The sequence below is a fragment of the Pelophylax lessonae genome (assembly GCF_965119305.1).
Source record: "Pelophylax lessonae genome assembly, chromosome: 10".
NCBI lineage: Eukaryota > Metazoa > Chordata > Amphibia > Anura > Ranidae > Pelophylax > Pelophylax lessonae.
The window spans coordinates 116,355,873-116,500,051 of NC_138777.1; positions in this window are offsets into that span (position 1 = coordinate 116,355,873).

Sequence of the window (144,179 nt, forward strand, 5' to 3'; positions counted from 1 at the left end):
TGCCTGGTCATGCAGGTTGTGCTCAGGTTGAGAAGGTTTATGCTTCGCTTCAGGCTCTGATTGAACAGCGTGCAAACCACTAGTGTCCTGTCATCATCACATTGTCTGAAGAACTGCCACGCTAGGGAACTCCTTTGAGCTGGCTTTGGTGTGCTTGGTCCCTTGCTGCGTTGGGCAGTAGCAGGCGTAGTGTCTAGGGCATGGCCGCTCCGCTTTTGCACCCTGCTCCCTCTTCTGCTGTGCTGGTGGTTCTGTGCGACCACCGCCTCCTCCTCCAAACTATTCAGGTCACCTGCATGACGTTCATTCCATGTGGGGTCGAGGACCTCATTGTCCTCCACATCATCTTCCACGCAGTCTTCACCCCTGCAAAATCTGAAATTAAAACCAGCGCTAAAAGGATATAGTGAGAAATATGAAATGTAAATAATACTGTCTGCAGCAGCTGTACACTTAGATATAACTAAGAATAAAGGGAATAACAATATTAAAACAGCGCTAACAGGTGTATAGAAGTGAACACCCTAAGGTGCATCTATGCAAAATATCTTTAAATTAATCCAATTACTAAAAAAGTGCTCTCGTATACAAAATATTAAAATGCTGTGCTAATAGATAAATACATATATACTTAAAAACCACACATATGTATAAAGTGCCAAAATGTGCAAAAAATTGAAATCACGTGCAGTACAAAAATAGTGGATAGTCCACTTAAAGTGCTGATAGTCGTGCTCCACACAGAAAAGTGCCAGTGCTTGAAACAGGCCCTCTTGGGGATCCACTCCCCAGATTTTGGTAATTCACAAGCCTTTAGGAATATCAAGTAGACACCTCCAAAAATAGCCTCCAACCTCTGATAAAATAATGCTATGAGCCTCTGCGTCCCCAGATGGACAATGGGAATAAGCCTCCAAGAATTCCTCCGATGCTTTTTTTAAATAAAATCCACCTACGGGCTTCATTATTTCTGGCTCCTTCCTCTCTTCTTGCCTGAGGGTGTATGTGCAGAGCTATCTCTCGGAGGAATTATTGGATGCTTTCACCCCTGCAACCCTTGTCGGTCTCCACAATTCGGAATTCCGCAGCAGTTGGCACCTGTGTTTCATCATCATCCGAGACGTGCTGCAATGGTCCTCCCATGTACTCATCTTGAGACATAAGTGGTTGGGCATCGGTGCACTCAATCTCTTCCACTTCTGGGGCAGGGTTAGGTGGATGGCCCTGGGAAACCATGCTAACAGAGTCATCAAAAATAAGAAGAGACTGCTGCATTACTTGGGGCTCAGACTGCTTGGCTGATTTGCAAGGGGGTGAGGTGAAAGATTGATGGACATCGGCTGCAGGTGCCAACTCTGACCTTTCAGCGGTGGGAGACAATGTGAAGGAACTGGAGGCACTGTCAGCAACCCAATCTACTATCACCTGTACTTGTTTTGTAGAGGAGTATTAGGCCCTGCCAAATACTGCTGTAAGGTTCTGTCGCCTACTCGCAGCTGAGAAAGGTGTTTCACTTGTGCGTGTAGCTGGCACAGATCGACCAAGTGCTCTCCTTGCAACAGGAGCTCCACTAGCAGCATTACGACCCAGCACTAACATGGTGGAGCAGTATGTGTGCACACCCCTAGAAGTACTGAATGACGGGTCTGCCCCCTTCAACTTCTAGCTCTCCAAATTGGGCACATGGCCTGAGCTTGCCCTTTACGCCTTGGAGGTGCTGGCCTGCCCTGCAGCCAGTTTATTATCTGAACGTTTATTTAGCACGGCTGGGGGCGTTATCACAGACAAGCGCAGCCGCCTGTCCATAGCCAATGTGGACAAGCTCACATTCATTAAAATTAACCAGGCATGGATCCCACAGGACTTGTCTGTACCTTGTGCAGAATAGACATGTATACCGGCATTACTCAGCCATTGTTGTGTTTTTGATGTTTCTCACTCTTTTTGGGGTGTACCCTAATTTAAAAAGAAATAAAATTAAAAAGAAAAACCAGTGTTGGCTACCTCGTCCTCCTCCACCTCTGCTTCCACCTACACGGCCACATCCACCGCCACCTCAACCTCCTACTCCATATGGGCCTCGTCCTCCTCCTGCTCCACCGCCGCTTCCACCTACACCGCCAAATCCTCCGCCACCTCAACCTCCTACCCAATTGGGCCTCGTCCTCTTCCTACATCATTCAAGATGATTATTTTTTATTTTTCTGTTTTTTATGTTATTTTAAGTTATTTCCCTATCCACATTTGTTTGCAGAGCACTTGCCATGCTCTTAAGATGAGTTTGCTGCCATTTGCATCCCTCTAGCCCTTTCCATGTTTGTTTTAGAGGCATTTTAGAGCTCAAAAGTTCGGGTCTCCATTGACTTCAATGGGGTTCGGGATCGGGGCAAAGTTCAGGTTAAGTCCAAATCACGAACCCGGACTTTTTATACAAGTTCGGTCGAACCCGCACATCCAGGTGTTCGCTCAACTCTACTCACTACCTATCACAGTTTCGGAGGCCATGAAATATTAAGATAGCACAAAACCCGCCCCAAATTACCCCTTTTCAGAAAATAGACACCCTAAGCTATTTGCTGAGAGGCATGTTGAGTTCATGGAATATTTTATATTTTGCCACAAGTTTTGTGAAAATGCCAAAATTTTTTTTTTTTTTTTTTTTTTTTTCCCTAAACAATTTTATTAACAAAATATAAAACAGACAATGTACACAGTAAAGTATACTGAGAGCCAATGATCCCACAGTAAAGCAGAGTATACATAGGTATGAAAACTTATGAAGTCATGTTTACAGACACAGTAAGGCACAATATAATTCGCAGTGTGAAAGCCCCTTACAGGGTAGAAAGTAAATCACGGGGCAGGGGAGAGGGTGAGGAGATAAGTGGAGACATCAATTTGGAGCAAAGACGGCTAGGGGTATAACGTACGAGTCTCCAAAAGGGGGAGAGGTTTGCGATAATATTAATCCATCAGGAAGGGAGAAAGTGGAGTGTTTCCTGGGGCGAGCATCAATCATGTGTCTGAAACAGGGATGTTAACATCCTAAATACAATCAGTGGGATTATAAGTAGCAAGCTTAATAAAAAAGAAAAAAAAAAAAGGGACAATAAAGGATAGAGAAAGTAGAAGAGCAAGGAGAGAGAAGGAAGAAGGGATATGGGAGAGAAAGAGAGAAGAGAGGAAAAAAAAAAAAGAGGGGGGGGGGGAGGAAGGGGTGAGGGGGGGAAGGGGGGGGATTCAGAAAGGACTGAGCTCGGTGATGTGATGAGGCTGCGCGTGGACTCGCCTTCCTTCTTCCCTATGGCGGGCCCAGTCCAAGTGGGGTGGTACAGTCACAGAGGACAAGTCATGAAGAGCGAGTGATAGAGTTGTATTCATCTGTCTCCTTATAGCGGAGCCAGTCCAACCATTCTGCGGAAAATTTAGAGATGTTTTCCTGTGAGATGGCTATTAATTCTTCAATTTCCTCAGTTTTGTTTAGCCTGCGGAACCATTCAGTGGGCGAGGGAATAGAGGAAGAGCGCCAATGACAAGGGACGCAGAGTTTGGCGGCGGTCATCATATGACGAGCCAGGATGGTTTGAAACGAGGGCGCATTCCTGGGGGAGTAATTCAGCAGAAATCTTTCTGGGGTGTAGGGGATTTCACTAGACGTGACCTTCTTCACCGTTTCGTGAACGAATTTCCAAAAGGGTTGTAACACCGGACACGTCCACCATATGTGGAGCATGGTACCAAAAGATGCATTGCATCTCCAGCAGGAATCGTCAACAGCCGGCGCAAATTTGTGGATTTTCGCTGGGGTTCTGTACCAGCGAGTCAGAATCTTGTATCCATTCTCCTGGGCAGTAACATTAAGCGAGGAGCGGTGGGGTGAGCGGCAAATGGACTCCCAGTCCCCTTCAGTGAGGGACAAATGTAGGTCTGTAGACCAGGCATGAGCGAACGTTGCGGAAGATGCTGAAGGAGCATCGAGCAAGTGCCCGTATAGCTCTGAGATTATATGGCGTTGAGGGCGTGTACGCTCGCATATGGATTCCAGTGGGGTCCGGGGTCTTGTCCAGTTGGTGGGAGTATGTCTGGAGGAAAGAAAATGACGAATTTGGAAGAACGTCCACAATGGGAGGCCCGGAGGGCGAAGAGAAGAATTAAGCTTTTCCCAGGTGATGGGTGCACCATTCTTGTAGAAGTGTTTGGCCAGAACTTCTTGGTGCGGCCAGCAGGAGTGAAGAAAACCACTGGACATCCCCGGTGGGAAAGCTGGGTTGAGCCGAAGGGACGTTAGGGGACCACAGTGAGGGTCGATTTTCATTTTCTTGCGCCAGGTATCATGCATCAGTAGTGGAGGTCCAATGAAGGGGTGCGATCTAAGAGATTGTGGGACATCGGATATAGGTAACCACGGAAGGAGATGTAGCGGGGTAGTCGACCAGGTATTTTCCAACCCGACGACCGCTTTTTGGTCTGTATGTAGATTCCAGTCCACTATTCTGCTGAAAAGACACGCTTTGTAATAACTCAGTACATCCGGCAAGTTCAACCCACCTCTGTGCTTGGGAGCCGTAAGGCGCGAGAACTTAATCCTGGGAGGTTTACCTTGCCAAATAAATGTCCGCCACAGAGCGCGGAGAGAAGAGAAAAAGGCGGGGGGTATATGTATGGGGATTGTTTGGAAAAGGTAGAGTAGTTTGGGGAGAATGGACATTTTTAAAATAGCGGCCCTCCCAAACCACGAGATCTGGAGATTCCTCCAGGATTTCAAATCCGCCCCAATAGCAGACAGTAGAGGTTGGTAGTTAGCGGCAAAGAGACTCACAAGGTCTCGCGGGATATGAATACCTAGGTATGGAAGTGGTGAGGTTGTCCATACGAAAGGAAAATTGGATTGACACCGTTCCACCTCTGAATGCGGAAGGGAGACGTTAAGAGCCATCGACTTTGAATGATTAACTTTAAGGTTGGATAGGGAACCATAATACTCCAGGTCTTTCATCAAATTCGGGATGGTTATATGTGGTTGTGACAGGAAAAGGAGCATGTCGTCCGCGAAGGCCGCTGCCTTATGGGTAGAACCACCCACTTGGACGCCGTGAACATTAGGGTTCTGACGGAGCATATTCAGGAAGGGTTCGAGGGATAAAACAAAAAGGATAGGGGACAGGGGACATCCCTGCCTCGTGCCATTCGTTAAGCGAAAGGCGTCCGACAAGTGGCCGTTGACCCGAACCCTGGCAATTTGGTCCGTGTAAAGTGCCTGGATGCTGGAAAGCATCCGAGATCTGAATCCGATGGATTCCAGGGTCTGCAACAGGTAATCCCAGGCCACTCTGTCGAACGCCTTCTCGGCATCCAGAGAAAGGAAAAAACCGGGGATTTTCTTTGCGGTCAGCCAATGATGTATGTTAAGGGCTTTTGTAGTGTTATCTCTCGCCTCCCTGCCAGGGACAAAGCCCACCTGATCCAGGGAGACGAGAGATGGTAGGAAAGGGAGAATCCTATTGGCCAAAATCTTGGCGTATAACTTGGCATCAACGTTTAAAAGAGAGATCGTCGATAGCTCGTCACTAAAGAAGCGTCCTTTCCTGATTTCGGGATCACCGAGATATGCGCCTCCAGCAGAGAAAGAGGGTGGGAAGGGGATGTGGCAAGACTCCCAAAGGCACGAAGAAAATGTGGTGTAAGAGTGTCGGCAAAAGAGCGGTAATACTGGAGCGAAAGCCCGTCTGGGCCCGGGCTTTTCCCCGGCTTCGTTTCCTTTAGAGCGCGATGTAACTCTTCTCCAGATATGGGGGCCTCCAGGGAGTCAGCGTCCGCTTCGGAAAGAGGGGTCATGCCATGCGACTGGAAGAAGGTATCCAGTTGGGCTTTCCTGGTTTCTGGAGAGGGTTGAACAGCAAGGGAATCAGAAAGGTTGTACAGTTTCCTGTAATAGGACTCAAACTGTTTGGCTATAGCTGGGTTAGAGTGGTGAGAGGTGCCAGAGGCATCCCTGATAAGATGTACTGAGGACGAGGCATTCTGCGTACGAATTGCGCGAGCTAGAAGGCGACCACTCTTGTTCCCCTGCTCATAAAACAACTTGCGTGAGAGAACTAATCTGCGGTGAGCCTGGAGACCCAGCTTGTCCCGTAACTCAGTGCGAACTGCCGTCAGTTCAGACAAAGTGGATTGCGCAAGGGAGCGTTTAAAAGATTTTTCAAGCATTTCAAGTTTGGAGTAGAGGTCCGCAAGTTCCTTCTGTCGAGCCCGTTTAAAGGAGGCCGACAGAGAGAGAAATTCTCCCCGAATCACACACTTGTGTGCCTCCCATTGGGTCAACGCTGAGGTGTCAGGGGTATCATTCAGATCAAAATATTCCGTCAGAGTATTTTGGAGCTTCGCAACCACTGCTTTGTCTCTTAGAAGTGAGGCATTAAGTCTCCAGGATTTACATCTTGTTTCGAATTCCGGAAACTGAAGGGACATAGTAATCGGATTGTGATCAGATAACACACTGGATTCAATAGTGGAGGAAGTTAGGTAAGGGAGGTCCGGTTGGGATAAAAAGAGATAGTCGATTCTGGAGAATTTCTGGTGGGGTGAGGAAAAGAATGTATAGTCCCTGGTGTCTGGGTGGGTAAGTCTCCAAGTGTCATGGAGTCGGAGGGAGTGGAGCTGAGCAGTGATTTGGCGCAGTGCCTTGTAAGGAAGGATCGAGGAGCCCGTGGAGGAGTCGAGTATGGGGTTCAAGGGGGCATTGAAATCGCCACCAAGAATCAGGAGGCCGGACGCAAAGTCCTGAAGTTCCTGAATGGCGGAGCGAAAAAAAGCCACCTGTTTGTTATTCGGTGCGTAAAGATTCGCGATCGTGATTGGACGGGAGGCGAGGAGCCCCTTAACGAAGAGGAACCTGCCGTTGGGGTCTGCCTTGGTGGCTAATAATTTGAAGTCTACCTGACGAGCCAAGAGGATCGAGACCCCACGGGATTTGGCGCCTTCCGTCGTGGCATGAAATCCCGTAGGAAAGCGTTTGTTGGACAAGAAAATCGGGTCACCAGTCCTAAAATGGGTTTCTTGGAGTAGAAGAATTTGCGCCCGGAGCCTATGAGCTTCCGCTAGCATTTGGGAACGCTTCTCCGGGACGTTGAGACCTTGGGTGTTCAATGAGAGGATCTTAATGCGTTTCTGTATCTGCATCACCTCAGGGGCGGGCATGGTGGGAAGGGAATGGGGGAGAGAGAGGAGAAAAAAAAAAAAAAAATATATATATATATATATAAAAAAAAAAAAAGGGGGGGAGAGGGAGGAGGTGGGAGGGAGGAAGAGAAGGGGAAAGGAGTAAAAAGGAAGAGGGGGTGAGAGGCGTTAAGGAAAAGAAGGAAAAAGAGTGAGAAAGAGAGAAGCCCCTGTAAAGCTTACCCCGGGATACCGGTCAAACTCTAATCAGAGGGGCAAGGAAATGTGCACTTGGTGCTTGGGGTCAACAGGAGCCCGGTAGTTACCCAGGCACCCGTTGTTGTGCGGGGAGGGGTCTTAGGACAAACACTAAACAACCGTGGGACAGCACGGCACTGGGGGACAGCAGGTAAATGATAGGGATAGTGGTGTCTCAGGATGAGTTGAAACTAAATGAAATCTGGCCATCGGTTGCCAGAAGGGTGCCAGAATCAGCATAAAATCTAATGGGTAGTGGGGTAAAAGGTAACAAGGGGATAATTACCCCAGGATAAACAAAGATTCCATGCAATAAAACAATATCCAACTCGCCGTGCCCATGCCGGATCTGCATCAAGGGTGCAGACCCAGGATGGGCGCAGTTCAGCAACAGGTGAATGGTGCAGTACAATAAAACAGCACAGCTTAACACAGCAGTATGCATAGAACGTGTGATGGCTGAACTGCATACCTTAGTGCAGCAAAAAAAAAAAAAAAAAAAAAGTACAATAAAAACATTAACAGTGCATAAGCATTTGACAGTATACAGCAGGCAAACAACTTTAACCCTGATACGCGTTAACATGTAAGTTTAACGCTGGCGTGAGACCAAGCATGTGAAGGCAGAGATAGATTGGCTCACAGAGGGGTATACAGAAGAAGAGATGGGCAGGGAGAGTAAGGGAGAGTAAGGGATATGGGAGAGAGTAGGGGGGGAAAGAAAAAAAAATAAAAAATTGGGGGAGAGGTTACCTGGGAAGAAGAAGAGGGTGGGGAAGAGGGGACAAGAAAGGGAAAGGGAGGGGGAAGCAATATACTGGAGTAAAGGGTAATAATGGGGGTAACTACCCCCTGATAAACATTGACTCTGTGCAATCCAATAATACCCAAATTGCCATGCCCATGCCGGGTCTACAGCAAGGGAGCCGACCCAGGATGGGCGCAGATCAGCAACAGGTAAACGGTGTAGTACAGTAAACTGGCATGACTTAACACAGCAGCAGGCATAGAATGCGTGACAGCTGGACTGCGTATCATAGCTCAGCAAAAAAAAAGATGTTAACAGTGCATAAATATATGTCAATATACAGCAGACAAGCCATTGAAACCCTGTGGCACTTTAACATATAAGTTTCATGCTAGTGTGGGACTAAGCGTGTGGAGGTAGAGATAGATAGATTGGCTCACTGAAGGGTATATAGAATAAGAGATGGGAAAGGAGAGGAAGGGGTATTGGAAAGAATAAGAGGGAAATGGGAGAGAGATTACCTGAGAAGTAGAAGGTGAGGAAGAGGGGACAGGAGAGGGAAGGGAAAGCAATGCAAGAGAGCAATTATCTGTGACCAAGCTCCTGACTGCCTCCAGGAACCCACCGTCCCCGGGTAGGGGAATATTTTTCTGAGGATGTATCTGGACATCAGCCGCACACTGTCCCGAGGCAGCTTCGGGACTGCACACCGGGATCAGGCTAAAGGTGGCTATCTGACAAACAGCATCCCGAAGGCATGAGATGCAAGGAGTCCCTCGGTGGTCATAGGGGAGGCAGCCAGGAGGAGAGGTGACAGAGGGAAGCAGGCTGAAGAGGAGAAGGTATGCATTTAGCGGAGGACGAGTTGCATCAGAGGACAGCCAGGTCAGAGGGTCAGAGGGATAACAACTAGCAAAGAGGAAAGGTGACAGGCTAAACAGCAAGTTATTCCCCCCCCCCCCCTCCCCCCGGCGTCTGGACATGAATGCAGACAGCTCCCTGCTAATCTTCATCTGCACCGATCGTAGACCAGAGACCGACACTGTCATCAGGAACAGTCCCTCCATACACTGTACAGTGTGGCGGTCCCAGTCGTGTACAGCATTCCCAGAATTTTGCAGGGTGGCAGAAGTTAGGGAGCAGCAGATGGTCAGCTCAAGGGGGGGGGGGAGGGGGCTCGCACCATGAAGTCACTAGGCTGCAGAGCAGGATGGGCAGTTACCAAGGGGACAGTGTGGGCAAAGTGCCATCGGCTCAGCAGGGTAGCGGGGGAGATGCGATAGAGCTGATAAGAGTCATTGCAGCAGCTAGCAGCGTAAAGGTGATCCGGCAGCTGTCCATGGCTGGAACAAACAGAGAGAAGTCAGAGGAGGGATAAGGGGGAGCCAGGGGAGAGGGGCAGAAGCTGGAATGGATGATGAGCAAGCGGTGTCAGTGCCGTGAACAGTATGGGGAGCCACTATGCTCAAGCTGCATGCAGGGCAAGGAGGGGGCAGAAATCTGGGTAGCAAGGGAAAGAACAGGGAAGATAGGGAGAGCACATGAGGACTCACATTTGCCGGCATCAGGGTTGAAAGGAGCCACAGGTTCAGAGATCCAGGCGCTCCCTCCGCTGAGATGGGGAACGGAGGGGACTGACCCGGTGTTCTTCCCGAGAGCGGCCAGGTGTAGCGCTGGAATGGGATTGATGTCGCCTGTGTCGGTTGCGTTGGGCTTTTGGAGTGGATGATGATGTGACCGGTACCCAGGGCTCCGGAGCGTAGAAGGAACTATACCAATCTGGTAAGTCTATGACCGGGACATCCATGGCTTCACAGAAGGCGGGGAGATCTTCAGGGGTTCTGAGAGCCGCCGATCTGCCACGGAAGGAGGCCGAGAGACAGAAGGGGAATCGCCACCTGTAGGTTATGCCTCTGGTGCGAAGAGACTCCAGGAGGGAACGCAGGGCCCTCCGATGTTGCAGCGTGATAGCAGAGAGATCCTGGAATAACTTAACCTCCGATCCTTCATAGGCTATGCGGTCCCGGGTTCTAGCCTTTCTCAGGATAGCTTCTTTCACAGGGTAGCTGACTAGGCACGCAACAACATCCCTCGGGGGATCTGATTCACCGCCTCTCGGCCACAGGGCACGGTGAGCCCACTCAAATTCCACAGGAGTATCCGCAGGACGTTCCAAAAGGTCATTAAATATGGCAGTCAGTGCGGGCACAAGTGCAGGAGGTTCCACCGTTTCAGGAAGACCACGTAGGCGAATATTGTGCCTCCTGCCACGGTTGTCGAGATCTTCCAGGTATCGGTTGATCTCGATGAGATGGGCAGTGTGAGAGTCTGTCGACCGTTGGAGCTGTCTGATGGTGGTGGCCTGGGTAGCAGAGGATTTCTCCGTCTCAGTCAGCCGCGCTGTTACAGACCGCAGCTCAACTGTAAGCTCCGATATGGCAGAGCCCAGAGTGTTCTTGATATCGGCTGCAACGGACTGCAAGTCTGCAAGGCTGGGTAGTGGAGTCGCCATGGCTGTTCCAGACACGGGTGGTATGAAGGAAGCAGACAGCGTGTCAGGCGAGCGGGGTGCGGGAGATGGTGAGGCCGCCCTCAGGCCTTCTCGCTGGGTCCGGAAGAGAGCAGGGATGTTTCCAGATAGCTGGGTACCCTGGTCGGGTGGTGCTCGGCTGGCAGAGGCACTGCGACCCGATCTGACCATTGTGGGGTGAAGATGAGACAGCAAAAATAGTAAAATTAGTCCCCCAGTGCAGAGAGCTCCTCTAACATGCGGCCATTCAGGTCCGGTGCCAAGCCACCAAAATTTTTTGTTTTTTTACACAAACTTGTCACTAAATGATATATTGCTCAAACATGCCATGGGTATATGTGAAATGATACCCTAAAATACATTCTTCTGCTTCTTCTGAGTATGCGGATACCACATTAGTGAGACATTTTGGCAGTCTAGCCACGTACAGGACCCCAAAAATCAGTCACTGCTTTCATGCTTTCTAAGGGCGTAAATTGTTGATTTCACTCCTCTCTACCCATCACAGTTTCGGAGGCCATGAAGTGCCAAGACAGCACACCCCCCCCCCCCCCCAAATGACCCCTTTTCAGAAAGTAGACACCCTAAGCTATTTGCTGAGAGGCATGTTGAGTTCATGGAATATTTTATATTTTGGCCACAAGTTTTGGGAAAATGACAACATTTATTTTTAAATGATAATTTATGTCATTTGAATGATGATAGCAAAAAGTAGTGACAGGTACTCTCTTTTGAAAAAAATGGGATCTATTAGACTCTAGATCTCTCCTCTGCCCTTAGGCTCCGTTCACATCTAGGCATTTTGGGGCGTTTTTGGGGCGTTTTTCTGCTCTAGGATCAGCTCTCAAAACGCCCAACAAGACAAATCCTATTCATTTCAATGGCCCCTGTTCACATCTGAGCGTTTTGACGCTGTATACAAAACGCCCAACGCTCAAAAAAGTACATGAGCTTCTTTTTGGGCAGATTACAGGCGTTTTCCATTGATCTCTATTCAATCTAAAAACGCCTGCACAAAAATCGCGGTAAAAATCGCGGTAAAATCGCGGTAAAAAACGCCGCAAAAATCGCGGTAAAATCGCGGTAAAAAATGCGCGAAAAACGCTACGCTCAGGTGTGAATGTAGCCTTAAATCTTGGTGTGATAAGATGCTTTCCCAATTTAAAAATGGCTCTGTTTATATCCAGCGAAACTGACGTGATAAAATGCTTGTAGCTTCTGGTTTCTTAGGCAATAGAGATGATTGGAGCTATTCTGGTCTCTGAACATCTCTATGGTCAGCTGACAGAACCACTGGCTGCAGTTTTGAGTTACCTAGTGGGACAGGAGAGCCAGAGAAAACTGTGGAAGGTGGCGGGAGGGGGGAGTCACCTCCCACTGCTTGTAAAAGCAGTATAGTGGCTATTAAGCTGCTAGGATTGCTTTTACATGAAAGTCGACCACCGTCTGTAAAACACAATACCAGGATGATGCCTAAACCTGCAGCCATTATCCCAGTATGACCACTCAAAGTCCAGCGATGCACTGGTACCTTGCTGGTCCTTGTTGGAGATATATTGAAAGGTTCTTTTTTTTTCATGCAGCCTGTGGGCTGAACATAAAAAGAGAACCTTATTGATTCCTCCATTCACATCGATCGATGCGGATGAAGAAATCTCTGCCAGAAAGTGTGTGGTGTGTGGTGTATGGTGAAGCATAGGGGAGATGTGTCCGCCCCATCCCCTATGCTTCCCATATATGCTCTTTTTTTTAATTGCGGTGGTCAAATCACCTCCTATAGCGCTGCAATCATTGATTTACGTACAGTATATACTGAGAGCAAAAGCTGTTGCTGTCAGGATAAACAAATCAGTGCTGCAGCTGATGGGCATACCTGCAAAGCAAACAGTGGTTAACAATAAAACACAGTAACAATTAAACACTGATAGTAATCCACCAACATAAATTCAAATAATTTACAGTGCCAAATTTGATCTGTGTAAATTCAGTCCCAGCAAAACCACAGCAGACAGTCCAAAATGAATAATGCAGGCTGGAAAATCCTATATATGTGCTTCTTCTGATAGTATAGTCTCCACCAAAACCAGGGTCACCCAGTGATACAGGCTGCTTACCAGATGGGTTGGACCCCTAAATTATAAGGGTCATGACCCTTGAGAGTGTCAGCTGCGTGCTGACGAAACACGTCTGGACGTTTGATCGCATTACGCCACTTCCGGCCCCGGGTGGAACGCATCATGGAACGCGGAAGCGCGTTCACCCAGTGTCCGGCATCTATGTTTGTATCTGCACGCTCTGCTACAAGAAGATGTTTGTACGTTTTATTCTATTAATAAACATTCCCTCTTTCAATATACTTCACTATGGAGCTTTTTCTCTCATCTATGCATGATTGATTGGAGCTATTTGGAAAGTATATATCTAATTGGCGGTCCATTGATTATTTGGCTGGACGATCTCTGAGGAAAGCAATCTGATCCTGGCATTCATTTGAGTAAAGGCTTCTTTGACTCCTTATAATTTAGGGGTCCACCCCATCTGGTAAGCCTCTATCACTGGGTGACCATGGTTTTGGTGGAGGCTATACTATCAGAAGAAGCACATATATAGGATTTTCCAGCCTGCATTATTCATTTTGGACTGTCTGCTGTGGTTTCGCTGGGACTGAATTTACACAGATCAAATTTGGCACTGTATTTGATTTGAATTTATGTTGGTGGATTACTATCAATTTATTAATATATATTAACACCAATTGGGTTAGTGTAAACCCATTTATTCACCCATTTTGCTACTGCACAGTTGTTTATTTAATCACAATTTATTACAATTTATATTTTGGTTGAGCGCAACTAATATATTTCACTGTATAAATTTGTCATTTGTCACGTTTTCACGTTCACGTTGGAGCTCCCATAATTTATATAATCATAATTTATATAATCATATTTATTGCATTTATCTATTAATATTTATTTAATTTTTCAAAGTTTATATCACTAATTTATACTACGGTCCACTGCGTGGGATTGGTGGTGCTTAACACCATTTTTTTCCTTTCAACAATTAAACACTACAATATAATAGTATACAGTACAGTAAAACAGTAGAATGGCGGTATCTGCAAAGCAAACTATGGTTATCAATGAAAAGCAGTAACAATAAAACAATACAGTATAGCAATATATTATAAAGTACAGTAAAACAGCAAGAACAGAAACAACTATTTTTGGCTTTTTTATTTCTTAATTTTACATTTTTTTTTTTACTTTTTTATACACTTTTTTTGTAACTGTAAAATAAATGTAAAAGTTCCAGGCTAAGGTCTCTCAAAATGCGATAGCCATCTAACATCCTTTGAGACCTTGTGTGAAAATGTGCCCTAGAATGTGCCGTGCTGTAACCTATACCAATGCTCCACTAGTGTGTGGTAGTGATGGAAACAGTCCCCGATGCAGAGGCTAGGTTGGCCAAGACAGGAGAGACAAAAAAAGCAGGTTTTACAAATAAAGATGGCCTTGCGATTCACCCATAGGTCGGTTCGCGGCGAACTTTGCTCGTTCGCGATTTGCCATATTTGAACATATGGCGATGTTCGTGACCCCCATATTAGTTTACATTGTGAAGAACTTTGACCCATGACAAATCCATCAGGTGGTACAGGACAGCCAATTGAGACATTTCAGCACATGGACATACCCCCTACCTTATAAATAGACCTGATCTGGCTGCCATTTTACATTCTGCCTTTTGTCAGTGTAGGGAGAGGTTTGCTGTGTGGAGCAGGGACAGATTGTTAGTGACACAAATCGCTAGCAAATAGGTCCACAAAAGTCCTTTTAAGGACTGATATAGGTGTACTATTGTTTGGCCAATATTCTGTCTTTTGTCAGTGTAGGGAGAGGTTGCTGTGTGGAGCAGGGACAGACTGTCAGTGACACAAATCGCTAGGTAATAGGTCTACAAAAGTCCTTTTAAGGACTGGTATAGGTGTACTATTGTTTGGCCTATATTCTGTCTTTTGTCAGTGTAGGGGGAGGTTGCTGTGCGGAGCAGGGACAGACTGTCAGTGGCATAAATCGCTAGGTAATAGGTCCACAAAAGTCCTTTTAAGGACTGGTATAGGTGTGCTATTGTTTTGTGTGCAGTATATAGGGGTGTAATACACATATAATATACTTTCTAATATAGAAAGCATATTATAGTGGATTTGAAGTGGGGTGTTATATAAAAAATATACTTTCATAATAGTGTATTTGGGTACTGCAGAAATGTTGCCTCTTTCGCTGCATTACCTCTGCTATACACAGAGACAAACGTTGCTGGGAAAAAAAAGTATTTTTACTGGTGTGATATACCAGTGGCCCCCCAAAATGACAGATTGAAACGGGGTGTTATATAACAATGTACTGTCATAATAGTGTATTTGGGTACTGCAGAAATTTTGCCTCTTTCACTGCGTTAACTCTGCTACACACACTGACAAAAGTTACTGGGAAATTTTTTTTATAACTGGTGTGATAGACCAGTGGCCCCCCAAAACGACAGATTGAAGCGGGATGTTATATACCTTCTTCCACATATACTGCGCTTCTCTAGAGACTTTTGTCACAGGGTCATTTAAAAAATGACAGGCAGAGGAAGAGGCAGACCCTTCAACAGGGGTGCGAGGGGTAGGGCAGGAGCACCAGGCTGGAGCCAAAGTGGGAAGTTGCAGAAGGTGCGCTTGATTACATCAAAGGATGCACCAGACTTGGTTGAGTGGCTCACTCAGCCTTCCTCTTCTGCATCCTCCTCATCCTCTTTATCTGCACCCTCTTAATTATCTGCTGTGTGCACCCCCAAAGACACCACCACCAACACCACCACCATATACCCTCTGCTTGAGTCACAGGAATTATTTTCCAATCCATCACAAGACATTTGCGATGCACAGCCATTCTTGGCATCGGATCAGGAAGAGGAGGTAGCAACACCTCAGCAGTCTGACGACAGTACCCAGATCAGCCCAAGGAGGTTGGTCCCCGCTGTTGCTGCCTACTGAGAGATCTCTAATGTTAGTGGTGGGGAAGGTGACGTTGATGATGCAGAGGCAAAATTTCTGCAGTACCCAAATACACTATTATGAAAGTATATTGTTATATAACACCCCTCTTCAGTCTGTGTTTTGGGGGGCCACTGGTCTATCACACCAGTTATAATACTTTCTTCTAATTGCGTTTGTCACTCTTTGTAGTTGTAGCATCACTGCAGAACCGCTCACCAGTCACAATGCTGCACAATACAAATCCATTATAATATGCTTTCTATATTCATCCAGCATTGCGACTTCCTCATCTTCCTGCTCCTGCTCCTCGACAGCTTGATGAATGACACAACGCAATGCATGCTCCAGAAAGAAGGCGTAAGGTACAATGTCACTGATGGTGCCCTTGCTGCGACTGACCAGTTTGGTGATCTCATCAAATGGCCGCAGAAGTCTGCATGTGTCGCGCATGAGCAGCCACTGGTGCAGTGAAAAAAAAACAAGCTCCCCAGAACCTGTCCTGCCGCAGAGTTCGTACAGGTAGTCGTTAACTGCACGTTTCTGCTGGAGCAGCCTATCAAGCATATATACAAGGTTGAGTTCCATCACGTTGGGCAGTCACAAATAAGTTGTCTGACGGGTAGGTTGTGTCGCTGCTGAATGTCAGCAAGGCGAGCCATGGCTGTGTAAGATCTTCTGAAATGGGCCGAGATTTTCCTGGCCTGACGCAATACATCCTGGACCCCAGGGTATTTGACAACGAATCACTGCACGACCAAGTTCAGAACGTGTGCCATGCATGGCATGTGTGTAATTTTGCCCTGTTTAAGCGCACTCAGCAGATTGGCACCATTGTCGCACACCACTTTACCAACTGTCAAATTGAGCGGTGTTAGCCACTGATCTGCCTTTGAACGCAAAGCTGAAAGGAGTGCAGGACCAGTGTGACTCTTGGCTTCCAGGCACAATAGACGCAGCACAGCATGGCAACGTCTCACCTAGCATGTGGAATAGGTTCTGGGGATCTTGGGCGGCGCAGCGGAGGAGATGGTAGCAGTGGAAAAGGAGGAGTCAGCCGAGGAGGACAGGGAGGATGGAGTAGGAGGAGGAGAAGAAGAGGCAGGCCTGCATGCAATCCGTGGCGGTACGACCAAATCTACATGGGTGCCACGGGTTATATTCTTGACGGCCATCAGAGGGTTCACCCAGTGGGCAGTAAAAGTTATATACCTTCCCTGCCCGTGTTTGCTAGACCATGTGTCTGTGGTCAGATGTATCTTGTGTGCCAGAGATACATTCACTTGCCACTAAACATGGCCATATAGCTCTGGGATGCCCTTCTGCGAGAAATATTTCCTTCCTGGGACCTTCCATTGTGGTGTTCCAATGGCCACAAATTTTTTAAAGGCCTCCGAGTCCACCAGTTTATATGGCAGTAGTTGGCAGGCTATCAGTTCCGACAAGCCAGCGGTCAACCGTTGGGCAAGAGGGTTATCCGGCATCATCATTTTTTTTTTACGCTCCAACATTTGGGCCACGGAAGCCCGCCTTTTTTCAGAAAAACTTGAGGACGGCATGATGGAAGGTGGAGTGGAGGACAACTGTGAGGAGAGAGGAGAAGGAAAAGAGGCTGGACGGTGAGAGCCTGGGATGTGGCTTTGTGGGTTCTGGTGGCGTTGCTCCCACTGGGCTCGGTGATGGGAGTCCAGGTGCCTTCTTTAGGCGGTCGTCCCTAGGTGAGTGTTGGGATTACCATGACTTGCCTGCAAAGGCTGCAGATGGCAACACTATTGTCAGCAGAGGACAGGTTTAAATAAGCCCACACTGCGGAGCCATGTGCTGGCCTCCTGGTAGCGCGAGATGTGACCGTACATGGTTGATGGCTCGCTCCTGATACTTTAGCAGTCTAGTTTGTCCCTTCTGTGCAATGAAAGTTCGGCCTCCTTCTCCTCCCTATCTGCTGGTCCATCTCTCCCTCTGAACTCCCCTCCTCTTCCTCTCTTGTGGGCACCCACGTGATGTCCATAGACAAGTCATCATCGATATCATCATCATCGACGTCACCTTCCCCGCCACTGACAATTGGAGTAGGCAGCAACAGTGGGGACGAACCTCTTTGAGCTGATCTGGGTACTGTCGTCAGACTTCTGAGTGGCGGCTGTTGCTACTTCCTCTTCCTGATCGGATGCCAACAATGGCTGCGCATCGCAAATGTCTTGTGGTGGATCAGAAAATAATTCCTGTGACTCAAGCGGAGGGTAAATGGTGGTGGTGGTGTTGGGGGTGGTGTATTTGGGGGTACACACAGCAGAGAGTGAAGATGATGCAGATAGAGAGGACGAGGAGGGTGCAGAAGAGGAAGGCTGAGTGAGCCACTCAAACAAGTCTGGTGCGTCCTTTACCGTAATCAAACGCACCTTCTGCAACTTCCCACTTTGGCTCCGGCCTGGTGCTCCTGCTCTACCCCTACCACCCCTGCGAAAGGGCCTGCCTCTTCATCTGCCTGTCATTTTTTAAATGACCCTGTGAAAAAATGACCAGTACTAGGTGGCAATGTACTTAGACTCCCAGTACAAACAAAAAATGGTGGAAATGTTACCACCATCACAGATGGCTGTCAGAATGCAGCACTTCCAGGCCTTGCTTTGATAAATGCTGCATTCTGCTTTTGCATGCACTGGCAGAGAAATTTCCACTCAGAGAGAAACATTTGCGGGTAGCAATCCAACAGCGCCTGCAAGAAGAGGGCGGTTTGAAGATGTGTTGGTCACTTCTGATATGAGATCATTTCAGCCGACCCATCCACAGCTGTCCTCCGGATCCAGCATCAGGGAACGCCTAGACCGACAGGTGTCAGACTACTTCGGGTTAAGGCCGATGTGGATGCTCAGAGGAATAATGAACCCCTGGACTACTGGGTGGGCAGGCTTGACCTCTGCCCAGAGCTTGCACAATTTGCAAGGAAACTGTTGGCTTGGCCCCCATCCAGTGTCATGTCCAAAAAGGACGTTCAGCGCAGCAGGGGGGATCGTGACCGATAAGCGCACTCGCCTAGCTCACGACAGTGTTGACTATGAATACCTCACATTTCTAAAAATGAATGAGGCATGGATCTCGGAGGAATTCAACACGACCAACGCGACCAGTAGACCATGTTTGATTCAAATTCCTCATGACAGGCCACAAATATCTGCCACCACCCATAACAATTCATGGTCCCTGTCTTAGGTAAATACAGCTGCATAAAAGGCCCTTTATGTCCGTTGAATGCCTAATTGCTACAGTCTGTCCCTGCTCAAAACAGCAACCTCTCCCTACACTGACATAAAGACTTTTGTGGACCTATTAGCTAGTGATTTGTGTCACTAAATCTCTGTCCCTGCTCCACACCGCAACCTCCAGCCACAGAATACAAAGTTCTTTGCTGTCAGGTGAACGCCTGTTGGCTAATTTTTGGGGCCTGTAATGGCTGATACTTACTTGCGTATCCTGTGTATGCCTAATGTACCTCCAGCCACAGAATACAAAGTTATTTGCTGTTAGGTGAACGCCTGTGGGCTAACTTTTGGGGCCTGTAATGGCTGACACTTTCTTCTGTATCCTGTGAATGCCTAATGTACCTCCAGCCACAGAATACAAAGTTCTTTGTTGTCAGGTGAACGCCTGTTGGCTAATTTTTGGGGCCTGTAATGGCCGACACTTACTTCTGTATTCTGTGTATGCCTAATGTATCTCCAGCCACATAATACAAAGTTCTTTGCTGTCAGGTGAACGTCTGTCGGCTAATTTTTGGGGCCTGTAATGGCCGACACTTCCTTCTGTAACCTGTGAATGCCTAATGTACCTCCAGCCACAGAATACAAAGTTATTTGCTGTCAGGTGAATGCCTGTGGGCTAATTTTTGGGGCCTGTACTAGCCAACATTTACTTCTGTATCATGTGAATGCCTAATGTACCTCCAGCCACAGAATACAAAGTTCTTTGCTGTCAGGCGAACGCCTGTTGGCTACTTTTTGGTGCCTGTAATGGCCGACACTTACTTCTGTATCCTGTGTATGCCTAATGTACCTCCAGCCACAGAATACAAAGTTCTTTGCTGTCAGGTGAACGCCTGTGTGCTAATTTTTGGGGCATGTATTGGCCGACACTTACTTCTTTCCCCGGTGTATGCCTAATGAACCGCCAGCCACAGAATACAAAGTTCTTTGCTGTCAGGGGAACGCCTGTCGGCTAATTTTTGGGGCCTGTACTGGCTGACACTTCTTTATCCTGTGAATGCCTAATTTTTCAGACTGGAATTGAAAAATAATGGGTCTTTAACCATTCCCTCGCCTAGCTCATGACAGTGTAGACTACCTCACATTTATAAAAATGAATGAGGCATGGATCTCTGAGGAATTCAACACATGTGACCACCAGTAGACCATGTTTCATTGAAATTCTTCATCACAGGCCACAAATATCTGCCAGACCGCCATCCACCCACAACAATTTCTGGTCCTTGTCTTCGCTAAATACAGTGGCATAAAAGGCATTTCATGTCCATTGAATGGCTAATTTTTGGGGCCTATACAGGCTGTATATTGTGTGAATGCCTAATGTACCTCTAGCCATCAAATACTAAGTTCTTTGCTGTCAGTTCAACCCATGGAAGCTAATTTTTGCAGCCTATACAGGCCGACACTTACTTCTGTATACTGTGTGAATGCCTAATGTACCTCTAGCCATCATATACTACGTTCCTTGCTGTCAGTTAAACCCATGTGAGCTAATTTTTGCAGCCTATACAGGCCGACACCTACTTCTGTATACTGTGAATGCCTACTGTACCTCTAGCCATCAAATACTAAGTTCGTTGCTGTCAGTTCAAACCATGTGAGCTAATTGTTGGAGCCTATACAGGCCAACACTTCTGTATACTGTGAACGCCTACTGTACCTCTAGCCATCAAAAACGAAGTTCTTTGCTGTCATTTCAAACCATGTGAGCTAATTTTTGGAGCCTATACAGGCCGACACTTACTTCTGTATACTGCGAATGCCTACTGTACCTCTAGCCATCAAAAACTAAGTTATTTGCTGTCAGTTAAACCCATGTGACCTAATTTTTGGAGCCTATACAGGCCGACACTTACTTCTATATACTGTGAACGCCTACTGTACCTCTAGCCATCAAATACTAAGTTCTTTGCTGTCAGTTAAACCCATGTGATCTAATTTTTGGAGCCTATACAGGCCGACACTTACTTCTATATACTGTGAAGGCCTACTGTACCTCTAGCCATCAACTACTAAGTTCTTTGCTGTCAGTTCAACCCATGTGAGCTAATTTTTGGAGCCTATCGACACTTACTTCTGTTTACTGTGTGAATGCCTAATGTAACTCTAGCCATCAAATACTAAGTTCTTTGCTGTCAATTAAACCCATGTGGGCTAATTTTTGGGGCCTTTTATGGCCGACACTTACTTCTGTATCATGTGAATGCCTAATGTACTTTCAGCCACAGAATACTACCTTCTTAGCTGTCAGGTAAACCCATGTGGGCTAATTTTTGGGGCCAATACTGGCCGACACTTACTTCTGTTATCTGTGAATGTCTGATGTACCTTCAGCCACAAAATACTACATTCTTAGCTGTCAGGTAAATGCACATGGGCTAATTTTTGGGGCCTGGAATGGCCGACACTTACTTCTTTATCCTGTGAATACCTAATTTTTCAGACTGGAAATGAAAAACAATGGGTCTGTAAAGGTTCCGCCAAATTGTGGAATGGATGCAGACCCATTTTACAGATGTGTGAATGGACCCTATATGTATTAGACATGTATTTACCGGCTGCTGTCAGTTCTGGCTGATTTATGAAAAAAAATGTATATTTTTTGCTGTAAAAAAAAAATAAAACATTTAGGGTAACTTTTCCAATTGCAATACTTCTGTTATGACATTGTCCATGTGCTGAGACTATTTGTGCACAGCTAGTACGTCTTTTGTGGCTGCATATATGACCTAAAGGTTTTTAAAGTTCGCCTCGCATTAAAGTCAATAAGGCCCACCGCAAACTTGCGGACTTTTGAGAAAATTTGTGGCTGACTTTCATGAACCGCCCCGGCCAATGTTCGTCCATCACTAGTGGTGATCACTAGTGATGGGCCGAACACTCCCCTGTTCAGTTCGCACCAGAACATCACAAACAGGGAAAAAGTTCTAGCGAACATGCAAACTCTATTAAAGTCTGTGGGACATGAACATGAAAAATCAAAAGTCCTCATTTTAAAGGCTTATATGCAAGTTATTGCCATAAAAAGTGTATGGGGACCTAGGTACTGCCCTGGTTGACATGTATCAATGCAAAAAAAATATTTTAACAGGATTCTTTTTACAGGATCAGTGATTTTAATAATACTTAGTGAAATAATAAAAATGAAAAATTCCTTTAAATATCCTGCCTGGGGGGTCCCCTTAATGTGCCTGTAAAGTGGCGCATTTGTACAATATATGAAGCTTGCTGCAGCAATACTGACGTTTCTAAAGGAAAAAAAGTAATTTAAACTTGCTCGCGGCTGTAATGTATTGTTGGCTCCCGGCAATACAGATAAAAAAAAATAAAAAAAAAAATGGCATGGGGTCCCCCCCAGTCAATACCAGGCCCTTCATTTAAAAAAAAAAAGGCGTGGGGTCCCCCCCAAAATCCATACCAGACCTTTATCCAAGCAAGCAGCCTAGCTGGCCAGGATGGGGGGGGGGGGGGTGTACGAGCGAGTGGCCCCTTCCCTCCTGAGCCAAACCAGGCGACTTGCCCTCAACATGGGGAGGGTGGTTTTGGGTGCTCCCCAAAGCACCTTGTCTCCATGTTGATGGGAACGAGGGCCTCTTCTGGACAACCTTGGGCTATGGCTATCAGGGTCTTAGGGGGGGCTTATTGGAATCTGGAAGCCCACTTTAACAAGGGGGCCCCCAGATCCCGCCCTCCATGTAAATGGATATCACATTCACCAAAAAAGTATATCACATTAAAAAAAAAATAGTGCCCCCCCCCCCGATGTAAATCCATCGTCAATCAGGTACGCCGCACCTGAAAAATAGAAAAAAAAAATAAACGCTCCTGCCTCTTCACACGCCTCCCGGCTAATGAGCCGCTTGAGACATGACAACTCTTTTATAGGAAAGGGGCGGGGACAACCGGTTACATCATCCAGTGGCACCACCCCTTCTGACGTCACATCAGTAATTTATTCACTGCACCAGCGCAGTGCATTATGGGGCGCTCGTGACGTCAGAAGGGGCGGTTCCACCGGGTGATAGAACCAGGTGTGCCTGCCCCTTTCCTATAAAAGAGCTGTCATGTCTCAAACGGCTCATTAGCCGGGAGGCGTGTAAAGAGGCGGGAGCATCTGTTTTTTTTTTTCTTTTCTATTTTTCGAGTGCGGCGGGTGACATGATTGATGATGAATTTACATTGGGGGACACTATTTTTTAATTTTTAAATAAAGGACTTGTCAAAAATGGCTTTTGTGTTTATTTTTTTAAAAAAAACTTTTTTGGTGAATGGGTAGGGGTACGTTGTACCAGATATCCATTCACATGGGGGCGGGATCTGGGGGCCCCCTCGTTAAAGGGGCCGCCTCCAGATTCCGATAATCCCCCACCTGCAGACCCCGACAACCACAGCCCAGGGTTATCCAGGAGAGGTCCTTGTCCCTTTTGGCCCTTGCTCGGATAAGGGTCTGGTATGGATTTTGGGGGGGACCCACGCCATTTTTTTAAAAAATTTTGACGTAAAGTTCCCTTTAAAATCTATACCAGACCCAAAGGTTCTGGTATGGTTTCTGGGGGGGGACCCCACACCATTTATTTTTTTAATTCTGTCATAGGGTTCCTCTTAACCACCTAAATACTAGGCACTTTTACCCCCTTTCTACCTAGACCAATTTTCAGCGTTCAGTGCTCATTGGTGTCTATGGGAAATCTCGGTCAGCTTGACATGACACTGCTCCCTATCTTTAACATTGGCGTCTATGGGAAATCTTGGTCAGCTTGACATGGCACTGCACCCTGTCTTTAACATTGGCATCTATGGAAAATCTTGGTCAGCTTGGCATGACACTGCTCACAAGCTATAAGTGACAGGGACACAAAACTTGGGGAGCACTGAGAAGGGACCCAGGACTAAAACATATCCATACATTTTAACACAACACACTATCCACTAACTACCTGCCTAACCTCTATTATCATAAACTATACACGGCTGCCGTGTAAGCAGCAGCCTTATATAGTGTGGGGCGTGGACGTAGCCCCTGAGCCATGATTGGCTAAAGGCAGCCTGCCTTTGGCCAATCATGGCCCTGACAGTACACTGTGCTGTGATTGGCCAAAGCATACAGGTCATGTGCATGCTTTGGTCAATCATCAGTAATTTATTCACTGCACCAGCGCAGTGCATTATAGGGAGCTTATCGGCGGGCAAACTTCCAGCTGAGCACCCCATTTCTTTGTGTGTTCCACAAACACACAAACAGCTGATGTTCGAGTCGAGCTTACGTTCGACTCGAACATCAAGCCCATCCCTAGTGACCATGTGCAAGAGCTTCATGCATTTCAATACAATCCCAGTCTGTCCACAGGAAATCCTCCCGAGGCAAAGCATGGTGGAGAGAGCTCAGACCAAACAATCCCTCACGCTCCAGGATTCTCTACATGTTTATATGTCTGTGAAAAAGGACTCTGACAAATCATGTGCCAAAATATGCTTAATTTGTGTATACCAAAGGGTCAACCTGAAATAGATGTAAAACTGTTTACTGTTCTAGATGACCAGAGTAATTTATCTCTTGCAAGATCAATGCTTTTTTACCTTTAAACATAACAGGAGATGCCTTATCATACATATTGGGCACCTGTGTTGGCATTATAGAAGTTTCAGGCAGGAGAGCCACTGGTCTTGTAGTAGCTTCCCTGAATAGCAGTGTAGAAATACCATTGCCCACTCTCATCAAGTGCAATCATATTACAACCAACAGAGAGGAGATCCCTACTTTTGCAATTGCCTTGCACTACACTCACTTGAGAGACATAACTGACCACATGCCAGCTCTTACCACCATACTACCACAAAAATATCAATACTCTCTTGCTTCTTAGCAGAAATCCCAAGGGTACACAAGGTTCACCAACAACAGGCTCTATGACGCACCATATGCCCAATGCCTGGCCGTAGACTGGTTCATCATAGGCAACGTTTGTCTGGGTAATGTCATGAGGTCTTACACCGTTTCTTCTTTTAAGACGTGTTCTGACAAATGGTCACATTACTTGTTTCAAGCAGTGCCCAAACCACTACCAAGTCAAAAAAAAAAAAACAGTGTTTCATGTAACAACAAAAGACAATGACATAGCAGCCACCAAAAATTTGTTCCTAAAAACTTCCAAAGATAGAAAGAAAAGATTATAGAAAAGATTCCCACTCTACAAATTGAACCCAATGATTAATTATGACTAGGGTTGAGCGGACACCTAGATGTCCGTGTTCGACGGGTTCGGCCGAACTTTAAAAAAAAGTCCGGGTCCGTGTCCCGGACTTTTACCGAACTTTTCCCGGACACCGAACCCCATTGAAGTCAATGGGGACCCGAACTTTAAGGCACTAAAATGGCTCTAAAACACCAAAGGAAAGGGCTAGAGTGCTGCAAATGGCAGCAAAACGTAATTAAGAGCATGGCAAGTGCTCTGCAAACAAATGTGGATAGGGAAATAACTTAAAACAACAAAAAAAAACAGAAAAATAAAACAATGTTCTTCTTCATCTCTGAAGGACGAGGCCCATATGGAGTAGGAGGGAGGTTGAGGTGGTGGTGGATGTGGCGGTGACATAGGCGTGCGCACAGGGTGTGCTGGGTGTGCCTGGGCACACCCTAATCACCTAGGGCACATAGCATTGCCAGTGAGGAGATGGGAAAGATCTCCCTGGGACCTGCTCTGCTCTATTTCTCCTTGCCTACAGGTACATGGCCCCGATACATTACTCTCCCTGCTGGCAAACACATGCATGTGTATTTCAACTTTGGGGTGCACACCTTAATGCAATAGGCTGCGCACACCTATGGGCGGTGTAGGTGGAAGCGGCGGTGGAGGAGGACCAGGGCCGGATTAACAGCATCATGGGCTTGGTGCTGAGGATTTTGAAGGGCCTTAAGGGCCGTGCCTTGCCATGCACCCAGAGGAGGAAGGGTGCAGCCATGCATGCCTAATTCAACATGGGATGCTGTCTCTGAAGCCCATAAACACATCCATGCATCGCCAACTGTCCCTCCTTGTCCGGCCTTCACGCTGTGTGGGGAGGTTCAGAGGGTGCTGCCTGGGGAAGCGAGCATAGAAGCCAGACTTCTGTGTTTACAAGTGACAGAAGAGCGGTAACAGTGAATATGGCCAACCCGGGGCCTATATAAAAGGTAGGGGCCTGGAGCTGCAGCTCCAATAGCCCCTACATTAATCTGGCCCTGAGGAGGAGGACGAGGTAGCCAACACTGCTTCTTTTCAAAAAATTTAAATGAGGGTACACCCCAAAAGAGTGAGAAAGAGCAAAAATGGAACAATGGGTGGGTAAGGTCGGTATCCATTGCTATTCTGCATAAGGTACGGAAAAGTCCCGTGGGATCCATGCCTGGTTCATTTTAATGAACGTGAGCTTGTCCACATTGTCTCTGGACAGGCGGCTGCGCTTGTCTGTTATAACGCCCCCAGCCGTGCTAAATACCCGTTCAGATAATACACTGGCTGCAGGGCACGCCAGCACCTCCAAGGCGTAAAGGGCAAGCTCAGGCCATGTGCCCAATTTGGAGACCCAGAAGTTGAAGGGGGCAGACCCGTCATTCACTACATGTAGGCGTGTGCACACATACTGCTCCACCATGTTGGTAAAATGCTGCCTCCTGCTAAGACGTTCCATCTGAGCTGCTGGTGCTGCTGTTTGTTGTGGCGTGCTGACAAAGCTTTTCCACATTTCGGCCATGCTAACCCTGCCTTCTGAGGTGCTGGCGGTGCCCTGGTTGCGTTGGCGACCTCCTCCTCCTCCTCCTCTGCCTTGTGCTTCCACTGTGGCCCCGCTGTCAGATGGGAATGCCAGCAGCATGGCGTCTACCAGCGTGCGCTTGTACTCGCGCATCTTGCGATCGCGCTCCAGTGAGTGAATTAAGGACGGTACGTTGTCCTTGTAACGGGGATCCAGCAGCGTGGCCACCCAGTAATCAGCACAAGTTAGAATGTGGGCAACTCGGCGGTCGTTGTGGAGACACTGCAGCATGTAATCGCTCATGTGTGCCAGGCTGCCCAGAGGCGACGAAAGGCTGTCCTCTGTGGGAGGTGTATCGTCCGTGTCCTCTGTATCCCCCCAGCCACGCACCAGTGATGGCCATGAGCTGGCCTGGGTGCCACCCTGCTGTGAACATGGTTCCATCTCCTCCTCCAGCTCCTCCTCCTCCTCATCCTCCTCATCCTCCAGAACTGTGCCCCTGCTGGACAATTGTGTCCCTGGCGTTTGTGTGTGCAGGAACCCACCCTCGGAGCCCCTTGCGAATGACTGCCCTGAAAGCCTTTGAAATGTTACCTCTTCATCCTCCTCCTCCTCCTCCTCATCCTGTGCCACATCCTCTTCCATCATCGCCCAAATTGTTTTTTCAAGGAGGCATAGAAGTGGGATAGTTAAGCTGAGAATGGCGTCATTGCCACTGGCCATGTTGGTGGAGTACCCAAAACAGCGCAACAAGGCACAATATATGCAAATGTCAAATATGCAAACTATGCCGCAATTTAATGTTTTTTACACCAAAAGGGTATGTATTGAATAGCGGAATAGGATAGAAAACTGTGTATCTCACACGTACAAACACAGACTAGGCCCGATTAAATTTTTTCCTACCCTAAAGGGAGGATGAGGAAGAGGAGTATGGAACATGCAGCACCCTCAAATCTTCAGAAGTATGAGATGAACCCCAAAAACTTGGAAAGGTGGATCTCTCTCACACGTACCAACACAGACTATCCCCCAATTTAACTGATCCCCAAAGGTTTTTGATTAAATAGCGGAATAGAAAATATGATCCAAAAAAAGTGTATGTATATCACACGTACACAACCACACTAGGCCCCAATTACTATTGTTTGTACCCCTAAAAGGCTAGATGAGGAGTAGGGGGGGTATGGAACAGGCAGCACCCTCAAACCTTCAGAAGTATGAGATGAACCCCAACAACTTGGAAAGGTGGATCTCTCTCACACGTACCAACACAGACTATCCCCCAATTTAACTGATCCCCAAAGGTTTTTGATTAAATAGCGGAATAGAAAATATGATCCAAAAAAAGTGTATGTATATCACACGTACACAACCACACTAGGCCCCAATTACTATTGTTTGTACCCCTAAAAGGCTAGATGAGGAGTAGGGGGGGTATGGAACAGGCAGCACCCTCAAACCTTCAGAAGTATGAGATGAACCCCAACAACTTGGAAAGGTGGATCTCTCTCACACGTACCAACACAGACTATCCCCCAATTTAACTGATCCCCAAAGGTTTTTGATTAAATAGCGGAATAGAAAATATGATCCAAAAAAAGTGTATGTATATCACACGTACACAACCACACTGGGCCCCAATTACTATTGTTTGTACCCCTAAAAGGCTAGATGAGGAGTAGGGGGAGTATGGAACAGGCAGCACCCTCAAACCTTCAGAAGTATGAGATGAACCCCAACAACTTGGAAAGGTGGATCTCTCTCACACGTACCAACACAGACTATCCCCCAATTTAACTGATCCCCAAAGGTTTTTGATTAAATAGCGGAATAGAAAATATGATCCAAAAAAAGTGTATGTATATCACACGTACACAACCACACTAGGCCCCAATTACTATTGTTTGTACCCCTAAAAGGCTAGATGAGGAGTAGGGGGGGTATGGAACAGGCAGCACCCTCAAACCTTCAGAAGTATGAGATGAACCCCAACAACTTGGAAAGGTGGATCTCTCTCACACGTACCAACACAGACTATCCCCCAATTTAACTGATCCCCAAAGGTTTTTGATTAAATAGCGGAATAGAAAATATGATCCAAAAAAAGTGTATGTATATCACACGTACACAACCACACTAGGCCCCAATTACTATTGTTTGTACCCCTAAAAGGCTAGGAGTAGGGGGAGTATGGAACAGGCAGCACCCTCAAACCTTCAGAAGTATGAGATGAACCCCAACAACTTGGAAAGGTGGATCTCTCTCACACGTACCAACACAGACTATCCCCCAATTTAACTGATCCCCAAAGGTTTTTGATTAAATAGCGGAATAGAAAATATGATCCAAAAAAAGTGTATGTATATCACACGTACACAACCACACTAGGCCCCAATTACTATTGTTTGTACCCCTAAAAGGCTAGATGAGGAGTAGGGGGGGTATGGAACAGGCAGCACCCTCAAACCTTCAGAAGTATGAGATGAACCCCAACAACTTGGAAAGGTGGATCTCTCTCACACGTACCAACACAGACTATCCCCCAATTTAACTGATCCCCAAAGGTTTTTGATTAAATAGCGGAATAGAAAATATGATCCAAAAAAAGTGTATGTATATCACACGTACACAACCACACTAGGCCCCAATTACTATTGTTTGTACCCCTAAAAGGCTAGGAGTAGGGGGAGTATGGAACAGGCAGCACCCTCAAACCTTCAGAAGTATGAGATGAACCCCAACAACTTGGAAAGGTGGATCTCTCTCACACGTACCAACACAGACTATCCCCCAATTTAACTGATCCCCAAAGGTTTTTGATTAAATAGCGGAATAGAAAATATGATCCAAAAAAAGTGTATGTATATCACACGTACACAACCACACTAGGCCCCAATTACTATTGTTTGTACCCCTAAAAGGCTAGATGAGGAGTAGGGGGGGTATGGAACAGGCAGCACCCTCAAACCTTCAGAAGTATGAGATGAACCCCAACAACTTGGAAAGGTGGATCTCTCTCACACGTACCAACACAGACTATCCCCCAATTTAACTGATCCCCAAAGGTTTTTGATTAAATAGCGGAATAGAAAATATGATCCAAAAAAAGTGTATGTATATCACACGTACACAACCACACTAGGCCCCAATTACTATTGTTTGTACCCCTAAAAGGCTAGATGAGGAGTAGGGGGGGTATGGAACAGGCAGCACCCTCAAACCTTCAGAAGTATGAGATGAACCCCAACAACTTGGAAAGGTGGATCTCTCTCACACGTACCAACACAGACTATCCCCCAATTTAACTGATCCCCAAAGGTTTTTGATTAAATAGCGGAATAGAAAATATGATCCAAAAAAAGTGTATGTATATCACACGTACACAACCACACTAGGCCCCAATTACTATTGTTTGTACCCCTAAAAGGCTAGGAGTAGGGGGAGTATGGAACAGGCAGCACCCTCAAACCTTCAGAAGTATGAGATGAACCCCAACAACTTGGAAAGGTGGATCTCTCTCACACGTACCAACACAGACTATCCCCCAATTTAACTGATCCCCAAAGGTTTTTGATTAAATAGCGGAATAGAAAATATGATCCAAAAAAAGTGTATGTATATCACACGTACACAACCACACTAGGCCCCAATTACTATTGTTTGTACCCCTAAAAGGCTAGATGAGGAGTAGGGGGGGTATGGAACAGGCAGCACCCTCAAACCTTCAGAAGTATGAGATGAACCCCAACAACTTGGAAAGGTGGATCTCTCTCACACGTACCAACACAGACTATCCCCCAATTTAACTGATCCCCAAAGGTTTTTGATTAAATAGCGGAATAGAAAATATGATCCAAAAAAAGTGTATGTATATCACACGTACACAACCACACTAGGCCCCAATTACTATTGTTTGTACCCCTAAAAGGCTAGGAGTAGGGGGAGTATGGAACAGGCAGCACCCTCAAACCTTCAGAAGTATGAGATGAACCCCAACAACTTGGAAAGGTGGATCTCTCTCACACGTACCAACACAGACTATCCCCCAATTTAACTGATCCCCAAAGGTTTTTGATTAAATAGCGGAATAGAAAATATGATCCAAAAAAAGTGTATGTATATCACACGTACACAACCACACTAGGCCCCAATTACTATTGTTTGTACCCCTAAAAGGCTAGATGAGGAGTAGGGGGGGTATGGAACAGGCAGCACCCTCAAATCTTCAGAAGTATGAGATGAACCCCAAAAACTTGGAAAGGTGGATCTCTCTCACACGTACCAACACAGACTATCCCCCAATTTAACTGATCCCCAAAGGTTTTTGATTAAATAGCGGAATAGAAAATATGATCCAAAAAAAGTGTATGTATATCACACGTACACAACCACACTAGGCCCCAATTACTATTGTTTGTACCCCTAAAAGGCTAGATGAGGAGTAGGGGGGGTATGGAACAGGCAGCACCCTCAAACCTTCAGAAGTATGAGATGAACCCCAACAACTTGGAAAGGTGGATCTCTCTCACACGTACCAACACAGACTATCCCCCAATTTAACTGATCCCCAAAGGTTTTTGATTAAATAGCGGAATAGAAAATATGATCCAAAAAAAGTGTATGTATATCACACGTACACAACCACACTAGGCCCCAATTACTATTGTTTGTACCCCTAAAAGGCTAGATGAGGAGTAGGGGGGGTATGGAACAGGCAGCACCCTCAAACCTTCAGAAGTATGAGATGAACCCCAACAACTTGGAAAGGTGGATCTCTCTCACACGTACCAACACAGACTATCCCCCAATTTAACTGATCCCCAAAGGTTTTTGATTAAATAGCGGAATAGAAAATATGATCCAAAAAAAGTGTATGTATATCACACGTACACAACCACACTAGGCCCCAATTACTATTGTTTGTACCCCTAAAAGGCTAGATGAGGAGTAGGGGGGGTATGGAACAGGCAGCACCCTCAAATCTTCAGAAGTATGAGATGAACCCCAAAAACTTGGAAAGGTGGATCTCTCTCACACGTACCAACACAGACTATCCCCCAATTTAACTGATCCCCAAAGGTTTTTGATTAAATAGCGGAATAGAAAATATGATCCAAAAAAAGTGTATGTATATCACACGTACACAACCACACTAGGCCCCAATTACTATTGTTTGTACCCCTAAAAGGCTAGATGAGGAGTAGGGGGGGTATGGAACAGGCAGCCTCTCAAATCTTCAGAAGTATGAGATGAACCCCAAAAACTTGGAAAGGTGGATCTCTCTCACACGTACCAACACAGACTATCCCCCAATTTAACTGATCCCCAAAGGTTTTTGATTAAATAGCGGAATAGAAAATATGATCCAAAAAAAGTGTATGTATATCACACGTACACAACCACACTAGGCCCCAATTACTATTGTTTGTACCCCTAAAAGGCTAGATGAGGAGTAGGGGGGGTATGGAACAGGCAGCACCCTCAAACCTTCAGAAGTATGAGATGAACCCCAACAACTTGGAAAGGTGGATCTCTCTCACACGTACCAACACAGACTATCCCCCAATTTAACTGATCCCCAAAGGTTTTTGATTAAATAGCGGAATAGAAAATATGATCCAAAAAAAGTGTATGTATATCACACGTACACAACCACACTAGGCCCCAATTACTATTGTTTGTACCCCTAAAAGGCTAGATGAGGAGTAGGGGGGGTATGGAACAGGCAGCACCCTCAAACCTTCAGAAGTATGAGATGAACCCCAACAACTTGGAAAGGTGGATCTCTCTCACACGTACCAACACAGACTATCCCCCAATTTAACTGATCCCCAAAGGTTTTTGATTAAATAGCGGAATAGAAAATATGATCCAAAAAAAGTGTATGTATATCACACGTACACAACCACACTGGGCCCCAATTACTATTGTTTGTACCCCTAAAAGGCTAGATGAGGAGTAGGGGGAGTATGGAACAGGCAGCACCCTCAAACCTTCAGAAGTATGAGATGAACCCCAACAACTTGGAAAGGTGGATCTCTCTCACACGTACCAACACAGACTATCCCCCAATTTAACTGATCCCCAAAGGTTTTTGATTAAATAGCGGAATAGAAAATATGATCCAAAAAAAGTGTATGTATATCACACGTACACAACCACACTGGGCCCCAATTACTATTGTTTGTACCCCTAAAAGGCTAGATGAGGAGTAGGGGGAGTATGGAACAGGCAGCACCCTCAAACCTTCAGAAGTATGAGATGAACCCCAACAACTTGGAAAGGTGGATCTCTCTCACACGTACCAACACAGACTATCCCCCAATTTAACTGATCCCCAAAGGTTTTTGATTAAATAGCGGAATAGAAAATATGATCCAAAAAAAGTGTATGTATATCACACGTACACAACCACACTAGGCCCCAATTACTATTGTTTGTACCCCTAAAAGGCTAGATGAGGAGTAGGGGGGGTATGGAACAGGCAGCACCCTCAAACCTTCAGAAGTATGAGATGAACCCCAACAACTTGGAAAGGTGGATCTCTCTCACACGTACCAACACAGACTATCCCCCAATTTAACTGATCCCCAAAGGTTTTTGATTAAATAGCGGAATAGAAAATATGATCCAAAAAAAGTGTATGTATATCACACGTACACAACCACACTAGGCCCCAATTACTATTGTTTGTACCCCTAAAAGGCTAGATGAGGAGTAGGGGGAGTATGGAACAGGCAGCACCCTCAAATCTTCAGAAGTATGAGATTGTGTTCACTGTACCCCACAAAGATTGAGTTCACTGCACCCCACAATGATTGTGTTCACTGCACCCCACAAAGATTGTGTTCACTGCACCTCACAAAGATTGTGTTCACTGTACCCCCCAAAGATTGTGTTCACTGCACCCCACAAAGATTCTGTTCACTGTACCCCACAAAGATTGTGTTCACTGCACCCTAAAAGGATGTTGTTCACTGCACCCCACAAAGATTGTGTTCACTGCACCCTAAAAGGATGTTGTTCACTGCACCCCAAAAAGATTGTGTTCACTGTACCCCCCCAAAGATTGTGTTCACTGCACCCCACAAAGATTGTGTTCACTGCACCCCAAAAAGATTGTGTTCACTGTACCCCCCAAAGATTGTGTTCACTGCACCCCAAAAAGATTGTGTTCACTGTACCCCCCAAAGATTGTGTTCACTGCACCCCACAAAGATTCTGTTCACTGTACCCCACAAAGATTGTGTTCACTGCACCCCAAAAAGATTGTGTTCACTGTACCCCCCCAAAGATTGTGTTCACTGCACCCCACAAAGATTCTGTTCACTGCACCCCACAAAGGATTTTGTTCACTGCACCCCAAAAAGATTGTGTTCACTGCACCCCAAAAAGGATTTTGATCACTGCACCCCAAAAAGGATGTTGTTCACTGCACCCCAAAAATGATTTTGTTCACTCCACCCCAAAAAGATTGTGTTCACTGCACCCCACAAAGATTGTGTTCACTGCACCCCAAAAAGATTGTGTTCACTGTACCCCCCAAAGATTGTGTTCACTGCACCCCACAAAGATTCTGTTCACTGTACCCCACAAAGATTGTGTTCACTGCACCCCAAAAAGATTGTGTTCACTGCACCCCAAAAAGGATGTTGTTCACTGCACCCCAAAAAGGATGTTGTTCACTCCACCCCAAAAAGATTGTGTTCACTGCACCCCACAAAGATTGTGTTCACTGCACCCCAAAAAGATTGTGTTCACTGCACCCCAAAAATGATTTTGTTCACTGCACCCCAAAAAGGATTTTGTTCACTGCACCCCAAAAAGGATGTTGTTCACTCCACCCCAAAAAGATTGTGTTCACTGCACCCCAAAAAGATTGTGTTCACTGCACCCCACAAAGGATTTTGTTCACTGCACCCCAAAAAGATTGTGTTCACTGCACCCCAAAAAGGATGTTGTTCACTGCACCCCAAAAAGGATTTTGTTCACTGCACCCCAAAAAGATTGTGTTCACTGCACCCCACAAAGGATTTTGTTCACTGCACCCCACAAAGATTGTGTTCACTGCACACCAAAAAGGATTGTGTTCACTGCACCCCAAAAAGATTTTGTTCACTGCACCCCAAAAAGATTGTGTTCACTGCAGCCCAAAAAGATTGTGTTCACTGCAGCCCAAAAAGATTGTGTTCACTGCAGCCCAAAAAGATTGTGTTCACTGCAGCCCAAAAAGATTGTGTTCACTGCAGCTCACACACAGAAAAATGGATGTGGATCACTGACACCTGCCTATCTCCAATCCCACACCACACAGCAATATCGATTGTAGTTTGTAGAACACAGTTTCCCTAAAATTCAGCAGACTCTGTCCCTAACAGGATTGAGAAGAGATCGTAGATCAGGATTGAGTGCAGATTCACCCCACCCCCCACACAGCAATATCGATTGTAGTTTGTAGAAGACACTGACCCTATAATTCAGCAGACTCTATCCCTAAAAGGCCTACAACTCGCCCTGCCTAAACACTCCGACCTGTCCCTCAATTCTATCCGGACACAAATGGTTTTTTCCTGCCTATCTTTCCCTAATCAGCAGCCAGCACATTGATGTGTGCTCTGTCCCTTAGCTAAGCAGCAGAATGACGCTGCTGCGGCGGCTGCCTCGAACTTATAAAGACTTGGTCACATGCTTCAGACGGCCAATCACAGCTACTAAGACATTTGCAGGCATGGCTGGGATGGCTTAAGGCACACCAGTTAAACGATTGTTGATTGGCTGTTGAAAGCCCGCCATGAAAAGAGCGCCAAAGCATGCAAAACCCGGAAATAAAACGACCGAACACGGATTTTTACCCGAACATACAGTAAAGTGTCCGTGTCCGTGTTCGGGTAAAAAAAATCCAATTATTCGGTACGAACACGAATAATACAGTCCGTGTTCGCTCAACACTAATTATGACAAATTTCTTTGAGCCGGAGGTTGCATAGACAAGTCCAATCTGTTTAAGTGCAAGTTCAGCACCAAAGATGGAACTTTACAGAAGGAGCAGTAAGATCTGCAAGGTTTTGGATTGTTGGGGATGAAAGATGCATATCCCCTACCCTTCACAAATGTGTTAAGGGTCAAAAATGACAAAGAAGGCACCAACAACCGCAAATGGCAGTGTTCCCAGCTGACAGATTAAGCACAGGACAGCCCTTCACTAGTGTTGATATAGACATCTTTGTTCCCTGGTCTGTAGTTATATTCAGGACCCATGGTGGAGCTGTTAGCAATAAAGATTGGGCAGTGCTGTTCACCTGTTTGAGTAAATATGCAGTGCATATTGAAGTCATAAAATCATTGAACTCTTCTTCCTTTATTAATGCCTTCCAAAGCTTTGTTTCTGCATAAGGACCTGTAAAGTTACTGAGATCTGACTGTGGAACTAATTTAAACTTGAATTACAATGCAAATAGAAATTCAACCCACCTCATTCCACTCACAAAGGAGGTGACTGGGAATGCATGACTGGAACTTTAACTAAGATCCTGGACTCAAAGCTACTTTACTTCAAATCCTTCCAGTTTGCCCATGAGATTTTAGTCACCCTTCTTGTTGTAGTGTTTGCCTTAATAAGCACTAGACCATTGGTTCCAGTGGCCTCAGATACAGTTTGTCCAGTGTTGCTTGCTCCAGCCACACAAATTGGAATAAAGCCCCGTACACACGTACCGATCGTCGGCCGACAGAACGTCCTACAAATGTTCGCGGCTGGTGTGTTTGTTGTTTGTCTGTTGAAAAGTGCTCTAAACTTGCCCAGGATATTTGTCTTCCGACCGAAAATGACGTCACTACGTTCCACGCACGTTCGCCGCTACAAAAGAGGAAGTGAGTGTTTGGCCGTGACCCTTCTGGGCATCTTGCGCTGATTTCGGTAGCATTTGTTTGGTTGACGACATTTCGCTATTTTCCGAGACATCGTTCGAGAATTTATTATGGCGACCGTGAATTCGTCCGTTGCTGTCGTTAGTGTTGGAGTTTTGGCTCTGAGACGACGTACGAGCAATAGGAAGAAGAAGCGGACCTCCTGGACGAAAAATTGGTTGCTTAACCGTGATCAATTTTCTCATATGTCCTTGCTGAGGGAGCTCCAGGAAAATAATCCTGATGACTTCAGGAATTATTTGAGGATGACGGATCCCATCTTTTACCGTCTTCTTGCCCTGGTGTCCCCCTATATTCTGAAGCAGGATACTTGTATGCGGCTTGCAATTACTCCTGAGCAAAGGTTAATTGCGACGTTGAGGTATCTTGCAACAGGGAGAAGCCTGCAGGATCTGAAGTTCACCACAGGCATCTCCCCCCAAGCACTTGGTATCATCATCCCTGAGACCTGCTCTGCCATCATCAAGGTCTTGCAGAAGGACTATATCAAGGTATGTTTGATTTTTTACATTACATTACATGTATTACTAGTTTCACCCGAATTATGATGTTTTTGGATGTACAGCAATTGATACAGGCCATTATTTGTAAACTACCCTCTGTCCGCATGCACATAGTAGTAAAGATGTAGATTATCTTTAACCATTTGTAAAATTACCCACTAACCACCCCACCATTCTCTCCTATGTGTCCCTAAACGCATTGCCTGTTAACAGTATTTTGAATTTGGGTCATTTTATTGCTTTCCCTCAAACAATTATTCCTTGGCCAATGTTTTAGTACCTAGTTAATGATTTATCTAAAATACATCAGTCCATCCATTCCCACCTATGATTCTGTATGTTTATGTAATGATGTTAAAACCTTCACTGACCACAAGCCCTTATTGATGTATAAATGCCCAGTTTTACTTACCCATCCCCCACCCACATGCTAAATCTCAAAGTCAGCATATACCAAAGCTCAAGTTCAGAGGTCTTCAAACTATGGCCCACCAGTTGTTCACGAACTTCAATTTCCATCATGCCTAGTCATGTCTGTGAATGTCAGAGAATTACAAGGCCTCATGGGATGTGTAGTTCTGCAACAGCTGGAGGGCCGTAGTTTGTAAATCTCAGCTCTAGCTGGTGAGTATAATGGGCCATACACACTAGAAGATTGTCAGAACAATTTATCCTTCCGATTTACCAAAACCAAATAATATGAGGTCCAACAAACACTTTCAAATCCTATGCAATCTGGTAGGCCCTTGCACTACATAGAAAAGGTAAATCTGCACGAAAAAGTCTTCAGAGAATCTTCTAGTGTGTATGGCCCTTTACAATATAAGAACAATAGGAGGTTGAAAATAAATGTATGTAGATGTTACATCCCCATATCCAAACCTTTGCCTTCCTGTTGTATATTTTTTTAGCAAGTTGCATAAGCATTTAACAGACAACTGTGTGTGTAATTAATAATGTGATGTGCTCAAGCACTAATTTTATTTTTTTTATTTTTTTTTATTTTTTCCCCACAGTTTCCTTCAAACGCAGAGCAATGGCTGGAGATTTCTGATCAATTTCTGGAGAAGTGGAATTTTCCCAATTGTGGGGGTGCTATTGATGGGAAGCACGTCCGCATTGTCCCCCCTCCGAATTCCGGCACATTTTATTATAATTATAAAGGTTTTTTTAGTATAGTCATGCTAGCCATAGTTAATGCAAACTATGAGTTTATTTTTTTGGATATTGGCAAAAATGGCCGCAATTCGGATGGGGGAGTTATTGATCAGACGGAGTTCGCTCGTCGTCTAAAGAACGGCACTCTGAACCTGCCATCCAGGGAGCAAACTGTTGAGGGTATGAGCTTTGTGTTTATCGCAGATGAGGCTTTTGCGCTTGGGGAGCATCTCATGAAGCCCTACCCTCAGAGGAACCTCACCCCAGACCAAAGGATTTACAACTACCGGTTGTCCAGAGCTCGCAGAGTTGTGGAGAATGCCTTCGGGATAATGGCCAACCGGTTCCGGATATTCCTGACGTCCATAAACCTGGCACTGTACAAAGTGGATAATGTGGTCTTGTGTTGCTGCATTTTGCACAACTTCCTACGCAGGAATGCACAAAATTATGTATTGCAGCAACTGGATACTGACCCTGCTATGCCAGGTACAAGTGGAGAGGCCCAACCTTCTAACCAAGTGGAGTCCATGCCGTCAATGGAAGTTGGACGGTCAGCATTGGCATCACACAGGGCCGTCAGATCCGCCAGGAATATCTGGACTATTTCGTGGGGAGAGGAGCTGTGTCCTGGCAGCAATCACTGTCACAAACACATTAATCTTGTTAAAGATTGGACACACAAGATAAATGTCAGAGATATATTATTTTTCAACACATTAAACAAAAATTGCAATGATTCTGTATTGTGGATTATAATCATTTGGGCACATATGCCAAACACAATTATTTGGGTTAATCATGTGTTATATATGTGTGACTTTGGAAGGGTTAATACATTCATCAGTGTGTTTCTTGACTGTAGTCTCTCACCAGCTGATCCAAAGTGATGATGGCCATGTGTTATTTTTTAGCCAGTGGTGTAAATACAAGGGCCTTCTGCACCCCACAAAATGTACACAAACCCTGTCACATTGAGAACTAGGTCACACCCAAGGTTCATCTAATGTCACCTTATATTGGTGTTCATTGTCCAGAAGTTGCCCATACTATATATTTCAGATAATACATTAGGGTATTAACAAAGTACCTACACCTGTTATGTTGTGTTCATTTATTACATCCTTCTCACTGCCCACCAATGTTAGGATATGTCAGTGTTATGTGAAACTTGATCATTGTTCATCTCAAAGTGTTATATATATATAGGTAATGGAAAGTGAACTAGAGCAACGAACAAGCAATACACTATAGATTACACTGATCTCCCTACACTGATTGCTACTGGCAATATCAATGCCATATTGAATCCTAGGACTGCTAGTACCTTGAGTGTTGAGTCACACTTATGCGATGCGGGAAGTCTGCGACTTTGCAGCCTTCCAGCATTGCATAAGGGTGACCCGCCACTTACTTTTTCCACAGGATTGTATTCCACAAGTGTTAAGCACTGTGCGATCCAATCCAGATACATCAGAAATAAAGGGTCATGTGCGACTTGTATGCGTGTTCAGTGCGAATGTAGCCATACAAAGTGTATGTCTCAATTCACACTGCACATCTGATGGCATGTAATATCGTAGCGCACAGCTCCTTTATTACATGCGATCAGATGTTCATGCGAAAATCAGCTATACAGTTTGTATGGCTCAATTTGCACTGCACTCGCACAAAAGTCGCACATGATGCATTTATTCAGCCGCATCAGGATAGGATCGCACAGTCGTTCAAACTTGTGTGATCCGATCCTGTGTGAAATGTCAGATCGCACTGTGATATGCGTTAAAACTGGGGGTATCTTTAACATTTCATTGACACCTCCAGCAACTTGCATATGGCAGTGTCCCAAATGCTTTCATTAACATGTAAATATGTGAATAGGACAGCCATCATACATTTAGTGCTTCTTTACACAGCTTTAGACCTCGACCCCCCAACGAAAGTCTAATAAAGAATTGAACACACATTGTTGAATGTAAAAATGTTTTAGTATCAAACATTCACAGGGTTAGGGTTAGGGTTAGGGTTAGGGTGTTGGAAAGTGCTTTTCCCAAACTTGGGTACACTCTTTAACATCTGAGTGTCATAAAACTGGCATAAAATATGATATAAAAATAGGAACATCCCAAAACAAACAGTAAAAAATTTTAAATTAATTTTTTTTAAAATTTGGCAAGCATGTCCACAAAATCACGCATCTTTCCTTGCAATGCCGTTGCAGTCTCTTTTATTTGCTCGAGGTCTGAGCAGCATTGAAGAGCCTCACGGGTCAATTTGGCCAATGTGCAACTATGTAATACATGATCTGGAAAATAAAATACAACGGAGTCAATGTGAATCACCTACATGAGGTCATAATATAGAAACATTTGGTGTGCAGGTAATCTTTAAATTCCTCTCGAGTTAATACCTACCCTGTTCTTATGCTCTTTTGCCCTAGGCTCTTCATCTTCCTCCTGACCTCCTCCAATGCTGTTGCTGATGATTCTGCCGGTCTCCTGAGCTTACTATATATTCATTAGGGGTGTGAACGCATGATGACGTCATTGTGAGGGCATGGTTGTAATGTATATATATTAAGATGCAGAGACCAGAGACGGGCAGAATGCACGGCAACAGCATTGGAGGAGGACAGGAGGAAGAAGAAGAGCCTAGGGCAAAAGAGCAGACAACATAAGAGCAGAAGATTGGACAGCAGAAGACTGGAGAGGAGAAGATCCAAAGAGCAGAGTGGAGAAGACCGGACGAAGATCTTTAAGAACATTTCATAAACGTCTCCTGTCGTTATTCACATACACTTCCATTTATGTGGTTAATGTGTAGGGGTACTATGTACCCCATACCCATTCACATAGTGATTGGGGTCTGGGATCTGGGGGCCACCCTTTGTTAAAGGTTGCTTCCAAAGTCCTAGGAACCCCCTGGCCGCATGACCCCCCAAAACCACCAGACAGGGTTGTGGGGATGAGGCTCTTGTCCTCCTCTACATGGGAGTAAGGTGCTTTTGGGTGTGCGGTGCAGAGGCCCCCTGGCCCAAAACAACAAAACCCCCCCATGTTGAGGGCATGTGTCCTGCTGTGGTCCAGGGGGTGTTTGGTCCGCTTGCTCGTTCTCTTTCCTGGCCTGACAAGCTGCATGCTTGTATAAGGGTCTGGTAGGGGTTTTGGGGGTAACCCACGCTGTCTTTTTGTTGTGGGCATACCCTCAAACTCAATACCACACACAAAAGGCCTGGTTGTGAACTTGGGGGGACACCCACGGTGGGTTCTTCAATTTTTTGGTGTAGTTCCCCCTCCTAAATCTTCACAACGCAAGTGGCCCCGCAAGTCAGAGCATCCTGATCCGACTTACGGTGCGACTTCCATTCAAATAAAGAGGCTCCCATAGGGAACTAGTGTTGTAAATTGGAGGCTAAAAATAACACTGATAAAAATCATTCTGAAAAAACCTACGTGGGCACACAATTGGCTCTTGGACACTTGGTCCAGGATCCTCCACATTTTCTGAAGTGGCTTCCATGCTGCTTGGCAAGTTGCCAGGAGATATTGGTTCAGACCTGGCTGGGGATGCCACATCCTGGCATGACGCAACATCTGCAATGTAAATTTGTAAGGGAATACAAGAATATAAGGTTAAACAATCATTGCAAATACACATATTTCTATGATCCCACTACACAAAAATCTGTGACTACCAACCTTCTTGTTGCTCTGGTGTCTGGTCACTTGTAGGCTCCACCAGAATCACCTCAGGCATAATGTCTTCATCTACATAATACAAAACATTGGCCATATCATAAAAGTCACAAGAGGTACATTTGTTAGGACATGGTGCCCTGCTTGATAGCTCTTTTAGTAACAAATATGAAGACATGTACATGGTTATCTACGAAAAATATGGTACATTAATGTTTGACAGTGCATAGGAACCAATTACCTTTAGTGGAATCTGTGCCACCATCTGGGCCCATGTCCTCCTCTTCTTCCACAACTGCCGATGGAGCTGCCAAACCTCTCCTCCTCCTTTCCCATAGTTTGGCACGGAGTTTACGTTTTTCTCCTATTTAAAGGTTTGAATAATAATCTGTGATTAATAGGAATGTTTGCTGAGAAGATTCGTGCAGGAAAGAACGTTCGTTGCAACACAATACATATATTTTTAACTATGGCTTCCTGACTTTTAATGTCATATACTAAAACATCAACAATAGATCGATCAAATCACGACATGACAACTAAAATGAGTAATCTAACTTTTTACATAGACATTATAATCTAGACATGTTAATACAACATACACAAAATTATAAAAAACATATTGCATGATTAAAAAAAAAAAAAAAAAATAAAACTTACTTTTTTTCAAAATCCGATGGATTTGGGAAAGCTGATCCTGCTCACGGTGTTTGAGGTCAGACCACCGTTTCCGAATCTGATCTTTCGATCGCTCGACACCGAATTTTTTGACCAAACAGGCCACCACCTTGTCCATGATGCCATCTTTCCTGGCATTGGGCCGATCGTAATTTGCCAACTTTCCATCGTAATCCATTTTTTCTAAAATGGAGACCATCTCCACCATTTCTGGCTTTGACATGGGTGTAGCCCTTGATTTTCGGGTGGCCCAATCACTTCGGCCCCCACTAATTGAGCTCCCAGATTGTTGAGACATGGTTCCTAATTAAACAATGATTATTCCACTGCCTCAGGTGTGAGTGCCGCATGTAGGCCTGATCTTCGGCACGTACACACCCCTGCACAAGCCCGCCACTGGAGGAGGAGTTGACGCCTGCGCTGTATTTAAAGGACGCCAGATCGTTCGGCCGACGATTCGCTAGCGGACATATCGAGAGTTGGAGCACGATCGAGCGGCGAATCACGACTTTTCCCCACAAACAAAGGTATGACTCTTTTAATAGAAAGTGTGTGTTTTGGGCCCTATACAGCTTTTATTAGGAATATCTTTATTATGTGCCAAAATACATGCTATTTTAATATGTTTTGTGTTGTTTTGTGTCTTGCAGGCATATACTGTCCTGCAATATGGTGGACAATTTCACCACCCACAACTTTCTCATCAGTTTCATTGATGAATTCAGGCAACTGCCGTGTTTGTGGCAAGTCAAGTCCGCAGATTATAAAAATAGAAAACTCAGAAAACAGGCCATGGAACATTTGGTGGCCTTCTACAAGCCCGTCTGTCCTGGGGCAAATTTTGAGTATATACGCAAAAAAATAAACAGTATTCGCACTGCCTACAGGCGGGAGTTAAAAAAAATTGAAGATTCCACCCAGTCTGGAGCAGGGGCACGGAATGTATATGTACCACGGCTGTGGTACTATGATAACATGCGATTCCTGGCAGACACCATGGAATCCAGGCCGTCAATTTCAACACTGCCTTCTACTTCGGCAGAGGGCTCAGTGTCGGTTGATCCAAGCCAGGATGAGGATTTCCTGGAGGAGAGTTTTACTCAGGTATGGCATTTCACAATATATTGTCTGCTAAAATGTAATCATGTAACAAAATTATAAGCTAAACCATAATTGACCCTTTATGTAAACGGGCATAGCAAGGGGTTGGCATGACAGGCAACCGCCAGGGGCGCAGGCCAAGGGGGGTGGGTCACAAAAACATTGGCATTGTTTTATTGTTTATTTTAACAATCCACTCAGCCTGCACACCTCAGAACCCCCAGTTTGCAGGTGGATTCATGCAGGTGTAAAACATTGAGAGCTGCTTCATGCAGGTGTAAAACATTGAGAGCAGCTTCATGCAGGTGTAAAACATTGAGAGCAGCTGAGCCAAAAGACCAGGAGACTGAGACTGCCTCTCACTGCATCCCCAGCACCCCTCCGGTCTTACAAACACTGCTGCATCCCCAGCACACCTCTGGTCCTAACAAACACTGCTGTAGCCTCAGCATTCCTCTGGCTCAACCTTTTTTAATACAAAACTAACAGCTCCTGCAAATGATCCATCCATCCTTGCTTCCATGTCTCTGGTCTCTCACTCTGGGTCAGCAAGGCAGGTGGCTTCCTTATTCCTGTTTCCCTGCACTGCTTCACCCTCAATGCCCTACATCAAGCCCTCTGCAAGTTCAGGCCCCTCTCTCTCTCTGCAACCCCCCTCCTCTCTCTCTCACACCCCCTCTTTCTCTCCCTCTCTCTATCTCTCAACCCTCTCTTTCTTTTTCACACCTGAGACAATGATTGCCCACTAGAGAGCTCTACACTGGGCAAACAAGGGGCAAATTAGAAACTTTTAATGCCCTTTAATTTTTTTTTGGGGGGGTGGGTTACAGTTTTACATTGATCTTGGGGGGGGGGGTTGTTGCCAAATACAGCTCCTCAACAAGGGCACTGGAGACCCTAGATACGCCACTGTATGTAAAGTCTGCTATTTGTTCACAATAATATAACAAACATGCATTTTTATATACACTATAACATTCTAATCAATTGTTCATTTCATCAACAGGGAAGTGTCACTGAGGAGGAGCCAGGTTGCAGCCAGGAGCCTGGGGAGCCTGTGGAGCCTGAGGAGCCTGAGGAGCCTGCGGAACTATTTCCACCACCACCTCCTCCTGCCAAACGGAGGCAAAAGAGGAAACACATCGACGACATCACAGATGAATTCATACAGGAGGCCACCATAGCCCTCCGTAGGAAACCGGAGGCAAATGAGTCCTTCGGGAATATGACTGCCAAAATTTTAGATAAGGTGGACCTCAGGCAGTGTCAGTATGCCAGAAAAATTATTCTTGATGTGCTGCAAAAGGCTGAAAACGGCATACTTACTGAGCACAGCCATGCATGCCAGGAGCACCCGTGCCCTCCACCTCCACCTCCACCTCCACAACACCCACCACCTCGCCAAATGCCACATGGTCAGTGGCAATATGGCCAGCAGGATCCAAACCTGCCCTCATGGCAACCTGATTTCAGTTACCAGCAACTTTAATTTTTGTAACCCCCTATTATTTATTTTACCCCTGTTTGCCAGTTTCTATTTTAATTTTGTCCAAATGGACCTTTTTTATGTTTAGTTTATTATACGGAAAGTATTGATGTTTGCTTTGGTTTTTTTTGCTGAGATACAAAAAAATAAAGAAAATGAAAAAAAAAAATGGCCTATCTGAATTTTTTAACATGTTTAATATTGTGCATAACCTGAAAAATATGTTTTAGACATTAATTCATACAAGAATAAAGGGTCATATCAATAGTTAGATCTTTGGTGTGAAAATACAAAAATAATGGTGAAGAGTTCAAATTATTTAATTCTAAAATTTGATAGAACAGATAGAATAGACAAACATTATCTTCATCATAACAGAACACATGCCTTTTTATTAGAAAAGTATGGCATTATGAGCAGCATCTTCCTTCTTCTCACATTTATCAAGATGAGCATGTGCTCCGCATTTCACCTATTTCTTGGACTTCCGCGAGCCGAAAGTTCTTTCTGAATAAAATGTTGAGTTTACTAGAGAAAATTCTTCCGGGAACTCATTTGGTTTGATCATGCGTGTTGGGATTTGTAGCTGTGTGTCGGCCGAATTGTGTACTGACAGGCGAACAATCGTCCGTTCTGGTGTCGGCATACAAAAATTTTCATGTTTGCAAGAAAGACTTTTGTCCGCGGATTGTGCGCAGACATCTGTCGGAGGCACCATACTAACACACGTACAATCGGCAGATCCTTCGTCCACCGACGTTTGTATGCCGACGATCGGTACGTGTGTACGGGCCTTTACTGTCACTCCTGTTGGAGAATTTGACTTCACTAATGTTCATAAGCAATAGTGGAAACAGGTTCGGCACTTTGCCAATGTCTTCTGGAATCATTGGAAGAAGGAATACCATTGCACCCTTCAAGATCCTGGCAAATGGCAAACTAGCAAACCCAACTTATAAGTTGGTGACATAATCCTCTTTAAAGAATAGGATGCCCAGCACAACTGTTGGCCTATGGATCTCATTACACAGACTGCGCAAAGTAATGATGGAAGGATTTGCAAAGTAGAAGTCAAGGTCATTAAAGTGGGATCAGCTGGACTTTACTTCAGGCCTGTCAATAAACTGGTACTTTTTTGGGCAAAGGAAGATGATTCTCCTACACCAAGAACTTGATTTAAGGGGAGGTAAGAAGGGCTAGTGCATGTTGCTGCATTCCCCTCTGAAGATAGTTTACTCATAAACTATCTTCTGTGCCATCTTACAGACACCAATAATGATTTTAAAAGCTTTACAATATGTTAATGCTAACACCCTACAGTTTATCAAAAAATTTACCCAAACTCTCCCACTACTTGTTTTAGGGCCTGTGGCAGCGTGGGTACTAAAGCACGCCTCCTCTTTCAGATCCCTTAGCTCCTTTTGGAGAAAAATCTTTTCCTTAATCTCCTCTATATCACAGATTTCTTCAACGCCCTCTCCTCTTGGGTATAAAAAAATTTCCTCCCAGATCACAAGTGGTAATAATACATCTTTTACTCGCAGCAAAATTAAATATTACCAGACATTGGAAAACTACAGATCCCCTTCACTGGCATCCACACTTTCAGACCTCAAATCCCAGTGTGAGATGAAGAGAATAGAAGCCAGGAAAAACTTAACCATAGACAAGTTTCTTTTCAGGTGATCCTCATTGTTATCACATTCTGATTGCACTGAGCAAATATCATTTTCTGTTTAAAATCTCCTGTTGATCTTTACCTCGTTTGATTGATTAGCTGGTACTCCCCTCATACCTCTCCCGACCCCCCATTCTTATCCACCCCTCTCGTAGAGCCATCCCCACTAATGCCTCCAGGTGTGGACATGTTTTTACAACTCAGTTTGAATTGACTATTTTGCTAACTGTTATGAGTATGTTTCATGAGTTAATTTTTTTTTTTTTTTATGCTCCAGTGTGAACATCTGACAAGATATCACATGATCTGCTAACTATGTATGTGAAACTCAAATGTGAGATAGATACAAAAAGCAAACAATAATAAAAATAAAGCTGCACGACAGGCGCATGCGCGGTGGCTCCCTGGATGGCCGCTTAGTCCGGGAGCTCCGTCCCGCTGTGACCGCACGGACATCCCCACAGCACTAACCGGCATACCACCGCCGCCTCGGGACGCCGATCCACAGCGGAACGCCCAGCCCACATCACGGGACACCCGAGGACCGGCTCCCAGGTCTCTAAGCAACTGGATTCGGCGGCCTCCCGCCCTGGCAGCCCCAAGATGGCGGCCGCTCCACCTCACAGTACAGGACCCGAGGGAGAGGTGGACATAACAGATGTCCCGACGCCTGCCATGACTATCAGGTCGGTTACTGACAGCCCGACCACTCCCCTGGGCTTGCCTCAACTCCTGTCCCCAGCCTCCACAGTCTCCCTGCTTGACAGAACCCTGGAGGAATTAACCCAGTCCCCGGCTGCGGCCTATACAGCTGTCCAGAGCACCTCACAGGGCCCCCTGCCTTTTCCTCAACCTCACCAGCAAGATCTTTCCTACCTCATGCATATCTTCTCCCAGAGGCTTTAATAGGGTCTGGCAGCAACTGCTTCCCAAATAACCTCTGCCATCCACAATGATCTCCAGAACCTGGGATCCAGACTGGAGGCAATAGAACTTAAATCAGACCAGACTGTCCTTAAAGTTAACCAAAATTCAGCCAGAATGCAGGAATTACATGACCAACTGGACACTGCTTTATCCAAAATTGATGAGCTTGAGAATCGCTCCAGGCGATACAATTTTAGGATCAGGGGATTACCGGAAAATATTAAAGATGTTGATGATGCCGTTACCACTTTCATCCGGGACCTGATCCCTGACATACCGCCTCACCGGCTGGAACTGGATAGAGCTCATAGGGCTCTCAGAGCCCCCCTCCCTGATGGATCCCCGAGGGATATTATCGTCAAGCCACACTTTTACAAAGTAAAAGAGGCGGTCATGAGGATCGCACGACGCTCCGACCATCTGGCTATCCAAGGTCACCCCATTCAAATTTTCGCAGATCTATCGCCTACTACTATTCAGAAAAGGCGTTCCCTCAAACCACTCCTTCAAGTTTTGCAGCAGAAGGCGATCAAGTATTGGTGGTTCTTTCCCTTCCGCCTTACTTTTCTTCACCAACAACGCACCTATAGCTTCTCGGCTCTTCCTGATGGCGAACAGCTCCTCCTGAAACTTGGTCTCATCACTCAAGACCCCACCTCCTCAGCTCATAACAGAAGCTCTGGCTCTTACAAGCGCCCTTCTCCTCAGAGCCCCCTGGTTCCAGCTTGGCAGAAGCAGCAGTTCAAGAGGGCCAAAGATACTAAACCACCCTAGACATTCTCCACGTCCGGGCTATCTCTCCACATTTTTCTTGCAGGACTTGTTCCTGTTTTTTCTTACCCTGTGAGGGGCTCGGCCCCACGGTTACTTTTCTACATCGACCCCACTACATAATATTTTTCCCCTTTTTTTTTTGTGTTTTTTTTTTTTTTTTTTTTTTGCTCAAAGGTATTGGACATCTTCTAATACTGTTTTTTCTTATATAGTATGCTGATTTGGTTACATTGTTGGGGGTTACGCCCCCGTTGACAGGTAATACTATTGGACTCTTCAGGTGGTGAACACTGGCTTCTTGGAATTTTTTTTAAATATGTCATTTTTATTGTTTGCTTTTTTCTTTTGATTGGGGTGTCTGGTCACAGCGGGATTCCTGCTGCGCCTCGCTCCGTCTCTTCCTGGGACTTTTTCCCCAAGTTGAGTGGAGCTGATGCCTTCGCTGCTCGAAGACATCTATGGGATTCAGGGGTTGGTAGGATCTGGCCTACCTCTCCTGATTTGGGTGGGGATTATTTCTTGCAATGAAAGTTGGCTAACGTTGCAGTATGTGTTCTTTTTTTGTCTTTTTATTTTGTTTTCTCTTTTTTCTCCCCTTTTCTTTCCTCCCCCCCCCTCTGGTCACCGGGGGTCTCTCTCATTCTTCCCTACAGGGATTACGTCTTCCAGGACCGTCGCCATGTTTGGGCTTCGCTGCCCACCTTGACAGGCTCTGGACTTGTTGCTTTGCTCCACCCTCGGCTCCTCAAGTTCTGCTGAACCGATAACGACACCGAATACCGCCTCCCGCCCTTGGAAGATTGCGTCTCACAATGTCCAAGGCATTAATTCCCCGTCGAAGAGACGTAAGCTTTTCAATCTGTACCACTCTCACCACATTGACATTGCATTCACTCAGGATACTCACTTCCCGGCATCTTACAGGCCTTTGTTTGTCCACCCCAAGTATCCTCAATTTTATTTGGCCAATGCTACCGATAAAACCAGGGGAGTTGCAATATTCTTTGGGCGCCACGTTCATTTTGAACTGACCCGGAAAATAGAGGACCAGGAGGGGAGGTATTTATTACTTGTAGGCTTACTGGGGGGTTTAAAATACTCTCTTCTATCTTACTACGCCCCAAATAAACGTCAAGATCTGTTTTTTCGCCACTTGGCCACACACATCATTCCCCAGGAAGAAGGCACATTAATCATGGGGGGGTACTCTAATGTAGACTTAGACCAAAGTCTGGACAAATCCCGCCCGGGTATCCCCTCTCTTTGCCGTCCTCCCAGGCAGAGTACTAGGATAGCTAAGCTGCTCTTTTCGGAAGGGTTGGTGGACATTTGGAGGGAACATAATCCCCATCCCAAATACTACACTCATTTCTCTGCCCCACACAACCTCTTATCGAGGATAGATCATATTTTTATCTCTGCGCGGGCGGTCCCATACACGCTTAAATCCTTCATTAAGGACTCGCCTATCTCTGACCATGCCATGGTTGTCTTACTGCTACATCGCACTCATTCCTCTGAGGGTACGTTTGGGTGGCGTCTTAATGAGGCGCTTTTAAGCAACCCGACTCACTGCACAATTATATCTAAAGCTCTTGAGGAGTACTTCTCTTCCAATGTCACTCCAGAGGTCTCCCCCGAGACTATCTGGGCTGCTCACAAGGCGGTTATCCGGGGCAAGTTGATTCAACTTTCCACCAACCTCAAGCGTCAGAGGCGGGTGGACCTGCTTAAATTGGAATCAGACTTTCTTGCTCTTAGTAAGGACCACAAACGGAACCCTACCCCGACTTCAAAAACTCGCCTGGAGGAATCCAGACTTCAATTGAATCTCGCATTGACGACTGAGGCAGAGAAACAACTCCGTTGGTCGGGGGCAAAATTTTATGCTTCCACCGACAAGATTGGCCCCAGACTCGCAGCTAAATTGACCCCCAGACAGCGTTCGCTCACGATTCCTAAAATTAGAATGTCTCAGGGCACACTCTCCCAAGATCCCCAACAGGCTTTGCAGTCCTTTCATTCTTTTTATTCTAAATTATACGACTTTGAATCCCGATCACCCTCCCGGGAAACGCTTTCCTTTTTAGACGGACTTTCGCTCCCCTGTCTCAGTCGAGAACATAAGGATATTTTGGAGGACCCTATTTCCGAATCGGAAGTCTTGTTGGTAATCAAGCACTTGAAGACAGGGTCCACCCCTGGGCCCGATGGGTTCTCCTCGCTCTACTATAAAACCTTCGGGCTTAATTTAGCGCCTCACCTCTGCAGATTTTACAACGGGCTGCAAAAGGGGGAGCCTATTGAGAGGGCCTTAAATTCGGCATATATTTCGGTCATCCCCAAACCGGGCAAGGACCACGGCGAAGTTAGCAACTATAGACCTATTTCTCTCATTAACGTGGACATTAAAATATTGACGAAGGTCCTCGCTAACAGGCTATCCAGCTTCATTAGTACATATGTCCACAAAGACCAGTCGGGTTTTATACCTGGGAGACAGGGATCCGACCAAATTAGGAGAGCTGTAGACCTTATTTCTTTGGCCAACTCCAGATGGGATGGCGGCCCTCACCAAGATACTTTGCTCCTTTCTCTCGACTTACATAAGGCGTTTGACTCCCTCTCTTGGCCTTATCTCTTTGAGACCCTCCAGAGGTGGGGTTTTGGCACCAAATTCCTCATTATCTTGCGAGCCCTCTATTCGCTACCCTCTGCCCAGGTTCGGTTGCTGGGACACTACTCTGCTTCTATCCCCATTAGGAGGGGCACGCGACAGGGATGCCCCCTATCACCCCTTATATTTGCGATTGCCATAGAATCCCTGGCGATTGCGATCCGCCACCACCCAGACATTCATGGAGTTTGCTGTGGTCCGACAGAGCACAAATGCGCTCTTTTTGCAGATGATGTCCTACTCTTCCTGACATCCCCTGTTGTCTCGCTCCCCTCCGTTATGCGCTTGCTCCAGAAGTTCTCCCTTGCCTCTGGCCTCACCGTGAATTTCTCCAAATCCATGGCTCTCAACATCACGGTTCCCATACCTACTCTCAACGCTCTAAAACCTTCCTTTCCAATTCTCTGGTGTCATGCCTCGCTCCCCTACTTGGGAGTGCACCTTACCCGGTCCATCACCACTTTGTACCAGACTAATTACCCCCCCTTGTTCAGAAAGTTGAAGGCTGACATTTCATGCTGGGATTTTCACAACCTCTCCTGGCTGGGCAGGATAAACTCAGTCAAAATGACCCTGCTACCAAGGCTGCTGTATTTCTTTCATTCCCTGCCCATCCCTCTTCATAAAAGCCATCTGAACGCCTTACAATCCAGTGTAGTGAAATTTGTTTGGGGCAAGAAGGGTTACCGATGTTCATGCTCGGTACTGTTCCGACAAAGGAAACAAGGCGGATTGGCCTTACCCAATCTTTGGAAATATTATCAGGCAGCTCAGCTTGCCCAGTTTTCTGTGATCTATACCCGCGGTCCGAAACCCGACTGGGTTCACATTGAGAGGCAGGCTATCCCTACTTACACACTGGACTATGTCGCCTGGAGCCCACCTAAGCTCCAACCTGCGATCTTGGCACCCACCCTATTGCACTCTATCAGCCTATGTAGACAGCTCTATCGACTCCCTAGTCTGGTCTCACCCATGAGGCCGTTAACTCATTTATTCCATCATCCCCAATTCTTGCCCGGGCATGACGTCAAAGCTTTTCACTGGTGGACAAACAAGGGTCTGTACCGCATAGAACATTTCCTATCGCCCTCCGGCCCACTCTCCCTCTCCCATTGCATTAACAAACTTGAGATGCCGGCATCCGAGAGGTTCCGGTTTCTTCAAATTTCCCATTTTCTGCATGCAATGTGGTCAGACAAACAGGTACCTCCACGATTGACATCCTATGAGCGGTGGTGTTCTGAATCATCGGAGCCGAGGGGGGGCATATCTACCATATACGCAGCCCTGATGGATCCCTTAGATAAGCCAGCTTATGCCCTCAAATGGGAAAGTGACTTACAGACAGCTTACTCGCTAGACGAATGGCACCGTATGTTTCATAGATCCTTCAAAGGCATCATTAACACGACTCTCATTGAGGCAAACGTTAAAATTTTGACTCGGTGGTATTTGGTACCGACCCGTCTGGCACTTATGTTCCCTGGCTCATCACCCTTGTGTTTCAGGGGTTGTGAACTCCAGGGGTCCTTCATTCACATCTGGTGGGCATGCCCTAGAATCCGTTCCTTTTGGAATAAATTTTTCCACCTACTTCGACAAGTCACGAACCTACAGGTCCCCCAAACACCTCATGTCACCTTCCTCCATGACTTCCCACAGACGTATCCTAAGAACTTGTCCACCCTATTGTTTTTTATGCTCCTGGGCGCGAAGCTCACGTTGGCTAAGTCCTGGAAACAACCTTCGGTCTCCCTTGCCGCTGCTAAACGGAAGATCTCTTGGATCACGGCCCAGGAAAAAATGGTGGCAATCTTCCAGGACCGATTAGCTAAGTTTGAAGCTGTTTGGGATCCATGGGCTCAATACCTGCATATAACCTTGTAGACTCCCCTGACTTGCCTACCACACCTACTGTACCCCCGGTGACTCTCCCTCCCTTCCTTCATCCTCGTCCTGCTTACTCATCCCTTCTTCCTTATTTCTGTCTCTCTTTCCCTGATCTTTCTACTCAGTTCGTCTGATTTTTGTATTTTATTTTCCTTTTTTATTATATTGCTTTTAGGATTGGGGCTTCCCCCACTCCTCCTTGTGGAGCCTTTTCCCATTGCACCTGCCTCCGTTCCTGCTAAGGGTTTCTTCTGCTGAGAGCCCTGTTATGTCTTGGTGAGAGGCCTGGTCCCCAAATGTGTCGCAACCCTCCTGGGTGCTTGGGGCCAGGGTTTCCCTCACCAATTTGCTTTATGTTCACCCCTCCTCCCCACAAGATTCCGCTTGGCTCCCGGGGGGATCTGGGGAAGTCTCTCCATCACTGGTTCCGGTTTATTAGCACACATAATGGGCCTTTTCTTTGGTCGTCATTCTTAGTTGGCCAGTAAATGTTTTTCTGTGTACTTTATTGTTATTATACATTGTTCAGATCGATCTCTTGTATCATTGTTGATTGCTAGTGGCTGCATTTGACAGTTTGTATTGCTTTTGTTGTATTCAAAATAAAATATTTGAAAGAAAAATAAAGCTGCACTGTACAAATAATAAATATCCATAAGCAGTAAACCAATGAAAGATTGTGTCATTAAAACACTAAAACTGTATAAAATAAAAAAGAATAAAAAAAGGAGTCCTTCCACAACAGTGATATGACACCAATACAAAAACATATCCAACAGAGTAAAGTCCAACAATGTTACAGAAGGATCTTCTACATGGTAACAGCACCTTCCACAACCAGGAGTGTGATGTGACCTCCACCATATATATAAAGTGCTCATGCAAGGGAACAAAAAAGAGAGAAAAAGATTTACCCCATAAAACCATTGTGTTCATAGAAAAAATATATAAATATAAAAATATATATATAAAAAATGTCCAGTGAAAATAGTCCAACAATAAATCAATATTCCTTAAGAAGATATATCAGATGCGTGATAAAGATACATCTTAAATATAATGGTGACAACACCCTCCGTGCAAACTGTGAAAGAATTTCCCACTCACCAGACGATGTTGATCCCTCCTACCTTACGGCAAGTGGGATCAAGACAGGCTTTAGTGGTCACCGTGACCACTCGTTACCCACCCACGAGTGGTGATTTGGCTCATCAGAGCAGAGCAAGCAGTTTGTGAGCAGTGGAGACTCTATTATTTTGGCGTTACCTACCCAGTGAAGCAACCTGAATAGGAGAAACAATTTAGGAAGCTGATCCTAGGTCACAGTGACCACTAAAGCCTGTCTTGACCCCATTTGCTGTAAGGTAGGAGGGTTTAACATTGTCTGGTGAGTGGGAAATTCTTTCACAGTTTGCACGGAGGGTGTTGTCACCATTATACCATTATATTCAAGATTTATATAAGATATATATATATTGTGACAGGAAGTCAGGTAAATCTATGGGTGTTGTCACAGACGGGAGATACATTTCTGCTTGGTTTAGACAATTCACCAATTACTATCAGGTGTCGGCTGCAGAGGTAGGCAGGGAGGTGTACGGAAGTTGAAAAAACTTTCAGCCGTTCAGAATGAGGCAATTAAGGCCTCTATAATTTGTCCAAAGGAAGTCTATTAATTGCTGCCTCCTGAGGCTGTGTGAGCTGGGGAGAGCAGTCAGATGAGAGACTTCTAAAGGTGAGGTTTTGAACTTTTTCTGTGTAAAGAAAGCACAAATGGGCATTTGAGTGTCTGCTGTAGGATCAGCAGTGTCTGCCCAACAGTAGGTTGGGAAGACTCTTTAGGTAGGTTACTGTGTGTGAGAAGGTAGACGCCCACAGCGGCCAGGATTTATTTTGTGTTTTATTTTGACTTTTTGGTGTTTTTTGCTGCATGCACTTGTTTGAAGAAATCGGCTATCTCCCTGTGTAATGAACCCCCCCAAAGGGGTCCTCCACACCCCCTACCGAGCTAATCCCTCACATATGGTGGAGGGCCGCAGGCAGTTAAAGTAAACCCAAAATGGATGAGATGCTGAAACAACTGATTATATCGAATGCAGCCCAACAGCAGGCAAATGCAGCTCAACAGCAGGCAAATGCAGCTCAACAGCAGGAAAATGCGGATTTTCAGCGGAGCTTTGCAGCTCAACAACAGGCTCACCAAGAGAGCATTGCAGCTCAACAACAGGCTCACCAAGAGAGCATTGCAGCTCAACAACAGGCTCACCAAGAGAGCATGGCAGCTCACCGAGAGGCCATTGTAGGCTTGGAACAGAGACAACAGCAGCAAATGGAGGCCATTGTGAAACAGCTTCAGAGACATCAGACCGAGGCTGGGAGTCAGGCCAGTAACATACCGACTTTTCGGGTAAACCACTTATTGCCAAAGATGACTGCAGATGAGGACCCTGAGATGTTTCTGACCACGTTTGAAAGAACAGCGGAGAAAGAGAGTTGGCCTAAAGAACAGTGGGCTGGACTAGTGGCCCCCCTATTATCTGGAGAAGCCCAAAAGGCATATTTTGACTTGGAACTTGCAGATGCAAAAAACTATGATCGATTAAAAGAGGAAAAATTGGCACATTTTGGGGTAACCTTGGATGTCCGTGCTCAGCGGGTCCACAATTGGAGTTATCAGCTGAAGAAGCCACCCCGGTCGCAGATGTATAACCTCATCCATTTGGCTAAGAAATGGCTGCAGCCAGAAATTCTGTCCGGACCAAAAATTTTGGAGCGAGTAGTCATGGACAAATTTCTTAGGTCTCTTCCTAACACCCTGCAGAAATGGGTGAGCCATGGTGGTCCGGAAACCGCAGACAAATTAGTAGACCTGGTCGAAAGGTACCTAACAAAGGAGAATTTGACGTCTTTTCCTAGAGATGCACAAACTTTTCACCCCAAGACCAGACCCTCCCCACCTATAAATAAGACTGCGTCAGGGGATGGGGGTGGAGAGAGGATCCAAAGAGCAACTAGAGGTATTAGCAGGACTACTACTAATGTTTGGCGAGAGCGGCCTGGAAGACCCATCCCACAGGAGTGGACCGGAAGGTTGATTTGTCACCGTTGCCGGGAAGAGGGACATGTAGCAGCGGTTTGCCCAGCGGATGATGAACCCATGCATTCTGACTTTCTGACAGAGAGACGACAGTCCCTTTTTGCAACCACATACACTGCAGTAAAGGGGAATGAGAAACCTTTATATAGAATGTGTTTAGATGGTAAAGATGTTGTGGTATTGTTTGATTCAGGTAGCCTGGTCACCAGAGTGAGAAGTTAGAAGAAAATGGCTGTAGTTTGTGTACATGGGGACACTCGAGAATATCCGGTGACTACAGTTACTTTTGAAACATCCCTCTGTATCTTGTATCACCAAGTGGGTTTAGTTCCCAAACTGCCACATGACGCCATTGTGGGAAGGGATTTCCCAAAGTTCTGGGAACTCTGGGATTGCCCAGATTCCCCATTAAGTGGTTCTTCTGAGCCTGAAACATCTACTCCAGAATCCTATAACTGTGATGATTATCCTGAATTTCCGTGCTCAGTCTTAGCCGGGGAAACACCAGTCCCTAGGGAGGAGCCTGCTACCTCAGAAGAGGAACAGCGGCCGTTAGGGTTGGATGACCTTAAGGTGCACCGAGAAAATTTTATCACTGAGCAATTGAGGGACCCCACATTGCTAAGAGCCCGGGAGAATGTAGTGAAGATAGATGGGGAGTTAGTTAACCCTGACGAGAGCATTGCCCTCCCTTACTTCATTATTGAAAGGGACCTCTTATATCGAGTGTCAAAGAGGATAGAGGACACCGTTGAGCAACTGGTAGTGCCTAAACCGTACCGCAAGATGGTTTTGGAACTGGCCCATGGGCACATTCTTGGGGGACATTTGGGAGCAGAAAAAACCCGGGAGAGAATCACCCAGAGGTTTTATTGGCCTGGGATCACTAAGGAAGTGGAATTGTACTGCTCTTCCTGTCCAGTGTGTGAGACTAATGCACCCATGCCCCATTTCCGCAGTCCGTTGGTACCCTTGCCCATTATCGAGGTCCCTTTTGAGAGGATCGCCATGGATTTGGTTGGGCCCTTACTGAAGTCCACTAGAGGGCACCAGCACATCTTGGTAATAATGGATTATGCCACCTGTTACCCAGAAGCGATTCCTCTCCGAAATACCTCTGCTAAAACCATAGCCAAGGAGTTATTTCAAGTTTTCAGCCGGGTGGGTCTTCCTAAGGAAATCCTAACTGACCAGGGCACCCCGTTTATGTCTAGGGTGACAAGAGAACTTTGTAAACTCCTGAAAGTGACCCAATTACGTACCTCAGTATATCACCCTCAAACAGATGGGTTAGTGGAGAGGTTTAATAAAACTTTAAAACAAATGTTGAGGAAGGTGGTGGATAAAGACGGAAAGAATTGGGATTATCTGCTCCCTTATCTGATGTTTACCATAAGAGAGGTTCCCCAATCATCCACAGGGTTCTCTCCGTTTGAGCTGCTGTATGGGAGGCACCCCCGGGGCCTACTGGATATTTGCAGGGAAACATGGGAGAGTGAGAGTTCCCCTCATCGAAGTGTGATTGAGCATGTGGCACAAATGCAAGATAGAATTGCCCAAGTGATGCCGATTGTGAAGGTACATTTAGCCCAAGCCCAGATGGCTCAACAAAGGATTTACAATCGTGGGGCCCAGGTCCGTTCTTTTGCACCTGGTGATAGGGTGTTGGTGTTGGTCCCCACGGTCGAAAGTAAATTCCTAGCCAAATGGCAGGGTCCCTATGAAGTGTTGGAGAAAATAGGGGTGGTGAATTATAAAATTAGCCAACCGGGAAGACGAAAACCTGAGCAGCTCTATCACGTGAACTTGTTAAAACCATGGAAGGATAGAGAGTAGTGTTGAGCGAACACGGACTGTATTATTCGTGTTCGTATCGAATAATTGTTTTTTTGTTACCCGAACACGGTCATTTTATTTCCGGGTTTGTATGTATTGGCGCGCTTTTAATGGCGGGCTTTCAACAGCCAATCAACAAGCGTTTAACTGGTGTGCCTTAAGCCATCCCAGCCATGCCTACAAATGTATTAGTAGCTGTGATTGGCCATCTGAAGCATGTGACCAAGTCTTTATAAGTTCGAGACCGAGCGCCGCTGCGTCATTCTGCTGTAGTACAGGGACAGAGCACACATCATACGTGCTGGCTGCTGATTAGGGACAGACAGTCATAAATTATATTGTGTCCGAAAATAATTTAGAATCAGGGACAGGTCGGAGTGCTGCAGGCAGGGCGAGTTGTTAGGGCATTTTAGGGAGAGGCTGGAAATAGGCAGGGTCAGTGTTCTACAATCGATTTTGCTGTGTGGGGGGGTTTGCAGTGCCGGCAGTGACCGATCTTATCGATCATTTTAGAGCCAGGCTGGAGATAGGCAGGGTCAGTGTTCTACAATCGATTTTGCTGTGTGGGGGGTTTGCAGTGCTGGCAGTGACCGATCTTATCGATAATTTTAGGGCGAGGCTGGAGATAGGCAGGGTCAGTGGTCCACATCGATTTTGCTGTGTGTGGGGTGGTGTAAACACAATCTTTTTGCCCCCTGAGGAGGAGGGAGAAAAAAGTCTTTTTTATCAGTCAGTTGTGTGCAGCGTTTTTCCTTCAGTGCTGCTGACTGTGATAATACACTGCTGTGTTCACATGTGTTATTATTGAGTGATTTCAAAATATATACACTTTTTTCTATTCCACTATTCAATATACACCCTTTTGGGTTAAAAAAAATTAAATTGTGGCATAGTCTGTACTAATCTATTTAAAAATTACAAACTTAAAAGGGGAATTTTCTTTTTTTTTTCCCTCCATAGCCTGAAGCAGAGCTGACTGATATAAGACACTGCTGTTCACATGTGCTATTGAAAAATCACCAATTTTATATCATATTTTCTATTCTGCTATTCAATCTACACCCTTGGGGTAAAAACAATTAAATTGCGGGATAGTCTGTATCGGTACGTGTGAGATACACCTTTCCAATTTTTGGGGCACATCTCATACTGCCGAGGATTGCAGGGTGCTTCAGTGTGCCTCCTGCCTGTTCTGAACTCCTCCTACTCCTCATCCTGCCTTTGGGGGTACAAAAAATAGTAATATGGGCCTAGTCTGGGTCTGTACGTGTGAGATACATACACCTTTTGATATCATATTTTCGATTCCGCTATTCAATCTACACCGTTGGGGTAAAAATAATTAAATTGCGGGATAGTCTGTATCGGTACGTGTGAGATACACCTTTCCAATTTTTGGGGCGCATCTCATACCGCCGAGGATTGCAGGGTGCTTCAGTGTGCCTCCTGCCTGTTCCGAACTCCTCCTACTCTTCATCCTGCCTTTGGGGGTACAAAAAATAGTAATTTGGGCCTAGTCTGGGTCTGTACGTGTGAGATACATACACCTTTTGATATCATATTTTCTATTCCGCTATTCAATCTACACCTTTGGGGTAAAAACAATTAAATTGCGGGATAGTCTGTATCGGTACGTGTGAGATACACCTTTCCAATTTTTGGGGCGCATCTCATACCGCCGAGGATTGCAGGGTGCTTCAGTGTGCCTCCTGCCTGTTCCGAACTCCTCCTACTCCTCATCCTGCCTTTGGGGGTACAAAAAATAGTAATTTGGGCCTAGTCTGGGTCTGTACGTGTGAGATACATACACCTTTTGATATCATATTTTCTATTCCGCTATTCAATCTACACCTTTGGGGTAAAAACAATTAAATTGCGGGATAGTCTGTATCGGTACGTGTGAGATACACCTTTCCAATTTTTGGGGCGCATCTCATACCGCCGAGGATTGCAGGGTGCTTTAGTCTGCCTCCTGCCTGTTCCGAACTCCTCCTACTCCTCATCCTGCCTTTGGGGGTACAAAAAATAGTAATTTGGGCCTAGTCTGGGTCTGTACGTGTGAGATGCATACACCTTTTGATATCATATTTTCTATTCCGCTATTCAATCTACACCTTTGGGGTAAAAACAATTAAATTGCGGGATAGTCTGTATCGGTACGTGTGAGATACACCTTTCCAATTTTTGGGGCGCATCTCATACAGCCGAGGATTGCAGGGTGCTTCAGTGTGCCTCCTGCCTGTTCCAAACTCCTCCTACTCCTCATCCTGCCTTTGGGGGTACAAAAAATAGTAATTTGGGCCTAGTCTGGGTCTGTACGTGTGAGGTACATACACCTTTTGATATCATATTTTCTATTCTGCTATTCAATCTACACCTTTGGGGTAAAAGCAATTAAATTGCGGGATAGTCTGTATCGGTATGTGTGAGATACACCTTTCCAATTTTTGGGGCGCATCTCATACCGCCGAGGATTGCAGGGTGCTTCAGTTTGCCTCCTGTTCGGACCTCCTCCTACTCCTCATCCTGCCTTTGGGGGTATAAAAAATAGTAATCGGGGCCTAGTCTGGGTCTGTACGTGTGAGATACATACACCTTTTGATATCATATTTTCTATTCCGCTATTCAATCTACACCCTTAGGGTAAAAGCAATTAAATTGCGGGTTAGTCTGTATCGGTACACGTGAGATACACCTTTCCAATTTTTGGGGCGCATCTCATACCGCCAGGATTGCAGGGTGCTTCATTTTGCCTCCTGTTCGGACCTCCTCCTACTCCTCATCCTCATCCTGCCTTTAGGGTACAAAAAATTGTAATCGGGGCCTAGTCTGTGTTTGTACGTGTGAGATACACCACCGTTTTGTAAAATTGTTCCTATTCCGCTATTCAATATACACCCTGTTTGAGTGAAAAAAATTAAATTACGGCATAGTCTGTATCGGTACATGGGAAATACACCTTTTTAAATTTGTTTGGCGCATCTCCTTCCACCGCCGAGGATTGCAGGGCGCTTCAGTTTGCCTCCTGTTCCGAACTCCTCCTACTTCGCTTCCTCATCCTCTACCGCCTCCTCATCCGGTCAGCGTAACACCTTCACCACCAACTTCAGCACGGGCAGGGATAAACGACAGCAGGCAGTTTTAAAACTTGCCTGTTTGGGGGAAAAAAACACACACCGTGCAGGAGTTGTGGAGGAGCATGAACAGCAGACAAATGAGTGGTTGCTGCCAGTGAGCCTCAAGCCCAGCCTGGTGGTGTGCGATAACGGGCGAAATCTCATAGCAGCTCTGGGCCTAGCCGGTTTGACGCACATCCCTTGCCTGGCGCATGTGCTGAATTTGGTGGTGCAGAGGTTCCTTAAAAATTACCCTGATATGTCAGAGCTGCTGCAGAAAGTGCGGGCCGTCTGTGCGCACTTTCGGCGTTCTCACCCTGCTGCTGCTCGCCTGTCAGCGCTGCAGCGTAACTTCGGCCTTCCCGCTCACCGCCTCATATGTGACATGCCCACAAGGTGGAACTCCACCTTGCACATGCTGGAAAGACTGTGCGAGCAGCAGCAGGCCATAGTGGAGTTTCAGCTGCAGCACGCATGCGTGAGTCGCTCTGCGGAACAGCACCACTTCACCACCAATAACTGGGCCTCCATGCGAGACCTGTGTGCCTTGTTGCGCTGTTTCGAGTACTCCACCAACATGGCCAGTGCCGATGACGCCGTTGTCAGCTTAACTATCCCACTTCTATGCCTCCTTCAAAAAACAATTCGGGCGATGATGGAAGAGGATGTGGCACAGGATGAGGAGGAGGAGGAGGAGGAGAAGGAGGATGAAGAGGTAACATTTCCAAGGCTTTCAGGGCAGTCATTCGCAAGTGGCTCCGAGGGTTCCTGCACCCACAAACGCCAGGGACACAATTGTCCAGCAGGGGCACAGTTCTGGAGGATGAGGAGGATGAGGAGGAGGAGATGGAGGAGGAGATGGAACCATGTTCACAGCAGGGTGGCACCCAGGCCAGCTCATGGCCATCACTGGTGCGTGGCGGGGGGGATACAGAGGACACAGACGATACACCTCCCACAGAGGACAGCCTTTTGTTGCCTCTGGGCAGCCTGGCACACATGAGCGATTACATGCTGCAGTGTCTCCACAACGACCGCCGAGTTGACCACATTCTAACTTGTGCTGATTACTGGGTGTCCACGCTGCTGGATCCCCGTTACAAGGACAACGTACCGTCCTTAATTCACTCACTGGAGCGCGATCGCAAGATGCGCGAGTACAAGCGCACGCTGGTAGACGCGATGCTGCTGGCATTCCCACCTGACAGCGGGGCCACAGTGGAAGCACAAGGCCAAGGCAGAGGAGGAGGAGGAGGAAGAGGGCGCCAACGCAACCAGGGCACCGCCAGCACCTCAGAAGGCAGGGTTAGCATGGCCAAAATGTGGAAAAGCTTTGTCAGCATGCCACAACAAACAGCAGCACCAGCAGCTCATATGGAACGTCTTAGCAGGAGGCAGCATTTCACCAACATGGTGGAGCAGTATGTGTGCACACGCCTACATGTAGTGAATGACGGGTCTGCCCCCTTCAACCTCTGGGTCTCCAAATTGGGCACATGGCCTGAGCTTGCCCTTTATGCCTTGAAGGTGCTGGCGTGCCCTGCAGCCAGTGTATTATCTGAACGTGTATTTAGCACGGCTGGGGGCGTTATCACAGACAAGCGCAGCCGCCTGTCCAGAGACAATGTGGACAAGCTCACGTTCATTAAAATGAACCAGGCATGGATTCCACAGGACTTTTCCGTACCTTGTGCAGAATAGAGATGGATACCGACCTTACCCAGCCATTGTTCTATTTTTGATCTTTCTCACTCTTTTGGGGTGTACCCTCATTTAAAATGACTGAAAAAAAGCAGTGTTGGCTACCTCGTCCTCCTCCACCGCCGCTTCCACCTACACCGCCCATAGGTGTGCGCAGCCTATTGCATTAGGGTGTGCACCCTAAAGTTTAAATACACATGCATGTGTTTGCCTACATGTATATGGCCCCGGTACATTACTCTCCCTGCTGGCAAAGTGAAATAGAAGTGTGTGGCACTTCTCTTATGGCAGAGCAGGTCCGAGGGAGATCTTTCCCATCTCCTCACTGGCAAACAGAGCGATAATGCTAATGTGCCCTAGGTGATTAGGGTGTGCCCAGGCACACCCGGCACACCCTGTGCGCACGCCTATGACACCGCCACATCCACCACTACCTCAACCTCCCTCCTACTCCATATGGGCCTCGTCCTTCACAGATGAAGAACATTGTTTTATTTTTCAGTTTTTTTTGTTGTTTTAAGTTATTTCCCTATCCACATTTGTTTGCAGAGCACTCGCCATGCTCTTAACTACGTTTTGCTGCCATTTGCAGCACTCTAGCCCTTTCCATAGGTGTTTTAGAGCCATTTTAGTGCCTGAAAGTTCGGGTCCCCATTGACTTCAATGGGGTTCGGTGTCCGGGTAAAGTTCGGAAAAAGTCCGGGACACGGACCCGGACTTTCTTTTCAAGTTCGGCCGAACCCGCCGAACACGGACATCCAGGTGTCTGCTCAACTCTAATAGAGAGTCCTTGGTCGCTGAGACTACCCGATTTTCTGCTCCATTTAACCCGGCTGTCCCTGAAGTTGGGATAGCAGAGACTCTGTCCAAAATTCAGAAACAGGAGGTTAAAGAATTTGTGCTCCGTAATAGGGAGAAGTTTTCAGACCTGCCAGGTTGGGTCTCTGGAGTTAAACATGACATCATCACCACACCAGGGGATAAGGTCAAGTTAAAGCCTTATAGAATTCCAGAATCCCGAGTTAGGGTTGATAGAAGAGTCAAATAGTGATTGGTCCAGTCCCATTGTCTTAGTGCCCAAACCAGATGGAAGTTGGCTGTTTTGTAATGATATTAGCCACCTGAATAAAATCACTAAGTTTGACACCTATCCTATGCCCCACATAGATGAACTAATTGATCGCCTAGGCACTGCCCGGTACATGACCACGTTAGACCTTACCAAGGGTTATTGGCAAATTCCTCTCTCTGGGTCGGCCAGGGAAAAAACAGCATTTGTAACTCCAGACGGATCTCTCCAATATCGGAGGATGCCTTTTGGGTTACAGAATACTCCTGCCACATTCCAACGCACCATGGATAAGACCCTTCGGCCTCATCAAGCCTATGCTTCTGCATACCTCGATGACGTGGTCATTCACGGTGAGGATTGGGACTCACACTTACCAAAAGTTCAGGCTGTGTTGGATTCCATCTGGAAAGCTGGGTTTACAGCCAATCCAAAAAAATGTACCATTGGGCTAGGAGAGGCGAAGTATCTGGGGTATACCATTGGTAGAGGTCTAATCAAGCCCCAAATAAACAAAGTTGAGGCTATTAAGGATTGGCCACGTCCCACCAACAAGAAGGTTATTATCGCCGTTTTATTCCCCATTTTGCCTTACAGGCTGCTTCCCTGACCAATTTGACCAAAGGGAAGGAGTCTGTCATGATCAAATGGACTCCCGAGGCAGAAACAGCTTTTCAGGCTTTAAAACAGGCCTTATGTAGTCAGCCAGTTTTAAAGTCGCCTGATTTTTCACGAGACTTTGTGGTCCAGACAGATGCATCAAATGTGGGTTTAGGAGCTGTACTGTCCCAGATTATCAATGGGGAAGAACACCCTGTTATGTACCTCAGCCGAAAGTCGAAGGCCCATGAGGAGAATTATGCCACCATTGAGAAAGAGTGTTTGGCGGTGAAATGGGCTTTGGATTCTCTCTCCGGTACTACCTCCTGGGTAGAAAGTTTGAACTGGTGACGGATCATGCCCCATTGAAGTGGATGGCACAGAACAAGGAGACCAATAGGAGAATAAATAGGTGGTTCCTAGCCCTTCAGGAATTTAGTTTTGTGGTAACGCATCGCCCCGGTGTTCAAATGGGGAATGCAGATGGTTTGTCCCGAGCACATGCGTGCCTGGCAACCTGTGTCCCAACCCTAGGGTTGAAACAAGAGGGGGGGTATGTGACAGGAAGTCAGGTAAATCTATGGGTGTTGTCACAGACGGGAGATACATTTCTGCTTGATTTAGACAATTCACCAATTACTATCAGGTGTCGGCTGCAGAGGTAGGCAGGAAGGTGTACGGAAGTTGAAAAAACTTTCAGCTGTTCAGAATGAGGCAATTAAGGCCTCTATAATTTGTCCAAAGGGCCTCGATAATTTGTCCAAAGGAAGTCTATTGATTGCTGCCTCCTGAGGCTGTGTGAGCTGGGGAGAGCAGTCAGATGAGAGACTTCTAAAGGTGAGGTGTTGAACTTTTTCCATGTAAAGAAAACACAAATGGACATTACAGTGTCTGCTGTAGGATCAGCAGTGTCTGCCCAACAGTAGGTTGGGAAGACTCTTTAGGTAGGTTCCTGTGTGTGAGAAGGTAGACGCCCACAGCGGCCAGGATTTATTTTGTGTTTTATTTTGATTTTTTGGTGTTTTTGCTGCATGCACTTGTTTGAAGAAATTGGAAGAATAAACCATAAACTGTTGTTTTCAACCACTCCTCGGCTATCTCCCTGTATAACGAACCCCCCCAAAGGGGTCCTCCACACCCGCTACCGAGCTAATCCCTCACAATACATATATATATATATATATATATATATATATATATATATATATATATATTTCAATAGTATATTATTACTAGCACATATTGCATTTGATATAAAGAGTGCATTTTTGTACATTTGTTGTTGATAAGTTAGCACTGCTGACCGCATTAAGTACATCTTCATTGCAGCAGTACATTCATACCTATAGATTTTCTATCGATTTGCAGCAGCACCAGCTTCACGGGGATAATCACCTATTATATTATTCAGTCTTTGGCGCGAGTGTATTCTCAGAAATCTTATCTGCTAACACAATATGCCTTGGAATTTGGCCAAGAGGAAGAAAGAAGTGGCCGATCCTATAGAGCCCCTTGTCCAACCACCATTTAAGTGCTTTCATTTCAAAGCCAGGAGAAAAATTAGGATTGTGAAATATGTGAAATAAAGGCCAAATGGAATCTACAAGTTGTGGATGATCCTTGAGGCTATCCCAGAGAGCAAAGGAGTGAGAAAGATTCAGAGCTAAAAAAAAGGGGATCTCAGCTTGGAGAGACACCACATCAAGTAGTCTAGCGTATGACGGGGGACTGCTTTACTCTTAATGTGCCCCCATTAGGGTGTGCCGTTTGGGAATAAATCACAGAAAGTTGTGCAAGTTGAGCAGCTTGGTAGTAGCAGAAAAGGTTGGGAAGCCCTGAACCTCCTTGATCCTGAGCTCTAAAAAGGACTCCCTTAGACAAACGATGCTCGGTCCCTCCCCAAATAAATCAAATTTTAAATTGCATTTGTGTAATTCATCTTTGACTATTGGAATAGGTAAGACTCTAAAAACATAAAGAATGCGGGAAAGCAAAGTCATCTTGACTGAATTAAGTAGGCCTAACCAAAAAAAGCCCCAATTGGGCCCATTGGTGAAGTTTGATATCTTACTTTTTAAATAACGGGGGGGGGGTAGTTTAAAGCATAAAGCTGGTCTATCCTGGTGGCAAGTTGCGCCCTCAAGTATTGGACCCTTATGTCACTCTAAGTAAATGCAAACTTTTCCTTAAGAAGGTTCTCTAAGGGGGATGGTACCGTTATATTTAAGGCTTGAGATTTGGAGTTTACTTGAAGATCCGAAACTACACTAAAATCCTCTAATAAACAAGAAATGTTAGGGAGAAAGACTAACCACTTGCTGACCAGGCCATAGCCGAATGACTGCTACAGAGCGGTCGGCTTATTCTGGGAGGGCATACTATGTCTTCCTCCCAGAGTCGCGCTTCGCTCAAGCCCGCTGGGGCGTACACACGGAAGTTTCCATGCTCGCTGGGTCCCATGGACCCGGTGCATCACAGATTGCGGTAAAGGGCCAATGACAGCATCCCTTTACCATGTGATCGCTACGTCCAATGACGGAGCGATCACTTTTCAACTAGCCGGCGCATGTCCGGTTCATTTCTCTCCTCTCCTCGCACACTGTACACAACGATCAATACAGTGTGCGAAGAGAGGAAAAAAACTGCATCTTCACCCATCCTCTGGCTCCTCCATACACCAATTATGCCCATATGTGCCTCATCCATGTCACATCCATGCCACATCCATGCCTCATCCATGACACATCCATGCATCATCCATGCCTCATCCATGCCACATCTATGCCCATTCATGCCACATCCAAGCCACATTCATGCCCATTCATACCACATCCATGCCACATCTGTGCCCACCCATGCCACCTTAGTGCTCACAATGGGTCATCCATGCCACATCCATGCTCATCCATGCCACATCAGTGCTCATACATGCCACGCCAGTGCTCATCCGTGCCACATCCATGCCACGTCAGTGCTCATCCATGCCATGTCAGTGCTCATCCGTGCCACATCAGTGGTCCTCTGATCCTCATCCATGCCAAGTCAGTGCTCATAAATGCCACATCAGTAGTCATCTGTTCCTCATCCATGCCATTTCAGTGCTCATCTGTGCCACATTAATACCACATCAGTGCTCATCAGTGCCACATCCATGCCACATCAGTGCTCATCTGTGCCACATCAATGCCACATCCATGCCACATCAGTGCTCATCCTCACCACATCAGTGCTCATCCATGCCACATCCATGCCATGTCAGTGCCATCTGAAGAACATTAAAGGGCCCCGGGCAATGCAGTGCACTGGGGCCCCGCCTACACAATCACCCACGAGAATAAAAATGCAAATTACCAATAAGGCGATATTTCTTGGTACAGTAGTGCCAGACTCATGAAAGCTTTCAAGTTGGGCGGCTGGGTCCGATGAACACACACATGGACAGGAGTCAGATTCGTCTGCCCTGTGTGTGCCTGTTCCCGTGGAGGCAGACAGGCATTCCTGCAGTGGTGGGCTCCCCCTCCATGGCCCAAGTGGTCTGACAACAGCGCAGGGCCGACAGGTGTTTGCAACCTGCTAAGTTTGGTGGCAGGATGCACACGAGAATCGGGACTAATGCTTGGCTGAGGCTGGGTCGCCAAGGACTTGTGGAGGGCTAGCGGATGGTCACCCTCCCTGGGCTGTGGATCGGGGGTGCAGGCAGCATTGGGGAGCGGCAATTGCCCGGAGCGGGGCGGGGCGGGGCGGGGCTCCCTATTCAGGCGTCCATACTAGGAGCTACCCCATGTGCGCCTCCTACCTGGATAACTTCTATACCAGTCTGCCCCTTTTCCGCCACCTGCACCGTGAAAAACCTTGGCCTGCGGTACCTCCAGAAAAAACAGGAAGGGCTTCCCACAAACTTTTGCAAGTCTGAGTGTTGGCCATGAAGTGGAAGGATAAGAGCGATGTCTATGTCCACAATGATACCTCAGTGGAGATTTCCAGAAGACACGGTCCCATTCATAAACCAGCATGCGTCCAAGATAAAAATCCTTACATGGGGGGGTGAATTTCAATGATCAAATGCTACAGCCCTATTAAGCAACAATGAGGTCCCATTTCTGGTATAGAAAAAGTTGCAATTTATCTTATTTATTTGGACATGTATAATGCTTATGTCACCTACGTCAAATCCACAGAAAGACACACTGCCTTCCTCAAGATCATAGAAGAAATCGTCACATCCCTCATCTACCAACAAATATTCCCCCCAGAAAACTTTCACTCTGATGCTGTTAGCAGACTTCATGAGCGCTATTTTTCGTTGGCTAAGGGCCAAAGATGCCAAAAATGATGTTGCATATGCAGCAGAGGGGGAGCTGGAAGAGACACCAGCTATCATTGACCCCAGCGTCCCTCCCAATGTGGCCTATGCATCAGAGATTGCTTCAGACATTTTCACACATTAATAAAATATTAGCCCATATTTCTCACAGCCTGCCATTTACCCATTTTCAATATCTGTGCTGACCATTTGCCTGCTGCCTCAACAAACCATGCTACTGCCTTCCACCTTAACTGACTCTGGCCAATTTATTGACTATGTCTATGCCTGCCATCTGCATTGTTGATCCACCACGTTTCTGCCTTCCACCTGAACTGACCTTGGCTTGTATATCGACTGTACTTTTACCTGACATCTGCATTGTTTATCCACTTGGCCTTTTAATTGACTATGTTTTTTTCCTGTTTCCCTGTAGGGATGGCATTGGTCAGGTGATAAGCAGTGCCTGGTTTCCTCCAGACATGATGCTTGCCATTCAGGCTAAAGAGTTCAATCTGTGTTTTTATCAGACCAGAGAATTTTGTTTCTCATGCTCTGAGAGTCCTTCGGGTGCCTTTCAACTCCAAGTGGGCTGTCATGTGCCTTTTACTGAGGAGTGGCTTCCGTCTGGCCACTCTACCATACAGGCCTGATAGGGTGGAGTACTGCAGAGATGGTTGTTTTTCTGAAAGGTTCTCCTCTCTTCACAGAGAAATGCTGAGCTCTGTCAGAGTGACCATCAGGTTCTTGGTCACCTTCCTGACTAAGGCTCTTCTCCCCCAATCGCTCAGCTTGGCCAGGCAGCCATTCTAGGAAGAGTCCTGGTGGTTCCAAACTTCTTCCATTTACAGATGATGTAGGCCACTGTGCTAATTTGGGACTTTCAATGCTGCATACATTTTTCTGTACCTTTTCCCAGATCTGTGCCTCAATACCCTCCTGTCCCGGAGGTCTACAGATAGTTCCTTGGACTTCATGGCTTGGTTTGTGCTCTGACATGCACTGTTAACTGTGTGCCTTTACAAATCATGTCTAATCAACTGAATTCCCCACAGGTGGGCTCCAATTAGGTTGTAGAAACATCTCAAGGATGATCAGTGGAAACAGGATGCATTTGAGCTCAATTTTGAGTGTCATGGCAAAGGCTGTGAGTACGTATGTACAAGTGATTTTTTATTTTTTTTTCATTTATTATTTTTAATAAATTTGCAAAGACTTAAAACAAACTTCTTTTACGTTGTCATTATGGGGTATTGTTTGTAGAATTTTGAGGAAAATAATGATTTAATCCATTATGGAATAAGGTTGTAACATAACAAACTGGAAAAAATGAAATGTTCAAAATACTCATTATGCTTCATAGAATATATGTTGGGGTGTTTGCTTTTCAAAATAGGGTCTTTTTGTGGGTAATTTTATTATTCTGGTGTTTCATGGCCTTCAAAAGTGTAATAGCTAGTCAATAAATGCAATTTGTATTTTATGTCCATAGAACAGAGGTCTCAAACCGGTGACCCTCCAGCTGTTGCAGAACTACAAATTCCCATGGGGCATTTTAAGGCATTTCAAGGCTGACAGTTACAATCATAACTCCCATAGACAGAGGCATGATGGGACTTCTAATTCTGCAACAGCTGGAGGGCCGCCAGTTTGAGACCCCTGCCCTAAAACAACTGATAATGCTCCTCTATGTGCCCAGCCTGTATAAAAGTCTCACACATGACATGTGGTATTGCCATACTCAGGAGGAGTATCAGAATGTATTTAGGGGTGTAGTGCTTGCTATGTATATGCTATATGTTAGAAATATCTTATAAATTGACAACTTTGTGTAAAAAATATATATATACAATATATATATATCATTTTCTTTCCACGATTTCCAAAAATGATATATTCAAACGGATCCCTATTGCCTCATAAAATATATGTTGTGGTGTTTGCTTTCCAAAATGGGGTTAACTTTTGGGTGTTTCCATTGTCCTGGTGCTCCAGGGCCTTCAAAAGTGTGATAGGTAGTCAGGAAATTAGATGTGTATTTATGCTCCTAGAATGCCTGAAGGTGCTACGTGGATGTTGGGTCTCTCTATGTGACCAGGCTGTGTAAAAGTCTCACACATGTGGTATCGCCATACTCAGGAGTAGCAGAATGTATTTTGGTTGTAATGCTTGCTATGTATATGCTATGTGTTAAAAATAATTTATAAATTGACAACTTTGTGTGAAAAAAAAATACGTTTTAATTTTCTTTCCATGATTTCAAAAAACTTGTCGAAAAAAATGACATATTCAAAAGACTCATAATGTCTCATAGAATACACATTGGGGTGTGTACTTCCAAAATGGGGTAATTTTGTGGGTAATTACACTGTCTTTGTGCTCTGGGTATAATAACTCACTCGCGCCTTTGGTGTATTTGTTACAAAGTATATTAAATAAATAATTGTGTAATGGAAAGCTGCAAGTTAAATAACCATGGGATAGTTATAAAAGTATGTAGAATATGTAACTGCGCTAACCTCTAGTGAATGTGGGTGTTATTAGGGGTATTGATCCCACTATATGCTGTGCTCCCTCTTCGTATTAGTTAAGTGTGTATGATAACTCACATCCACATAATTAAGTGCATACAGTGATTATATAAATAAGTGCTCATATTATATCTTGCATAAATAGTTCAAATATGCTATATATATTCTTTAAAAACTGGCTAATATCATATGATATATATTATAAGTGGATAAACAAATAAATAAATGAAACAATCTTCACATTGTATGGCATACAATTATTAACAGTGCATATAGAAATCTAGCTATCAACCAGTCCTCTATAGTTCACGTGGGCTTTTGTATCCACAAAAGCCTATTTTTCTTGGTGGGGAAAGGAAAGTGCTGTAGTGCAGAAGTCCTTCATATAATTATGATAGCTAGATTTCTATATGCACGGTTAATAATTGTATGCAATACAATGTGAAGATTGTTTCATTTATTTATTTGTTTATCCACTTATAATATATATCATATGATATTAGCCAGTTTTTAAAGAATATATATAGCATATTTGAACTATTTATGCAAGATATAATTTGTGCTTTGGGGCCTTCAAAAATGTGATAGGTAGTCAGGAAATTATATGTGTAATTAATGTCCCTAGAATGCCTAGAGGTGCTATTTGGATGTTGGGTCTCTGTATGATGGCAGGCTGTGAAAAAGTCTCACACATGTGGTATCACCATACTCAGGACGAGTAGCAAAATATGTTTTGGGATGTATTTTCAATAATTAATTGTGTAAAAAAAAATATATACTGTATATATATTTCTTAATTCTCCCAAGAATTGTGGGACCAAATGAAATCTTTAAAAAACTCACCATGCCTCTTACTAAATACCCTGGACTGTCTACTTAAAAAAAGGGGGTTATTTTGGGGTATTTTTATTGTCCTGACATTTCAGGGTCTCTAGAAATGAAATAGACAGTCAGTACATGAGGATTAATCTTTTTTTTTCCGAGGATATGTAGCAGTATACATTTTGGACCAAATTTATGAAGAAAAAGGACTTATTTGCAAAATTATAAAAGAAACTAAAAAAAAAGAGTTTTTTTTTTTTTTTCTTAAATTGTATTTATTGCAAAAAATAAAAAAAAAACTCAGTGGTGAATAAATACCACCAAAAGAAAGCTCTATTTGTGTGAAAGAAAATTATAAAAATTTTGTTTGGGTACAATGTAGCATGACTGAATAATTGTCATTCAAAGTGTGAGAGCGCTGAAAGCTGAAAATTGGTCTGGGCAGGAAGGGGGTAAAAGTGCCCTGTATTGAAGTGGTTAAATTGCAAAGTCCTCATTAACTCTAATATATTCGTGAGTCCGCTGGCCTGGAGGCGCCTCCCTTTCCTCTGACCGCACGCAGCTACACAGCGGGATCGGCGCCGGGGTCGGGAGACACCATCTGTTCCACTCTGCTGGACCGCGCTCAGCACGAGGAGAGCCAGGAGAGCTGGTCGCACCAGACAGTAGCGGTATCCAGCTGCTATGCCCCCCCCAGATCAGAGGTCGTGGTAACCCAGAGCGCTGTGGCAATGTGCTAGTAGCGGGGGGTTGCACCGTCCCCCCGCTGGTTCACAGTCCCAGACAGCTGAGCCACAGACAATAAGAGCTCAGTGAGAATTGGAGAGCACACCGAAGGAGAAAGAAAACTACTCTAATACCTTGTCTTCCCCAGTCTACCCTACCTACTCCTCGGTTGTTCTGCTGAAGGTCTGGAGCCATGAGAGGATGTAGAGGTAGGTGACCCCGTGGAGAGAGTGAGACAGAGAGGGGATGAACTGCCGGAGATTGTAAGTGGAATCCCTTGTTTGTAGCTAAAACGGACTGTGTCACTAAATAGCCATATTGAGAACTCTATATTAAAGCATATTAAGCCTCTTTTGAGAGCCATATAGGCTAGAGAAGACGGAGGTACGGAGGGTCTGGGGTAACACGGCAGAAAGTGGTGAAAGATCGGTGGCCCCACAACCCTAAGTGAGTGGCCAGACACCCCGAAAGATAAAGATAAAGAGCTAGCATGACTCTCACAAAAAAACGAAAGGCTAAAAAAAAATACAGCAAAAAATCCAGGGAAAGCAGAAGGAGAGATAAGGAAGTTCCTATCTACCAGTTTAAAAACATCAATAGCAAGCAACATGGCGGAGGTGGGGGAATCACAGACAGATGGGGAATCTAGTGATATTATAGACTCTAGAGCTACATCACCTACAGAGGAAAGAGACCCTGGGTCCAATTCTAAATTTCAGAAAGAGCAGATGGCAGCCTCCCCGAATGCCCAATGGGCAGCGCAAATGGCGGAATTTAGAGCCATGATTAGCTCGCTCCCAACTAAAAAGGACATGGAACAGCTAGTGAACCGGGTAGAGGAGACCCATAAAAAGGAAATTCAGCTGATTAAAAAAGAGATTCAAGTATTATCTACTAATCAGAGAAAGGAAGATGCGGAAATTGTCGCAATAAAGGAACGGTTAACAGCATTAGAGAGGAAGGCAGCACATCAGGGTGAAAATGAGGCTAGGCTACAGCTTCAGATCGAAGACATGGAAAACCGAAGCCGTCGTAACAATTTAAGAATCCGAGGCCTAACAGAATCACTAAAAAATATACAGCTGGAAGATTCAGTAAACAATCTATGTAAAGAAATTATGGGGACAAGCTACCCGGGCAAAATAGAGTTTGACAGAATACACAGGGCCCCCGGCCCAATGAAGAGGGATCAGGAAAGACCAAGAGACGTAATATGCAAGTTGCATTACTATGCTCAAAAAGAACTAATACTGAGGTTAGCTCGGAACACCAGAGAGTGGAAAATGGAAGGAATGTCCATACAGGTCTTCTCAGACATATCTAAAGGGACCCTAAAAAGGAGAGCTATACTGAAACCTATTTTGGAACTAGCTAAACGAGAGGGATGTTCCTATAGATGGGGCTTCCCTTTCTCGGTAACTTTTAACAGAGATGGCCGTTTTTTCACGCTGCGAAATTTTCAAGATAAGACGGCTCTCTTTGACTTTCTAGGGGTCCCGGCGGTAGAGATCCCAAATTGGTTGGGGAAAATCAATGGAAACCCTTTTAGAGAACCCACATAACCTTGAGGGATGGAGGGGAGGGGGAAGGGTAGAGATTAGAATGTAAGATCTAGAATGGGGGTTACGGGCGGTCGGGCCTTGGGGAGGTCCCGGGGATTAGCAAAGATGAAGATGGACGCAACCCTGTTGGTTATTGGAGAGGGAGGGGATGTGGACAGGGGGAAAAAGTCTCCCGGTCTAGGCCCCTTTCTAGACACCCTATGAGGAAGGTCTGGGGAGTCCCCCTTTTTTTTTTTTTTTTTCTCTTCTGCACTAAGAAAATAATAATCTATGGGTACAAGTCCCCCTACTTAATTTAGTCACGGGAGGTTTTTTTTTTTTTTTTTTTTTTTTTAGGAAGGGGTTTATAATTTTTTTTTTTTTTTTTCTTATGTCAAAAAGAAAGAAGTTAGGAGTACAAGTCCCCCTACTTAATTTAGGCACGGGAGTTTTTTTTTTTTTTTTTTTCTTCTCCACTAAGAAAATAATGGATCTAGGGGTATAAGTCCCCCTACTTAATTTAGTCACGGGAGGTTTTTTTTTTTTTTTTTTTTTTTTTTTAGGAAGGGGTTTATATATTTTTTTTTCTCTTCTCCACTAAGAAAATAATAATCTAGGGGTACGAGTCCCCCTACTTAATTTAGTCACACAAGCTTTTTTTTCTTTTTAATAGGAAGGGGTCTATACTTTTTTTTTTTTTTTGTGTGTCACTAAGAGAAAAAAGAAGTTAGGGGTACAAGTCACCCTACTTAATTTAGGCACGGGAGTTTTTTTTTTCTTTTTTTTTTTTCTCCTCTCTCGGGGTCTGTTATTTGCTCTCTAAGGCACTAGGAACATATTAAAATTAGGGGTATAATTTTCATTAATGTATTGGACTTTTAATAGATGTGTTGCGGTGTGGTAATTTTTTTTTTTTTTTTCTGTGTTTTTTTTTTTGTTTTTTTTTTGTTTTTTCTCCACATATTTGCTTTTATTACTGTTTTATTATAGAGTAGAGCACAGAATTGAACACAGAATATGCCAATAGGGAATGTGGGGGGTTCTGCGGACCTGATCACCCAGACCCCCGCCCTACTGAAACCCCTGAAATTCAATAGAAAATGAGGGACAGAGTGCCCCAGCAATGCAGTGAGAGATTAAGGGAGGGTTAGTAAGATAGAAGGCGGAAACTGTATAGAGGATTTGTTAGATTCTTTACTGACCCCCCTACTCCCTAGTTTCTCAATAATATATCAGTCCCTTTTTTTCCCCTCCCCAGGGGGGAGAAAGGGAGGGAATGTAAAAAATATATATATTTTTTTTTTATTTTATTTATTTTATCGCGATGAAATTTTAGGGTATAATACCCTATATTAAGATACACAAAGCTGGGCGCAATTGATGGGTCCACTGCCTATTCAATAGGTTTTTTTTTTTTTTTTTCATCACAGGGCTAGGAGGGGGTATAATAGCCCCTATTAAATAGAGATTTATGAGTAGTTTTAAGGGAAATGGGAGACTCACGCATTACTGGGGTGCCTGGGAGGTGCCCCCTTCCCTTTTTTTTTTTTTCTTCTCTTCTCTCCCCTTTGCTGTGTCGTTGTGGGGGAAGATATGGTTAGACACCAAGGCTCTAAGACAAACATAGAAGCACAGGGGGTGGGTAACTTAGGATTATAGGATACTTGGGGTTTGGTATGTAGAGATGACAGAGAAGGTGGAGAAGTCCGGAGGAGAGAATAGAAAGGGAGGGGTAATGGAGATAAGGAAATAAAGCAAATAAGCATACAAATAAATGTAGGGAGGGAGAAACGGGGAAAGAGGTATTTCCCTGTAAAAAGTTTAGAACACACAAGTGGCAGTAAAATGCCGTGTGTTAGAAGGATTTAAAAATCCGTCCTGGGATCCGACCGGGAGGAGCTATTAGCCCCACCCGGGAGGGCAAAGAATCACAGCAAAGGACACGAGAGTGTGTGAATTAGCGTGAGGTGTGTGAATAAAAGACTGTGTGAGTGTTTCTGGAAAGGGCGTGGTAAGCCTAGTTGGACGGGTTTTTTCTTTTTTTTTTTTTTCTCTCTTCCTCTCTCCTTTTATCTCCACATTTTCACCAATCCTTGACTCCACCTAAGCGACATACTTTGATAGGTGTAAATGGAGAATATAAAGATTGTTTCAATTAATGCAAGGGGCTTAAATACTCCCGAAAAAAGACGAATATTAATATCAGAACTCAAAAGAGTAAAAGCAAATATAGCGTTTATACAAGAAACTCATTTTAGATCGGAGAATTTACCATATTTAAAAAACAATGCATTCCCCTATATATACCACTCAACTTACACACTATCAAAATCAAGAGGGGTTTCAATACTAATTGATAGTAAGACACCATGGCAGCTGGAGGAGAAGCTATGCGACGACAGTGGTAGATATCTCTTCCTAAAAGGGAAAATAGGAGAAATGCAAATGACACTGGCAACATTATACTCTCCAAATAAGCAACAGGATAGATTTGTCGCCAAAATATTGAATGCACTTAGAGAATTTACCCAAGGTCAATTGATTATGGGAGGAGATTTCAATACACCGCTGTCTCCCCTGGCGGATACCTCCAGAACTAAACCTATAATATCTCCACAGTTAAATTATCTAAACAAAGATTCTGGAAATTAAATGAAAGTCTGTTACAGATAGAGGAAGTAAGGTCAGAGGTACAAAAAGAACTTAAGGAGTACTTTGATCTTAACGAATAACCGGGCTGTAAGATAGGCACGTTATGGGAGGCACATAAATCAGTAATAAGGGGAATTTTAATTAAGCATGGAGCAAGAATAAAAAAGGAAAGGAATAAACAGCTGCTAGCATTACTAGACAAGCTTAAAAAACTGGAAACAGACCATAAAAAAAAAAAAGGAAAATGCAACAGTAGAGGAATTGACCCTCGTAAGAAAGCAAATACTTGATTTAATGCAATATAAAGCTAAAGCCGCGTTGCAAGTATCAAAGAAAATCATGTATGAGTCAGGGAATAAATGCGGAAAAGCGCTAGCAAGATCCGTTCATAATCAAAGAGTAAGATCATATATCCCCCAAATTGTTTCTCCAGAAGGAGTTAAAAAAATAGTGCCGGATCAAATAACGGAGGAATTTAGAAATTTCTATTCTTCTCTTTATAATCTCCCGGAAATAGGAAAAACGCAAAAGGAAATGGATAATTATATGGCACAATCAGGAATACCGAGACTATCAGAGGAAGATAAAGAGGACTTAGAAAGGCACATTACACAGAAAGAAATAGAACAGACCATAAAAAGTATGAAAAGTGGCAAAGCGCCAGGACCTGACGGCCTGACATCACAGTACTTCCATGTATTGGCCCCCATTCTGGGACCATACATGGAAAGACTGTTTAATGAGAGAGGCACAGAGGGGACACTATCGAGGGATACCTTAACGGCATATTTAACTCTAATATTGAAAGAGGGTAAGGACCCTTCGAATTGCGGAAGTTATAGACCCATCTCGCTCCTGAATTCGGATTTAAAAATTTTTACAAAAATTATAGCGGCAAGGATGGCGAAGGTACTCCCCAAAATAATACACTTGGATCAAGTTGGCTTCATGGCGGCGAGGGAAGCAAAGGACAGTACTACAAAAGTCCTTGACATAACTCATATGGTCACCAAAACAGAAACACCCTGCATCCTGCTGAGCACCGACGCAGAAAAGGCCTTTGACAGAGTTGAATGGGCCTTTATGCAGTCGGTGCTCAAGTATATAGGAGTAGGTGAAATAATGCTGGAAAGAATAACTAGGGTATACTCTAACCCGACCGCAAGAGTAAAGGCAAATGGGGTGTTGTCGGAACCGTTGAGTATAAAAAATGGCACAAGACAGGGGTGCCCACTATCCCCCCTGTTATTTGTGCTGACATTAGAGCCCTTTTTAAACAAAGTCCGACTAAATCAGGATATAAAGGGAGTCTTGATAGGTAAGGAACAATATAAGACTGCAGCATACGCAGACGATTTATTGTTCACATTGATAGAGCCAGAAATATCATTACCAGTACTCCTTGAGGAAATTAAACAATATGGGGAATTATCAAATTTCAAAATAAACTATAAGAAATCTGAAGCAATGGGAGTGGGACTATTAAAAGTAAATAAGGATAGAATAAAGAGCAATTTCGGATTTGCATGGGTAGAAAAAGCAGTGAAATATCTAGGGACTTATATACCCGCAAACCTAACCCAGGTATATGAACTAAACTTCACTCCCCTGATTGGAGAAACAAAGAAAATCTTAGAACAATGGAGGGGTGGCCTCCAGTCATGGTTTGGAAGAGGAAATTTAATTAAAATGAACATTCTGCCAAAATACTTATATATCATGAGAGCACTACCAGTTAAAATTCCGAACAGTTTTTTCAAAACTATACAGGGTGTGCTGGGTGGTTATATCTGGGCGAGCAAAAAAACGCGTATAGCGTGTAATATTATAACACTACCTAAAAATATGGGCGGATTGGCCATACCCGACTTGCGAAGATACTACCACGCCATTCATTTAAATAGAATATTAGACTGGTGGCACCATCAGGAAACGAAAAGATGGGTCCAAATGGAACAAGCACAAACGATGGTCTCATTAAAGAGAGCAATTTGGTGCTATGAGACACTCCCCAAATCCCTGAAGACACACCCCTTGCTGGGAAATACAATAAGAATAGGGTTCCAGCAGAGCCTGAGACAAAATTTAACCTCAAGAGAATCCCCATTATATCCGATTTTGGGAAATCCCAAATTTACTCCAGGCCTAGAGAGACAGTATTTTAAAAAACTGTGGGAAACAGGACAAGATGGTATCAAAACATTTGCGAACCGAGGGGGCGGAGCCGGCTAGCAAGGCAGATGGCAGCGTGAGCTAACAGCTCCTTGCTAAGCAGATCGTTCGGAGCAATTTCCACGGAGAGGGTCACTCCAAAATAGTCCATCTGCACTCCTGGCAACCCCGGGCATCACTGGAACATGCCACCCAAGCGGAAAGATCGACACAAGCCGGGTAAGATGATCGACTTCTTCTCCCCCAACACCAGGCCGCGCAGCCAAGATGGCGCCGGCCCGCCACACTCCTCTCATAAGCAACCCCATCTGTCACACCGGACTGATTTGCATCAGCCGAGACATCTCTCGGGCACCCAAGCTGACCCCACGGGACTCTCCCCACAGGCGGCTGCAGAATCACAGCCTTCCAGCCCTGCCAAATCCAAGCAAAAGACTTTCCATGATAGGCCGCTCTCCAGCCCCGGCATCACAGTAGATGACACCCTGGAGTTTCAAGACTCCATTGCAGCCATCCCTGCAGGGGACCATCCCGTGATGGCATCCATGTTTAAGGAGATGATGCTATCCCTACGGTCTGCAATCCACTCTGATATGCTGCAACTGGTGTCCCGCTGCAACACAGCTGTCGCTGCTGTCGCTGATCGAGTCTCCACCATTGAGAACAAAATGGGTGAATTTGCGGACACATTCAATAGCATGGTGGATGCTCATAATGACCATGACGATGACTTGGAGTGGCTAAAATCAAAAGTGGCGGATCTCGAGGATCGCTCCAGGAGAAACAATGTGAAAATCAGGGGGATCCCTGAATCTATTAAACCTCCCGACCTGGCAGCGTTCCTCACCACCCTTATGCAGGAAATCCTTCCTGATGCAACCTTGGGAGACTTGGCCATTGATAGGATACACAGGCTTCCGAAGCCTAAGCATATCCCCGCCGCATACCCACGGGACGCCATTGCAAGAATTCACTTTTATACTGTGAAAGAACAACTGATGGCGAGAGTAAGAAAGGCGGTAGATCTCCCAGCTGGCATGCAAGGCCTGTCCTTTTACGCAGATTTATCGGCCCACACCATGAACCGCAGGAGAAACCTTGTGACTATCACTAAACCTCTCAGGAATCACCACATCCAGTATCGCTGGAATTACCCTGCCACCCTCATTGTTACGAGAGGGGACAGGGAATTCAAGATCTCTTCTCTTGAACGTGGAATTGAGCTCCTGCGCCAGTGGGGGATTTTGGAGGATGATACCCCCCCTGGAGATCATTCTCCTGACAAGGTTCCGACAACCTCCCCACCAAGATGAGACGCCGGGCTGACAAGGCCCTTCCAGCTATATGTCAGATGACCCTCTGATGTTCTAACTGCCTGATCTACAGTCTCCGAATGTTCTGTTCGGCTACGAATGGTGTTTTGTTTTTTTTCTTTTTTTTCCTTTTTTGCCAGTTTCCCCGTGTTAGCAGTTGGATAACTGCTCAGATTTCCACTTGGTTATCGTCCTTTTTTAAACACAGTTTGGCGCAGTTAGAGTTCCTGCGCCCAGTGCCATATCCATATTGTTTTGCTTAGAGAACTTGGCATTGCAGTAATACCTACTTGATTGTCACGACTGTCATTGGTGGATTGTTTTGTTACCTTTTTTATTATTGTTTCTCTTTTTGTACATTACCTGTGACACACAGCAACGAGTGCTTCATCAGCCATACCCTCTCAAGTTCCAACCGTTAACTTCTCAACACACGCGGACCCCTCCAGTCGGCCACGACCTTGCACTGTCCCGGACTCTGCGATCTCGGGTAAGGTTTTATACACTTTCTTTTTGCCCTTCCTTGGTGGTGACATAGTCCCTACAACTGGACTCCTACCAACGAACTCTACTATACCACTTCACCATGGCCTTCAAACTAACCTCCCTGAACGTGCATGGATTGAATAGCCCTGGTAAACGTCATATGTTATGGAGGGAGATCAAGTCCCAGGGATGTGATGTTATGCTCATCCAAGAGACCCATTTTTGTGCTGCAGCTCCCCCTAGACTCACAAACAAACAATTCCCTCATGCATACTTTGCCAATGGCCCCAAGAAAAAGGGGGGAGTGGCCATTCTTATAAAGGACTCTGTGGCCTACAAGTATATCTCCCATATATCGGATCCAGATGGCCGTTTCATTCTTTTACACTGTGAACTCAACAATATTGTGTACTCCATCATTAATGTGTACGCCCCAAATGTGAAACAACTTACCTATCTGCGTAAACTTTGGAAACGTCTCAAGGTGGATATCAGGGGCCACGTGATCCTTGGGGGGGACATGAACATGGTCGCAAACCTACGTCAAGACGTTTCTGGGGGACCCCGGAAGTGTCCCCGCAGACCAGATCTTGCGGGCTTCCTGTCGGCCACAGGCTTACAGGATGTATGGCGCTGCTACCATTCTACAGAGAAGGACTATTCGTTCTTTTCAAAGGTCCACTGTTCTTACTCCCGCATAGACATGTTCTTCACCGACAAATTCTTACTACAAAAAATTGTGGACTCTTCTATAGGCCAAATAACGTGGTCGGACCACGCTCCTGTTTCCATAACTGTCGGTCCTCGGGCTTTTACAACGAGGGCCAACAGATGGAAAAATGATGTTCATATTTTTTGTGACCCGGGGACTTCCTCTGAGGTCCATGCGGCCCTGGAGGAATTCTTCAAGTTTAATGACAGTGGAGAGGTGTGCCCTTCCAGTATCTGGAATGCCCATAAAGCATTTATGCGAGGTATCTTGATGTCTAAGAGTGCCGCTATACGGAGGCAGAGGAGGCAGCGTATGGAGGATCTGTTGAACCTGATCCGAAACCTAGAACAGACCAATAAAACAAACCCACTCCCAGACGTTAGTAACCAGTTGACTCAAGCTCAAAATGACCTACGTTCTCTCTTGATTGGACAACATCAAGCTAATGTTCGTAGGCTTAAGGCAAATTTTTATGCGCATGGCAACAAAGCCGGTAAATTGTTAGCTACCCATGTGAAGGACATTCATGCTCGTCAACGTATCTCTAAATTGACGCATCATTCTACCGGACTGTCTTTAACGAATCCTAAAGACATTGCCGACGCCTTCAGCCACTATTATGGCTCGCTTTATAACTTAAAGGATGACCAGTCCACACCCCAACCATCTCCTGAGATCATTGACAATTTCTTGGATTCGGTCTCCCTTCCTGCATTAAGACCGGCAGAAGTGGCGGAATTAAATCTCCCGATCACCGACTTAGAAGTCACTAGGGCGATCCAGTCCTTGCCCCTTAACAAGGCTCCGGGCCCTGACGGGTTCTCTTCGGAGTACTACAAAAAATACATGCATCTTCTGGTCCCTAGATTGCGAAGGGTGTTTCACAGGGCTGCCTCCTCTGCTTCCTTTCCTCCAGAGATGCTGGAGGCTACAGTAGTAACACTACCCAAACCGGGGAAACCCCCGGATTGTGCGAAGAATTTCAGGCCCATATCTTTACTCAATGTGGACCTGAAGGTCTACGCGAAAATATTGGCCACCCGCATTTCCAAGTTTCTACCAAACCTCATTCGGCAAGACCAGGTGGGGTTTGTCACGGGCCGCCAAGCGACCGATGCCACAAGAAGGATGTTGAATCTCATCCACCATGCCGAATCTACTCATACTCCTACAGTGTTCCTGTCCCTTGACGCCGAGAAGGCCTTTGACAGGATACACTGGGGATATCTGCGAAAAGTTCTACAACGCTTCGGCATGGTGGGTGAGATACTGAATGCTGTGTTGGCCTTGTACACGGCTCCTTCGGCATATGTCTATACAGAGGGTCTGTTCTCCACAAAATTTGCAATAACAAACGGTACCCGCCAGGGGTGCCCACTGTCACCTTTGGTGTTTGTTCTCCTAATGGAGCCATTTGCGGAACGCATCAGAACTCATCCAGGTATTCGGGGTATAGACATTAGAGGTTCCTCCAACAAGATATCGTTGTTTGCGGACGATGTTATTTTATCTCTGACCTCTCCCTTATCATCATTACCAGCAGCCCAGGAGGTTCTCAGGGAATTTAGTTCTGTCTCATACTACAAGGTTAATGAAACCAAATCGAACATGTTAGGCGTTCACATATCAGCTGATCTCACACAACATATTCAGAGTATAGTTCCATTTCAGTGGGGTAGTGGTCACATTGACTATCTAGGTATCAAGCTCACAAACAGGATTGGGGATCTCTTCAAGGCCAATTTTGCTCCTTTCCTTGACACTTTAACGCACGAACTGACTAGATTGGGCAAGTACTATCTGTCATGGTCAGGAAGGACTGCAGCGTTCAAAATGCTGACGTTTCCAAAACTTTTATACCTACTAAGAGCTCTCCCCATTAAAATCCCCTTATCGTTTTACCGTATGGTTCAGTCTTTGGTATCTAAATTCATATGGGACGGGAAGAAGCCTCGTTGCGCCCATAGATACTTGGTCCAACACCCCACGGTGGGAGGTATGGGGATTCCGGATATACGGGACTACCATATGGCTGCTATCCTTTCCCAGTCCCTCTATTGGCTGCATCCGACTCAGGCACCCACTTGGAGACAGATTGAGCAGTCGGAGGTGATACAGGGCTCTCTTGCTGATCTCATACTCAGTATCCCCTTTTCTAAATGTAGTCTCCGTACGGGCCATCCCACCATCTCAGCTACAGTACTGGCGTGGCAATACTTTTACACACATAGCACCGCGCAAGCTGGGAGGGTGGAAGTTCCTGTGCCTCTGACTGCTCTCTCCTTCCTCTCCCCAGACTTAAACGTGGCGCATTGGTCCTCTTTTGGACTTAGGACAATCCGAGACATTGTACAGAGTCCCCAGGGTTTTTCCTTTTCCTTATGGTGCGACAAATCTCCATCATTTGCCAAGGAATACCTCACACTTATCCGGGTTTCACACTTGATTTCATCTATGTCATCGACACACATTCCTTTCCCGGAACAGATCTATGCCCTCTGTTTTGGAGCTAATGCGCGGCAGAAAGGTATAGGCAAATTCTACATCTCCCTGCACAACAAGAAAACCTTCCAAAAAAACACATACCACATAAAATGGGAGGGCGAAATTGGTCAGGTTTTTACGGAGGAGCAATGGTTGAGAGCCTATAAACATACGCTTACCCATACCAAATGCTCCAACTTTAGGGAGGGATTGCTAAAAATTCACCTTAGGTGGTACAAGACACCTTACACCATTGCTAAATTCTATCCAGAAACATCTAATTTATGCTGGAGACAGTGCGGGCAGGTTGGCACTCTACTTCATGTTTTGTGGACGTGCATTTCCCTGAGAAGCTTCTGGGCCTCCATCTCCACATTGATAGCAGAAGTCACCGGGATACTTAACAAAATTTCAGTTGAACAGGCGATTTTGGGTGTGAATATGGACAAATACCTACCCCAATATAGGACGGTGGTCCAAAATATCTTGTTCGCTGCTAGGTTGTCCATAGCACGTAAATGGAAGTGTGCCGACCCCCCAACTCGGAGGGAGGTTATCCAAATAGTAGGGGAGTCGTGTGTGTATGAGAAGACCCTGGCCTTACAGGCCTTCAAGCTACAACAATTTCACTCCAGGTGGTCCATGTGGACCACTTATGTAGGGTATCATGGCCCCCAATGATTTCTGATGATTATCTGCAGTATTGTTAAAGTTGCTGGGGTCCTGGGGGGGGGGGAGAGGGAGTGGGCGTTTGAAGGGAGGACGCAGTGTGTTCCCTTACGGGGCGTCCCTCCCGGTGGCGTTGACCACTATAGAGGTTGCAAATGACAGATACGTGCCCCCTCTCCTCCTTCCCTGGACAAACAGGTTCATACGGTTTCAATGTATTATTGTTCAAGATACGAAAGTTCATCCTATATTGTGGGTCCTTGCAAGCACTGTGATACTAGCAGTCCTTATAGACGTTTATCTTTATACTTCAATGTACGTCAATCGCATTGCAAATATGCTTTTCATATGTTTATGTACGCTGCTTATTTACTGTATTTGAAAAACTCAATAAAAATACTTCTAAAAAAAAAAACATTTGCGAACCAGCGGACGTGGCCTTCAATCAGTAGACTAATAGATGGGGAGGGAACATATAGGCTACTCTTATGGGAGGCATTTCAGTTGCGACACTTTCTAGAGTCGCTGCCAGAGCCGGAAAAATTTAAGAAACCACTGACGCATTTTGAAAAACTCTGTGAAAAAATAGGAGGTATAGATCGCCCATTATCTATTCTATATAAAATGCTTAACATTCCGTTGAACCAACCAAACTTGAAATGGCTGGAAAAATGGAAAGCGGATCTAAACATAGACATAACGGATACACAGAAACAGAGCATGTTTAGGGCAATATTTAGACCAACTAAATGCACTAAAATTCAGGAAATAAACTATAAAATCTTGACGAGGTGGTATAATACACCAGTTAAGATGCATAGGTGGTATATCCAAGAATCAGATAGGTGTTGGAGATGTGGAGAAGGGGAAGGTACAATATATCACATTTTCTGGAACTGCCCTGAGATAAAGAAATTTTGGTCAGAGATTGGTGACATAGTCCAAAAAGTTACAGACTTTAAAATCGAGGGAGAAGCTGCCTTCTGCCTTTTACAGATTCCAGGGCAGTCAGAGAGGAAATGTGTTAGATCAGTATTGCCACACATGTTGAATGCTGAAAGAGCATGTATTCCCCAACACTGGAGAAAAAGACAAGCGCCCTCCGTGTATGAGTGGGTAAGAAAATTAGAACACATCAATAACATGGAGGACCTTGTGCTATCTGCACAACATAGACAGGAGCAATATAAAAAGACATGGAGAATTTGGAATTTGTTTATATCCTCGGATGCGGGTAAACAATTGTTACTACCATCATCTCAGATCGCGGAAAATACGTGAGAGGGAAAGGGTCGCTAGCTCTGCCTGAAGGGGGCTGGAGGAGTGGGAGAGGGGAGGATAATTATTGTAAGGGGTTCCCCTTTATTTTGTTTTTTTTTTTTTTTTGTTCAGTTAGGTTGTTGGTTGGTGCTTGGGGATGTAAGGTGTGCGATTGTGTGATAGTGGGTATGAATGAGGGGAGAAAGGGGGGGGGGGGTAATACAGAAAAGAAGAGGGAGAGAGAAGGGAATGAACAGATAGAAAGAAGGAAGGGAAACAAGGACAGGATCAGAAGGTAAGGGTCAATTAAATATAAAGATGGGAAGAAAGACAGGACTGAACGAGTAGGAATAGAGAAGGAGACTTGATGTCTTAGCAATATCTTGTCTTAGTTGAATATTATATAATTGACTGTATATTAATGAATTGGAAATCTCGGGAGGACCTTATTAGTCCTCGGAGATAAGTAAATGGATGTGGATAATGTCTTTGTAACCCATTGATTTAATATGGTGCTGTATGATCTGTAAAGATTTCTCTGAAAACTCAAAATAAACGGATAAATAAAAAAAAAAAAAACTCTAATATATTCTGCCAGTATGATAAAATTCCACCTTACTATCCTGGTTTTCAATGCAATTTCAGCAAAGCAGAACCTCTCAATTTTACTCATCCCTACTTAAAGATATGTTTTATTGTTTTATCAACTCACAAACAAGCCATAATTAGAAAACAATGAACCACTCATTCACTGTTTGACTACCTAAACCACCTTCTGACTGGCCATTGTAGTTAACCTCCCTGGCGGTCTTATTATGTCAGTATTTTTGAATGTCAAAGCGGGACATTGTTTTGCATGGAAATCTGTTTTTTTATATTGTAGGCCTGTAATTCTTATTAATAAAACAGTAGAAGTGAATAAAAATTATTAATAAATTAGTAAATGAATTAATAATTTAAATGAATAAAGTATTGATAAACAATTAAAAGGAATAAAACAGTAAAAGTGCAGGCAGGGTACTGGACAAAGCACTAGGGACAAAATTTAGGTGAAATGGTTTGATACAGTAATGTAATCCTAACAGATTACAATGTATCATGTCATGTTTTGTGTATTTTTAAAAAAAAAATTCTGCCCGGTTCCACCCTCCTGCGTCGCGGCGCTCGCAGGGAAGGGAACCTGGAAGATGGATGCCTGCGTTCTATCAGAACGTTCGGAAACAAAAACCTACTGCGCATGCGCCATGCATTTCAACATGGCCGCTATGCATTCCAATAGCTTTCCTGATATGACAGAAAATAAAGCAGCTGCGGACATCTTCTTACACCGAGGCAAGTCTTGAATTTCAGATTTAGTTTACAATTAAACTGACATTATAGACTGAATAACAGTATTACATTTCTATTATTATTGTAATATAGTAAATATAGCAAGTAACCTGCGGGTAGAAGTTGGCGACGTCCATCTTGGTACACCCCACACTGCTCAGGGACAAACTGATTATATAGTGAAATAGACTATTTCCCTCGGTCGCGGTGAAATAGTCTATTTCAGTATAAAAGGTGAGTTTACTGCAAAAATAAGTCTGAAATTCAAGAGTTGTAAGAACATATCTGCTGCTGCTTCGTGTTCTGTTACATTAGGAAAGCTATTGGAACACACGGTGCCCATGTTGGAATGCATGGCGTATGTGCAGTAAGTTTTCTTGGCTGTCACTTCCGGTTGCCGAATCTGATAGGTAGCGGTATTCTGATAGAACGCTGGCATCGACCGGAGGACATCGGGGGATCGTAGGGACAAGGTAAGTATCACTGCAGGGTAATCCCGAGTGTGGCTCGGGGTTAACACTTTTGGTACTGAAAATTAACCCAGAGCCACACTCGGGACTACCGCCAGGGAGGTTTAACGGAGGTTAGTAAAACAGGTGCTCTGACCATCCATTTAAGTGGACTTGTATAAACATCTTCCAAAGAGCCAATCAAAGTGGTCTTTGTGATCACTGTGAACCTAACGCAACAATCACAAATGTAAACACTGGCTGTATTTACACACAATCAGCCCTCCATTTCCTCTCACAATGGCTGGTAAGGGAAGCAGCTGATGAAAGAAAATGAAGAACGAGAGGGGGAGAACCAAGCTGCTACATTGACACCCCTCCCTCCACCTACACAACAAATCTTTGTGTATGGAGGGGGCTGGGTCACAACTGAGCTGCACTGTTATGCACTCTACAAACAAGCATTATGCTGACTATATTTCTAGCAAACAACATCAAACTTCAGGGAAAGGCATTTTACATTTGGCCCACGGAAGTCTGCAGATGTCAGGAGGAGCTCCCCAGCTGTTTGTACATGTGTTTGTGACACCTCTCCATAGAATGTATTCACCCCCTTCTGTCATGTGTGAGTATGACACATCCCTCCCTTATAGAATACATTTTGATCTAAATTTACGAAGAAATGCTAGTTATTGGTATCAAACCACAATGCAGTGGGGGAAATAATTATTTGATTCCCTGCAGATTTTGTAAGTTTGCCCACTTACAAAGAAATGAAGAGTCTACATTTTTTATCATTGGTGTATTTTAAATGATAGGGACAGAATATCAACCAGAAATCCAGAAAAAAACACATAAAACAAATGTTATAAATTGAGTTGCAGTTCAGTGAGTAAAAGAAGTATTTGATCCCCAAGCAAAACATGACTTAGTACTTGGTGGAGAAACCCTTGTTGGCAAGCACAGAGGTAAGACATTTCTTGTAGTTGGGGACCAGGTTTGCACACATCTCAGGAAGGATTTTAGTCCACTCTTATTCACAGATCTTCTCTGAATCCTTAAAGCGGAGTTCCACCCTATTTTTGAACTTTGCATTTTCTTTTTTATTTTTTTTTTTTTTATTTAAAATTTTTCCATACAATACACGAAATATAACAATATCTGTAGCAAAAATATACTTATACTCTAAGCAAAATGGTAACCTCAGCAGATAACGGCTGCTGCTGGCGAGGAGGGTGGGGGGTGGGTGGAGGGGAAGGGGGAGGAAATGCCTCATTGGTTCACGAGGCTGGAAGGTGAACGTGAGAACGGGGGTGGTGTATTGGGCGAGACTCTGAAGTTGAACCTGTAATGAGCCATAGTGAGGTCAGTCTGGGGGAAAGCATAGGTGACATAACTGTCCCATTTCTCTGAGAACAATTTCCTTGCCGAGGGGGCTGAAAAGTCCGTATTGGCGTTGTCTATGGTGAGGAGTGTGGAGAGCTCTGATCTAACCCGAGTGAGAGATGGGGGGGATGTGGAAATCCAGTTGCTTAGGATAGTCCTCCTGGCGATTAGTAGACAAGAAAGGATCCACATTCGGGGTGGCTTTGTGGGCGTGCTAGACCATTTTTGGAGGCGTTTGTCCCAATATCCGAACAAGAGTAGCATAGGGTCCTTGGGTAAGCTGATCTTGGCCACGTCCTTTATGAACAATAGGATTTGGTCCCAGAAGTTAGATATACCGGGGCAGGACCAAAACTTGTGGTGTAGTGAGGGCCTTTCTGCCGCACATAGAGGGCACTTGTGAGCATCAGGAATAGTTTTGTCCGATAAAAAGGGAATATGCGCCCGATGGAAGATCTTTATTTAGGCGTTAGAGCAAGGGTAGTTTTGAGGCCTTTGATCATATTGGGCAGTGTGTCATCACCTGGGAAGTCCTTAAGCCAGTTGGAGGCAGTGGAGGTGGACAATGCCGGCGGGCATTGTTTCAAGAGGGGCTTATAGATCGAGGAAATAGTAAAGGTGTCAGCATCCAGCAGAGAGTCAAGTAATGACATTTTAAAGCGGGTCTCTGGTTTCCCAGTTGTCGAAGAGAGATAGTGGATGCATTGCGTCCAGTAGAAAACGTCTTTGTCCTGAACACCGAATTTGTCCTTAATGATACGGAAGGGAAGGGGGGTACCCGAGCTGGCGTCGCATAGTTGTCCAAAGGTCAGCAAGCCCTTCTCCTCCCATTGGCGAAACACGGATTGGGTCAATCCTGAAGTGAAGGTCGGATTACCCCGTATCGGGAGGCATTTGGAAAAATGTATTGGCAATTTCAAAAGTTTGCGTACCTCCCTCCATGCTATAGCAGTGTCCCTCAGGAGTAAATTTTGACGTAGTTCTGGGCAAAGTGTCGCCCATTTAGCATGCAAGAGGGCAGTTAGGGAGAGTGGACTGGCCATCTGAGATTCAAGCTCATAGTTAGAGTATTGCAAGGTCTGTGATACCCAGTCCAAAGCCGCCCTGAGCAAACAAGACAAGTTATACATTCTCAGATTAGGCAGGTTGATGCCCGCGTCGCTTCTGGAGAGTTGCAATTTTTTATACGAGATTCTTGGTCTCTTTCCCCGCCATAGAAATCGTGAGAAGGCTTTCTGCAGGGTTTGCGCATCTTTATGTCTGATTAATAAGGGAAGAGTTTGTAGGAGATAGAGTAGGCGAGCAAAGCTAACCATCTTGATAAGGTGGCATCTCCCCAAAAGCGACAGCGGCAGTTCCATCCAATTGTCCAGTTCCTTCATTATTTTGGAGAATGGGGGGGGTAGTTTAGTGTGTAAATGGAAGCCAGGGTACGCCCTATCTTAATAGCCAGATAGGTAATGTGTTTGGATGCAATCATGAACAGGGATTTCCTTTCCCATGTACGGGGGGGACCTGTTCCCAATGGGAGTATTTTGCTTTTAGAATAGTTTATCTTGAGACCCGAGCACTGTTTATATCTGTCGAACGCGGAGACTATCACGGGGACATCGGCCGCGGGTTTGAGGTAAATAGTAAGACATCGTCCGCGAAAAGGGAAAGGCGCAGCTCCTGGGAGCCTATTTGTATGCCATGGAGAGGGGCTTTGGTCAGTAGATAACGGGAGAGGGGTTCGAGAGCGAGGTTGAACAGCAGCGGCGATAGGGGGCAGCCTTGTCTGGTGCCTTTGAATAATCTAAAATCGTCCGTGAGGGCCCCCCCATAAACACAATCTGGCTGAGGGTGTGAGATACATCGAGGTAATAAGATTGACAAAGGGTCCACTAAAGCCCATGATGTTCAAGACACGACTCAGCCACTGGAAGTTGACGTTGTCAAATGCCTTTTTGGCGTCAAGAGTTACAATAGCCATGTCTCGGTCCGGATGTACACGAGCCTGGTCTAGAGCAACCAGGACCTTCCTTATGTTAACAGTAGCCGAGCGACCCTTGGTGAACCCAGATTGCACGGGATGTATCAGATGGGGCATAATGTTGGCTAGACGGGTGGCAACAATTTTCGATAGGATTTTAACATCGAGGTTTAACAGGGATATGGGCCGGTATGAGCCCGGCTCCAGTGGATCCTTCCCCTTTTTTGAGAGAAGCTTGATGATGGCTTGGTTACCCGTCTGAAGATAGGGTCCGCCGTTCCAAATAGAAGAGTATACATCCACCAGAGTCGAGACCATACTGGGAGAGGCTGTCTTATAGAATTCCCCAGTAAGACCATCGGGGCCCGGTGACTTATTGGCTGCAAGATGTTTTATCGTCAACGCAATCTCGTCCGTCGTGATCGGAGCATTCAGTGAATCTAAATGGACTTTGGATATTTTGGGGATTTCAGTCTCAGATAAGAAAGAGTCAGCCACTGAACTGTCCATGTCCTCGGGGGCGTACAGCGAGGCGTAAAAATCACGCATGATCCCCTGCACCCCTCGTGGAGTAGAGTCCACCGCTCCTGATTTGTTCCGTAACGCGCCAATGTGTGTGGTGGACATCGGGCCCTTGCACAACCTGGCTAGCAGTTTCCCGGCCTTGTTACCGAAGCGGTGCAATGTCACGAGGCTGGAAGGTGAACGTGAGAACGGGGGTGGTGTATTGGGCGAGACTCTGAAGTTGAACCTGTAATGAGCCATAGTGAGGTCAGTCTGGGGGAAAGCATAGGTGACATAACTGTCCCATTTCTCTGAGAACAATTTCCTTGCCGAGGGGGCTGAAAAGTCCGTATTGGCGTTGTCTATGGTGAGGAGTGTGGAGAGCTCTGATCTAACCCGAGTGAGAGATGGGGGGGATGTGGAAATCCAGTTGCTTAGGATAGTCCTCCTGGCGATTAGTAGACAAGAAAGGATCCACATTCGGGGTGGCTTTGTGGGCGTGCTAGACCATTTTTGGAGGCGTTTGTCCCAATATCCGAACAAGAGTAGCATAGGGTCCTTGGGTAAGCTGATCTTGGCCACGTCCTTTATGAACAATAGGATTTGGTCCCAGAAGTTAGATATACCGGGGCAGGACCAAAACTTGTGGTGTAGTGAGGGCCTTTCTGCCGCACATAGAGGGCACTTGTGAGCATCAGGAATAGTTTTGTCCGATAAAAAGGGAATATGCGCCCGATGGAAGATCTTTATTTAGGCGTTAGAGCAAGGGTAGTTTTGAGGCCTTTGATCATATTGGGCAGTGTGTCATCACCTGGGAAGTCCTTAAGCCAGTTGGAGGCAGTGGAGGTGGACAATGCCGGCGGGCATTGTTTCAAGAGGGGCTTATAGATCGAGGAAATAGTAAAGGTGTCAGCATCCAGCAGAGAGTCAAGTAATGACATTTTAAAGCGGGTCTCTGGTTTCCCAGTTGTCGAAGAGAGATAGTGGATGCATTGCGTCCAGTAGAAAACGTCTTTGTCCTGAACACCGAATTTGTCCTTAATGATACGGAAGGGAAGGGGGGTACCCGAGCTGGCGTCGCATAGTTGTCCAAAGGTCAGCAAGCCCTTCTCCTCCCATTGGCGAAACACGGATTGGGTCAATCCTGAAGTGAAGGTCGGATTACCCCGTATCGGAAGGAATTTGGAAAAATGTATTGGCAATTTCAAAAGTTTGCGTACCTCCCTCCATGCTATAGCAGTGTCCCTCAGGAGTAAATTTTGACGTAGTTCTGGGCAAAGTGTCGCCCATTTAGCATGCAAGAGGGCAGTTAGGGAGAGTGGACTGGCCATCTGAGATTCAAGCTCATAGTTAGAGTATTGCAAGGTCTGTGATACCCAGTCCAAAGCCGCCCTGAGCAAACAAGACAAGTTATACATTCTCAGATTAGGCAGGTTGATGCCCGCGTCGCTTCTGGAGAGTTGCAATTTTTTATACGAGATTCTTGGTCTCTTTCCCCGCCATAGAAATCGTGAGAAGGCTTTCTGCAGGGTTTGCGCATCTTTATGTCTGATTAATAAGGGAAGAGTTTGTAGGAGATAGAGTAGGCGAGCAAAGCTAACCATCTTGATAAGGTGGCATCTCCCCAAAAGCGACAGCGTCAGTTCCATCCAATTGTCCAGTTCCTTCATTATTTTGGAGAATGGGGGGGGTAGTTTAGTGTGTAAATGGAAGCCAGGGTACGCCCTATCTTAATAGCCAGATAGGTAATGTGTTTGGATGCAATCATGAACAGGGATTTCCTTTCCCATGTACGGGGGGGACCTGTTCCCAATGGGAGTATTTTGCTTTTAGAATAGTTTATCTTGAGACCCGAGCACTGTTTATATCTGTCGAACGCGGAGACTATCACGGGGACATCGGCCGCGGGTTTGAGGTAAATAGTAAGACATCGTCCGCGAAAAGGGAAAGGCGCAGCTCCTGGGAGCCTATTTGTATGCCATGGAGAGGGGCTTTGGTCAGTAGATAACGGGAGAGGGGTTTGAGAGCGAGGTTGAACAGCAGCGGCGATAGGGGGCAGCCTTGTCTGGTGCCTTTGAATAATCTAAAATCGTCCGTGAGGGCCCCCCCATAAACACAATCTGGCTGAGGGTGTGAGATACATCGAGGTAATAAGATTGACAAAGGGTCCACTAAAGCCCATGATGTTCAAGACACGACTCAGCCACTGGAAGTTGACGTTGTCAAATGCCTTTTTGGCGTCAAGAGTTACAATAGCCATGTCTCGGTCCGGATGTACACGAGCCTGGTCTAGAGCAACCAGGACCTTCCTTATGTTAACAGTAGCCGAGCGACCCTTGGTGAACCCAGATTGCACGGGATGTATCAGATGGGGCATAATGTTGGCTAGACGGGTGGCAACAATTTTCGATAGGATTTTAACATCGAGGTTTAACAGGGATATGGGCCGGTATGAGCCCGGCTCCAGTGGATCCTTCCCCTTTTTTGAGAGAAGCTTGATGATGGCTTGGTTACCCGTCTGAAGATAGGGTCCGCCGTTCCAAATAGAAGAGTATACATCCACCAGAGTCGAGATTATACTGGGAGAGGCTGTCTTATAGAATTCCCCAGTAAGACCATCGGGGCCCGGTGACTTATTGGCTGCAAGATGTTTTATCGTCAACGCAATCTCGTCCGTCGTGATCGGAGCATTCAGTGAATCTAAATGGACTTTGGATATTTTGGGGATTTCAGTCTCAGATAAGAAAGAGTCAGCCACTGAACTGTCCATGTCCTCGGGGGCGTACAGCGAGGCGTAAAAATCACGCATGATCCCCTGCACCCCTCGTGGAGTAGAGTCCACCGCTCCTGATTTGTTCCGTAACGCGCCAATGTGTGTGGTGGACATCGGGCCCTTGCACAACCTGGCTAGCAGTTTCCCGGCCTTGTTACCGAAGCGGTGCAATGTCGCCGCGAGGTGTGCTTTGTGGATCGTTTCTACCCTGTCAGCCCAAGCGTCAAAGTCCTGTTTAGCCTCAAGCCATGTAGTGCGCGCCGTGGGGGTGTCAGCCTGTATCAACGTCCGCTGAGCAGTCGTCAACCTTTCACTGGCCGTTTTGTATCCGCTATTTGTGTGCCGCTTATAAGCTGCCGCATAAGAAATGATACGGCCTCTCAGAAAGGCCTTCCCCGCCTCCCAGAAGAGGAGAGGGGAGCTGCTGCGTTGCATATTCGTCGCCGAGTATCCTTCCCATTCGCGGTGTAGGTATGCGGTAAAATCCGAGTTATTTTTAAGGTAGGAAGGGAATCTCCAGATTAGAGGGGTTGGGGGGGATTCCGCTAGTGTTAGAGAAACTGAAACTGGGGAGTGATCTGAGATCGCTATGTCATGTATGGTGGCGTCGCGCAGGAGGGGAAGAAGGGAGTCGGTACAAAACAGGTAATCTATTCTGGTAAATAGTTTATGGGGGTGGGAGTAGAAGGAGTATTCCCGATCCGCGGGGTGCGAGTGACGCCAAACATCAGTCAGGGAGAGTGAGTCTATTACCGACGCCAGCGGAGTGGGGTCAGCTCGCAGGGTGTCATTCGGTCCCTGCCGGGGCGGTGGATTTGTCTAGAACAGGGTCCATTACCGCGTTAAAGTCACCACCCGCAATACGGGGGACATCGGGAAGGGAGAGAAGCCGAGCCGCAATGGCGGCGTGGAAGGAGCGATCCAGGACATTTGGGGCGTATATGTTAGAAATGACTAGCTCAGTGTTATAGAGCCGTATATGTGCAGATACATATCGCCCCTCGCTATCTGCTTCCGTGGAAAGGATTTCAACCGGGAGGCGTTTGTGGAACAATATCAGCACTCCGGCTTTGCGGCCGGAGGAGGGTGACCCTACGACCTTGCCCACCCATAGTTTCTCCATGCGCTTCATATCTTCCTCAGGCAGATGCGATTCCTGGATAAGAGCAATGTCCGCCCTAAGCCGTTTGAGGTGGCGCAAGACTTTCATCCTCTTAACCGGGGATCGAAGGCCCTTGACATTCCAAGTCACTATAGGCATGGGACGGGAAGGAGGGGATTTATACTGGAAGCATTCAAATTTGGCCTAGCCCTACCCTGGGGCGGCGTAATGGGGAAGACCAGGATGATATAGCTGACCTGTGGAAGCTCTCGTAACCGTGAGCTCACAGATCTTCATAGGGGAAAGGGGTGTGGGCCGGACGGGTAGGAGAATGGGATGGAACCGTGTATAAACCCACAATGTAATACAGCAGATCAACAGTACAAACAGTAAGAACCTCACTTTTTTCCGCATGTGTACAGCACGGAGCCCAGCCCACCAAGCGTGCCCCCTGAGTCTAGCAAGGGTGGTGAGACCCACTGAACACCCCGAGCGTTCAATATAGCCCGGGTTCCCAGCCATTCTGGGCATACTGGGCATCCGAGGTGTACAGCGCAGAAATAGAGCGCGAGCACATAGTGTTAAAATAAACGGTGCATTAAACTATAAACCTAGGCAATGGTACAAACGAAAGTGATATGCCAATAAAAACGAAAAAGCATAAAGAGCAAACCTGAGAGAATGATAGGGGCGCCCCGAGTCCTCTAGGCCTGCGGCCCAGTGGGAACAGTCCCAGGCGTTGAATTAGTAGTGCAAATCATAGACAGCCGTGAGGGTCAAATCAACGAGGGACATTCGGGCGACCAGAGCTGACCACGTCGGCATATCTTTGCCGTTTGGGAGATTCCTTTCTGGGGCTCCTTTGATCCAACGGTCTGGAAAAGGGAAGGGCTTTAGCAGATGATGATGAAGAGGGGCCCTGATCCCCCAGGCGGAGTGAGCGGACAAAAGCTTCTGCTTCCTCTGGATCCTGAAATACCATTTGGTCGCTGTTAGGTGCACGAAGGCGCAAAGTCGCCGGATAGGCCAAGGTGAATTTCAAGTGTTCCTGGTGCAGTTTCGAACATACGGTCTGAAAAGCTTTGCGTCTTTTTGAGACATCAACAGAATAGTCCGCAAATATGAGAATTTTAATGCCCTCAATTTGGAAATTGGAAGTTTGCCGAAACTTTTGTAAGATAGCAGACTTGTCCGCATAATTCAAATATTTTGCGATTATCGGGCGCGGGATTTTACGATCTTCGGAGTACAGCCCCATCCTGTGGGCCCGTTCGACCACACACGTACCATGCAGCCCCAAAGCAGCGGGGATTTTTTTTCCGCAAAGTTCAGGTATAGCAGAGGGGGCAATGTTCTCTGGAATCCCAATAAATCGCAGATTACTCCGACGCGATCTGTTTTCTAGATCCTCCAGCTTGTCCATTATGATGCGATTAAGCTTATCCTGGGTCTGTTCAGATCCCTGCATTTGATATAGCTCATCCTCGACATTAGACAAGCGGGATTCAGCCTCATTGAGCCTCTTAGAGTGTGACTCCAGCTCCTTCTTTATGCTGGCCATGCCAGCAGCCACCGCTTTCTCCACTGAGGCCGAAATGGTGGGGTTTAACAGAGCCGCAACAGCTTGAGCGATTTGCTCGGTGGAGGTACCTTGCAATGCAGGGGAGAGAGCCAGTGAAGGGGGCTGCTGCGTTGTGCCCGGCTGATGCTGGGTAGTGTCCATGGCTGTGAGCTCCGCGGCCCCGCCGGAGCAGGCCGAGACCGGGGCCTCGATTTGTGGAGGGGCCGGCGGAGGTCGGGGCGCGGCCTTCTCAAGGAACTGCTCCATCTGTGCAGAATTGAGGCACTACCGCCGGGTCCCTGGGTATCGATGGACCTCCGGTGGGGGGGTAGGAGCTGATCCTGGGCCGTGAGCAGAGTTTTTAAGCAGGTTTCGGGGGACACGCCGCGGGAGCTGGAGAGTGCTCACCTACTCCATGCGGCGCCGGAACCGGAAGTGAACTTTGCATTTTCTATTAAATGAAAACATCCTGAAAAAGAATTGCATAGTTATAACTTTTTTTTTTCACTTACCTGATTTTTTCTTTAAATTACCTTACCTTCCTTCCACTCCCTCCCTCTGCGGCCGCGGTCCACGATGTCATTTCTACCTTTGCATTGACTCCTGGGAGATGAGCGTCATCAATCCCAGGAGTCAATGCGCCTGCACCGGGGTGTCCCTCGTCACTTCCGGTGCAGGCGCGTCATTCTTTGCCGATGGAGTAGAACAGCTTCTGGGCATGCGCAGAACCCGCTGCGGGGTGACGCGCCTGCACCAGAAGTAACGAGCAGGGCATTCTGGGACACAGACATCCAGAAAGAGGACACGAAGAGGCACACTCTGGCTTCAGCTGCCCACACTGGAGATGGCAGCCCTGGACAAGACATTTTCAAGGTAAGTATTTCATCCTGCAGGTAAGTTAAACAGGGACAGTTCAGAGGCTATCGTTGCTTAAATGCACTAGCCCTGACTGTCCTGGGGTATTTTTATCTCAAAATGTATTTTTGCCCGGAATTTCGCTTTAAGGTTTCTTGACTGTTGCTTGGCAACTCAAATTTTTCTATAGGATTAAGGTCTGGATACTGGCTAGGCCACTCCATGTTCTGGCTGAGGGAAGAAGGTTCTCATCCAAGATTTTACAATACATGGCCCCATCCATTGGCCCCTCAATGTGGCAAATTCAGCCTGTACATTTAACAGAGAAACAGCCTCCAAGCATCATGTTATAGAAACATAGAAACATAGAATGTGTCGACAGATAAGAACCATTTGACCCATCTAGTCTGCCCAATATATCTGAATCCAATGAATAGTCCCTGGCCCTATCTTGTATGAAGGATAGCCTTATGCCTATCCCATGCATGCTTAAACTCCTTCACTGTATTTGCAGCTACCACTTCTGCAGGAAGGTTATTCCATGCATCCACTACTCTCTCAGTAAAGTAATACTTCCTCATATTACTTTTAAACCTTTGCCCCTCTAATTTAAAACTGTGTCCTCTTGTGGTAGTTTTTCTTCTTTTAAATATGCTCTCCTCCTTTACCGAGTTGATTCCCTTTATGTATTTTAAAGTTTCTATCATATCCCCTCTGTCTCTTCTTTCTTCCAAGCTATACATGTTAAGGTCCTTTAACCTTTCCTGGTAAGTTTTTTCCTGCAATCCATGTACCAGTTTAGTAGCTCTTCTCTGAACTCTCTCCAGAGTATCTATATCCTTCTGGAGATATGGCCTCCAGTACTGCGCACAATACTCCAAGTGAGGTCTCACCAGTGTTCTGTACAGCGGCATAAGCACTTCTCTCTTTCTATTGCTTATACCTTTGCCTATACATCCAAGCATTCTGCTGGCATTTCGTGCTGCTCTATTACATTGTCTTCCCACCTTTAAGTCTTCTGAAATAATTACTCCTAAATCCCTTTCCTCAGATACTGAGGTCAGGACTGTGTCAAATATTCTATATTCTGCCCTTGGGTTTTTACGCCCCAGGTGCATTATCTTGCACTTATCCACATTAAATTTCAGTTGCCAGAGTTCTGACCATTCTTCTAGTTTTCCTAAATCCTTTTCCATTTGGCGTTTCCCTCCAGGAACATCAACCCTGTTACATATCTTTGTGTCATCAGCAAAAAGACAAACCTTACCATCGAGGCCTTTTGCAATATCACTTATGAAGATATTAAACAAAATTGGTCCCAGTACAGATCCCTGAGGTACCCCACTGGTAACATGACCTTGTTCTGAATGTTCTCCATTGACTACAACCCTTTGTTGTCTGTCACTCAGCCACTGCCTAATCCACTCAACAATATGGGAGTCCATGCTCAATGACTGCAGTTTATTGATAAGTGCCGGTTCACACTGATGCGCTTGTACTGCGAATGCGTTGCGTTCTAAAAAGTCTCCAATCGCATGCACTTAAAAAATACATTGCATTCGTGACGGTCGTTCACATCTATGCGTTGCGATCTAGATGCGAATGTGATGCGATGAAAAAAAGGGTCTTGTGCGAGTTTACAGTGCTGCGTTGCAAATTTAGTCTCCATAGACATCAATGTAAATCGCTCTGAACTCGCATGTACAGTTCAGATATGTGCGAATATGTGTATAGTTTGTCCCGACAGCTACACCCCCCTATTTCCTGTCCCGAGCCTGCATGTGACATCCACAAACATCTTCATCAACAAACAAAATGGCACCCAAACGTGTTGGGATCGACAATGAGGAGCTGATCAGGCTTGTCCGTTCCAGGCCATATATATGGGACAGCCGTACTGCAGAGTACAAAAACAACGCTATGAAGAAAAGAGGGTGGGAAGAAATTTGTGCAAGCCTGTATGAGGACTGGAGTGGATTCACAACTCAAGAGCGCAAAAAGAAAGGTATGTGTATATATTCTCCTATGGGGGGGCCATGTTTTAAGGGGATCTATGTGGGGGGGCCATGTTGTAAGGGGATCTATGTGGGGGGGCCAAGTTTTAAATGGGGATCTATGTGGGGGGGCCATGTTTTAAGGGGATCTATGTGGGGGGGCCAAGTTTTAAATGGGGATCTATGTGGGGGGGCCAAGTTTTAAATGGGGATCTATGTGGGCGGGCCATGTTTTAAGGGGATCTATGTGGGGGGGCCAAGTTTTAAATGGGGATCTATGTGGGGGGGCCAAGTTTTAAATGGGGATCTATGTGGGGGGGCCAAGTTTTAAATGGGGATCTATGTGGGGGGGCCAAGTTTTAAATGGGGATCTATGTGGGGGGGCCAAGTTTTAAATGGGGATCTATGTGGGGGGGCCAAGTTTTAAATGGGGATCTATGTGGGGGGGCCAAGTTTTAAATGGGGATCTATGTGGGGGGGCCAAGTTTTAAATGGGGATCTATGTGGGGGGGCCATGTTTTAAGGGGATCTATGTGGGGGGGCCAAGTTTTAAATGGGGATCTATGTGGGGGGGCCAAGTTTTAAATGGGGATCTATGGGGGGGGGGCCAAGTTTTAAATGGGGATCTATGGGGGGCCCTGTGGAAGACAATGCATGCTCAGTATGTAACCACAGACGAAAATAAATGCATTACGCAATGTTGAACATTTGAACAATAGTTTATTTATTGAAACAAAGTACAGTAAAAATTAATTAATACTCTTTATTGTATGGAATCAAGCTGCCATGGCACTTGACCAGCAGGACTCATAAAGTAGTCAGTGAAATTCTCCCTGATGTTGGCCCCTCTGTAGTTTCCCCTGGTGTGGATCCACTCTGCGCCTTCCATATCATCCATCAGGGAGTCCTCGAAGAGGTATCCATCTCGCGATCTAACAAAGTTGTGGAGTACACAGGCAGCTTTGACGGCAATTATGGCGTTATCCGTGGTTAGAGTCAGTGGCGTGTGTAGAAAGCGCCACTTATTTGCCAGAATACCAAAACTGCACTCCACAACTCTGCGCGCTCTTGTGAGCCTGTAGTTAAACACTCTCTTTTCAACAGTCAGTGAGCGATTAGCATACGGGCGAAGCAGGTGTTCCAAAAGTGCAAAAGCCTCATCACCAACAAAAACAAATGGGAGGCTTTGCTGAGATGTTCCAGGCAGTGGTCGTTCATGTGGGAGGTCCAGGCTTTTTTCACGCAGCATTTTTCCAAAACTGGAGTGGGAAAAAATACTGGAGTCGGAACTGCTCCCATATGAACCAACATCTATGTAGGTGAATGAGTAGTTTGCATCCGCCACTGCCAGCAAAACCAAAGAAAAATATTTTTTGTAATTGAAATATTTGGTGCCGCTACCAACTGGTCTCACAATCCTAATGTGCTTGCCATCTATAGCACCGACACAGTTAGGGAAGTTGCAGCGTTGCCAAAAAAGATCAGCTACAGAGATCCACTCCTCTTTGGTTGGTTTTCTCATCACCACATCTCTTAGGACCTCCCAGATGGCAATACAGGTATCACGAACAATTGTGCTCACAGTGGATTTCCCCAATTTGAACTCGTAATGCAGGCTTGCAAAAGAATTACCAGTTCCAAGGTACCTGAAATAAAAAACAGAAAGTTATTATTAGTCATGTTTTTCTCTTACAGAATTACTAATACGAACAAGATGGCGTAGCCTCAAGGATACCCTGCAAAGGTACAAGAGACTAGAACGTGAGGCGAGAAGTGGATCCGGTGCCCCCCCTAAGCGTCCCTATGCCTTTGCCAGATGTCTGGATTTTCTGCTACCGGTTCTAGAAATGCGGAAGTAAGTTTATTGTCAAATTCTCTTTCACTATTAACCCATCCTTCCTTCCCCCTCCCTCTTCACCCCACCCCCAACCCCCTCACCTTCCAATCCCCACCTATCATTCAAATTATATATTGGAGCGGATGATGAAAAGTTGTTTCATGTTTGTCATTGCAGCACACAAGCAAGTTGGGAGGAGGTGGAGAATGTGCAGGAGGAAGGGGAGGAGGAGGAGCATGCAGCTCAAGTTGATGAGGAAGAAGGCGTCGCATTTGCATGTTCGAATAGTAGTTCAAATATTCCTAACGTTGAGTCACAGAGTTTGGATGAGTCAGGATCCGCTCAAGAACCAGAACAGGAGTTTGAGGAAACTGACGTTTCCACGCCTTCCACCAGGCCTCAAAGTCGAGGCTCTACATCCCACAGGAGGAGAGTCAGCAGGGCAACTGCTGAGGCGGAAGAAGAGCAGACAAAGCACTTAGTGGACATTATGTCAGGCATCAGCCAGCAACTAGATGCACATAAATGTCCTCACACACTATTTGCTCATAGCTTGGTGCCTCTTCTCAAAGAGGTCCCGTCTGAAAGGTATTTCGACATGAGAATGGCGGTACAAAACTGTATACATTCGTTCTCTGTACCACGACAGTTACCGCAAGACACTCCATGGTCCCCTCATTTCACACCCAGTCATTCTGCCATTCCAACAAACCCTTATCGGTCAAGTTTTGACCAATATCGGAGCATCCATGAGACCCCTAGATCCCAAATCCCATATCCTATTCCTTCCCCAATTCCCTCTGTAATCCCCCCCCACACTAGAACACCGGATGTCTCCACTTCTTCCCATTTCCCCCCCTCCAGCAGACCACCACCACCACCACCATCACAATCTAGTGCATTTTCCCCAAAAATACCTCCACCCTATCCACAATATAGGCCCCCAAGTGGACCGTCACATAGAACTCCATCCCCGCTTGTGCCATGGCTATATCCCAACACCGTGGATCATACACCCTCAGGCTCTTCAACACCACTTGATCTGGAGAGTTCACCAAATTTTTTGGATCTATAGTACACTTGCCACTGTATTGCCACGTTGACCTAAGTTGTCTTTTTTTACCTAATTTTTCTGGATTTTGTTCCTTTGTTCTTGTTACATGCAACAAAATAAAAAAAAAATAAAAACTTTTTTTGAAGTCAACTTTGCCATCATATCTGTCTGCATTCACTGTATTGCTAACTATGGAGAAAAAAAATACATGACTTTTCACAAAATATATCACACTTACCGTAATGTAACAAGCAATCTTTCAGCAGGCACAACACTGTTCCGGAAGGTGGTGTTCTGACGCTCCAAACGTGAAAAGAGCAGCCCAAGTAATTCGTCAAAACTAAAAAAAAACACAACACACGTAAGTGGCAAGCAAAAGGGGGGCGTGGGGAGCTTCAGGAATGATTCGGGGGTAGATATAGGTGAAAACAGAGAGAGAGGAAAAAGAGAGATGGGGAAAAAAGAGATATAGAGGGAAGCAGCAAAAAGAGAGAAGAAGAAGGAGAGACTCCCTCTCACATACTAACCTATTAACAGACATCCGAGTATAGTTGAAAAACTTCTCTTCATGTTGCCGGAGATCATGATAGAGGACATTGAACTCAGGGCCGGCGCTACCAGTAAGGCGACTAAGGCAGCTGCCTAGGGCGCAGCTTAACAGGGGGCGCCGCCATTCTGCACCCCGAATCAGTAGTGGACCGGCCGGTGTGGCACTCCTCATGCTGTGCCGCCTGAGCGCTACAGCAAGCGAGCCCCAGGCAGCACACACCACTTGTCTAGAGCGCACATTAGAATAGTCGGGGCGCCAGAAGTGCCCTCCATAGAATCCTGGGGATCCAGCTCGGCGCTCACTGCCCTCCGGTCTCCGCCCCTCCAGCTGATTTCTGCTTGAAGAAGATCAGGAGCCGATCTCCAATCACACTCAGGGAGCTGGGCTTGTGCCTCTCCAGACGCCCCCCCCCCTCTGCTCCGTGTTCAACTTCTGGCAGAAGCAGATTGCTGGACACCGGACAGTCTCCCATCCCCCATCACATGCCGAGGACAGCATGCAAGGTGAGATGATGTGTGTCCCGTCCTCTCCCACCCCTCACACAGACAACACAGTACACTCCCCCACCCGGACACTGGCCTCACTCTTCATACATGGGGGGCTGCATTGTATGATATTGGGGGGGGGGGCTGTATTGTATGATATGGAGGGGGCTGCCTGCATTGTATCATGGGGGGGGGGGGCTGTATTGTATGATATAGAGGGGGCTGCCTGCATTGTATCATGGAGGGGGGGGGCTGTATTGTATGATATGGAGGGGGCTGCCTGCATTGTATCATGGGGGGGGCTGTATTGTATGATATGGAGGGGGCTGCCTGCATTGTATCATGGAGGGGGGGGGGCTGTATTGTATGATATGGAGGGGGCTGCCTGCATTGTATCATGGGGGGGGGCTGTATTGTATGATATAGAGGGGGCTGCCTGCATTGTATCATGGAGGGGGGGGGCTGTATTGTATGATATGGAGGGGGCTGCCTGCATTGTATCATGGGGGGGGGGCTGTATTGTATGATATAGAGGGGGCTGCCTGCATTGTATCATGGAGGGGGGGGGCTGTATTGTATGATATGGAGGGGGCTGCCTGCATTGTATCATGGGGGGGGGGGCTGTATTGTATGATATAGAGGGGGCTGCCTGCATTGTATCATGGAGGGGGGGGCTGTATTGTATGATATGGAGGGGGCTGCCTGCATTGTATCATGGGGGGGGGGGGCTGTATTGTATGATATGGAGGGGGCTGCCTGCATTGTATCATGGGGGGGGGCTGTATTGTATGATATAAAGGGGGCTGCCTGCATTGTATCATGGAGGGGGGGGGCTGTATTGTATGATATGGAGGGGGCTGCCTGCATTGTATCATGGGGGGGGGGGCTGTATTGTATGATATAGAGGGGGCTGCCTGCATTGTATCATGGGGGGGCTGTATTGTATGATATGGAGGGGCTGCCTGCATTGTATCATGGGGGGGGGGGCTGTATTGTATGATATAGAGGGGGCTGCCTGCATTGTATCATGGGGGGGCTGTATTGTATGATATGGAGGGGGCTGCCTGCATTGTATCATGGGGGGGGGGCTGTATTGTATGATATAGAGGGGGCTGCCTGCATTGTATCATGGGGGGGGGCTGTATTGTATGATATGGAGGGGGCTGCCTGCATTGTATCATGGGGGGGGGCTGTATTGTATGATATGGAGGGGGCTGCCTGCATTGTATCATGGGGGGGGGGGCTGTATTGTATGATATGGAGGGGGCTGCCTGCATTGTGTCATGGGGGGGGGCTGTATTGTATGATATGGAGGGGGCTGCCTGCATTGTATCATGGGGGGGGCTGTATTGTATGATATGGAGGGGGCTGCCTGCATTGTATCATGGGGGGGCTGCATTGTATCATATGGAGGGGGCTGCATTGTATCATATGGAGGGGGCTGCATTGTATCATATGGAGGGGGCTGCATTGTATCATATGGAGGGGGCTGCATTGTATCATAGCAGCCCCCTCTATATCATACAATACAGCCCCCCCCCATGATACAATGCAGCCCCCTCCATATGATACAATGCAGCCCCTTCCATATCATACAATACAGCCCCCTCCATATGATACAATGCAGCCCCTTCCATATCATACAATGCAGCCCCCTCCATATCATACAATGCAGCCCCCTCCATATCATACAATGCAGCCCCTTCCATATATCATATGGAGGGGGCTGCATTGTATCATATTGAAGGGGCTGCATTGTATCATGGGGGGGCTGTATTGTATGATATGGAGGGGCTGTATTGTATGATATGGGGAGGTTGTTTTGTGTAGGCTGTATTGTGTGATATGGGAGGTGTGCTGTATTATATGGGGGGGGGGGCTGTATTGTGTGATATGGGGGGGCTGTGTATAATGGACAGTGTCCCCGTCTACCCAAATGCTGACCTCGTCTGACTGATGGTGATCTGTGATTGGCTGTCTCCATGACCTTATTCACATGGATGGCGGTGAAGCTGCATTATTACCAACCACCAACCGGGAGGAGAAGCTGAGGTTGGTGGGGACTGTACACAGGTCACAGCAGAAATTACCCCCCATCAGTGTTCCTTTAAACTGCTTCCCACCTCACTACATCAACCACTGCGCTCACACTTGCGTAATGCAGAGATCTTCTGGCTCTTGGCTGATGTAGTGAAGGTAGGTCATATGGGGGGGGGGGGGGGCGGCAATTTTTATTTTGCCTAGGGCGGCAAAAATCCTTGCACCGGCCCTGATTGAACTGACCTCTCTGTTCCCTGTTTGAAATTATGGGATGAACCCAATACCTTCGTCTTCTCATCATCATCATCCTCATCCTTCTCCTCCTCCTGTCCTTATTGATCAAGACTGCAGCAGTGGCAGTAGCAACTGCTGCCATGACCAAAGGCAAATGAAACATAGTGGCAATACACCAAAATACAGCACACTCTCCACAACGTAATCTCCAAACAAAACCACAGCTCACACTCCACGGTGTACTCTCCTCATAAAGACCAGGAAGTCCACCGGAAGTTAACACCCATTTCATTTGGATTGGCTGGAGCAAAAATCGCACCTGAGCTAATTAACATGATTATACGCAATGCGATTCGCATTGCAATCGCGCTGTACTATGGAAAAACGCAAGGTAAACTCGCACCGCAAATTCGCATTACAATCGCAAGCGCATCAGTGTGAACCGGCACTAAGTCTTCTATGTGGGACAGTGTCAAAAGCCTAACTAAAATCTAGATATGCAATGTCTACTGCACCTCCACCATCTATTATTTTAGTCACCCAGTCAAAAAAATCTATAAGATTTGTTTGACATGATCTCCCTGAAGTAAACCCATGTTGTTTTTCATCTTGCAATCCATGGGATTTAAGATGTTCCACAATCCTATCCTTTAATAGGGTTTCCATTAATTTGCCTACTATTGATGTCAGACTCACTGGTCTATAGTTGCTCGATTCCTCCCTACTACCTTTCTTGTGAATGGGCACGACATTTGCCAATTTCCAATCTTCCGGGACGACTCCTGTTACTAATGATTGGTTAAATAAATCTGTTAATGGCTTTGCCAGCTCACCACTAAGCTCTTTTAATAATTTTGGGTGTATCTCATCAGGACCCTGTGACTTATTTGTCTTCATTTTAGACAGCAATCTTAGAACGTCTTCCTCTGTAAAGACACATGCATCAAATGATTCATTAGTCATCCTTTCGAGTGGAGGTCCTTCTCCTTCTTTTTCTTCTGTAAAAACTGAACAGAAGTATTCATTAAGGCAGTCGGCTAGCCCTTTATTCTCTTCTACATACCTTCCGTCCTTTGTTTTTAATTTAGTTATTCCTTGTTTTAATTTCCTTTTTTCATTTATATATCTGAAGAATGTCTTATCCCCCTTTTTCATAGACTGAGCTAGTTTTTCTTCTGCCTGCGCTTTAGAAGTTCTTATAACTTGCTTGGCCTCTTTCTGCCTAATCTTGTAGATTTCCTTATCTTCATTGCTCTGGGTTTTTTTATAATTACAAAATGCTAGCTTTTTATTTTTAATGATTTGGGCCACTTCTGCTGAGTACCACAGTGGTCTCTTTCTTTTTTTGCTTTTACTGACAAGGCTAATGCAATTTTCTGTTGCCTTCAATAATGCACCTTTTAAGTAGTCCCATTTCTCCTGGACTCCATGTAATCCGTTCCAGTCTGATAAGGACTCATTTATGACTAATTTCATTTTTGAAAAGTCTGTTTTTATAAAATCTAAAACTTTTGTTTTTGTGTGGTGTGACTCTTTCACAGTTCTTATATTAAACAACACTGACTGGTGATCACTAGATCCCAAGGTTTCACCTACAATGACATCATATACCGAATCCCCATTTGTGAATACCAAATCCAAAATGGCCTCCCTCCGGGTTGGCTCCTCAACCACTTGTTGCAGAGACAACCCCAGTAGGGAATTTAGAATATCTGTACTCCTGGTAGAACTTGCTTTTTTGGTTTTCCAGTTTATATCTGGAAGATTGAAATCTCCCATAATGATAACTTCTCCCTTCATTGTCATTTTAGCTATTTCTTCAACTAGTAGATCATCTAGTTCTTTAACTTGACCATATATATAACACCTACACGAGTTACTGCATGATTAGCAAACTGCAACGTAACCCAAACTGACTCTATGTTGGCCTCACCAACTTGTATTAGGTTAGATTTAATGCTATCTTTCACATACAGGGCCACTCCTCCTCCTTTCTTGCCTTCTCTGTCTCTTCTGTATAAAGAGTACCCTGGTATGGTTATGTCTCAGTCATTTCTTTCATTAAACCATGTCTCCGTAACAGCCACTAAATCTACATTCTCAGATGCCATTATTGACCCAAGTTCATTGATTTTTTTACCTAAACTGCAAGCATTTGTGGACAGGACTCTGAGCTTATCATTTCTTAACCTCTGTGCTTCTGACCTGTTCTGGCATTGTTTCGGGGGGCAATTGGACTCTTGTATTTCCACTCTTTTGCCCCCCCTTCCTAGTTTAAATACTCTTTCACAAATTCTTGGAGTTGTTCACTAAGTACATTTGTTCCTTTGAGAGAAATGAGAGATTATCACCTCCGTGGTTGACTGTAGGGATGGTATGCTTAGGGTCATAGTCAGCATTTTTCTTCCTCCAAACATGGCGAGTTCCCTCCTCAAGAAGGCACAAGTACAATCATGCCAATGAACATCTAAATGATTCAGAGAAGGATTGGGAGGAAGTGCTGTGGTCAGATGAGACCAAAATTTAGATCTGTGGCAATAACTCGCCTCGCTGTGTTTGGAGGTAGAAAAATGCTGCCTAAGACCCTAGGAACACCATCCCTACAGTCAAGCACAGAGGTGGAAAAATGATGCTTTGGGGCTGTTTCTCTGCTAAAAGGTACAGGCCGACTTTGCAACATTGAGGGGCCAATGGACAAGGCCATGTATTGTAAAATCTTGGATGAGAACCTTCTTCCCTCAACCAGAACACTGAAGATGGGTCATGGATGGGTCCTCCAGCATGACAATGACCCAAAACATACCGCTAAGGCAACAAAAGAGTCGCTCAAGAAGAAGCACATCAGGGAGTGGCCTAGTCATGTCATGTTTTGCTTGGGGATGAAATACTTATTTTACTCACTGAACTGCAAGTCAATTTATAACATTTGTTTTATGTATTTTTTTCTGGATTTTTTGTTGAGCTGCTTGCCACTGAGGAGGACATGTTTGTGGTAGGTTATTTTGCTTCTATCAGCTTACATTTTTTCATTTAGTTCCTACTTTCTCCTTTACATTCTTGAACCTTCTTGGCACTTGGCAACAAGCAATGAGAACTGCAGTAACATATACACAAATACTTAATGACTGTGATGATGAGTACATAGGGCCCATTTAGATCTATTCATGCGAATAAAGATGAGTTTTTTTGCAGCATTGGGTGGGTTCATTGTCATGTGTAAACTTATGGTTTCTTAAAGTGGTTCTAAAGGCTTAAGGTTTTTTACCTTCATGCATTTTTGCATTTATGCAAGAAGGTAAAAAAAACTATTGTGTGCAGTAGCCCCCCAAACCCCCCCCCCCCCGCTAATACTAACCTGAAGCCCATCTTGATCCAGCGATCTGCACGAGAGCCTCAGCTCTCCGAGGACTCTCACTCCTAATTAGCTGAGGCAGCATTGGGAGCCATTGGCTCTCACTGCTGTCAATCACAGCCAGTGAGCCAATCAGGAGAAGGGGTGGGGCCGAGTTCTGGCTCTGTGTGTAAATGCAGGGCTGCAGCTCAAGAGTGAGCCTCCTTGGGTGCCCCTTGGCACTTGGCAGAAGGGAGAGGTCAGGAGCACCGACAGGGGACCCGTGAAGAGAAGGATTTAGGCTGCTCTGTGCAAAATCACTGCACAGAGTAGGTGAGTATGACATATTTGTTATTTTTAAGAAAAAAAATACAAGATTTTAATATCACTTTAAGGTGAATTTGTCTTTAACTCATTATAATGTGTGTTTTCAATACATTTTGGAATTTAGAAATTGGAGTTTTTAGGTCTAACAGTCATTGACCAAGGCTTTGTTAATACCTGTTGGTAATGCATCAAAATGCATGTTAAATAGATTTTGATGCACTGCCCTTGACATCTTTGGGCCTTCAAATACTAAAGAAAGGCAAAAAAAAACAGACACGATGTCCTACTTATCAAACACACTGCCCTGAAGCACTGGCACTATTTGTATAATGTAAATATTCAGTGTCTTGCAACACACATGTAAGAATTTAGCAGTGTAAATGGGTCCTAATTGTATGCCACTAAGCAAACAGTAAACATGATCAATGCATTGTGAAATTGAGGACCACTGTTCTCCAAGAACATCATGTTGTTTGCTGATAGAATTGGCAAGAAATGTAGTGAGCTGGAAAAACAGGGGAAAATCAAAATGAGAGGGGGAAATCAAAATTTTGCAAACTGTTTTAGCCTAAATAAAAACATGCATTATATGGTTTAGCCCTGATTTATTCACTCATCTCCACTCAATAGTGAGCTGCCTATTAAACAAATATGTTGATTTTTATCCTTGTGATGCAATAAAAACAAAAGCTTAAACTTTTTACATGTAATAGTAAAGGTTTGTTTTTGTTTTTTTGCTATTTTTTTCTGTTTGTTTTTTTTTGTTTTCACAACTTACATTTTACTATTCCAAAGGTTTTGGTTTCCCTTTAGCAAAGAGATGTGAAGTTGAACTTTAAACCAAGTAAATTATGTTCTTGGATAAGATGGTAATTGAAGAGTGTTTTCAAAGACTATCATAGCTGTAAAGTATTGATTTCTTCATCTCCGCTGCTAAGTCTTACCAGCTAGCAGAGTGACAGAGTTAAAAAAAGAGGACAAAACTGAGAAATGTGTGGCATTGATTAAGTGGCTGAAGACTCTAAGCTTGTGCTAGACATCGATTCCCACCCTGGATCCCTGTTTGGGCTGATTGATGGCATTGTAGTTTCATGTCATCTGGAACCACAATCATATTTTACTACCATGCTTGTGAGGACTCGACTAAATGAGAACAATTGGACCAAGAGGCTGTCCGTCACATTTCACTGATTTATTGAGCATAGCGTACCAGTTATATTGTGTTCTGCCTAAAAGTGTCTGTAATTAAAGTGGATTGCTTAAATGTGTGGAGGTGAGCAAAACACCATGTTCCCTTGTTTATTGGTTAAAATAAGATAGATGGCTACTTTTTTTTCCCCTTTTTTTAGGAAAGAACAGTACTTTAATATTTTCAGGATAGCAGTTTCTTTGATATACAACTAAATGCAGGCTAGACAATTTCATTTAAATGCAACTGAATTGAAATCATTTCTTGGATTGTTTTAACTTTAATTTGTATGTGTATATGACATGAAATAATTTACCAATTCCTTAATGATCAACTTTTTCCACAACCTCCTTTATATATATTGAGCTTGATTTACAAAACTGTGAAGTGAGATGACCCTGGACCTGAGTTACAATGATGAAAAATTATTTGAAGTAAATGTGTTCATTTTAAACCAGCTGTCAAAGAAGGGAAGAGAAGAGTGGAAAGCCCCGGCAGGGAACCCCAAAAGAGGAGGTATGCTGTAAAAGAATAACATATAACAAAGCAGGTAAGTATAACATGTTTATTATTTTAGAAAAAATAGTCTTTATAACCACTTTACCACCTTTTCCTTCAGTCAAAAGAGTGTCATTGTGTCTTTTGCAGTGGCCCTAATTGAAGAACATTTCAGGTGTTTTCTATAATTAATCTGTGAAAATGTGAAACAGGCTTCCTCAAGAACTAGTTTGGACCAGCCCAGTTGATTGTTCTAAAAAATACCCGAAGGAAAATATAACTGGATACTAACATTTATAGGTAATAACACAAGGGGTAATTAATCCAGGCAATACCTTACTGCCTCCTGGGGGAACAGGAAAGAAAAGTTTTCTTTCCTCCACTGGAGTAACTTGGACCATGCTTTTTTGCCTTCTTCTGGATCAACTGTGGGTATAGCATTGTGTACAGTATATAGAGATTTTTTATTTGTTTGTTTGTTTTTTTAGTTTTTATTGGTTGAACTAGATGGACTTGTGTTGTTTTTCAACCAGATCAACGATGTAAGCTATGAAGGTGAATATATCCCCCTAATTACCTCAGTTCAGTTACTCTTATGTCATAGTTGTGGACCTCCATGCCAATTAATAATGTATATATCATTCTCTGCACTCTTTTCAGATTATCTACCTCCTTTATGGAACACTTCACAAAACTGAACTGCATTTATAAGATGAGAACTTTTCAATGCTTTATTTGGGGACTTATGTTTCTTTTTTGTGTCTGATAGTTTAAACATGAAAATAGCTTGTTCACTTGTGAAGCTGCAGATTGGAATTGTATGCTGTTATATCTGTGATATGCCATGATATCAAGATCTTTTCCCATTAATGATTCAGCCAGTTTTACCTAACCCAGATTATATAAATCATGCAAGCGTATATCCCCCAAACATCAAACCTCATTTTCCATACAGTTGCCAAATCAATTAGTGCATTCAAATCAGCTTGTTAGTTAAAACATATTGCAAGGATTTTATTCCACTTTGAGTTCTAGTTATAAACTATTTTGAATGTCATGAATGTCAGAAACATTCATGCAAGCTAAACAAAATTTCACTGTATGTTTTCAAAAGATTAACTCTTGTATCATCAGCTCCATTTAGTGGCCAAAATGCAGCATGGTTTTCTGAAATATCTCAATGATAAAATATACCGCTCTTTGGCCACTAGATAAAGCTAATCTGAGTTAATCTATTTGAAAACATACTGTACAGTGAAATTTAGATTTGTGTGTACAAATGTTTTAGACTTTCATAGAACAAATGTTTTATGAATACTCATTATCAGCAAACACAGAAATTACACTAATCCCATCAGCTTTATTATTTGCAAACTGGCTAAAAGTATTGGTTTCCAGAACTCCTGATTGGAATATCTACTAATCATCCTAAACCACTCAAAGTATTAATCATTTAGAATAACTCTCTGAATGTGGCCAATATTGCTTATTTACACATTACACATCTGTCAAATGCTTGATTAAAATTTAAATTTACTACATCCACAGATAACCCTTTGTTAAATTGTCTGCCTACTTCCTCATAAAAGAAAGTTGTTTTGGTTGAAAACATATGTCTTTGGTAAATCTATGTGACTTTTATTTATAATATCATTTTTCAACAGATATTCTACTATGTGGTCCTTTACCAATCCCTCAAATACTCTATCTTCCCTACAATAGACCCTAAAATGACATATATACATTTTTTTGCAGAGACCTTAGAGAATAAAATTGTGGTAATTGCAATTTTTTTGTGTCACAGGTTATTTGCGCAGCAGTTTTTCAAACGCAATTTTTTTGGAAAAAATATACTTAAACTAATTTTAATGCAAAAAAAAAAACACAATATATAACCACATTTTTTGGTAACATTAAAAGATGATATTACACTGAGTAAATAGATACCCGGCACATGGGCAAGATGGACGTTTAATCCACCAGCATCTCACATTGGCCTGGGACAATCAGCATCAGCCAGTAATCCCACAGCTCCACAACCGCTCTGCAGCATGCCCGTATGCCCGATCCACAGCCGTGATATGTTGCCAAAGAGGAAGGATGAGCGGCATCCCAGGAAATTAACTGCCTTCAAGTTTATACCGACAGAGAGGCGCCGCCAATGCTGGTCATTGACCGCATTCATAGGCTTCCTAAGCCCCCCTTTTTACCAGATTTGGCACCCAGAGATGTAATTCTGTGCATCCATTTTTTTCATGTAAAAGATCAACTCATGCAGAAGGCAAGATCACTAAGGGCTCTGTCTGACCCCTACTCACAATTACAGATCTATGCAGATCTTTCCCAACATACTTTGCAACACCGAGGGCAACTCGGCACAATCACAAAAGGCTTGCACAACCACCACATTCAATATCAGTGGGAAGCAATTTCTAAATTGGCAATCACATACAACGGTTCCAAGCATATGGTATCCTCTCTTCAGGGCGGTCTACTCCCCCTCAAATTGGGGCATCATCAACAATCATGTTCTGTCCTCCCCAATGGATCACAGTGAGAGGATGGAACATCAAGACCAGCCCTTACCTCAACGCACCAACAGATTACAATCTAGTTGAAGCTAAGCCATGGGTTTCTCTTCTCTTGTTTCATCTGATTCTGTATGAGCTGATGCAAACCACACTTGGCTCCTTAGAACGCTTTACCCCTCAGTTACTTTAGTTCCTTCCTTGGCACTGATAGTCCCTTTCGTTCAGGAAGTAATATAGAGCACTTAGTCCCTTATTTTTTTCTTTTTGGTTTTGTTCAGCACCAGTAGCACATCTAGCATGAACTTTACACCCAGTTGCTTCTAAACATTGTACAGCCTACAACGTTATTGTTGCAATAGCCATAATATTACCAATAATTTTTACCAGCAGGAATCCTTCACTCAAAGCACTTTGATCCCCTGTGATACTCTCAAGCTGTATCTCTTCCACTCATTCCACTACTGCAATGACTATCAAGATCTTGATAATTAATGCCAAGGGTTTTAATCACCCCACAAAAAGGTCTTCCCTATGGAAATTAGCTAAGCAATTTAAATGTGACATCCTCTGTGTACAGGAGACCCATTTTCACACAGCCAACCCACCTTTTTTGCACTGACAAGAATTTCAGCAACATTCTTACAGCTAGTGCTTCAGCCAAAAGAAAAGGCATCCTTGTTGCCATCAATAACTCCCTCAATTTTCGCCTTCAAAATTGCATTGCGGACCAAGAGGGTAGACCTTATTCTCCTCCTCTCTACACTATCAATGATACCTTATACACTATTGTTACAGTCTATGCCCCTAATAATTACCAGTTGTGCTTCCTACGCAAACTTCACAAAAAAGGTTAGTACTATTCAACAGGGATCAACTATATGGTGTCTCACCTGGACTCCTCCTCCACCTCTTTGAGATGTAAACCTTCCCTGGGGCCTCTCCTACCCACCCTCCAATTGTATTATATTTGGAGGTGTCAACATGTGGAAGAAAGGGACTATACGTTCTTCTCCCCATGTCACAACTCCTAATCGCGCATGTCAGACCTTTTTCCCCTTGATCAGTGGACTCTACAGAGAATAACGGAATCAATCATTCCCCCACCACTTGGTCAGAATCACTATAGAGAACTGCACTAGCCCCTTCCCTGTATCCCCTGACTGAATACCTGGATCTTGCAGTCTCCCTAGTACTCACCTACCCTACTAAAACAACTTGAAGACTTGTTCCTGCTAAATGCTCCTGGTAATGCTTATTCAGCCATGACAAACAGCCACCTTCCTCTTTGCCTTCCTCTTCAACCAGATGGCTGCCGCAATGGATACACTTGTGCCTATTACAGCCCAAAATGTTTTTCTGAAGGCCTGGATCTCCCCATCTGTTCCTACCATATAAGCTATAGGAAAGAATTAAAATCCCTTTTTATACCTCAAATTTAGACACCGTTACTCAAAACTGTGGGCAGTTAAGTGCTTTTGTTTTATCCAGTGGAGACGATTTATAGAGCGCACCCTTCCACCTAGGGAGAATGTCCTCCTTATGCAAACTTTCAATTCAACAAATAGTACTTGAAGGCTTCTTTGAGAGGCTTTATTTCCGGTTTCCTTGCGGTCCACTGCCTATTTCCTATAGGTGTACCCAACAATTCACTTCTATATATATATGAACACTGGCTACCTGCTGACCTTATCTTTTGAAAAAGACATTTATGCCGAAACATGTAAAGAGGACTTGGTCAGCCCAGCTGTTTTACACCTTGCATGCCTGTCTTTCACGGATGTCTGTAAGTGTATCAGCTTTATTGATAATAAATTGATCTTAGCAATATTACGCTATATGTCCCTCCATTTTTTTTCGGATTCACCATCCACCATGTTGAAGGGGAATCTCTGAATAATTTCATCTTCTGGAGATTTGCATGGTTTCCATTGGAATCGGTGAAAATTTGTGGGGACACTCCATCATTTATAAGCCTGTTTGACTCCTACACTATAAGGTGTTTGGGGTCCCATCTATCTGGTGAGCGCAACATATTTTTACCTTCACTGGTGATGGGATTTGCTGCACTTATTTGATTTGCACCAATTTTATATATATTGGACTTTTTTTCATCACCACTGTCTACTCCGTTTTTGTGGAATGTTTCTTGGGATTGGACAATTCATTTTGTTGGATAATTTTTTTCTAGCGCTGCACATATTTTTGTATTTGTATTGATGTATCACTCTCTTCAGTTCAGTGATTGGTGTCAGCTGCTTACACTATTCTTTTAAGTTAGCGCAATAATTCTTTCTGTATTTTGTTAGTTTATATAGCTACATAGTTAGTAAGATTGAAAAAAGACACCAGTCCATTCAGTTCAACCTGTGGTGTGAGTGTGCTTGTGTTTAGGTCAAAAGTACATTGTATATCCCTGTGTATTGTAATCGTTAAGGTGCCCATCCAACAGTTTTTTTTAAACTATCGGCACTCCCTGCTGATACCACTGCTTGTGGAAGAAAATTCCACATCCTTACCACTCTGACAGTAAAGAACCCTCTACTCAGTTTAAGGTTAAACTGCTTCTCTTCCATTTTCAGTGAATTGCCGTGTGTCTTTTTAAATTCTCTTTCACTAAAATGTTTTTGACTATGCTAGGGTCTGCAGTACGGTATTAGTACATTGCTAAGCTTCTCCTCTCCAGAGAGAATAAGGTAATTGCTTGTAATATTTCCCCATAGCTGAGATCCTCTGGTGTCTTTATTAGCTTTGTTGCCCTTCTCTGGACTCTCTCCAGTTCCAGCACATCACTCCTGAGGACTGGTGCCATGAACTGAAGGCCATACTCAAGATGCGGCCAGACCAGCGTCTTGTAAAGTGCGAGAATTATTGTTTTATCTCTGAAGTGAATCCTCTTTTTAATGCATACCAATATTCTGTTGGCTTTGCTTGCAGCAGCTTGGCATTGCATGCCATTGCTGAGCCTTCCATCTACTGGAACCCCCAGGTCGTTTTCCATTCTAGATCCCCCCCTAGCAAGTAACATGCATTTGTATTTTTAGCACCCAAATGCATTATTTTACATTTTTCAACATTAAACCTCATTTGCCATGTAGTTACCCACCCCATTATTTTATTTAGGTCTTCTTGTAAGGTTTCCACATCCTGAGCTGAGTTTATTGCCCTGCTTAACTTTGTATCATGCAAAATATTGAAATTGAGATGTTTATCCCATCCTCTATATTGTTTATGAATAAATTAAATCCCAGACAGATGCTTGGGGGACCCCACTTACCACACCTGACCATTCTGAGCACGTAGTGTTTATCACCACCCTTTTGACCCTCCCCTGTAGCCAGTTTTCAATCCAGATACTCAACCTATGGTCCATGCCAACAGACCACAGTTTGTAAAGTAAACGTTTGTGGGGAACTGTATCAAATGCCTTTGCAAAATCCAAATACACCACATCCACAGGCCTTCCTTTATCTAGATGGCAGCTCACTTCATCATAGAATGTTTTTAGATTGATCTGACAAGAAGGAATCTGTGCTGATTACCACTAATGATACTATTTTTATTACTAAAATATTGGATATCGTCTCTTATCATCCCCTACATCAGCTTTCATACTATCAATGTTAGGCTGACTGGTCTGTAGTTTCCAGGGATATATTTCGGCTCATTTTTAAATATTGGTATAACGTTGGCTTTTCTCAAATCAGCTGGTACCATTCCAGTCAGTAAATTGTCCATAAAAATTAGGAACAATGGTCTAGCTATCACCTAAGGACTCTCGGGTGTAAGCAACCTGGTTCTGATGGCTTATTTGTGTTAAGTTTTTCAAGTCTATTTCTGATACTGTCTTCTCTTAGCCATGAGGGTGTATTCAGTGACGTGTTATTAAAATTACAGTCTTGGTTACTATATCCCCCAGTTTCCTTTGTGAAAACTGAGAAGAATGCATTTAAAACCTTTGCCTTCTCTTTGCCTTGTGTAACCATATTCCCTTCATCATCCTTTATTAGGTCAATATGTTCTGGCCTCACTTTCTTACTGTTCATATATTTAAAGAATTGCTTGGGTTTGTTTTTTTCTCCCCTCCACTATGCTCCTTTCGTGGTCTATTTTAGCTGCCCTGATTGCGCTCTTAAATTTTATATTGCATCATTTGTAGTGTTGGAATGCTGACAATAACCCCTCAGCCTTGTATTTTTTAAAGTCCTTTTCTTTTGCTTTTATATGCTTATTTACGTTAGAGTTTAGCCACCCAGGATCAATTTTAGATCTTTTAAACATATTTCCCATTGAAATGCACCGGCCAATACCTTTATTTAGTATGATCTTAAAGCACTCCAATTTTTCCTCGTGTTCTTTGTTCCTAGGATATTATCCCATTTAATATTATCTAGCAAAGTGGGCAGCTTAGGAAAGTTGGCTCTTTTGAAATTCAGTGTACTTGTATTACCCTTGTGCTTCTTATTTCTGTGATTTATACTGAATCTAATTGACCTGTGTTCTCTATTTCCTAAGTTTCCATATCCACAATCAGGTCTGTATTGTTAGTAATCAGTAGGTCAAGTAATGCATTATCTCTTGTTGGTATGTTCACCAAGTGAGCCATGAAATTATCCTGCAAGACATTTAGGAAAAGGCGAGCCTTATATGAATGAATGGTTCCTTCTGCCCAGTCGATATCCGGATAAAATCCCCCATTACAATGACATTTCCCAGCCTTGCCGCCATTCCAAGCTGTGATAGAATGTCTGCCCCCCTCCTCTCTCAAGTTAGCTGGACTGTAGCATACACCCACTATTACCTTCCCACTATTTTTCCCTCTTTAGAGCTCCATCCACAAGGATTCCACCTCCTCCCTTACTCCATTAGTGATGTCATCCCCCACATTTACTTGCACATCATTCTTGATATATAGCCATACCCCTCCCCCTTTCCTATCCTCCCTATTTCTAGGATATAGGGAATACCCCTGAATGCTTGCCAGACAATCATGTGAGCTGTCTAACCAAGTTTCTGAAATTCCCACAAAATTGAAATCCTTCTTGTACATTAGCAGCTCCAGTTCTCCCATTTTATTAGCTAGACTTCTAGCATTGGTATACAAGCCTTTTAATTTTTTCTAGTCACATACTATTTTCTTGTTAGATGCTATGAGGCTGCAAATGGGATTTTCCAGCTTACTTACCTTGGGTTTTGGTATTCTAGTCACCCCACTGCTAATGCCCCCAATATTACCCTTTGAACCTTGCTCCATGCTAGCTAGCTTTACATCTGGACCCTCCCCTCCAACACCAAGTTTAAAAGCCCCTCTAAATTTTTGGCCATCTTTTCTCCCAGCAGAGCTGCACCCTCCCCATTTAGGTGAAGTCCATCCCTGCTAAAGAGCTGGTAACTGACTGAGAAGTCAGCCTAGTTCTCCAGAAACCCGAACCCCTCATTTCTACACCAGCTCCTCAGCCACTTGTTAATTTACCTAATCTCCCCCTGCCTCTCTGGTGTGGCTTGAGGTACGAGTAGTATTTCTGAAAATACTACTTTGGAGGTCCTACTCTTAAATGTAGCTCCTGAGTCCCTGAAATTGTTTTTTAGGACTCTCCATCTTCCTCTAACTTTGTCCTCCCCAGCTCCACTCAATAATCTGTCCACCCAATCCACAATATGCCTAACCTGAGCGCCTGGTAAACAACATACACTTTGGCGCTTACGGTCTTTGTGACAGATTGCCCTCTCTGTCCTTCTAATAATTGAATCCCCTACCACCAGGATCTGTCTTTTCTTACGCTTAGCCATATCTGCCCTTACTAGAGGAGTTTTTCCCCTGGCAGCTAAAGGCGTCGCTCTGCTCCAGCAATGCCTCTCCTTGACTGTTTTCTCCAACATCATGCAACAGGGTGTACTTATTGGGATGTTTCATCCCAGGATTGGCCTTTTTAAAGCTGTCCCCTTTACACCGCCTAAATGTCACCCAACTACTCTGCTCTGGTGCCTGCAGCCCTGTATCTCCACCTGCCTCTATGCTGGCCCCTGCCAGTACCTGTCGGATACCTTCCAAGCTTGCTTTCAGGTTGGAGAGGCTTTGCAGTGTTGCCAGTTTCTTCCCTAGATTCAGGACCTGGGCTTCCATAGAAGTAGCATGCTCACATTTTGTGCAGCAGTATTCCCCCTCGATCAGATGCTCAAGGAATACATGTCACAAGATGTGCACATGAGTCTCATTACCATACCTGTTGGGCATCATACCCACTAATTTAATGGGGATACTTCTAGAGGATTAGGAATTTTACTCTGCCCAATTACCTGTTAAAATTGCTTCCTTACAGACCTATTTGCAGATTTTAGCAGTACTCAGTACGCAGTTATTCCCAGTTACTTAGCAGTACTCAGTACACAGTTACTCAGTTACTCAGCAGTACTCAGTTACTCACAGTCACAGTCATATGTTTTGGCTTTTTCATCTGTATGATTTGTATTATGATAAAACCTTCAATAAATATTATTTTAAAAAATGTGCAAAGTCGTACTACTTGTTCTATTTTCAAGCCAACATAGTTCACCTGGGCCCCCAGTAGTAGTCTCTCTGCAGGGATTCAATTCCCCCTGTGATTCAGAAATAAATACTCTCTAGTCAGCAGGTAACCTAAAGTGTTTTTCCACTTTTTCAACCAAATTGGGATAACATCTACTCTATATTTGTAACATATTTTCATTTACATAGCATTACTTAAGCAAGTATTTAAAATGTGTTGATTATCATTGTAAATGCTCTTTTCTGATAACTCCAGCACTGAAAAATGCCACTTAGGTCTCTTTATTTTGGGGGCTGAGGAGCTAGGTTTACCATAAATAACAGCAAGGTGTCCCAAGCGCTAAACCCTATGATAATTCACACTGCCCATTGTCCCAGGGCCAACCAGGTGCAGCCGTCAAAATTAGTATACTGAGATACTAAAACTGGAAAGCAAGGGATGAGATAGCACTATCTGGATGGGATGGTAAACACTATATCCTTGTTGAATTTAAGAAACCAATGGAAAGTCTTGATGCAGTTTTATTGTGAACAAATACGTTAAAATCCTTGCATCATCAAAATTAATACAATACCAGGCCAGTGGGTCCAGATGTAGAAGGGTTAATATCCACTATTTGGTAAAGCAGGATGGAAAGAGACCGCCGTGGTGTGCAGTTTGGCAATCACTGACATAAAAACAAAACTGTAGCGCTAAAAACCCTTGGTTATGACAGTCCCACTTAAAGATGTGAACAAAGCAATATAATGACAGTCCATATAAATCCGACTCTTCATTCAAAAGATAATTTCTAGGATAGAAAACCGCCACCAGACAGCACTCCAACACCAGTAATTCTAACTTCTTACCAGAAGCTGTTGATCCCTATGACAGAGATCAAAAATTGCGCATAACCAGTGATAGGTGAAGGCTTCTCCAGTGTGTTCCTGATATGCTCATAGTAGAATATAATATGCAGAGAGAGAAGGAACATCTCATAGCGTAGACTGTTTTAAAAAATGCTTTATTCTAAAAGAGAGGTATGGTACTCACAAACATCAAGATGTAACTCGCATGTAGTAAGCATAGAGACCTCCGGGTGTCTTAAGGGCGTCCTGTCCGTGGACCACCAAACCTATGGCCGTCCTGTCTCCTCCAGGGATTCCGGCACGCGCTACCCAGCACGCCACCCGACGTACATTTCGTCCGATTGGACGTCGTCATGGGGTGTGGCTACGGGGTGCACCAATGCCTTCTATAGTGGAGGAGAGAGCCGCCCACCGGAACTGAGCAACCGGAAGTGAGGTATGCGCTCCACACGACCGGAAGTGATGCTTAGACCGGAAGGGAGGAAGGGGAGGACCACACGATGAGAAGAGAAAGGAAAAAGGAAAAAACCTTTCAACAGAAAACTCACCATATTGAATCTCCGCTACCTTAATAAAAACAAAGCCCGTTACATGGAATAAACCAAAAAGAGGGCAAATACTCCATATACTGAAAGGCACATAGAGAATATATATGTAAAGCCGCGACTCCGGGGGAGACAGCGCCATCTTGTGGTGCCCCAAGTTCAGAGCAGCCCAAGCACAAGGAGGTCTCAAAAAGCACATACATATACAAAAAAATATATGTAACAAAATAACACATGAAAACACTTAAAATGCTACATAATAAAATGAATTAGTGTAATGTAAAACATATATACTCATACGCATAAAAATAGCACAGCAAACAAAAAGAGATAAGGAAAAAGGAAAAAGAAGAGGGGCAATCTAGGAATTACTGATATGGGCGTTTAAATCCCATTTAATATTCAAACCCAGGGGGGTGTAGGATTTGAGTCTATAAATCCAGCTCGTTTCGAGTTTGGAAACCCCTCTTGTTAAATTACTTCCCCTCCAATGTCCTGAAAATTTGTCAATACCTAAGAATAGGGTGCCACTGGGATCACAGTTGTGGCACTCAGCATAATGCCTAGAAAGGCTGTGTTTAGGAAAGCCCTTAACTATGTTGGCCACATGCTCCTTGAGCCTCACATGAAGCTCTCGGATAGTGCGGCCAACATAGTCCAGGCCACAAGGACATCTCACCAAGTAAACCACGTACCTGGTGGTGCAGGATATAAATGGTTTGATTTTATAATCCTGTCCAGTGGAGCCAGATTGAAAGGCATCAACACGTCTCTTTTTCTCCACATTAAGGTGGCAGATAGTGCACCTCCTACACTTGTAAAAGCCTCCCATTTGCTGAAAAAAGGAGACCTTTTTGGGAGGATCCCTAATGTTGGGGGCAATCTGCAACCTTAAGGGAGGGACACCCCTATAGATAACCTGAGGCTGGGGAGGTAAAAGGGGGCCCAATACTGGATCATTCCTCAGAATATGCCAATGGCGTCGAAGAATGGTCTTAACTGAAAAATGTTGAGTGGAGTACGAAGAGAGGAATGCAAAATCAAAGGGACGTTTAATATCCCTCTGTTTAGGTTGGAGAAGATCCTCTCTCACTCTTGAATCAGCCTTTAACAGGGCCTGATTCAAAAGAGATTCATCGTACCCCTTCTCACGAAATCTTTCTTTGAGGATCGAGGCTTCCTGCAGGAAATCTTCCTGACGCGAACAATTGCGCTTCAGGCGCAAAAACTGACTGACAGGAACGGATTCCAACCACTTCTTATGATGGCAACTCGTGGTGTCTATGAACCCGTTCCTGTCAGTCGGCTTAAAGAAAGTTGAGGTAACGATCTGACCTTCCTCAATACGAATTCTTAAGTCCAGGAAGTGAATCTCGCTGACGCTTGACTCATAAGTCAGACTGATGCCCCTGTTGTTGTTATTTAGGGTTTCCATGAACTCAATCAGGGAATCACCCGTGCCGTCCCATAGGAAGAGGATGTCGTCGATGTACCGCCGCCAGAGCACAAGCTCCGGCCTCGGCACACCCCAGACGACATCCTCTTCCCATTTGGCCATGAACAGGTTGGCCATACTGGGCGCGAATTTCGCGCCCATGGCCACACCCCTGTTCTGTAGATAATGAATGCCATTATACCAGAAATAATTTCGGGACATTGCATAGTCCAGAAGGGAAATAATAAAATCCCTCTGAAAACTCAACAACCTTTCTGACCTCAAATAATGTGACACTGCCTCTCTGCCATGCTGGTGGGAAATTATTGTGTACAGGGATGAAACATCCGCAGTTACCAAAATGTAATTATCCTGCCAGGTGATATTGCCCAGTTCATTAATCACCTGCATGGAGTCTCGTAAATACGAGGGCATTTTTACCACCACAGGCTGTAGGAAATGATCGATATATTTGCCCACCCGGGAGGTAACGGAATCAATACCGCTAACTATGGGTCTCCCGGGAGGGCAAACAGGATCCTTATGTATCTTGGGCAAAAAATACATAACAGGTACCCTGGGGGCAGAGGGCACTAGGAAAGCCTTCTCCTTCTTGGTGAGAAGCTTCCTGTCAAAGCCATCATTCACCAGGGCAATCAGTTCCTTTTTGTATTTGGCAGTAGGGTCACCTCTTAAGGGAACATAAGTGTCCCTATCAGAAAGTAATCTCATCATTTCTGCGTCATAGGCGGCGGTGTCCATAATGACGATTCCGCCGCCCTTATCCGCAGGCCTCACTACGATATCACTACGCTCTCTAAGAGACTTCAGTCCCCTATTGAAGGCGGAGTGCATCCCACATTTGTTCAACCGAAGCTGATCGATGTCTTTTGCAACTAGATCTCTAAATACAGCCACTGCTGGCGCCACCGCGCCAGGGGGGTTGAACGTAGAGGCATTAGAAAAGCTAGTGCTTTTAATGCCCATATTATATTCAATTTTAGATGTGGGAGGATTTACCGTGAAGTGTCTCTTAATATTGACCTTTCTTATAAATTTTTGAAGGTCGATAAATGTGTTAAACTTATCCAGTTGTTTCGGGGGTGCATACTTTAAACCCCTATTAAGGACACATTTTTCATCATTCGAGATTACAGCGGAACTAAGGTTAAAGAGGCCTCCATCCTTTAAAGACGCCTCTTTTTTCTGGCGGAGTCTCCTCCCCCCCCTTGTCCCCCTTTTTTTCCGTTTTTTCTCCTTTTTGCTTTGGGGGTAACCACGGGAAAAAAACGTTGATTAGCATTCGGTGCATTTTGGAAGTTTCCTTCCCTGCCCCCAGAAGCCTGTTCAAAGTATTCATCCCCTGAGTTACCTGACCGGCCACTCTGTCGATTGGAGGAACCTCCTCCTCTCTGTGGGTGGACCGTCATGTAACGATCAGGTTCCCTAATTTCATTAGCCAATGGCGCAAACCTATTATTAGTATGCACATTATTGGGATGGTGTGGGTGAGGTGGACGTCCCCCACCTCTACCACGACCTCTCCCCCGTCCCCTGCCTCTCCCTCTGGCCTGATAACTCCATTGGGAGGGCTGGGGAAGAGGGGAGTAGGGTTGGCTCATCTCCGTTCTTACTAGGCAATTAGTATCAAGATTAGGGACAGATGATACCTCCATCTCGTTATCTAGATCATTGGTAGAAGTTGGGGCCAATTTAACCGATTGCCACTTAAAAATATTCTGGGAGTTATAATCTCCCAGATCTCTGGCAAATTTTTTGCGTTTCTTGGCCTTCTGTTCTGCATCCACCTTCTCCAGATGCCTCTTAAGGGCTTCTGACCTAGTTTTATATTCATCCTTGTTTTTAAATGAGGTCAATTTTTCTTTGATTATATTAATATCCTCATCTAACTTGGTCATTTTGAGCCTTTTCTTAGATAACATAAAATTCAAAAGACCAAGTCCAGCCTTATTAAAATACAAGGACCATTCACTAAGATCATCCACATCACTTTGGGGAAATACCTCCCATCTGAGACTCCTGGGTACCATGCCGTCCGCGATATACTTCTCAAAGAAGACCACATCCCATCTGGCATGGAGCTCGGCCGTCATCAGATTTTTCAACCTAAGGAACAATCCCCCTAAATCATCCGAGGTTGAATCTACAGCAGAAAAGATTCCCACTGTGTCTATAATGTGTGATGTGCGATATTCAAATATATCCATGATTGTTTTACAACAGATAGACTTAAAATCTAATCTTACAGCGGCAGCACCTATGACAAATCAAAGATAAACAAAACAATAAAATTGCTGCGCTAAAGAAAAAATATATAAAAACTGTAAAAACAGCAAATGTAGTTGGGTCCAGCAGCCACACTAATCCGGATTGTAGCAGATTAAAAAGAAATAAAAACAAAACTGTAGCGCTAAAAACCCTTGGTTATGACAGTCCCACTTAAAGATGTGAACAAAGCAATATAATGACAGTCCATATAAATCCGACTCTTCATTCAAAAGATAATTTCTAGGATAGAAAACCGCCACCAGACAGCACTCCAACACCAGTAATTCTAACTTCTTACCAGAAGCTGTTGATCCCTATGACAGAGATCAAAAATTGCGCATAACCAGTGATAGGTGAAGGCTTCTCCAGTGTGTTCCTGATATGCTCATAGTAGAATATAATATGCAGAGAGAGAAGGAACATCTCATAGCGTAGACTGTTTTAAAAAATGCTTTATTCTAAAAGAGAGGTATGGTACTCACAAACATCAAGATGTAACTCGCATGTAGTAAGCATAGAGACCTCCGGGTGTCTTAAGGGCGTCCTGTCCGTGGACCACCAAACCTATGGCCGTCCTGTCTCCTCCAGGGATTCCGGCACGCGCTACCCAGCACGCCACCCGACGTACGTTTCGTCCGATTGGACGTCGTCATGGGGTGTGGCTACGGGGTGCACCAATGCCTTCTATAGTGGAGGAGAGAGCCGCCCACCGGAACTGACATAAAGCTGCAGATGTACGAGAGCCAAGCCAGGTCCCAACGGCGCTCCTGTGTGACGTCACCACAAACCGAAGGCGGTGATGCCAGACGGGGATAGGATGCCAATAGAACCAGCCTGGAATGCAGAGGGGAGGAATGTTGCCGTGATGATGTGTTTCGCATGCATTCGCTTTGTCAATTTACGGGATTGTCAACAGCAGAAATTAAAACCCATCGAGATGGGGCATGGAGTGGGCAGAACTAATTACTGACCTAGTCTGTCATTAACCCTTCTATATCTGCATACACAAAGGACAATTGGTTTGATAAAAACAAAAACAAATGTAGCAGATATGGGTATAGATGATAAATATAGGTAAATGCATAAATTAGTGATATAATCAAAAATAAAAGATAATAAAAGTGAATTAAAAAAGAATTAAAAAATATGTTTATAAATAAAAGTAAAAATAAAAATAAAGAAGAATTGCATAAAGAAGAAAAGGAAATCACATCTACATAAAATTAAAAATTACCAAAAGTATATAAACATCTGTGCATATACGTGTAGATATAAACATATAAATAGAATATGTAGAAAATACTCAAATTATATATAGATAGACTTGTCAAGGGAAAATAAATTATTAGTAAAAAGCAAATGCAGAAAGAAAAAACACAATTCTTGTAGAAAAAAAAATATACACACATATACATATATATATATATATATATATATATATATATACACACACACACACGGCAGGTATTTCGATGATATCCTGCTGACTTCAGAAGGCGGGCCGGCTGTGTTCTCCTCCTTTGTGGCCCATTGTAATGCTAACTCTATGGGCCTGTACTTTACACATGTTTTGGACCCCAATGAGCTTGTTTTTCTGGATTTGGTTTTGTCTTGTGACATCATTATTTAAAATAAAAATAATATTCAGCGCTGAACAAAAATATAAGACCGGGGAGCTTATGGTTAAATCATGCAATGATTCCAAGTGCTCTTGTCTCCCACCACCACAGCATTCTCTGCCTCTCACCTCCAAGAGAAGACCCCACAGGGTCAGCCAGCATTAAATCAAAGGCTCTGACACTGGATTTCTTCCTCCACCTGGAGCATCTAAACCTTCCTTCCACGTACCAGACTTCCTTCCACGTTTTTCATTTCAACTTTTAAGAGCTTCATTACAGCACAGGCACTGAGTAAGCGGTCTGTGCCATCTACATTGGTACACAAATGAGAAGTAATGGCCGCTGATGATGAGGGGCTCACCAACATCATGTAGTAAGTCAAAAATCCCCAACTCACATGCTGTAAACATAGTCTTTGAGACTTAAGAAGCCATCCTTATAGTCAATCAAATTGCTTTGGATAGTCAAGATCGGAGGAGCTCATGTTGGTGTGATATTCAGTGACTCGGTTGGAGCGGCCATGTTGGTGAGCAGTCGCCATGCCCCCCCGACTTTTTGGATTTTTAAGTTTGGTTCTTTGTCCCCTGGGGGCCTCAATGAGGAGCTTGAAGTGGATTCCATCATTTAGATATAACCAATGCTCACTCTGCAGGTGTTTAGATATATATATATATATATGTGTGTGTATATTCCAACAAGAATTGTGTTTTTTTCTTTCTACATTTGCTTTTTACTATTCATTTCTTTCCCCTTGACAAGTCTATCTATATATAATTTGAGTATTTTCATGATATGTCTATGAATATATTTTTGGTAATTTTTTAATTGTATGTAGATGCGATTTTCTTCACTCTCCCTATGTTATTTTCTTTATTTTTATTTTTACTTTTATTTTTTTTTTCACAAATTATTTATATATATTTTTTTTAATTCTTTTTTAATTCACTTTTATTATTTTTTTATTTTTGAATATATTGCTAATTTATGCATGATTTGTTATATATAGCAGTATTTGCTACATTTGTTTTTGATTTTTTATGTTATCAAACCAATTATCCTGTGTGTATGCAGATATAGAAGGGTTAATGATAGACTAGGTCAGCAATTAGTTCTGCCCACTCTGTGCTCCTATCTTGATGGGTTTTAAATTTTGCTGTTACTAAAAATCCCGTGACTAGACAATGCGCATGACCGCGAAACGCATCGTCATGGAAAAATATCTCACCTCTGCGTTCTAGGCTGGTTCTACTGGCATCCTATTCAGGTCCAGCATCTCCGACTTCGGTTTGCTGTGACGTTTCAGTCAGCCATGAAGCCTACTGCTGAGAAATATGTAAAACAGATATTAAAATAAAAATAGGTATATTGTGTGAATGGGAACTCAAAACATACATATATTGGGGTTTTCTCAAATTTAACTGCAAAAGTGGAAATAAGCTTTAGGCTTTATTAATAAGGGAAAAAAGGACAGTTGTGACCACATGAAGAACGAAGGAGAAATCTCCCCAACAAGCACCAGTTTTTCAGTTCTGTCAGTGGGATTTCTTCCAAATTTGGAGCGTAACTCTCACTTCTTGTTGAGTTGTAAAAGGAAATGGAGGGAAAGCTCTAAATAAGACACAGATGCAAAGCAGTAGAAACATTATAATACACTATAAGAAAAAAAAAAAAAACTGCCCACCACTAGCAATCCACGTTATCTTAGCAGTATGCACATCCATATACACAATTCAACTCACAATGCCTGAATTTGATTCTCTATTTATATGATCACTTTTCACATGGAGCCAAGCACCATCGATTTTCATATTTGCCATTGCTCTCTGAAAGAAAGCACAGACAGAAAAATGAACATACTAATCATGCGAAAAATAAAGCTACAATACATTTTTGCAAAACAAATGAGATTCAAACATAAATACAGTATTTCAGACATTTTCCATTTGCCTGTCAGACTTTTGGGATTTGTATACAAACATTTTCACTAGGGTTGGACCTATAATGAATTTGTATCAGCGAGTACAAGTACTGATACGTTCAGTCAAATACTCGCCGATACCGAGTACCGATACCTTTGTGGTACATTTAGGCCCATACAAAATAAACGGGCTCAAATTGCACTGAAAATAATTGCATGTGATCTGAACAGGAATCACACCACATTAGGCTTCCCGCACCATTTTTGTTTGAACCCAGGCTGAAGTCACTATGACAAGTGTGGGTTCACACAGGAGTGATGCAGGAAACCACATTTAATTCGGATAGGAATAGCACCATATTCCTGTTCAAATCACATGCGATTCTTTGCAGTGCGATTTGAGCCCGTTCATTTTGTATGGGTTCAAATTGCACCACAAAGATATTGGTTTCAGGTGTAGGAGCATTTGCCCGAGTACTGTTTTTAGCAAATCAGCACCGCTGCATGCTGCTGGCGTGATATGCCTTAATGTGTTTTTTCTATTTTTTTTTTTTTTTTTTTAACAACAGCAACACTAAATTGTTGTGAAAAGTCAGACAAAAAATAAATGACAGTCCCCCTATATAACTGGATAGACTGTGTGTCTGAAATTGTATGCACAACATGTTGTTTAATTTTTTAGTTTTCTTACAATAGTTACAATAAATTGTTGTTATACGTAAGATACAACAGGAAAGACAGACCCACCTTTGTATCTGAAAAGACTATGTGCCTGCATACATTATATACTATACTGTACAGATACCAAATTGTGTGCTTTTATTTTGTTTGAACACTAGCAACACAAAGTTGTAGCTACAAGCAAAAGCTAGCATTATAAAATGTAGCACACCAACAGCTCTTCTGATCTAATATGTTATAAATGCTGTAGGGTAAGCCCAGAGTACACAGCAATGAACAGTTACAGTAGTTTATAACATTGCTGTACTGTGCTCACCATGCAGCACTGGTGTCCAGTGCTTGATATAGTATGCTGCAAATGTAATATAAAAAGCCCCACAGCACAATGCAATGATGGACAGTAAGGCCCCCTTTCACATGGAGCAAATTCTATTCCTATCAGCAGGGGATCTGTGAGCTGATCCCCTGCTGATCGGAGCAGAGCTGGTGAATGGCACATCCATATTCGATCAGTTTCTGCAGAGCCGACACAGGCAGAGCCAACTCTGCTTCATAGGTGACTAGGAGTAGACAGACTCTGCTGTCCATTAACACCCGGCTAGTTCCAATCCGCTCCACCTAAATGGAAAAACACAGAATCCTGCTCTGTTTATTTTAGAGGACCCAACCAGACCCACTCCATTTACACCAGCCTGTCCATTGGAATGCATGAAGCTTCTGATCAGGTCTGCCTGAAAAACTGACAGGCAGACCTGATTAGAATGTCCATGTGAAGGGGGCCTAAAAGGTAGTTCAGGGCTTTAATGTGCAGATAGCAGCATTGCAGCTCATTGCTTGCTTTATTATGTTGCAATTTGCAAATGCAGTAAAATAAGCCCCACAGGACAAAGCAATGAGGATAAACAGTGAATTAACATCTATTTTGTCCCTTCTTGAATTTAAATGTTTCTAAAGACTGCATTCTATAAATGAAGGTAAAAAACCCTTCTCTGTGCAGCAGCCCCCATAGCCCCCCTAATACTTATCTGACCCTCATCTCGATCAAGCGATGTGCACAAGAGTCTCAGTTCTCCAGGGACTCTCCCTCCTTATTGGCTGAGACATCATTGAGATCTACTTGCTCTCACTGCTGGCAATCACAGCCAGTGAGCCAATGAAGAGAGAGAGAGAGAGGGTGGGGCTAAGCTGAGGTTCCGTGTCTGAATGGACACACAGAGCCACGACTTGGGAGCAAGCCTGCTCAGATGCCCCCATTGCAAGCTGATTACTCTGGGGGCACTTGGCATAAGGGAGGGGCCAGGAGCCTTGGGGGGGACCCGACAAAAAGCAACAATTCTGAAAAAAAAAAAACAATATTTTTTACTTTCTCCTATTTAACATTCTGTTAAATATTTTTGGTAAAAAAAATCCCAATAAATGTATATTGATTGGTTTGCACAAAAGTTATCGTTTCTACAAACTAGGGAAAAGATTAATGTTTTTTTTTTTGTTGTTTTTTTTTTACTAGTAATGGCGGCGATCAGCAATTTTTAGCAGGACTTCGACATTGCGGTGGACAGATCAGACCCCTAACTGACACTTTTGGTGAGACCAGTGACATTACTACAGTAATCAGTGCTAAAAATATGCACTGTTGCTGTACTTATGACGCTGGCAGGGAAGGGGTTAACACCAGAGGCGATCAAAGGGTTAAATGTGTCCCTGGGGAGTGCTTTCTAACTGTGGGGGGGTGGGCTTGCTGTATGAACATAGAGACTTGTGTTCCTAAATAAGAAAAAGCATTACAATTACACTTACAATTACAGCTGACGTCACTTCCTGGTCCCGTGGAAAGGACGCGCGAGCGTTCCCGGAAGTCATTGTGAACACCTTTGCACATACTGGCTTCACTTTGTGGTCCATATGTGGTCCACTCCTTCCGCTTGAGTCCTTTATTGTCTGGGTCTGACCCGAATTATATGAAGAGGAAAAGACAGTTCTTTGAGTGGTCTGTGGTCCGGTGTGATCATTGTAATTTCAAATTGGTTTGACCCTTATCAGGGGTCCAACATATCTGGTGAGTGCGGCTCTTAGAGGGATCCTAGGCACTCTGCACCTTTTTGCACTCCAGTATTTCAGCACTTAAGCAGCACCAGCACTCCAGCACTTTATTATTTTGGATTATTCAGTTGCACTAATTTCGGACTTTGTGTATGTCAATTTGATTTTTGAATTTTTATTACATTGTTTTTATTACATTTTTTTTATTTTTATTTTATTTTGTAGATTACATTTTTTCATATTTTTTACTTTTAGCACATTCCTCTAGAACCACTAGTGTGGGTATAATTAATTGTATCTATACTGTGGGCAAGTTCTCTGACTTTTTTCAACATTAGATTACAGCCTGCCCTTTGAGTGAAAGACAGCAAGCATATGTTGTCATCATTTGCACCATGAGGTTTCTCAAGAGTGATGCAATCCTCTCCCCAGGAACTGTAATGTAAAATCAAACTTGGGCAGATATAACACCCATAAAACACTGCAGGGTTCTAAGTATGAAATATTATCCAGGAGATTGGATCTGGCTAACTCTTTTGGTTTTGAGGTTACATGACATGGCACATTGATAGTCAAAATAGCCTTGCTGCTGTATTCCACTAGAAATACAGATATCAAATCACTATGTTACAGCTGTGCTGCTATGTGGAAAATATTGGCTATATAATCCAACATTTTTATCTTGGTCTGAAATAGATTTTTTAAGGGTTTCTATACTCGACCAGAAGGGTCTGGTATAGATTTTCTGGGGAATCTCATGTTTTTTTCTTTTTTTTTGTTGCGTGGGTTAACCCCCGAAAATCCATATTAGAGTCAAAAAGTCTGGGTTGCATTTTGGGGGGGGGGGGGGACTCTATGTAATTTTCTTTTTCATTTATACTGTAGCATGTGCTACAACAAAAGTGACATTTACAAAGAAAAAAAAAAATGACACTGTTATATTGTTTAAATTCACAGAAAATGACATTTCATTGCTGGCGTGTTAAAAAAAATAACACAAAGACCCCTCCCCTTAGGTGTCTGCTCTGTATTTTAAGGGACCTTTGTGGTTTATCATGTTACACATGCATTGCCTTGTTGTTTGCTTTTAAATAATTTTGTCCCTTCTCCAGTCTGTATCTAGGGGATGCTTTATGAATTTAGCCACACCTTATGAATTTAGCCACACATCTTATGCTTAAGCCTAGTACACACGGGCCGAATGTTGGGCAACATCGGCAGGTTCAATAAAAAACGCCCGAAGTTCAGCCCATATGTATAGCATCCAGTCCAACAGAAGCTGGCTGTTCTGCTGCCTTCTGTCAGACGTGCATGCTGGAAAACCAGCGGCCAAATGGTTCCCGATCAGCACTCTCAGCCAATGGCTAAGAGCACTGACCGGAGTGTTCTGGAGGAGGGGTTGTCACACTGTCAGATTACAACAGCTCAGCGGGGGAGATCGCTGTGTTAACGTTGGCTCAATAGTACAGCCACTCCGACCAGAGCTGTCAGGTTTTCTTCTTTCAACCCGCTGGATTAAATGAAAAAAAAAAAAAAAAAAACAGATAGTGTGTACTAGGCTTTAGACTCCGGAGCTAGAAACATTATGATTTTTTTTTTTTTTTACCTGTCTGATGTTTATGATCTTCAAGTATTTTGATTAAAGCTTTCAATGATCTGCAAGATGTCATTTGGATTTAGTCACTGTCTGACAAGCTACTAGACTGCTATCTCACCACAACGGGAACAGTTATAGAGATCACACTTTGGGTGCTTAGACTGCAGAACAGGGTTTGTGTGCCATTTTTTCTTTTAGAAAGAATTACGTCAGGAAGAAGTATCATTTGCCTGCAATGTAAAACACTTTTCCTTTGTAAATGTCAGTGTTTTTTTTTTTTTTTTTTTTAAATCACTACTCCCAGTCAAATAGAATTTTAAAATTTTTTTTATTGATACATTTTCCTTAGGGGAATGTCCATGCTAAATGCTGTTTTTTGACAACCATTTGCCTTTTAGCCCAGAAAATTAGCATTTTTTATTTGACAGAATCGGCTCACTTTGACTTCAATGGAGTTCAAGTTTGGCATCCAAACTCCTTTATAGTTTGCCAACCCCCCCGAACCAAGCCGAGGGTAGTTTGTCTCATCAAGTGTGGTTGGTATAGGATTTACAGTACATCACTGGACAACATGATTAATGTTGGATTTACACCAGGAGACTATGTTTATTTATTTATTCATATATTTACAGCTTGTGTTTGTGGGTTTATTTACTATTTTACTTTTTTGGGGGAATAACCAGCTAGGGGTATTATGTAACCCTTACTCATTGACTGGCAGAGTACCTTCCCATTGTTAAGAGCATGTTGCCTGCCATGGCTCAGGACCCCACATCATTTTTTGTGTGTTTTTTTTTTTTTTTGTGTGGGCCCCCCTCAAAATCCACATCAGAGCCTTATCCAGACGTGCAGTGAATATGTGCCACTCTTCTGAAACAAACCAGGCTATAGATCTGGCATGAGAAAATACAAAAATTTAATATAAAAGCCTGGTATCTTTTTTTAAGAACCCCCTAAAAAGAAGTGTACAGATCTAATTTTTTTTAAATGGCATTCCCCTAAAAACAATACCAGACTCTTATTTGGTTGTGCAGCCACCCCACACAATTTGCATTTATACAGTATAGAATGTGGCATAGGCATGCTCAGGGGGTGTGCCTGGGCACATCCTAATCACTCTGTGCAATGCCAACTCCCTCTACCGCCTGGGCTTTGCCCCGTGTTGCCCCCCCCCCCCCCCCCCGCAGGGCTGCTTAAATCCCTCCTCTTCTCTCGGCTGCTGCAGGGGATGTTTTAGGATGGAGAGTGGGGGAAATGGCTAGTCAATATGTCATTTACGGGCCCCTTCTTTTTCAAAATGAACGTGTAAAGGTAAAGGTGATTAAACTCTCCTCTGTGCCACATCCCTGGGATTTAAACACAAGAGGTGGAAGTTCCCATGTTCTAATGTTTAACTGAAACATGCAAAGTCCATCTATAGCACCATCTGATTGATTGTGAGTCTTAGATTTACTAGCAATACTGTCTAAGCCATATTTTTTGGACAAATACATGTGTCTGATTTACGCATTTATATTGTAGACAAATGATACTTCTCACACTCCTGATGAAGGAGAGGTTTACTCTCTGAAACGCATTTGGTTGAAGAAGCCATACTGTATCATCGCCATTCTTACAGTTAGTGTATCAATAGCTGTTTGTATTATGTATACACTGTTCTCATGTTTCTTTTATCTAGTGATGTACCAATAAAATTATTTGTTTTTATGAATTTACCTTCTCACCTGGTATATGATTTAAATGCCTAAAAAGTTCCACCAATAGGGGAACTCACGCCTTTTACAGTATGTTACACTGACTTATTGTGTTCTTTCACAAGCTGAACCATAATAAACTCAGTTTTCAATGCTTCAGATTGTTTGAGCTTTGGGGCGCACACTCTAATGCAATAGGCTGTGCACCCCTATGGCATGTGATGTATAGTAAGTGCATAGGGGCTATATTCCCATGCACCCCAACATGTATACATGATCACAACACACATGTATTTTTTTATAGAGGTCCATCTGCAAAAATAATGTACTGAATTACCTTGGTATACAGTATATGCATATAAACTATCTATACAGAGTTGAATATTTATGGAGAAGTCCCCAGATCCCCATATTCCTACAACAGATGGTTTACTAAAAAAAAGTTAGGAGGTGATGCTATTATAATGTACTAATGCAAGGTTAAGACTCAAGATAACTACTTTTTCAACTAATGCCAACCTTGAGTATAATGAAATTTAGATGATAAAAAGGAGTTTGCAAATATACTATGGAGGCATGTAGGTAAAAAGCCCCATGCTGACTTTAATGCAGATCAATGCCTACCCATTTAACGTTTTAATGTGAATAGCTTTAATGCTTACATTCTTTATATATGGAATACGATGAAGGAACTTATCAAAATTTGCATAATTAATTAGCTGTTTAAAATGAATATACCTTCTTGTATTTAAAAATTGCTCCTTAACATTTCCAAGTTCTGGTACAGTTCTAAGGATAAATATCATTGGTAAATAAAAAGCAGTATAACTGAGAAAAAAAAATGTACAGTTGCTGTTTGGCTGCACTTTGATGTAAAAGTAAACTTGTTGACTTGGTCCTGAAACAGATAAAGGTTAAATTGGTTGCAAATTCATTACATATACCCAGTGAAGTGACTGGTATCAGGTGATATATCAAGATGAAAAAAATCCACCTACATAAATTGTACTTGTTTATCTGCAGTCTTCTCTTCTCTACAGTCGTTCATAGTTCTGAATTTATGCAGCTTGTCTGAGCTTCCAGAAAGCAGAGGGTGGGCAGCTGAAGGTACACTCTGCAGAGCTCATTGAGAGATGATTGGAGGGAAGGGAAACACCCAACTTCACACAGCCTACAGAAACAGATCTAAAGCTGTCAATCACAGGCTGTGTGCTGAAGCTCTCGTCCCGTCACCTTTTTAGCTCCTAGTGTCAGAAGTGACTCATCCAGATAGCAGAGGAATGACACAGCAGACAAAAATGAGGCTTAGTGCTCTGGATTGAAACACACACACATTATAGAGGGATATGTTTTGTTCATATTTCATGTCTGAGGTTTTCAACCAATTTAATGAAAATATTAATGCGTGAAAATTGGACTTTTGTTCACACCCAATTACATTAATAAACATCCCTCAATGTATGTTACCTATCATTCTAAAGCCTCTCTGGATTATTCAAATGCTCAAGTACACCTTTTTTTGCTGAGAGCACAGCAATTTCAACAGGAAAGGGTTGGAGATTCTCATCGCTTCCTGTCAGGGATATAACCAAAAAGGAAAAGAGATTGTTAGTATGGCAGAGAAGGGCAAGAACCTTTAATACGATTTTGATGTGCAGATACTTTATGTCTGCAGCAGGTTGCTTTTCTGCCTTATTTTAGTTTTCAAATTCTCTTAAACAGTTAAGAATTTGACTCTTATGTGCATGCTGATTATAAATAAAATAATGTCCAACCCTGCAGTATCAGACCACTACTTGGCGTTTATCCCTTACTCTAGGATCTGATAAGATGCATCCTAATAATGATATGAATAATGTATGTACACACCAGGATAAACAGGCCTGTTTTAATCTTTCAGCAGCATCTGACATCTTTGTTAGTTATGCTCAAGGGAATTTGAGTTTTTCATTCAAAATGTTTGTGACAAGGATATTGTAACAACACATGCCACCCTTCTGCCTTGAATTAACTTTCTGTTTGTTACCTGAATACTTTGTCACAAAGGATGATGAACTTTTAAATCCATTTAGATATTGCTGAATGCCATTGCTGTTATGTAAATATGTTAGGCAGCTCTCACAGAACATTCAGTTTCACAGTGAATATTTGTTTAAATTCATCATTTGCTTTGCAGATTAATATGTGATTGCTGAACATATTGGGGGAATTAATAAAAAACTGTCTTACACAAGCTCTGCTTCAACTGGTGCCATTGTCCATAGCAATCGAAAATAGAAATGTGAAAGCTGATTGGCTTTATTCCAGTTGAGACAAAGTTGAAATTTAGAGTTGATTTACTAAAGGCAAATATGCTTTTCTCTTTGCAAGGAAAGTTGCACTCTACAAAAGAATTTGCCCCAGAGCTTAGTAAAGGTGCAGACTAGAGTTGAGCGGACACCTGGATGTCCGTGTTCGGCGGGTTCGGCCGAATTTTAAAAAAAAGTCTGGGTCCGTGTCCCGGACTTTTGCCGAACTTTTCCCGGACACCGAACTTTCAGGCACTAAAATGGCTCTAAAACACCAATGGAAAGGGCTAGAGTGCTGCAAATGGCAGCAAAACGTTGTTAAGAGCATGGCAAGTGCTCTGCAAACAAATGTGGATAGGGAAATAACTTAAAACATCAAAAAAAAAATAAAAATAAAACAATGTTCTTCATCTCTGAAGGACGAGGCCCATATGGAGTAGGAGGGAGGTTGAGGTGGTGGTGGATGTGGCGGTGTCATAGGCGTGAGAAGAGGGTGTGCCGGGTGTACCTGGGCACACCCTAATCACCTAGGGCACATTAGCATTATCGCTCTGTTTGCCAGTGAGGAGATGGGAAAGATCTCCCTCTGACCTGCTCTGCTCTATTTCACTTTGCCAGCAGGGAGAGTAATGTATCGGGGCCATGTACATGTAGGCAAACACATGCATGTGTATTTAAACTTTGGGGTGCACACCCTAATGCAATAGGCTGCACACACCTATGGGCGGTGTAGGTGGAAGCGGCGGTGGAGGAGGACCAGGGCCGGATTAAGAACATCATGGGCTTGGTGCTGAGGATTTTGAAGGGCCGTGCCTTGGCATGCACCCAGAGGAGGAAGGGTGCAGCCATGCATGCCTAATTCCACATGGGATGCCTTCGTGCTGTGTGGGGAGGTTCTGAGGGAGCTGCCTGGGGAAGCGAGCATAGAAGCCAGACTTCTGTGTTTACAAGTGACAGAAGAGCGGTAACAGTGAATATGGCCAACATGGGGCCTATATAAAGGTAGGGGCCTGCATGGAGCTGCAGCTCCAATAGCCCCTACATTAATCTGGCCCTGAGGAGGACGAGGTAGCCAACACTGCTTCTTTTCACAAATTTTAAATGAGGGTACACCCCAAAAGAGTGAGAAAGAGCAAAAATGGAACAATGGCTGGGTAAGGTCGGTATCCATCGCTATTCTGCACAAGGTATGGAAAAGTCCCATGGGATCCATGCCTGTTTCATTTTAATGAACGTGAGCTTGTCCACATTGTCTCTGGACAGGCGGCTGCGCTTTTCTGTGATAACGCCCCCAGCCGTGCTAAATACCCGTTCAGATAATACACTGGCTGCAGGGCACGCCAGCACCTCCAAGGCGTAAAGGGCAAGCTCAGGCCATGTGCCCAACTTGGAGACCCAGAAGTTGAAAGGGGCAGACCCCTCATTCAGTACGTCTAGGTGTGTGCACACATACTGCTCCACCATGTTGGTGAAATGCTGCCTCCTGCTAAGACGTTCCATATGAGCTGCTGGTGCTGCTGTTTGTTGTGGCGTGCTGACAAAGCTTTTCCACATTTCGGCCATGCTAACCCTGCCTTCTGAGGTGCTGGCGGTGCCCTGGTTGCGTTGGCGACCTCTTCCTCCTCCTCCTCCTCCTCCTCCTCTGCCTTGTGCTTCCACTGTGGCCCTGCTGTCAGGTGGGAATGCCAGCAGCATGGCGTCTACCAGCGTGCGCTTGTACTCGCGCATCTTGCGACCGCGCTCCAGTGAGTGAATTAAGGACGGTACGTTGTCCTTGTAACGGGGATCCAGCAGCGTGGCCACCCAGTAATCAGCACAAGTTAGAATGTGGGCAACTCGGCGGTCGTTGTGGAGACACTGCAGCATGTAATCGCTCGTGTGTGCCAGGCTGCCCAGAGGCAACGAAAGGCTGTCCTCTGTGGGAGGTGTATCGTCCGTGTCCTCTGTATCCCCCCAGCCACGCACCAGTGATGGCCATGAGCTGGCCTGGGTGCCACCCTGCTGTAAACATGGTTCCATCTCCTCCTCCTCATCCTCCTCATCCTCCAGAACTGTGCCCCTGCTGGACAATTGTGTCCCTGGCGTTTGTGTGTGCAGGAACCCACCCTCGGAGCCCCTTGCGAATGACTGCCCTGAAAGCCTTGGAAATGTTACCTCTTCATCCTCCTCCTCCTCCTCCTCCTCCTCATCCTGTGCCACACCCTCTTCCATCATCGCCCGAATTGTTTTTTCAAGGAGGCATAGAAGTGGGATCATTACCTAAGTACAAAAATTCAGCCCAGCGCTCACTCCGAATGGGAAGACTGGCGTGCTGCTCTCCTCAGGCAGGGAACTCCAATACAGGTACATAGAAAAGAAAGAAAAGAGGAGGCGCAAACACCTAGTGCATTACCCGTGGTCAATTTGCAAATTGTTTAATAAAAAATGACAAATGCATACTCACAGACGTAGAGATAAAAACATGTTATAAGAATCCACCATGTGTGAACTGGGACACGTCCTTCAGTCAGGACCGCTAACGCGTTTCGGGGGTCAGGCCCCCTTCCTCAGAGCTGGTCTTACCACATGCAGATCACAAATATATATGAGACAGCTCTAATTGCATCAGTTCAATCCCCCTCCCTCCCTCCTCCCCTCAGGGGAAAGAGGACGGGACCATCCAGTGCTTCCAATATAGGCTCTCTCAGCCTAGAAAGAAAATAAATTAACCCCTTGCTCATCTTTGTCAGAAAGATCATGGTGTACCCATCAGGAGCTCTGCACCCTGAAGTGTGCCTATGTGGGCAGATTAGTCAAGAGTGAAACCGTTAGGATGACTGTTGTTACTGGTGTGTGTGTGTTTTCAAAGTGGGCACTTGTCAGCAGTAAGCTGGATGGTTTACAACATTCAAGGGGATTGCATACATTTCGTACATACCCCGCTGTGATTGCTGGCCCATGTCCTCCTGCTCCATGTTGCAGCGGCATCGGTATTGTAACTGTTTCCCCTTGTTGTGTCCATGTGTCCACAGCTTCCTATTCGGGATCGCCGTTTGTTCCGGGTCTCAGGACGCTCACCCGCCATTCTGCGCCCTGGGACCCGTGTCACCACACTTCCGGGATTGTGTGCGATGTGGGGCCCGCCTCTGCTGGTTGCCGTGGGAACCTGAAAGCATTCTCTGCTCGTTTGGCATTTACTGCCGCCACCTAGCGGCTGCAGTGATGTACTACATCCCGAAGGTGTACTATAGCATGGCTGTGTTAGAATAATGTGTGTTTGCCTCCAGACAAAAGCAATAAACGTGGGGGTAGGAGGAAATAAACCCCTTTCCATCACTGTGCCCACTGGCTGTGCAGGGATAATGTCCTCCAACACCCACCACATCACATGAGTGTAGAGGCCAATCCCAAGTTCTCACTTGTAATGCACAAACCTCATATATTCAAATGGTGTCAGTGTGACACCCACCTTTTACAACCTCCAAATGGCTGGAGTGGCTGCACCCAAATATGGTGCCTATGAGAAGCGCTATTGTTGACCCTCACCCCAACTTATGAAGTGGGTGTTAGTTCAACACCTGATGTCACTCTGGCGAGTGTGCAGGTGGAACTCGAAATCCAATATCAATGAATAACCATGTCATCCATTCCAATCATAAATTGACCATGTACATGAACTGTGTGCATATACCCATGTTTATACATACACACACTCATATACACGTGTGGAGCACTGAATAGTCACGCCCCCTCCCCTCATAGCATATATCAAAAACAAGCATATTATAGCTGTCAAATTTGCAAGTATATAAAATATGAAACTGAGGTTGGTTAAAAAACATTAGTTTGTGTGTGTATCCAACCCGTATAAAGTCCATATCCGATGTGGATGCAACTAAATTCATTTAAAACCATAAATTGATTAATCTGCTAAAGTACAATAGTGGTTAAAATTATAATAATTTTCATATAAAATATATAGTTCGTTAGATTTAAAAATTTAGAAAATTTATAAAAAACAACAAAGAAATGTGGACCAAGTCCACCCAAAGTGCTCATGCCCAAATGATGTCTCATATAATGAAAAACCTGACTGCTGTTACTGCCTAACACTTAGACCTCTTCAGTGATCCCCTGGACCCTCTTCCACCTCATTCCCCCCCCCTCCCTGATCTTGTCATCACTCTACATTTTCCTTGACTAAGGTGCTGGGAGGCACAAGGCCTGCCTCAACGTATAACAGCTGAGATATCTAAGCCCTCATTCAATCCCCTGGGAGCCAAAGAACCCAGTAGGTGAATCCAGTATGTTTCTCTACTGCACAGCTTTTGGAACCTAAGGCCGGCATCTGTATAGCCTGTGATGGACTCTATTCCAAAAGCTCTCAGACCTATGGATTTCTTGTCATGTACGTCCCGGAAGTGGCAAGAGAGGGAATGTTTGTCAAAGCCTTTGTGGATGTTTCTTTTGTGTTCACCAAACCTAGTTCTAAAGGTGCGTGAAGTTCGTCCTACATAAAGAAATCCGCAAGGGCAGACCAGGCCATATACCACAAATTCGGTGGAACAGTTAATGAACTGTTTAGTGGCATGTACTCTCCCATCTATCCCCATGACCGCTTTTTTACGGTGCCACATGTATTGGCATAATCCGCAATTGGACACTCCACATCTGTAGGATCCCTTCTGGTCGAAAATGGTCTTCCACATTGGTGCCAGCTCTTTCTTATCAGGTTTCACTCGACTGGGTGCTATGACGCTCTTCAAATCTCTTGGTCTGCGATAAATAACCTTAGGTTTCTTTGGGATTGCTCCTGAAAGTAGAGGGTCTTTTTCTAGGATGGCCCAGTGCTTTTCCAAGATGTTTTTAATAGCAAATGCCTTTTGATTATACTTGGTGCAGAATGTCACTTGATGGTCTTCTTTTTCTTGACTGAGTCTGCCTCTCCTAGGTTCCCTCCCATCGGTGTATTCCTGCCTATATTTTAAATAGGCCGTATTTATACATTGGTTATCATATCCCTTCTGTTGGAATTTTTTGAACAAGGTGGAGCTCTGTTCTTCAAAGTCCTCGAGTTTGGTACATGTGCGTCTCAGCCTGCAAAATTGTCCCAAAGGGACATTACGTATCCACCTGGGATGATGGTGACTCCGAGCGTGCAGATACGAGTTTCCTGCTGTAGGCTTGAAGTGGGTTTTTGATGTAATACGTCCATCTGGTTCCGCCTTAAGTTCTAGATCCAAAAAGATCAATTTTTCTTTGTCCACCACATGTGTGAATTGAATCCCATAGGGGTTGTTTTGACAATATTGGAAGAACCCCTCTAGCTCCAAATCCGATCCATCCCAGATGACAATTATATCGTCAATGTAGCGGGCAAAGAGAACCAGGTTCGCCCCGTATGGGTTGTTCTTCCAAATGTACTGTTGTTCCCACAAACCCATGAACAAATTTGCATAGCTGGGGGCGAACCTGGCTCCCATTGCCGTGCCCCTAAGTTGCCTGTAGAAATCTCCTACAAACGTGAAATAATTGTGCGTCAGGGTGAAATCGATACACCTTATTAGAAATTCTATTTGGGTATAGTGTAATGTCTGATTTTGGAACAAGAATTGTTGTACTGCCTGTAGCCCATGTTCGTGCTGAATGGAGGTGTATAAAGAGCATACATCCAAAGAGACCCATCTATAACTCTCTTGCCACTCATAGTTGGTCAGGACTTCAAGCATATGGCCTGAGTCACGTATATAGGAAGGCAACTGCACTACCATATCCTGTAGGAAAAAGTCTATATAATTACCCAAATTGCATGTGAGGCTGTCTATGCCCGCTATTATGGGCCTGCCTGGGGGGTTCGAAAGGTCCTTATGTATTTTCGGGATATGGTAGAAATGAGGTATGACTGGGAAGGGTCTTAGAAGAAAGCTTCTTTCTTGTTTCGTAAGGATTTTTGTCTCCACTGCCTGGTCTAACATCTTTTTGTAGACCACCGTGTATGTGGCTGTTGGGTCTCCTGGTAGTTTCTCGTATGTGTCAGAGTCACTTAGCAGCCTGTGTGCCTCTGCCATGTATTGCTCCTTATCTTGTACCACCAGCCCCCCCCCCCCTTATCGGCCTGCCTGAATATTAAGTTGGGGTTATTCTTCAGATTCTTTAGCGCCTCACGTTCTCCTTGAGGCATGGCCGCCGAGTACTCTCCCCTGGCTTTTTGGCATAGTTTGTCAAAATCCGAATAGACCATCTCATAAAATGTAGATATATAATTGCCCTTGGCCCAGTGGGGGTGAAAGACTGACCTGGGTTTGAATGAGGTGTGTTTGATCTGTCCAATATGGATTTGGCATAACCTTTCAAATTCCATCATACCTTCATTATCTTCCTCACACCCTCCTTCCACCCAGA